This window comes from Malania oleifera, chromosome 4 (genome assembly GCF_029873635.1).
Source record: "Malania oleifera isolate guangnan ecotype guangnan chromosome 4, ASM2987363v1, whole genome shotgun sequence".
Lineage (NCBI taxonomy): Eukaryota > Viridiplantae > Streptophyta > Magnoliopsida > Santalales > Ximeniaceae > Malania > Malania oleifera.
The window spans coordinates 17,693,979-17,838,157 of NC_080420.1; the positions used below are offsets into that span (position 1 = coordinate 17,693,979).

At 37.4% G+C, this 144,179-nt stretch overlaps 2 protein-coding genes across 2 annotated transcripts; one reads left to right on the forward strand and one right to left on the reverse strand.

The window, feature by feature from the left end:
- Positions 1-13,475: 13,475 nt before the first annotated feature.
- LOC131152830 (protein PAL OF QUIRKY) lies at positions 13,476-16,125 on the forward strand. The gene is made up of 2 exons (XM_058104713.1): positions 13,476-14,782; positions 14,967-16,125. Exons 1-2 carry the CDS (start codon positions 13,590-13,592, stop codon positions 15,832-15,834), a joined length of 2,061 nt encoding a protein of 686 aa, XP_057960696.1. The 5' UTR covers positions 13,476-13,589; the 3' UTR covers positions 15,835-16,125.
- A 16,702-nt stretch (positions 16,126-32,827) lies between these two features.
- LOC131154147 (elongator complex protein 2) lies at positions 32,828-97,023 on the reverse strand. Its single transcript, XM_058106703.1, has 10 exons — positions 96,648-97,023; positions 96,441-96,528; positions 82,497-82,582; positions 81,086-81,239; positions 74,339-74,499; positions 73,563-74,240; positions 71,208-71,529; positions 46,618-46,835; positions 34,399-34,576; positions 32,828-33,904 (listed from the first exon to the last, which is right to left on the reverse strand). Exons 1-10 carry the CDS (start codon positions 96,783-96,785, stop codon positions 33,387-33,389), a joined length of 2,541 nt encoding a protein of 846 aa, XP_057962686.1. The 5' UTR covers positions 96,786-97,023; the 3' UTR covers positions 32,828-33,386.
- Positions 97,024-144,179: the final 47,156 nt, after the last annotated feature.

The window sequence follows — 144,179 nt, forward strand, 5'->3', positions numbered from 1 at the left end:
AATTTTTTTTTTTTTTCAAATCAAATATTCCAAGTTTAAAAGCCAAAAGAGTTTTCAAAAACAAAATCTTAAAAACATTGAAATTGCACTCTCAGACGACTGATTGAATTTTTTTAGGCAACTGACAATTTATATGGTTTTCAAGGAAGGCAAATAGAACTATGACAGGCGCCTCACAAATCTTTCTCAAGTAACTAATAGTAGTCAAGCGATTGACAGAACACACTCAGGCGACTAATAGAGTACTGACTTTGAAATACGCTAATTTTTAACGTGACAGATGACTGATACCTTTTTGTCAAGCGACTGACGTTCGTAATTTTTGAAATAAAGCAACGTTGAAAAGTCTTCAAAATTATTTGCTTAGGCTCCAAACTTTATATAAACTTGGAAAATACTCCACGAAAACTTGGGCAACAAGGAATTACTTTTAGAACTCTATAAATACATGGAAAGCCAAAGGATTTTTACAAGACAACTACTTGCAATCAAGCATTCAATGTCTCTAATCCTCAATACTCTTCAAAAGCTCTCTTGCTCACATATTCTTACTAAAGTTACACTGAATTCATGCTGATACAACTACTCAGTTCTTGTATTCTTACTAAACTTCTTTCAATCTAAAGAAAAACCTAGTGATTAGAATCTTGAGCTTCAAATTAATTTTTTATTGATATTTAATTTGAAGTATATTAGTGTTCTAACTTGTACTAATCAACTATTTTGTGAGAGTGTCTTTGTACACAAGAATTTGTTCTTGTTTCTTGTTATTTTTTATGGTTCAAGTTATTGAATCGTTTTACCGAGTGTGGGGTATCGCTTAGAGAGGAGGGCTTCATCCTACTAAAGGAGTGTGTAAGAGGTTTGCTCGGCCCGATTAAAGGAGTGGTATAGTGTCGATGTAACACCCCGACCCCGAGGGGCCTGGGATATTAACTTTTTACTACTGATTTACAGCGGAAGCAAATAAACTCAAATTTTATTCAAACCAGAGCGCTAATTATTCATGTTACAATCACTTATTTCAAAAGAAGAAAATTACACAAACGTAAATATCTGAAATCATACTATATTTCTAATTAATCTTTATTTTCTAATCCCCACCCGCATGCTTGCTAAGCCTGATTTCCGACATGTCCTTCAGAGTTATCTGAAATAAAATATGATTGGGGTGAGACGACGCTCAGTAAGTAAATAAGATTATTATTAGTGTGTGGCTAAAATGAGCTTTTAAAGAATTTCGTAAAACAATATTTAATAATATAACTTCAAGACTGCTTTTAGAATAAATATAAATTTAAAAATTTCTGCATAAAACTTTTGTCATCAATTTCAACAGTAAATTTTTATAATCATATATTATAACTGCTAAATTAAACTTTTAACTTTAAAACTGTAAAAACATTTAATGATAAACATACATATACTTTTCCTTATACGTTTTCCTTAGATCGTCATTTAAGCACCAGAATGATCCTTTTCACGTAAACTTATACTTTTCCTTCAAATCATCAGTAACTTGTATACGTAATTAAATATGTATAAACATATATTATAAAAACCACCCTTAGGCCTGTTTGCCGTAAGTCATGTTTACCCCCATGACTGGGTTGTGCGGTCCGAAGACTGGACTTAGTTGGCTGGCCGACCAAACTAAATCAACGTACGTAAACTTAAGTGAGATTTTCCTTATTAAGTCCTGGACTTAAACCAGGTGTGCACTCAGGAGAAATCCACTAACATAAATAACCACTCTGTAAACAGTGTGGGTGCACTCTGATCCGTATAAACTTTAAGCTGCGGTACCGAGCATCTGTAACTTTGAACTTTCGTTGCCATAAGGGGTTTGAAAATCATCTTATTATAATTTATGCAATTTAAAATAATATCGTGAAAATCTCATCTTTACTCATATTTACATAAAAAAAATGTAACGTAGAAATAAACTCATGCCACACAATTTTTGCGTTAAAAATATATATAATTTTATTTTTGAATAGAAAGAAATACTGAAAATTTACCCGAGGGGATTGGAACATTTCTTAACCCAAAAATAGATGCAAGTATACTAAAGATAGAACTGGTATAATTAAATATGCGTAAAAATAAACTCATGGAAATTTTGTGGAACTAAGTAACATAATTAAAATTTACGTACATAATAAACTCGGGTATGAATTTAAAATAAAAAGAAACTAACATAATCAAAATTTTCTTACTAATAAACTCGGGTATAAATTTTGAATAAAAATACTAACATAATCAAATTTACTTACAAATAAACTCGGGTATAAATTTTGAATAAAAATACTAACATAATCAAATTTACTTACAAATAAACTCGGGTATAAATTTTGAATAAAAATACTAACATAATCAAATTTACTTACCTTCTTCTTTTACCGTGTGCTACGAACACAATAACTATCTTTAAGATATGAGATCGGAAAGAGTGGGTGAGTGAGAACTTACTCAAAATTCTCACTCCACCACAAATTCTTTCACTCACTAATCCTTCTCTTCCTTAGAAAATTGTTGTGAAAAATGAAGGTTGAGAGCTCCCTATTTATAGGAAAATTTTGGGGAAGAAATAGAATTTATAAAAGTGTGGGGAGATGGGTGAAATTATAATTTTTTTAAAATTAAAGAATGGGCAAGGGATGGGCAAGGCATGGGTTGAGTATGGGATGGGGATGGAGGCCATGTGGGAGTGCTTGCCACCATTCCCATTAAATAAATTTTTAATTAACTACTTACCTAATTAATTAATCAATTAGTTAATTAATTATTTTATTATTTTATTATTTTTCTTAATCATTATTGTCATTATTATTATCATTGTTATTACTTATAAACTATTTTAAGTATTTATTTATTTTATTATTTATTTTTGAACAAGAATTAAATTTAAATTTTGAAAACTCATGTGGGCCCCACATGGTCTTGTGGGCCCCACACAACTTCGAGACCCGAATGAATCCTACGTAACTCGAATAACTCTTATACGATTTTATGCATCCTACATAACTTTGAGACTCGTGTAAACCTCCATACGGCTTCGGGACTCATGTGGGCCCCACACAGTCTTGTGGGCCCCGCATAGGATACCTATATTATTATTATTTTATCATATATTTCTTCAAATTATATCAGTTAAAACATTATTTTATGTACTTATTTACGTATATAAACAGTGTCTTGTGGCTCCGGGACTCATGTGGACCCCACATAGTCTTGTGGGCCCCACATATGATACCTATATTATTATCATCTTATTATGTATTTCTACAAATTATGTCTGTCAAAACACTATTTTATGTATATATACTTATTTACGTGTACAAACAGTGTCTATCCTGTTTATCCTATGAAATTCCATTTTGACCAGGCCGACCTCCAGGGAGCGACTGAGCCGCAATGGTCTCTGAGCACTCGCTAAGACAAGGTCTTTCTTAGGCATCAAACATGGAATCAAGGATCCTACAGAAAAACACTTCCGTATTGATATTAACTTAATGACTATTTTTATTATTTTATTATTATTATACTTTAATCATATATATATATATATATATATATATATATATATTTTTGGGTCATCACAGTCGAACCTCATAAAAATTTCAATGTCACTCTCTTCCCTACTCTCTTTAAATTTCAACACTTATAAATTGCGTGGGTGTGTACTTAATTTGCTGGATATTAATTTGTCTTTGGGAATTGCGAAACCCATAAGGGAGTACGTTGATTGATCAATATATTGCGGAAACCACAAGGGAGTACATTGATTGATTAATACCAAAACTCATTAATATATTGGTTGGTTACATACTTAAATTCAAGATACTTAATATCAATATTTGAATTTTGGAAGCTTGGTTAAATATTCTATTTTATTTCATGTTACAATATCAAGCTTACTTCATTGATTGGATTGAGTGTTGGTTATTATAAATCAATTGTACTTATGAAGTTGCTGTGTTGAAGAGTGTGATTGCAAATTATCTCAAATTGAAAAAGGGATTAATACTTAATTAAAAGAATTTGTAAAACAGGAACTTACAAAGAAAGTTTTAAAAACCCAATTCACCCCCCTCCCCCTTCCCCTCTCCCTTTTGGGAGTACACCTTACTTTTCAAAATATTGTTGAACACTGATTTAAAATAAGGAGTTTATGATTGAATTAAATTTTCTATTGAAATATTTAAAGCTGAAATTGTTGAATATGCAGCTGATTATCTCATCTATTTTACAAGATATACAAGATACTATAGATAGGTAATTTGAAACTATTTATTGAAGTTATCCTTATTCATTGTTAAAAACAAAATCAAATCTGAAATTGTTAGTATTGAAAATTGAATTGGTAACATCATCTTTATATTACCACAATTAGATGGTTGATAAAGACTTGAGTTGTTGATTAGTGTAATTAAAATCAACTTAAGATTTAAAAAAGGTTATATTTTTCTAAAGTAGTTTTAAAAACCTAATTCACACCCCCTCCCCCCCTTCCAATCTCTTGGGAGCACACCTTACTTTTCATAAATATTTGGTGAGACAAACACTTGGTACAATTTAGCCAATATAAAAATCAAAGATAACAATAACTATTGGAGCAAAGGATCCAAGAAATTTGTACAAGATTAAGAAATTTGTACAGAATGAATTAATTAGATCAATCGTTAAATATGATAACAATGAACATGAGTATATGAAAGAAAATTTTCAAGCCAATCAAAGGTATGAGTCAAATTTTATGGATCCATGTGTTATTAAGATATCTATTTATTAAATTTGTAGTTGCCATATAATATAATAAAGACTAATAAACATTCACCAATTTCCTAGGTTTTATTAAAGATTATGCTATCGTGCCAATTAAATATCACCACGTATCTTTAATTGTTACTTTAAATGACATCAAAATAACTAAAAAGGTTAAATCACACATCACCTCAGCCGCATATGTATATGGATAAGTATTCTTCCCATTTATATTTGATAAAAAAAAAAATCAAAATACATGGAAAATTTTTATGTAGCATTCTTTAATGATAGTTAGCCACATATTCCATTATGTGTTTAATATGTATGTGATTAATATTCTGTACTCTTTTATTTTTATATGTATGTGCTTAATATTCTTTACTCCTTTTTTTAATGATTAGTGATAAGATTTAATTAATTTGACAAATAATCAAATTAATTTTTCTAAAGAACTTAGAAAAAGACTACAACTTTCAAGTATACATTTTCTCGTGTTTCTAATTGTGACATACATTTAAACAAGGCCATAATTTGGGATCTTATACGGGCTATGCTACAAAATGTGTATTGATCTTTGGAGTATTTGTAATGGGACTTGCTCGAAATGAGGATTTTAGAAAAATTATCCTAGAATAAAATTCATAGGAAGCTATTTTCTTAATTTAGAAATTGTGGTGGCTCCTCATCATCTGTACTTAGTTGTATGTATCATATCCTTTCTTACTTCATATAGATTGGGAGTATGATATTAACCGTGTTTTTCACAAATGCAATGGTTGTGCATACTACTTAGCCAAGCTTGGGCCTAAACAAGATGCATCATTGAGTATGTGGAATTCTCCTCCAAAGTCTTTAGAAACTATTTTAAGTGAATTCTTGTACTATTTGCTCTATGAGGCCTCAACTTTTCTTTTTCTATTCTATTAGACAAAGAAAGGAAAAAGTTATTAGTGATCTCAATAGTAAATCAATCAATTATGTTCCCTTAATTTGGAGGCAACTTAGATATTTCAATTTAAATTAGGAAGACATCACAAAGCAAACAATCAAGCTCATTGCAATTATACAAAGGGCACATGACAAACATACAAAGGTTCAAGATCCATCGACAGCCCAATGAGTCTAAAATAGTACTACTAGAGGGTTAACCATGGCTGGGGCAAATGCCCATCATCTCAACCTCTAGGTTGAAAGTGACACACGATGCCATTATCCAATTGTTCATCCATAGAGCTTCCAATCCCACATAGAAGCCCAAAACACTCCTTGAGGATGTCAAGAGTCCACCCTCAACCACTCCTAATTGTGCTTACTTGGTGTTTGAAAGGACATTTAGGGTGGTGGGATGCTCACCTAGTGTTTCACCTAAACTAATCAATTTTCAGTACCATTAGAGACACTCGAAGTACATATACGACATCTCTATAATTGAATTCATATTGACAACAGTCACTTTCGAGACATATCTGCATTCTCACTTGTCTTTCTAGGGCTATCAATACATCCCTCTTGCACTTGACATGGATGCAATAATGTAAGCCCATGACATGTTTGCCCACTCTATCATTGTCCGAATTGACTAAAGCACACCTCGATCTTCAACTAAAACTTCAAAAAAAGCTCAAGCAATCATTTATAGCACATATCCACTATCTTGCCAATTTAACATACTATTTATAATATCTCTACTCAACTTCAATATTTGTACCCAAGGCTCATTATTTGATTCCTACCTCAAGCACAAGCATTATATATGATTTGTACTCCAATTTCCCTATGGTATTCCAACTTCAAACCTAATCCTTTATGGCTAACTTCCAATTTGATTGCCCTCAAGTTCAAGTCTCAAACTCATACTTCCACTACAAACTCAGAATTGACTACCCTTGGGGTAAGTTGCACTAAAATTTACAAGAATATCAAAATGCTCCCTAGCCAAAACAAGTCAAATGCTCATTGGCAAACACAACTTGTATGCCCCTCTGGCAATCAAATCCTAGTGCCCCTTAGCATAGGCAAACAAAGTCCTCTTGGCCGCCAAGCCACAAGCACATAACTATCAATTCCTTAATGCTCTGGTATAACAAATTTTTAACCCATAGTCCCTCTAGAACTCAATGCATAGGGACCTCTTAAGGGTGCAACATAGTCCTTTAAGTGACATCCATGGTCCCCTTTGAGTCCACACCCAGTAGGGTTAGTATATATGAATCTCATCTCTCTATGGAATATTAACGTTCTAAGTTTAAAGAAAGATGCTTTGGGGAAAATCTCTCAAAGTCTTTCATTTCCATAGATCTAAGAATATTACCTCTGACTATGGAGCAAGTATATGACAAGAATATTAGTAGATGAAAATCTAAACTCATGTGGCAACAAAATAGGAGGAATTTTATAGGGTTTTTTCAATACCTACCATGTTAAAGGCAAACATCTTAATTTCAACCAAGTAAAATTGTATCATATGTAGAGAATATAGTAATGTCAAGCATCCAATTCCCTCATAACAATATCCTAAAGGCTAACTTCAATTAATCCACGCAATGCATACCATAATTTGTTTTTTAAGAAAAAAAAATAAAGAAAGAAAAATGAGGAGAGAGTGATTAATACCTACCCTAAGGGTCAATTGATCATTCTCCACTTGATATCACATCTTGGGTTTCAAAAAAAGAGATTATGCCAATGGTATTAAATCGATTTCACCTCATAAAGAAACTGTTGTATTTGTGTGTGGCTCTTATGCTTGGTGGAAATCATAAACAAAGGAAGGAAAACATGAGATAGAGGTCTTTTTGTGCTGACAGCAAAAGACTCATCGAAAAGTATCATGTGCTCATCGACGAGTACATACCGAAAGTCAGAAAATCTCAAAGTTAAAGACTTGTCGACGAGTGGGCTTTTTTGAATCGTCAACGAATCCCCTGTTCTTGTTGATGAGTGCGCTTGGGCTGCAAGAAGAAATTCAAATTTTGAATTTGAACGTTGGGGTGGTTGGGTAATTGGAGGGAAACCTCCAAAGGAAAGTCTATGTATCCCTATCTGAGAGTATTGTAAGATATGAAAGAGAGATCTTTGTGAAGTGTATTGTGTATTCTCAAATTTCTTAGTAATATTTTTGTACTGTTTGCTTCTGTGGATGTAGGCTTTGTCGAACCACGTACATCTTGTTGTTGTGCTTGTTATTTCATGTTTTCTAGTTGAGTTTGATTTACTTGTTGCATTTTTATTCCGCTATACATCCTATATCTGATCCGTTATTACAAAAAATTGGTATCAGAGTGATTGTTAATATAATTTCGGGATCATCTTCTGCAAGATTTGACTTCGTCAAATTTTTTGGAACTGAGAACTTTGGTTTATGGCAGAGGAGAGTAAAGGATATAGTTGTGCAACAAGGAATGGCTAAGGCTCTACTTGGCGTTCCACCGGTTGGAATTGATGAGGCAACATGGGGAGAATTGGAAGCAAAGGTCGTTTCTACAATACGATTGTGTTTGCCTGATGAAGTTCTCTATCATGTGATGGAGGAGGATTCTCCAGCGGATGTGTGGAGAAAGTTAGAAAGCCGGTATATGTCTAAATCCTAGTCTAATAAAATTTTTCTTAAGTAAAGGTTGTATTGGCTTAAGATGGTTGAGGGTTTGAATTTGAACCAACATATCAACATTTTTAATCAAATTGTGAGTGATTTGGCACTTGTTGATATAAAGTTCGAGGAGGAAGACAAAGCATTGATGCTATTAAATTCCATACCTATTATGAGAATTTGGTTACAACTCTTACATGGGGCAATGATAGCCTGAATTTGGAAGAGGTGACAGGTGCATTGCTTGGTTTTCATCAAAGAAAAGTGATTAGCGATGAAGCTTCACATGGTGAAGGACTTCTTGTGAAAAGTAATCAAGAATATGAGAGACGTAAGTCCCAAAGCAAATCTCGGTTGCAGTCCGGGAAGGAGAAGAAGGATGTGAAATGTTTTAAGTGTGGTAAAATTAGGCTCATAAGACCGGAATGTCCGAAGTGTAAGAAAGGGAATTATGAAAATTGGCAAGGTCCATCAGAATCTGCAAATGTAGTGAAAGAAGATTCAGAGTGCAGTGATGGGGATATGTTATGTATTTCATCAAGTTCGGAGTGCCTCATTTATGATTCTTGGATCCTAAATACCGGATGCTCTTATCACATGACAGCAAATAGAAAATGGTTTGATACCTACAGGTCAGTCAATACTGGTTGCACTTTGATGGGAAATAATATTTCATGCAAAATACTTGGTATTGGAAATGTCAAAATTAAAATGCATGTTGGTGTTGTAAGAACCATATGTGATGTAAGGCATGTTGAGGGTCTAGGAAAGAATGTTATTTCATTGGGTTTTTTAGACTGTAATAGACTTTGTTACAAGTATGAAAAATGAGAAATGAAGTGTGTGAAGGCAACTCAATAATGATGAAAGGAGAAAAGATTGCCGGAAATATCTATATACTGCGGGGTGTTACGATTGTAGGTGGAGCAGCAACTATTGAATTTGAATCAGATACCTTGTGCATATGCAGTTGAAGCATATAAGTGACTACATGTATTCAGATGTTTGGAGACCGATGATGATAGCATCAAATGATAGACATATGTTTTACGTGAATGTATCATGGAAGGTCTTGCTTTATCTCACGTGGCATAAGCCTGATGTTAAGGTCTTATGGTTGAGGTGAAGTACAAGACTATGAGAGAAATCCTCATGTTAGCCATTGAGACTGAGTATGCTGATTTTGTACAAAGCGTTTTGTGAGCAGGGTAGATCATATGCAGGGCTTATAGGGTACTTCTTGGTGAAGTCAATGAGTATGATGCGTTTCTCGTGTGACCGATTGCCAAAGGTATCGTTAGATGGAAAAGTTGCAAGTGAATTATGAGCAGATTTTGCGGTAGACTACTCGATTGTGAGTGGATGTACACTGGTGCACTATTCTAGTGATGGAGGATCTAGGCTTGGTGTTTTGTCCGGACAATACATCTTTTGGGTTATATAAAAGGTGGGTGCAAGCTGGATCATCCTATGGCAAGCAAAGGGGTGATCAAGGATATGACTTTTGTTGTTAAAGTCATAGGGCGGCTTACTCAAGTAAAGGAAAAGAAACTAATGCCAGAAAACTACGGCAGCAGCAATCATGCTATTCAGGCAGAGTTAAGGACTTAGGGCAAAAATGTGGGAAGTTCTATCTCAGGTCAACAATATCACGATATGAATGGGCATGTGATGCAAGTGGAGCAACAAACTCAGGGCAACAATGACATTGGTCGTATTGCAGGGAGTTTCAGCTCGGGAAATCAGCAAGATCACGGTGGGCCTATGTGCACTATTAGACCACCATTCATATATAAATTGGTGAGGCTTCTAGTTGGGAAGAGGGTGATAGTGATGTATGAAGTAATGTATCTGTTGTATGTGAATGACATGTTATTGGCTGGAAATGCATTAACTGAGGCTAATCAGTTGGGAACTCTGTTGAAAGGTTTTGACATGAATGTTTTGGGTACGATCAAGATGGGTCTTGGTTTTCTTATTCGAATGGACAAATCTATAGGGATAATGGTATCATCTCAGGATAGTTTTGTGGATGGAGCCGCAAGAGGACTTTGTTTGCCGTATCAAGGGGGTTTTATGGAGAATCAATATGGAATGTCTACCACTCAGTAGCCAAGGACGGGCTCTGATGTCCGGGATATGTCAAAGGTCCTCTATTATTGTGTAATGGAGTGTTTCAGCAAGCAATGGAGTGGACCATCAGTTGTTAGTTTTGTTGAAGACTATGCAGGGGGCTTTGGTGATATAAAACTTGCAGTAGCTTTTGTGTTTACTATTGTGGGAATATCTTATTGGAAGCCTAGGGCAAAGTCTTTGGGTGTTGAATCTACAACTGTATTGAGGTTGATGGTAGAAGCTGAAGTTACCATCGGGAAGTTCAAGCAGCATTGCGTGGACTTGGTGCATGTCTCTAAGTACTAGAAGGGAGACGATCCCAACCGAGCATTTCAAGTTCAAGGTAGAGCAATCAGTCATGTTTTCGGGAACTCCTAAGGGACATGTAATTGACTAGGTGGAGATTGTTGTATTTGCATGTGGCTTTTATACTTGGTGGGAATCACAAACAAAGGAAGGAAAACATGAGATAGAGGTCTTCTTGTACTGATAGCAGAAGACTAGTCGACGAGTGTCCTATGCTCGTTGACGAGTAGATACCAAGAGCCATAAACTCTCTGAGTTAAAGACTCGTCGACGAGAGGATAGACTCATCGATGAGTGGGCTTCTTTGACTCGTGAACTAATCTCCTATTTTCATTGACAAGTGCACCTGGGCTACAAGAAGAAATTCAAAATTTGAATTTGAATGTTGGGGTGGTTGGGTAATTGGAGGGAAACTTTTTAGGAAAGCCTATTTATCCCTATCTAAGGGTATTGTGAGATATAGGAGAGATCTTTGTGAAGTGTATTGTGTATTCTCAAATTTCTTAGTGAAATTTTGTGCCGATTGCTTCCATGGATGTAGATTTTGCTGAACCACGTAAATCTTATTGTTGTACTTTTTATTTCATGTTTTCTAGTTGAGTTTGATTTTCTTGTTGTGTTTTTATTCCACTGTGCATCCTATATCCAATCCATTATTACAACAATAGCAACCCACCATGATACCAATTATCATAGGGCATTAGATCTCAAGGCCAAAAAAATCACTTGTCGTAATTTTTTGAATGTGAGACAGAGTCACAAAACTTAACCAAGCCCTATCTAACTGCAGTCATTCAAATACATGAAAAGACTCATAGATCCATCAATGGTCAAGTGTTGTCTACGTGATAGTCTTGTTACAATTAAGATGGTCGTCGAGGAACGCACTCACACTTTATAGTACTGAATGTAACTTTCATCCTACAACATAATTCTTGTGTAAGAATAGTTGCCACTAAACACCCATAAGTTAGAGGTAAAGGAAGCAACACCATACACTGCTCGAGACAAACATATGATGGTTCAACATCTATTAGTAGTCCAATCGATCTTATATGGTACCGATCAATGGTAAACCCAAGGGCAAGCATAAATGCCCATCCCAACCTTTGATTCAAGAGTGATGCTCCATACCATTCTCTTATAGGTTATCCACGGGACTTCTGATCCCACACAAAAACCGATGATACCCCATAAGGATGTCAAGAGTTTGTTCTCAATTACTCCTTAAGGAGTTCATAGAGCCCGAAAAAGAATATTCAGGGTGGTAGATTTTTCGCCTAGTGTTGCCCCTAAATGAGAAACTAGCTTTTCATACCATTCTCATTCTAGCATAAATAACCATTCATCAGTATAAAGTTATACTTCATTAGACTAAGAACATCACCTTGATGACTATCCAGATAGACTGATTGTATCATATTTGTACACCTCCTTGGAATATGATGGTGATCATTCAAACAAGATAGTCACTTTAAAAAAAGTCACTTTGGCAAGGTAAATCATATGTCACCCTTGTGTTTGAAAGGAGAATCTCCTAGAAGAGTTGTAAAACAAACATTGTAGGTGAGGCGGAGATCACCTTAGGAATGGAATCACTTATCACTTAGATGACATAGAAGTTGTAAGTAGTCACCCAGGCGATAAAGGCAAAGATAAGCATTGGGAAAACATGTCAATTATAATAAATTGGACTTTTAATTTTATGAAATAGTCTCAATTTATGATTAAGTTTTAAATAATTTAAAAATGAACTATAATTTTAAGATTTAATATTTAGAATTTATATTTGTAACCATAGAATTAATATATATTTGACTTGAGAGAACTATAAAAAATGCATGTAATTGGTTATTATAAGTGGTGCTCCTTTTCAATTCAACAAGCATAATACAATAACCTAGTGGTGAACAAGTCTGAGTGTCTTTCATCCTTCTTATCTTTTTTTCTATTTCCCTTTAACTCTCTTTTTCCTTTAGTCTCTTCCCTCTCTATCTCTCCTAACCTCTTCTAACTTGAATCTTTCACCTCCCCCCTTTTCCCTCCCTTTTACAATTTTTATAATTCTTACCATCACTATCCTTACACTTTTGATAAGATTTGACTTAAGGAGTTCATTTACCACCAATCCACCACCTACCTCTTTACATCAACACGGTCGTTTAAAATGTACTTGATTTTTTTATCAAACAAACGCTTAAAGTAAATTTACGACATTTTATAATCGAATGCAGATTAACGAATGTCATTCTCGAGATACATCCTGTATTATTTTAGATAATACACATGTATATTATGTATATATGTGCGTACTGTACATAATTTATATTTTTTGCATTTTGAAAATTGTGTGCATTTTTGTGAGATGTTGGACAAATTTATGCCTAAAAAATAAAATTCTTGATGAAAATAAAAAATAAATAAATAGTGTTATTTTAAAATTTTATAGAAGCAATCCAGTGGTCCACATGACCTGAATTTCCCCTAAATGGGCCCAACTTCCAAAGTGAGTAGTGATTACCCTATACTCTATACTCTATACTCACTCACGCACCCAACCAACCAATTAGCTGTCAAAATCCCTATTCCCAATTTCCCTTCTAATTCAACTTGGATCCCCCCAGCCCCAGTGGTCCCCACTGTTTTCTTTTTTCTCTCCAAAAGTATTATTTAATATAAAACAAAAAATAATTAAAATAAAACTGCTGGACCAACTATAAGACCATGGCCTCTCTGTCCCGACCACCCCCTCTCTTTCTCTCTCTCAATCTCTCTCCTTAGAAGGGAGCACCCAACTCGCCACCGCGCCATGGACCCACCGCCGCCTCCTGCCCCCTCTCCGACCGTCTCCGCCGCCCCCTCCGCTACCCAACTTGGCTACGCCGACTCGGTGGACTCGTCCCCGCGCTCCCGAAACACCGATTCTTGGGACGAGCCGCTTCCTGCTGTCGCCGGCGCCGGCAGCAAGCTCCGGCTTATGTGCAGCTACGGCGGCCACATCGTGCCGCGGCCCCACGACAAGTCCCTCTGCTACGTCGGCGGCGACACCCGCATCGTGGTGGCGGAGCGCCAGTCCTCCCTTGTCGACCTATCCGCCCGCCTCTCCAAAACCCTCCTCAGCGGCCGTCCCTTCACCCTCAAGTACCAGCTCCCCAACGAAGACCTCGACTCTCTGATCTCCGTCACCACCGACGAAGACCTCGAGAACATGATCGACGAGTACGATCGCACCTCCTCTCAGTCCTCTCATAAATCCTCTCGCCTCCGATTATTTATCTTCCCCACCAAACCCGATTCCGCGTCTTCCATCGGCTCGCTTCTCGACAATTCTGCTAAATCTGAGGATTGGTTTCTCAACGCTCTTAATGGAGCTGGTGTGCTCTCGAGGGGTTTTTCGGAATCGCAATCGGTTAATTGCTTGCTGGGTCTTGACGACGACGGCGTCGGCGGTTCGGAAAATTTAGGGTTGACTAGAGATGTGGATGCTCAAGCTGGGTCTTTTAGCAATAGCAAGACGGGTAAGCAAGGGCAAGACGTGCACTCGGTGCCGGATTCGCCGATGTTGGAGACGACTTCGTCGTTTGGCTCTACTTCGTCTTCGCCGTCGTTGACGAATTTGCCGCCGATTCGGGTCCATGTGGAGGATGGTGGTGGTGGTGGGGTGAGGTTGCAGGATCAGAAGGTGGGGATTGAGGAACAGTTTTCGCAGATGAGTGTTGCTGCTGCGCAGAAGCAGGATGAGGGTTTTATGATTTTGTCATCTCCGCCTCCGGTTCCCACTACTGCAGTAGCTGCGGCGGGTGTGCAGATCGGTTCTGCCGTGGTTGGTGGTGAATATCAGAATCGGGTTTTTTCTGATGATGAGAGATCGGAGCAGGGGATGCCTGTAGGGTATCTGAAACCGCCACACCCACAGCCGCCACAGTTGGCGCAGGTGTCTGCACAGCTGCAGCCCAGACCGGGTGGTCTTTATGATTTGCCTTCCCCAGACTCAGTCTCAAGGTACCTCTGAGATTTGGCAATATTAATCTTCCACCTTTAGTGCTTTTGATTGCTCTATATCCATTTAATGAATTTAATTTTTAGGGATTTAAAATATGCTCCAATTTCAGTTAATTTTTAGTTCTTCGCTGTGATGTAGTGATCATTTTCTGAATTGGGGCTTTTTGTTTGTTTGATTTTTCAGTGATAGTAGTATGACAAATGCTGTTTCTCGCCAAAAACCTCCCATTTATCAAGACCCAGTTAATCAATTACCCTCTGGAGCCAACAGGGTTTCTGCTAACCCTGTGGATCCCAAATTTAATTTCTCTGATCCAAATTCTAGGAGCCATATGGTTCAGCAACTTCAGGATTCTGGGTATGTATTGTCAACCCAATTTGAGCAGCAGCAGCAGCAACCTCAGCAGCAATTCATTCATGCTGGCCCCCATTACATCCACCATCACCCCGCAGGGGCAATGCCAATGTCGTCCTACTATCCTGTATATCCTTCTCAGCCACAGCACCACCACCATCCCCACCCTCAGCTTGATCCACAATACTCAGTTTACTTTATGCCCCCCAGACCGACTCAAGCTTACAACTTGTCTATGCAGCAATCTAATTTGAATGAATCTGCCACTGCTATCCCGTCCAGTCGCCCCCAAGCCCCTGCCAATGCCACCATGATTCCCCCTTCTGCAGCATACAATCAGGCAAGAAATGCTCCTCCACCTAAACCTGAAATGGCAGCCGGTGTGTACAGAACAGCTGCAGCATCTTCCCCTTTAGTTCAAGTGCCTTCCAGCCAGCATCAGCAACAATACGTTGGGTTCTCTCAGATTCATCACCCATCTCAGTCCATTGCACCTACCTCAGCTGCTACTGCAAATTATGCTTATGAATATTCCGATCCTGCTCATGCTCAGCTATACTACACTCAGCCTCTGGCACCCACCCTCCCTCCTCAGTACCAGACCATGACAGCCCCTGCTGTACTGTTGCCGGAAGCAGGTTCTCAGCTTCCAACCGAGAATATCAAGCAGCAGATCAGAACTTCGCAGCCACAGTAGGTCAAATGGGCAAGAAGCTACAATTTTGAATGGATGGGTTTGTTTAATTTTGCTTTTAAATTTTCTATTTCAGCGTCCCTGTCTTGTTTTTGGTATTGGTTTGTGGTATGTATTTGTCATAGATAATAAGCAACTCTGGTTTTCTTTTTAATTTCTTTAATGTTACATTGTTGTTATTGTCAAAAGAAAACAAAAGTGGTCTGCAACCATCATACTGTAAAAGTTCAAACTCAAATATTGTGTGCTTGTCCAGTTCATATCAGTTAATAAAATGTGTATTATAAGTCGTAATACTTTGGTGTTAAATTTCTGTATATGGTTTTGTAGCCCGTACTAATGAAATGATATAATGCTATATGATTTGCACAGCCTGCCCTTTTCATGAGAGATCATGTGAGCATGTATGTGATCATTGTCAATGGTTTACCTGGTTATTAGCTTGAACTTTTTTCCGTTTCTTCTGTTCTCTTCTAGATTTAATTTTCTCAGCTTTCTTACCATCTGAGATCTATCTCTTGGACCTCTCTTCTAGATTTAATTTTCTCAGCTTTCTTACCATCTGATATCTATCTCTTGGACCTCTTCTTTTGTGTCAGCGCACCAATTTATCTGAAAGGATTGAGCTGCACATAAGTTATTTCCATGAATATCTGACATTCAAGTTTAAGCATAACATCTTTTCTGTAAGGTCAAGACTAGCCCTCAAATTCTATAAACCCACCCTTTCCAGGGGTGCAGAAATTTGTGGGGCAATCTTAGGCCTTTCCAAATTCAAGTTTGCAGCAACACCCAACAACATCCATTTAGTCTTTAGAATAACTACACCCAACTCAACCTTCAAGGATTTTAATCCTGAAATCAAGTTATCCACTGTTTTAGCTATCCACAAGGTATCTGCACCAGATGAGTTCTAGCTGATATGCTATCACCTCAATGATCATCTAGGGATGCGGCTGCTTACATGAGCAAGCTTTCCACGTCAAAACTTCTCCCGGAAAACATTTATGCACAGCCCAAGACACCATCACCATTATTAGATTCTTTTGATAATTGAGGGAAAACTGAGCAACCATTACAATACAGATAGGTGATATGTGGTTTTAGTGAGAAATGAATGAAAAGAGTGAAAGGAAAACGGTAGCGAAAAATCCTTCTCCCCCTCACTTCCTCAAAAAATAGGTGGAAAATGAATGAGAAGGACTTGCCCATTTAATTAAGCTAACAATCATGTTCTCTTCTTCCATTTTCCTTCATCAAGAAAGGGAGAGCTTCCTTTATTTCCTTTCCATTTTCCTTTCTCCCCTGTAGGCTGCACCTTTTCCTCTTTATCAGTTTCCTTTTCCCCTTTTCCTAAACTCTCTGTTTCCCTCTAAACTAACACAGTAACAATCAAACAGAGTCGCGATGCAAACAGACAATAAATGGCCAGCACCGGGTGGTGTTTACAACACTAAACTCGCAATAAGCTGGTCAGATCAAAACATATCTGCCCACTGATTCTCATGTGGCTGCGCAGGGACTGGGACAGTGACAGGGTGCTTTTTGTTCTGTATTTATTTATTACCCAAGTGAGTATTAATTGGGGATTAAATTATATGTAAACGTACGAGGTTTTTTTTCGAGATGGGCGAGTAGGCTAGTTGAGGGATGCTGATGATTCACGGCCAACGCATGTTCTCTTTGGACTTTTACTTCCCATTGTCCGCAAAAGCTGCTACCTTCACAATCCATGCCACCAACCTTGTCTATTTTGCTGTGAGGTGCAGGGAGCTAGCTGCTGACTCCGCTACACGCCTCCTCCCACTTCCCGCAACCTCTTTTCTGTCATTTCCTCGGTAAAATTTAAGAGGGATAAAAGGAAAGGGCAGGTTCATTGCTTCCCAACGGGTAAATTTTTTACACAACCAGAAAATTCAATTCCAATGGGTTTGAACTTCAAACTTGCTACCAAGCACATTACCACTAGTGAATTGGGTCCTTTTTTTAATCTCATAATGGGAATGGGTCTGATTGGCTGGAAGAATTTAAGACTATAAAAGAATGATTGGCCTCCATTCATATCTTTGAGTTGAATAATTGATTGTTAAAATTGAAACCCACAGTTGTAGGTCACTATTAAATTCACCGTTGTAGGCAACTATTAAAGGGAGCAGTCAAGTTGAGACACTAAGGGTATGTAATTTTTAACAAATTAAAATTGCTATTAATCAATAGTTAAATATGTAAGGATAGACATTAAACGGGTAATAAAGAGAAAGTTGGCCTTGAATCATTATGATTAGTAATAATAACTTAGCAAAAGAGTGGTGAAGTCAAAGTGTTGGGTCCACACGGAGTGTACATAAGAGTAGCCCTTGCCTTGTGAGCCTGCATAAGGTAGTTTTGGTGTTTATTTTTATTTACAAAGCGCAATTTAAAGATTATAAAGTGTGGATGTTGAAGAAATCATTCTATCAAGAGGTAAAACGTAAATAAGAAGTTAAAATCAACTACACCAAGTCTAAATAAATGATACTAAACACTTCGGAAATAAAGATTTTCACTCTTACATTTACTCAAGAGAGAATCATGTATAAGAAAATGACACCAATGACTTTTGAAATAAAGATTCTTACTCTTATATTAAAACACCATTTACTCGAGAGAGAATTACACAGCATCGCCAAGATTGTTTCGGTAAAAATGACCATTTTATTTTGAGTTTAATCTCTTTTCTTTCCAATATAATTAAAGGGTGTCAACGTTAAGGTCTAAATCTTTCTTTTTTCAAATTATGCTTTTCACTTGTCTAGATTTAAGTACCGCGTAGAAATTAATGGTATAGTATTTTTAAAACAAATAACTATGGAAAAGTTAATGCTTTGTTTTACTAACATAGAATTTAAAAAACTATTGATAAACTTCTGATTCCTGACAGCTCAAACAAGCATATAATTTGCATAGAGTAATGAACCAAAGTGCCGAATTCATTTCCACAATTCCACTTTGCCAGATTGGAAACTATAAAAATTAAAAAAGAAAAGGAAAGAAAACCTTACCATGCCCATTTTGGAGAACTTATTCCTACGTCCCAAGCGCTTTTTTACAAGATTAAATTCCCTAATAAAGCAGGTTCCCTTCGCTGTCTCTTAACGCAGAATGAGAAATGGTTGGCATAATTGTAAGCTACCTTTCTTTTGTGAAATGCCTTCCTATAAAAATTGAATTTGAATTTTTCTAAGGGCCATGGAAAGATTGGACCGATCCGACTTCCTTCGAAAAAATCTTTCAAATGCTTATCCTATACAACTTAGTAGCCGAGAGCATGATAACACACGCTACGTTTTACAAAACTCATGAAAATATTATTTATTGATCTTTCAAATACTTATCTTATACAGCTTAGTAGTCAAAGGAATTAGATTACCACTTTATCTATAAATTTAAGCTGTTAGGTTGTGGGCCAATAATGTATATTCGAGTTTTAGCACTCCCCGTACGTGCAGTCCAACAGCACATGGAGAGATAAACACATGACAAATAATACTCATGACAGGAAACATAATTTTTTTAAATACCACAGAATAAACACGAACAACAAGATTAGAATCCAAAACCTTCTAGAAACCAGTTATGATACCACGCTAGATTACGACTTTACCTAAAAGTTTAAACTATTAGGTTGTACACCAATAATATATATTAAGCTTTAATAGAGGGCATGATAATACATGTTACGTTTTATAAAACTCATCAAAATATTATTTATTGATGCAAATTTTGTTCAAAATGATTTTGGCGTTAGTATAATATGTTTAAGATGAAAAAGTGCTCAGTTGGCATTTTAGGTTCAGAAAAATCTTTCTACAAGTTGGAAGAGGATGATTTTTTAGCTTGGGTCATTTTTTATGGAATCCTTTTCGCTGGTTAGGTAAATCTTTTGAGGTAATTAATGGAGTCAAATGGTAGAAGAATTTTGACCATTTACTTTTTTTCCTCTTGTTCATTTTAGAAAGAGAAATTTCATTGAATTGTTTCTAGTTTTACAAGTGTTGGATTTTGTTTTTATCCTTAATAAAATGAAGTAAAATGAGAGTAAAAAAAGTTTGGCCTCCTGTTAATATTGTCAAAAATATTTTTAAAAAAATTCAAATTTAAAATGTTTATAAACTTAAATTCACATTTGATTCAGGAGACATTCATAACCTTTTGATTAACTTATCAAGTTAAATTTTTTTAACTTTTTTTTTCTACTTTTTGACCATTACACATGATATAGCACAAATATTATTCAAACATAATAGTAATGAATGAATAAATAAATAAATAAATAAGCACAATTGCCCTTAAAAATTAATAATTTGATCATTGGTGAAGAATTTCTTTCAAAAAAAAAAAAAAAAGAGAAAAGAAGAAGAATTTCTTTCAAATACTCAAAAAACTATGTAACGCCACTTTCTGAATGCACTACAAACAAATGAGAATTTTGTCGTTAAGGACAAATTTCTAGTCATTTTTATGCTAATTTATTCATGTCAAGACGAAAAGGGTAAAATAGTCAAATTTTGAAAATTTACATGATTACTTGACTATAAATTGATGAAGGATTGGAAGTGCTCCAAAACTCAAATGTCAAGGAATGTTCACGAAATTTGTTCGAAACCTCAAGGAAAGTTTATGATGGGGATCAACATGCCACACCCATTTCCTTTGCAGCTACAATGACACGTGGACGACCTCCAGATGTCCACTCTTTCGCTGATATGGTGACGCGTGGACGACTTTCAAATGTCCACAATTATACAAATTATTTTGTAGGTACACATGGATTATTTGAAGACTTATGATGGATGGCTTTCGATACGTGAAGACTCCAGTCCATATTTTGAAGCATGTTCAACTTCAAGACCCCATGTGGGCCCCACACAGCTTATGGGCCACATGCGGTTCCATGGGCCCCACATGAATTTGACTTTCATTTGGCTTATGTCTTTGTATTTAATTTGTAATGTTGTAAGACAACCAAGCTTACATGTGTGTGTTTAGTAAGTTATGAGTGTATTAAATGTGTCTAGTAAGTTGGTGTATTTATTACCTTTGTCTCCCATGCTTGTGTGGGGAGTGTAAGATTGTTAATGTTTTGTGTCACCATGCTAAGTCTTTATATTTAGCATTGTAAGAATTATTAAGGAAGCTGAAAGAAATTTTCTTTGTCAAAGCTTGAAAGTTTTGTCCAATCTCTTGATTGTGTAGTGTGATGCTAAGTAGTTCTCTATGGAGATCAAGTGGTGAGAAACCATTATTCTATCCAGCAACTCCATCTCCACCTCCCATCTCTAACTCACACGGCCTCCCCTCCAACACATCCATACGGCCACCGCAACATACACCCCACGGCCATCTCCCCTCCACTACATTATTACATTCGTCTCTGTGTTTCAAAACTTGTACGAAGGATTTACGATGTGATCTAAGACTTGTGTTGAAGAACATCAAGTCATCCAACGAAAATATCTTAGTAAATTCAATCCTTGCTTGAATCCTTACTGTATTTTGTGAACCATTGTTAATAGTCTAAAATTCCATACTTCAATAAACCATTTGAATCTATAGATTGCAATATTGACACTTGCTAGCTAAAATCAATTGTATGAATGTTAGTTTGGTAGCTTAGAACTTGAAATCTTGATTTTGAAAGTAACATCTTCCGCATAAAACTAGATTCCTTGATCAGTACACACTTGGGACTTATTTTATGGACAGCATCATACACCTTTTTAAAAATCCAACAACATGTGAAATGAAGCATGACTTATGTTGTTTATGTTTAGTTAATTGAATTATGTTAGCTTTACTGTGATCCCAAGAGGGGGGGGGTGAATTTGTATTTTTAAAATTTAAATCCTAGGTCAATCTCCTAACACCAGTATGTCCACACCCTTATAGTCAATCTAGTGCAAGTAATGTAAATGTTTACTAGAAAGTAAATAAAGTAATTTAATCAAACACACATGCACCAAAAAGCAGTAAAGTAAGGGTGACACACAGAAATGTTATCGAGGTTCGGCCAATTGCCTACGTCCCCGCTTTGCCTAACAAGTACAAGGATTACCACAATAACTTGCTCACTTAAACGGGTGGAGTGGCACCAAAACAAACCAAGTCAATTAGCACAGGGCTGACCTCAACCTTTACAACAATCCTTACCGGGTTGGATTACCACCCCCTCAGACCATGCCTAAAAACACTCAAATTTTACAAACAAATAATGGTACAGTGATTGTGCCTTCGTGTAAGGCAGATATGTACCCTAATGCGCTCAGTCACAAACACCACAAAATGATTTAATACGTAAGCTCACTATGACCCAATAGTTTAACTCTCAAATGTATTTTCTATCAGTGTAATAAGTGCATGAGAGTATCAACAAACAATCTTTGTATCTCAAGATTTTCAATCAATAAATTCACACAAAGATGTCAAGCAAGTTTCAAATGTATTGCTCAGCAGGATATCTCAGTCACAAATATAGCGTATATGCTTGGTTTGCAAAAGATGTCTAATCTTTGTATTCAGCAAATAATATGTAAGTGAATAAATATTGCACGAAGATTAATATTGCCAACACAAATATCTTCTCACAAGTATGTCAAATATAAATTACACAAGATATTTGAGTGAGTTTTGAAAACGTTTTGCAACCCAAAACAAATACGAACTTCATAAGTTATTGTAAAGAAAATGCAACACTAGAAAGTTCAACACAAGTCTTCTCAGGATGGGTTTATGAGCAAAAGCCCCCTAAGAACACTTAGGTTTTACTCTCATGAAAATCAAATCAATTAACTACTAATAGGAGAGCAAACCTCTTTGCACAAACACTCAATGCACTTACAAAGGATATAAAAAGTTGAAGAAGGTAAGTTTGAGTGGTTTTAAAGAGAGTATGAGCAGTAGGAAGTTTTTGGCTTGAGAGAAATTTTTCACTTTGCTTTGCTAATCATTTGTCTAATTTTTCCAAATGAATGGATATTTATAGACACCCCATGAATTATAACCGTTGGGGACAAGATTAGGATTATTAGAAAAGATTATTGGTGTTTTAATTATTTTAACCCTGTTAAAAAAATATTTAACTACGGTAAAAAATAGGGCAACCTGAGAGCACCGGGCGACCAGAACACTTTCGGTCGACCGAAGTTCATATGGCTCGGTCGATCGGGTCATTTTTGAACTTCAGGGTCGGTCGACCAGGAGAGGCAATTTTCCCAACTAGCGCGGTTCGGTCGACTACGGTGAAAATGAACTGGATAGTTCGATCGACCAGACCGTTGGGGCATCTCCTGAGGACCCTCGGTCAACCAGAGCGTTGGAGTATATTTTGGGCTCAATCGACCAGGTAGTCAAAAAGTTGACTCCTAGGAAGTTCGGTCGACCAGGTGTATTTGAACTAAATTAATTCGATCGACCGGGCTATGGTCAACTGGTTGACCCAGATCGGGTTCAGTCAACTAGGGTAGAATGAACTGCATGTGCCAATCGACCGAAAGTGCACAAAGTGTGCAATTCGATCCAGTTTTAATTTACAAACACCCTATTCAAGTGCCTAACATGTATGAGTGCAAAGGTGAGTGTCCTATGGTCTTTTCTAGGTCCAATTTTAGTTATTATTGAATTCTAAGCTTACCTATTAGACCATGCACGTGGGGTGTGTGATTATTACAAGTAAACACCCTAATTTACTATTACAGACCAATTTTGCCAATGAAATATGTATTACAACGCAAATGGAATTTGGTCTTCAATCTTCACTTGCTTTATGTGCATCTTGATCTTGACAATTCTAGGTTCTTGCACAAAGTCTCAAACACCCATTAGATACAATGAGTATTTGTCATAATCAAAACCGGGCATGACCTATAAGGTTAACAAATTCTGAATCCAAAATGTTTTAAGTGTATGTGCTTGTGTGAGGGTTAACTCATAAGACTAGGTCGATCAATCCAGTCCTACATCATCTTGGTATCAGAGCATAGGTCAAATTAGGCAATGTAGAGACCCAGAAAATAGTAATTAATGAAATAATAAAGGAAAGAAAGGAGTTGGTTTGGCATAGGTCCAAACCATAGACGGCTTGAGGCCATCTCAGAAAACCGTCAACGGTTTCGTCAAACCCAGGAAAACCATCAACGGTTTTGAGTTACTGCGGCCAGGTAAAGGTAAAATAGTAGAAATGGTTTAATTAAAAGGCCAAACCCTCGACGGTTTCCCCTGTGCCAGCAACCCTATATAAAGAGTTTAAGTTTATTTTATGTTTAGAAAATCAAAACTCTCTCTCTCTCTCTCTCTCTCTCTCTCTCTCTCTCTCTCTCTCTCTCTCTCTCTCTCTCTCTTCTATTTTCCTCCCAAAACAAGCCTGAATTAGCCAATAAACATCATTTCGAGATCCCCGCTACGATTCTCCGTTGTTTAATCGGAGCGATTTCGTTGTTCAGGCTTCTCAGGCACCACTCCAAACCTGGGGTAAGGAAGTTGTTTTTTCAGGTTTAATTAATTATTGGAATATGTGCGCCCCAGGGATGTTAAAATGATAAATAATTTGGGGTTGAAATGATTGAGTTAGGCTATATGGATACAAGATTTGTGCGAGCGCTGCAGGCATAGTTTTGGGATCCCTATAGGCATAACTCCAGGAAATAGGTAAGGGGAATAGGTTATGTCAGGTGTTTTTAGAAATTTTATTAAGTAAATTATAATATGTGATTTCTGAGTAATATAGATGTTTTCCTAAGTATACTAATTTGTGAAAATGGGAATTTTGAAAATGATATACAAACATATATGTTTTGAGATAGTTGGGTTATTGGGTTAAGTAAAGCCCAGGAGATAGTCACAATTATTTTCAGTAGAAAAGTATAGAATAAAGTATCAATCAATCTGAAAGACTTTGTGAGTATGATGAAATAGGACAAAATAGTGGGTCTTCTTTTTATTTTTTGCTTTGGCTAGATTTCTTTTTTGAAAAAAGTCTGACACGCAGAATTTATGAACTGGTGGTGGGATTCCAGGTTCAGAATTTCTCATATTTGGTAGATAAGGCTTCGGTGCTAGAGAAGAGCATCCAGAGTAGCACAAAGCCTACAAAACAAAAGAAGAGGCCCTCACCATCCAGTTTTCAAGCTGAGATTAGTCGGGGATCAAGAAAGAAAGGGAAAGATGTAGTAGGCTCGAGGCAAGAGGCAAGAGATCGGGGTTATCTTGGTTATCAGGATAGTCAGTCTTACCTTGTATGCCAAACATGTAATAAGAGGTATAGGGGTGAATGCTAGTTTCAGGTTCCTAACTGTTTCAGGTGCGGTAAACCGGGGCATGTCAAGAAAAATTGTCGGGAACCGTTACCTGTTGTACCTGCACAGACCCAAGATCGAGGGAGATAGCAGTTATCATTTGGCAGAGGTGGTCCAAAACAAGTTTACTCGTTGATCTAGCCTGAGTCAGAGAATGCCAGGGGAACAGGTATGGGTTTATGATTAAGATAATAATGATTTAATTTTGCTATAGATGATTGAAAAGTTTATATGATGATGTTATTTAATTATGGATAATGTAGAAATTTATATACTGATATGTACTGGATTGTGTGAGATAGGTAGTTGATAAATTTTAGAAATGTGAAAAATGATTGGATAGCGAATTCTTAGGAAGAAATTCTTTTTAGGAGGGGAGAATATAGTGATTCCAAAAAAACAATTAAAATTAAAATTTAAAAAAAATTAAAATTATTTATTTATTATTATTAATAATTAAATTATATAATATAATATAAGTTAATATAGATATATAATGATTCCTGAAGGCTCTAACCTTTAGGAATTCAATTCCTTTGCTGAGTAGCCCCCGAACGTCTCTCCAATTCTCACGTCACTTCTCCGTCTCTCTCCTTTCTCTCCTCAATTTCTCAGTGGATATTCAGTCAATCGTAAAACCGAAGATACCGTTGGATTCCTATCACTGCCACCAACATTCTATCGGAGCGGATTTGTCGTGGGAGCGGCATAGGCACCACTCTTGGGGAAAGGTATATCTCTTCTATTTCTTCAATTTCTCCTTAAATCTACCGCTAAATCAACAATCGGGCACCACCACGGGGTCCTAGTCTCGATCGTAGTTATTTTGGCCAAAGTAAATTTTCAATTTGGGTTTCCTAGGCACTGCTCCAAAACGAGAGTGGGATTTGGGGAATTAAGTAAATTGGTTATATTTGAGAGTATAACTATTTATTTGGAATTTATAGGCCTAGAAAATGTTAAAATATTATTTTATTTAGGATTGATTTAATGGAACTAGAATTTTTGATTCAGGGTTCGGGTGAGCGTCGCAGGTATCTTTTCGGGATCCCTGTTGGCGTAGTTCAAAAAACCAGGTAAGGGGGAATATATATTAAACCAGATTTTTATGAATTAATTGGAAAACAAAATATGTTATAAATATACATGTATATGTTTTTGTATGAGTTTAAAATGTCAACCGTTTAAATTACATTTTTTGCGCCTAGGGTTGTTTATTTAGATACGTATATGTGAAAATGAACTGATGTAAGTGAATAATATTTTCAAGATAACTATGTAAAAAGGAAAAGTATATTTTCAGTATATAAATGTTAAATGTAGGTTAACTTATTTTACAAGAAATATATATATATATATATATATGAATTTTACTGCTAAATAGTGTGGCATGAGTAAAATAGAATTCTGTGTGGAATTATGTTATATGTATGAGATACAGGATATACAAAAAATAAACTGAGTATGAAAACGATATATGAAATATGTTACATGTTAGTGTTAATGCAACCATGGAAACAAAAACAGCTGAAAGATGCTGGACAAAAACAACTGAAAAATGCTGGACAAAAACAGCTGAAAGATGTTGGGTAGCAAACTAGCGCATTTCTATGTGGACTAACACAAAAACAACTGAAAGATGTTGGGTAGCAGATTAGAGCATTTCTATATGGATTAACATAAAAATAGCTGAAAGATGCTAGGACTAACACAAAAACAGCTAAAAGATGCTGGGTATACTATGAAATGAAATGAAAATGAGAATGAAATAGAAATGAAATGTGAAATGTGAACGATGTGAAATGGGAAAGAGCCACGTAAAGTGAAATGTTATGAAATGTCAAATTTGAGAACATGAACAAATGAGAATTACAGAATAATGACAAACAAAATAATGTGTTATGGCAGTATCATTATTTATGCTTGTAGAACATATTACGTTTGGGAGAGGCAAACTCTTCGCTTGATGGCTTGCTGAGAAAGGCGAGTACACTGGTTACTTTCAGGTGTAGCAGTAGGCTGCATAACGTACTAGGGCAGAGGGAAACTACTTTTATGGATGGGTAGATTTCCCTATTTTCGGGAGCCTTAGCTAGTAAACCTTTGGATGAACCGTGTGAGTACGAGATTACTTCTTCACCTGAGGGCTTACTTAGTAAGGTGAGTGCCCTGGTATACTTCATTTGTGACCTTCAGATTGCCTAAAGTATTAGAGCAGAGGGGTGCTACTTGTGGTAGGTAATCACTCATATCCTTAAGTTTTTCTCGTGGATAAAATATCTTGCATGTGATTGATTAGGTTTAGAAAATGATTTCAAAAATTATGTTAAAGATTTGCAAATGTTGAATATTATGTTGATTATATTCTCATATTGGTCACACGCTGATTTAATATATTGTTTCTTTCCTTACTGAGATGTGTCTCACCCAAAACAAATTTATCTTTTTCAGGACCTCCACGAGATCGAGCTTAGAGAGCTCAAAGTTATTACATCATTTTTGGGTTATAGAAAAAAGAAAGGGTATAATTTTGATGATATTTTTGGGATGTCAATATTTTATGATTTATGTTTTATATTTTAAGTCTTCTGGGTTGTGAATACTGTAAGTTGTTGGTTATGTTTTTGGAGTTTTGTATATATATGGATGCAGATGGTTGAATGAATTATTACAGAATGTAAATAGAAGTAGAAAACTCTGGTATATTATTGATAGAAGATAGTAGTTATGTTTTCCGTTACATAATTATTAATGGAATAACAGGTACAGGAAAATGAATGACGTCGCACTCGGATCCCACAAGGGGGGTTCAGGACGCCACAAAGCACGGTTAATCAGGTATAATGCACCGGAACAGATTTACGGGTTTGGGACGTTACAGCTTATGAAAGGGCCAATTGTCAAAATTATTGCCACGAAAAGCATAATAACCATAAGTGAAATTCTAATCTCTTGGATAACCAATCAAGTTAGCACTCAAGAAAATAAAGTGTTGAGGATTATTAAAGCCTTGACGTATGCTTAAAAACTTCTAGATGCCCAAATTTAGGAATCTAAAACTAACAACATAAGAGATGTTGGGTTGCATAATACTTGAATATTGGAGTTTTGCCAAAAACACTTCAAAATAAAGTAGCCTCACCATTGGGTCAACATGTAATTTGACACAACAACCCCATTTTTCACCCAATGACATTATAAATGAAGGTACAAAAAACCAATGTCCAAGAGCAATTGGCCATGAGGGCACCAAACTCCTATTGTATGGCGAAATGCCAACCAGGAAAGTGCTTAGAATAAGCATAACATGTTTGTTCAATTGTGATAGAAGCAAAAAAAAAAAAAAAAAGATCAATAAGATATTTGGTGGCTTGAAAAAAAATGCGCTTTGAATGAATTGTTGGCTCAAGTGGCAACCCGAGATTGAATGAATTGTTGGCTTAAGTGGCAACCCAAGAGAGGGGTGAATTGGGTTTAATAAAGTTATATGTTTGATTACACAATTTAAAGATAATTACACTAACCAAGAAAATATATAAATATAAAGTAATAAAATCAAATGAAAACTCTTAGTGGTTCAACAACTAGCCTACATCCACTCTCTCAAGGCAAACCACCTTGAGGTTTCACTAGTCCCCTTGTTTTAGCAGAGACCAAGGAAACCAATACACCCCTTGTTTTTCGAAGACAAGGAAACCAATTTACAGAGACAAGAAAACCAATACAACAGAGCTTACAAAAAAAAAAAAAAAAAATCCCTCACAAGGAAGGATATATAATTTGAAGTTCATAAAAGAAACTTTTAAAGAATGTGTAAGATTATGACACAAGAGTTTTCTAGAAATTTTTTCAAGGATGAGCAATTTAAGGCACAAATAGAATAAGGGAGATTAAGAGAGGATTGAAAGGTTAAGCACTTGGATATTTAGTATATGTTCTCTCTAGTTCTTAAGGCTTTAGAGGGCATATATATATATATATTGGAGAAAAACTAGTTGTCTTCTACCCATTAGAAACATTATGCTACTTAGACCAATCGACCATTTACTAGAAATTAAAGAGAAAGAAACAACTATTGCAAGCAAAACTTGCTAAACTGATCGACTGCCTTTTGGGGCTAGTTGACCACCTCTAGCTTCTGCTTAGACTGATCAACCACCCCTTGTGGGCGGGTTGACTAACCCTGGTTGCAAGGTCAAGTTCAATCTTCCTTTTTTTTTTCCAATCCTCCAATTTCAGTTCATTTGTGGGCCTTTAATATTCTTAGAGTTTTATAAGTTTAAATAAATTACAAGGAGAGAACAAAAATACAAAATAGATAGAACTTTAACTCTTCAAATCTTCTCTCAGTTTTTTAACTTCAATGTTAATTCTGCTAAAAAACAACTTAAGCACAAAGTTATTAGTACATAATAGTTTTTTATCATAAAAATCAAGTTATGAAACTTTGGAGCTAACATTAATAACCATAGAATTAAGAGATTTTGGTTGTTAAGGTGAATGGAAAGGTCCACAAGAAATTGAATGCCTAAAGGAGTTGAAGAGGATAATGGATAAGAGGATAGGGAGCCATCCAAAACGTAGGGAAGATAATTAAGAAATAGTCAACCAAGAAGAAATAGGAGATAAAGGAAAATGAGAAGAAATAGTGGAAGAGGATGGTAAAGATGGGGATTAAGATATAAAGGAGAGGAAGAAAGGGATGTGAGTTTAGAGGGCAATGCAGTTGGATTAGAAATAATAATAAAAAGGGGTCAGAGGATGTGGAGATAATGGATTGAGAGGAAGGGAAGGAGATTAGAAAGACTTAAATTGAAGCTTGCACTCGTCAAAGACCATATGATAAGAAATGTAGAGCTTATTGGAGGGAGATTAGACATAGATGAAAGTAATCAAACTTGGATTTGTTATATAGGGGAAAAAAATAAGAATAGCATCAGCATCCAACACATAAGAAAATGATAATCAACATAATGACTATATAGTTCTTGAAGAGGAGAGAGTATGAATGGAAGAGGTATGGACATAAGATTGATTAAATGCAGGCAATATCGAAAGGCATAGTCCTCGAAGGAAAGAAGAAGGTTTGCATAGGAAAAAGGCGCAAGTCCTCTTTTAATTATATGCCTATGCTTGCATCTTGCGGCACCATCTTGAGCCAAGGTCTGTGAGCAAGAAACGGGCAACATTATGATTTAAGAATAAAGACACAGGATGAAATTCCCACCATTCAATTTAAAGGTTTTTAGCAAATATCTTATATTTAGATTTTATAAAAAGAGTAAATCTACTTTTTTATATTTCGCTTCACAATTCATAATCAGATTAACTTTTCTTTATTTATGAATATGCAAAAAAGATTGCAATTGCTACAATGATATAACCAATACATCATATCTTGACTGATTTTTGGATTTTGGATTGAGATAATACAAAGCGATGGGTTGGTTATTAGTTTTATTTCTATAATTATTAGTTCATACAATGATCTAGTCCAGTTTTGTAAATTCTAATCCTAAAATACCAATGATCATGTATTAAGCATAGCAATTCGATCAAATAGTCTATCGAATTTTTACGTTTGTACGATCATTAAGAAAAATAATGAAGTAACGAAAACCATTAAATGACTATTGAGGCTAGGTCCTAATATCCCATGCATCTAAGAAATGCTAGCCTTCATGGGCATGGTATTCTAGGAGGCATTCTGACAAAACATAAAGGCAAGCGTGGACCTTACACCCAACATGGGCTCCATATTTGGAATGTGTATTCTCACGATATCACCCAAGAAGGCTTAATACTTCCTAATGAGAAAGGAACATCTAGAACAAAATATAACAAGCAAAGAGGAAGTGGGAGTCGTTTCCCATCTAAAGGGATGAGCAAAATATGAAGGTCCTTACTTCAACATCTGGGAAGATGACCATCATGAATTTGTTCAACACTAGCACATGATGGGTAACCAAGCCGGTGAAGCTGAACATCTACAATTGTCTATCCACTAACAAAGATAGAGACAACGAAGTTGGAGAAAATTTTGTGTAGGTCATTATCAAACCTCCCTTGAAGGAGGACTTTCCCGTTGTGGCCCTTCACAAAACAAGCACGCGTACTTATCAAATGCCAGTTGAGATACACTAGGCAAATTCTTTTTTCCTCGTGGAACATGCATTGAACATGTTTAAGAACTTAAAAGTGTGATGATAAAGCTAGGGAAATGAGATTGACCAACTAGCTTATTGGTAAGATCATGCCATTGCTAACTGCTGTTGTGTCAAGGCCACTGTAGTGAGATTAACTGGTAGACTATTGGAGTTGACAGTGATGTGGTTCCAGAGCTTGTGGAGTAGCCGACACAGCAGAGATTTCGAAGGAGACTTGCAGTTCAAGAATGACGAAAGCAGCGACAACATTGCGCCGTAGTGTGTCTGATCTTGCGGCAAATTTCACACTATAAACGTGGTTTGGAATTCCTATTTGGCTGCCCTTGGAAGTTTCCACCTTGCTTGCCTTTGATTGAGCTTGATGGGTATGAGAGAAAAGAATTCAAGCATGAAGAATGCTTCACGGCGACATAAGCTGATAGTTCTCAAGCGTGGGCAAGCTCTAGACCACATTCATAACTCGTAAGTCAGCAGCATCCCAATTAACATAATATCAAAAGATAAGATTTGAAACCTTGTATGAATCATATGGTAAATTATCAAGCCCATTAACAATATGTGGTTTTGCAATGAGACAGCAGATCTCACTACTTATATCTCAGTTACGCAATTAATAGGAGTAAAACTCAGCGGATACGCATCCTACAATTGGGCAACATTTGCATGAACATGTGAAGAAGCCTATCCCTCTAAAATCTCTCCTTTTGAATAGGAAATTCATATAGTAATCAAGTAAAACAATTATAATTATAATTAATTTTTGATTGACATACCTTTATTTTTTATGTTTATTTTTTTTCTGTTCTTTTTTTTCGTCTTTGCATTTGTTTGTCATACTTATTAATTGTATTTGATCTAAAAACAATGAACATATATTAAACTAGGTCTTTAATTTATTCACTAGCTTCTCATTTGTTGTTTATTTTTGTAGTTTTTAGTTTTCATACCTAACATTCATTTTCATGATTTTTGACAGCAATACTAAGCAACTCTTTAGTTACAAAAAATTTATTTGGTTGGTCACAAAATGTCTTAAGAATAAACATACCACAAATCAAATTAAACTTTACCATGTAAGGGATATCTATTCTAGTCTCAAAAATATAACAGGAAAAAAAAATGAAAAGTAATAAAATTTCTATAGGTAAATAGGAATATAATAATTTAGAGAATCTACTTTCTTCCAGCATAGAATAAGATTATAACTCGTACTGATATTCAAAAATAAGAATTCAAACAAACTTTTGTACCGTCATGTTCATTACAATGACAAACGTCATTTTAGAAATCAAAATTTTATATTATTGACCACTCTTTTGGTACAAATAGGTATTATGTAAACCAAATGAAAGAGGAAATTTTTTTATGCAGTAAGCACTAATAAGATTGAATTTAAAGAGAGCGAATACAGCCAATACATAAAAGAATACCAACATGCGTACGCTAACTCAGTAAAACATATTCAGCACAAAAAATGTAAATACTATAATAACAAGGCGCTGGGCCGACAGCTAAATTATTTCCCTTTCATAAGAAATAATAATATTGATATGGATTTTCCTAAAAGCATCATAAAAGTAGAACCATCATAGTAAATTGTTGCATCAGCCTCTTGCCAACAAAGAAATTCACCCAAACTATATATATAATCATAAATCAATGGATGGTACGGCTCAAAAACCTATTTTACCAGCTATCATAATTTATCAGTGAAAACAATCAGAAATAAATTAGAACCCATCTTGAGGGTACAGCTACCAATTTTTCATTCCTAAATCCGGCAACAATTGCTTCCCCAAAACACCGCCTCAAGCTCAACCAAACACGCTCATGAACCAGCTGGTGATTCTCGAGAGAGTTGCTTCCATTCAGATGCCAGGCTGACAGCGCCATTGTGACCTATAAAAACTTCCAAGCTAATATATGCCGAGTCAATGCTCCAACTTTTGCTGGTTCCAAGCACCAGAGACTGAAATTTGTGACAGGTGGCCAAGTCCACGAGTAACAAATCCAGTTCTAGAAAATTTTAGTTGAACTTGGTCTTAGAAATTTGTCTGCATTATGAGGATGGCAATCTTGCTGCACTCAAATCAACATTTACCTCAAAAACTCTAACGCAGTGATCAGCACCACAAGAAGCAAGTTGCATCATACTACAATCTCGGCTCTTCTTAGAGTTCCTCCATGCTAAACAGTGCACCGTTGAAACATGGCACAATAACGGATCCAACCGTACAACAAGAGCAGCAGTTGCCCCTGGCACTGTTATACAACCATCTTCTGTTCTTAATGAGAGATGCCAGAGTTCAATAAGTCCATTTTCCATTCCAACTGCAAGGAGCCCATCATTGCTCCGACTATCAATACCAACCCAAGATAGTGCAGTAACGCTGCTGTTGAACTGTGGTAAAGTCATAAGTTGCTTAACTGATTCCCTCTTCACAGCCCAGATCTTCACTGTTTTATCCCTTGAACCTGTTGCGAATTCGTGCCCAAATGGATTCCAAGAACATGCCCATATAATTCTTTTGTGTGCCTCCTGCCTTGCTAGAAGCTGGGAACTAACTTCGTCCACACCTAATATTTCATAAAATATGTTAAGAGGAGCCATATAATTACTATAATTTCCTATCAAGTTCATCATATCTCGAATTATGGAGCCAAACATTCAATTGAAGCAAAACATAAATAATCCCATGACAACTTCAAATTAACCATGTTTATTTTCCCAACATCGCTACTTCACTTGGCAGCTGAGAACATGGGGACTAAAAATGAATATACCAACTGCTTAAAATTTTTATGTTTTAGCAGTCCAGATGAAAGATACATAATAAACATCCAAGTGTGTACAAAGGATCATTGTGAGATGGTGGCAACTGTAGCCCCTGGAAGTGGAAGCAACAGACCATTCTACCAATATTTATGTTGTACTTATAAAACAAGTAACTAAAAATAGAAAAGCATAATTATATTTTTCAGAAAAGGTTGTCATATCAACAAAACTACACCAAACCCTTCAATGCAACACATGAAAAACCAATTTGAAGCATAAGAAAGTTCTAGCATGCCTGTTCTTTTGACTGAGAAAACAGAGAATTGGCGATCCCTTGACACAGCTAATAGAAAATTGTCATCATGTGAGAATTCCAAATGTGTCACAGTTAAGCTGTGAGACTGCAACCGGCCAACTGCCTTCCATGAACCCACTTCCCATAGCCAAATTTCTGCTACTGTTGCTGATTGAGCCTGCAGGAGATATAATCAATTAACAATATATAAAACCAACCCTTGGTATAGCTTTGCCATATAACACATCAAAGATCAAATTTTGAAAATGAAAACAACAATAGTAGTACCTACTCAGCAGGAGCCATCAACGAATTTTCATCACGTCCATGGTAAGTAATTGAACAGACAAGAAGTCTGCCATTATGTGCTGTATTATGAAACTATCTACTACACCAATAACTGCATGCTACTAGGTAGTTTTCATGGCTGCTTGCATATATTACATATTTAATAAATACATTGTGCTTTCCATAATACATAAATGTGTTATGCATAGCATTTAATTATTTAAATGAATTTTTGGCTCATACTTCTGGGCATTATGATCACATTTAATCTCCAACTTTCATTTTTAAGAGTTGTATGATCTATAGTGACTCCATTCTAGAGGACTGAGTCTCACCTTGACAGCAAGCCAATTAAATTTCCGGAAGTCAAATAGCTGGTCCAGCCTAGCAGAAAGCTGTGAGCACTGAGGACATGAAACGACCTAGGGAAGATGGGCTCATCCTACCCCCCATGTGAACAAGGTTCGAACATCACCCCATTATATATCCAAAAGAAGAAAGAAATTGCAAGCCCCAAGAAGCAAATAAAAATGGGTTTAATTCTACCGTTTGGAGTCAAAACTATATGGATGTTTTTTCTCCACTCTACTGACTTAAGGTATACATTCTGTTAAACAAAATTTGACTGAATCATTTTTTTAAACACTTAAGCCATGTTCTTGGTCTTGCACTTGTCCTAAAAGCCCCCTCAACCAAAATCAAATAGCTCATACCAGCAGATTTATTGGCCTATATCACACATCCAATCCAGCATAAGTGTCTTCAATGTAATCATTGCTCGTTATAGTTCTTTTTCTTGTACTCTTAATTATGTCACATGTTGCGCGTGATTGCAAATTAATCTTTACATGCCTATTTTCTAATTTTGTCATATATCTCTTTTTTTTCTTGCAACTCCGCCTGTGATGCACTTAATGTCCTAATCTATTTACACATAGTTGGTCCAAAGCCCAGGTAAAAGAAGAGGGTTGCTCTAGGTAGCTGACAGCTAGCATAAAACTTGTCAAATCATTATTATATGAATCCTTATAGATTATTCATTGAGCCATCCCCTCGTCACGAGCCTAGCTTGTTCAGGGAATTATGCTTGCATGTGACCTCTTATCTCATGCGTGGGAGATGGGTTTCCATCATGTAAATACTAGTGTAGGCTTATTTTCTACTAGTTGTTTCTCTATATGCCAAATAAGGCAGTGTGACTCCTCGGTATGTTTCCTAGTGCCAGGATGATATTTGTATATAAAGCTCTTTAAGGGGAGGGTGAGTGTTCATCAATCTTGTAAAAGTTACTAGCTATTGTCAACGTTTTTAGCCTACTTGCCTCCCTCACTAAACACACAATGTCAACGAAGGTGCTGTTAATGAATTACGTTGCTTCAATGTTTACTGCTTGCTTGCCACTGCTTTCATAATTGCATACTGCTTCCACTGATATCTGATTGAATGTTAATGAAAGTGTTTCGTCGATGAATTGTGATAAATGATAGGTTGGCTAGTTAAGCAAAAGTGTTTTAGCTAGTGCCGCACGGTCCTTTCACAAAGGTATGAAAATAGTCGGCCCGTGACACCTGGTATCAGAGCTCGGTGAATTGCTACATGAATTCTGTTACCTTCGTTGTGGGATTGAGAAAGCTTTGGTAAGTGACCATGGCACCAACCAATGCTGAGAGAATCAAGGTGCTGGAAGCACAGGCTGAGATAACAGCCAACAATGTGGCCGCAGAGGTGGCTCAACTAAGGGAACTTGTTGATGAAGTCATGGAATCACAAAAGCATGTGATAGGTGAGATGTCATAGGACTTTCACCATACTGTTGAAACTTAGCAATCGCAGACAGTTAATCTGGAAGCAAAGATGAATCTGATGGTTCTTGCTATAGGAAACTCTAACAGTTCGGGGTTTAACAAGACCAAGGTACGAGAACCCAGGACGTATGGGGGTGCCTGTGATGCCAAGGAGTTGGAGAACTTCTTGTTTGATATGGAGCAATACTTTCGCGTTGTGAGGACGGCCTCAAAACAGGTGAAAGTGGATATGCAACCATCTACTTGGTTGGTGACGTCAAACTGTGGTGGCATACTAAGTACAATGAAATTGAAAATGGACACTATGTAATGAATAGTTGGGAAGACTTGAAGAGAGAACTCAAGCCCAATTCTTTCCTAAGAACGTTTAGTATAATGCTAGAAAAAAGCTGAGAGACCTCAAGCATACTGGGTCAATCAAGGAATACGTGAAACAATTTTCTACTTTGATGTTGGATATCTGGAACATGTTGAAAAAGGATAAGCTATTCTATTTTCTTGAGGGGTTGAAGTTGTGGGCAAAAATTGAACTTCATAGGTAAAGAGTTCAAGACTTGTCCACCGCACAAGCTGCCGTGAAACGCTTGGCTGACTACACTGGTGATAATACCGCTCCGTCCAAAGGGTTTGGCGGAGAGGAAAAGAGTGGAAAGTCTTTCAAGAAAGGCAAACCCAAGAGTGGGGGAGCCGACTATAAGGCCTCAAGTTCAAAGGAAGCTTCATCATCTCAAGGATTCAACACACCCAATGGAAAGGATAAAATTTCATGCTACTTGCGTGGAGGCCCTCATAGAGTTTTGGAGTGCCCACACAAGGGATCCCTCAATGCCTTACAAGCTTCCACTTCGGGACAAGTGGTGGAAAGTGATGCGGAAGAGGAGGATACCTCGACGGTGGGTGCAACGCGTCAGGTGAGCACATTGGAAAAGCGGGCGAAAGCTCCAAAAGTTAAACAAGCAAAAGGACTGATGTTTGTAGACTTGAGGATCAATGGGAAGAGTACCCGCGCTATGGTGGATATCAGGGCTACTCATAATTTTGTTTTGCAGTTGGAAGCATGGAGACTCAACTTATCCTTGGAGAAGGATTCAGGACGCATGAAAGCCCTATGTCTGATGGGAGATCAACCTTGCATGGTGTAAGTCATTGCAACGAAAGGAGACGATGCAAAGTTCCTTTTAACAATGCAACTCAAGAGGGGATTGAGAAAGGGTGACCAGACATGTCTAGTCATGGTGGTGGTAGATAAAGAAGTAGGCTAAGAGCAAGTGCCTATCATCCAAGTGGTGTAGGATGAGTACAAGGAGGTGAAGCCGGATAAGCTGCCTCATAACTTGCATCCACGACGGGATGTGGAGCATGGGATCAAGTTGTTGTCAAGAGTGAAACCACCCGCTAAAGGGTCATATCATATGGCGCCTCCAGAGCTAGCAAAGCGGAGGAAATAGCTTGATGAGTTGGAAGCGAGATATGTTCACCCTTCCAAAACACCACTGGGAGTATCGGTGTTGTTTCAGAGGAAACATAAAAAGCATCTACGGAAGGTGTTCGACGAGTTGAGGGGAAACAGATTGTATGTAAAGAAAGAGAAGTGCTCTTTCGCTCAGTAGAGCATCAAATTCCTTGGTCATGTGGTTGAGCAAGGTCATATCCGAAAGGATATGGCGAAGGTAAGGGCGATTCAAGAAAGGAAGATCCTCATGACAGTGAAAGGGTTGCATTCCTTTCTTGACCTTGCCAACTATTACAGGAAATTCGTAGAGTATTCACGAAGAATGGCTCCAATGATAGAATTATTAAAGAAGAGGTATTATTGGCCGCACATGCGGGATGATGTGGTTTATTATACCTAGACTTGTCTCACTTGCCAACAAGATAAGATGGAGCAGAAGAAGAGTGCAGGGCTGCTGGAGCCCCTACCAATACCATCCAAACTATGGGAAAGTGTCCCACTAAACTTCATCACCAACCTGCCCAGAGTGGGAGATGCAGGATCTATACTTGTGGTTATAGACAAGTTTTTGAAGTATGGTATGTTTACAGCTGCACCAAAGTACTATTCGGCAGAGGAGACGACACAATTGTTCTTTATGAAAATTGTGAAATATTGGGGTGTTCCCCAAGACATTGTTAGTGACCAAGACTCAAGATTCACCAGCAGCTTCTGGACAGAACTTTTCAGAATCCTTGGTTCACATCTTGACATCCCCTCGAGTTACCATCCAGAGTTAGACGGATAGACGAAGAGATTTAATGGGCTACTGGAAGAGTACTTGCGTCATTTCGTCAACGACAACCAGAAAAATCAGGTGCAACTACTTGATGTTGCTCAATTTTGTTTTAATGCCCAAAGGAGCTCAACAACCAATAAGAGCCCTTTTGAGCTTGTTACAGGCCAGCAGCCACTATTACCTCACATAGTGGATGAGCCGTGCAGAGGAAAGAGTCACAGGGCGTACATCTTTACCATAGAATGGAGACAGAATACAGAGATTGCCCAAGCCTACCTGGAGAAAGCTTCTAAGCAGATGAAAAAGTGGGCAGATCAGGAGGGAAGACTGCAGCACTTCAACTGGATGAAAGTGCATCATGTGTTCCACGTCAACTATCTCAAGCCGTTTAACACCAACACCGACGATCCAAGTAGAAGTCAGTCAAACAGAGCAAAGTTGAAGATAGTACAACCTAACAGACGTGAAGTTATGGATATCCTTGCAGACAGAGAGTTCATATCCTCAAGGAAGAAGCGGTGAGAGTTCTTAGTGAAGTGAAAATACCTTGGTGATGACGAAATCAGCTGGATTTCTAGGAAAGATACGCAACCATTCATGGACAAAGTTGAAGTGTACCTAGCATCAAAGTCTACGAGGACGTCGACCGCATAAGTGGGAGTGTCACGAGCCTAACTTGTTCAGGGCATTATGCTTGTCTGTGACCACTTGTTTAGTGCGTTGGGGGTGGCTTTCCAACATTTAAACACTATTGTAGGTTTATTTTCTACTAGTCGTTTCTCTGTATGCCAAATAAGGCAGTATGACTCCTCGGTCACTTTGATATTTCCTAGTGTCAGGATAATATTTGCATATAAAGCTCTTTAAGGGGAGGGTGAGTGTTCATCAATCTTGTAAAACTCACTAGCTATTGTCAACGCGTTTAGCCTACTTGTCTCCCTAGCTAAACACAAAATGTCAACAGAGGTATTGCTAATGAATTGCGTAGCATCAATGTTTACTACTTGCTTGCCACTGCTTTCATAATTGCTTACTGCTTCTGCTGATATCTGATTGAATGTTAATGAAAGTGTTTCGTGGATGAATTGTCGTAAAAGATAGGGTAGCTAGTTAAGCAAGAGTGCTTTAGCTAGCGCCGCACGATCCTTTCATAAAGGTGTGAAAATAGTCGGCCCATGACACCTATGAGCGACGCATTGAACTCATACAACTTGGATGCAGCGAAAAGTGCGCAAGGGTGGGTTAGGTCGGCGCCTAGGTACAATGTCAAATACACGACCCTTCCGACATCATTTTGGACGTGAGCGGGTAAAGAAATTAGTTCAAGAGATTAGAATTAGATTAGCAACTTGGAAAAGGAACACTTACGGGTAAAAGCGTGGAAATTGTATTTTTTTAATCTAATATGCCTTCAAGAAACTAAGTAGATGGGGGAGAAAGCTAGAGATTGAAAAAACAAGATTCAAATTTTGGCATACTGGAAAAAAGAAAAGCATAAGAATAGCAAAAGAATTATTGTAAACAAAAACATAAAATATAGTAGTAAATGTCAAAAGAGTAGGGGATAGAATTATAAAAATCAAAATTGCATATGCCAAGAGATAATAAATGTCATTAGTACTTGTGCTTCTCAAGTAGACCTAGTAGAAAACCCTAAGAGACAACTTTAGGAAGATATGGATAGTATTATACAAGGGATATCAAGGATTGAGAAAATATTCGTAGGGGCGAATCTGAATGGACATGTTGGAAAGTACAATAACGGCTATGAGATGATACATGGAATATATGGATATGGAGACAAGAATTGAGTATGGGGAGCTGATCTTAGACTTCGCCATGTCATATGATTTATTTACAATGAATAACTTAAGAAGAGAAAAGAACACTTAATAACCTTCAAAAGTTGACAAAATTAAGGTCAAATAGATTTTTTCTTAACTAGGAAGGCAGATCGTTTATCATGTAAAGATTGTAAAGTTATCTCAGATGAAAGTTTAATCACACAACATAGAATTTTAGTTTTAGACATATGTATTAAAAAATAGAAGATAAAGGATAAAATAAATCAGTGCAAGAGAACTAGGTGGTGGAACCTAAAGGGATAAAATATAATAAAATGTAAAGACAAAATTATTGAAATGGTAATTGGACTATAGAGGATGGTGTAGACACAAACACTCTTTGAAGTAGGATAGCTAACTTTATTAAAAAGATAACAGAAGAGATTTTAGGTGAATCAAGAGGAAGATTCTCGAATAGCAAAAAAAATTGGTGGTGGAATCAAAATCCCCCAAAAGTTGTAAAGGCAAAAAGAATTTGTACAAAACATGGTAAAAATGTAGAAACATGAAAATATTTAAAAAGTATAAAGAGGTGAGAAGAGAATCAAAAGATGCAAAAAAAGGTCATTAGTGAAGCTAAACATTGATCATTTAATATTTTGTACGCTACATTAGATACAAAAAGGAGGAAAGTGACATTTAAATTTGCCAGAGCTAGAGAAAGAAAAAGTGACTTAGGTAATGAATAATGTATAAAAAGTGAGAATGATATTGTCTTGGTTAAGGAAGAAGGCATAAAAGAAATATGGCAAAGTTACTTTAATAAGTTATTCAATGAAAACCAAGTAGAAGGCTTAAACTTAAATTGGCAAGTGAGGATAAGGCAAAAAAATATAAGATTTATTTGCAAAATTAGAGTTAACAAAGTTAAGTTTGCACTAAAAAAAATGAAAAATGGAAAAGCTATAGGGTCAGGTAATAGCCCAATCGAAGTTTAGAAATGCCTAGGTAATAACAGAATTATATGGTTAACTAATTTATTTAACACAATTTATAAAAACTAAGAAAATGCCAAAAGAATGGAGGTAAAGCACTTAAATGTCTACATACAAAAATAAAGGAGATATTCAAAATTATAATAACTATCGTGGAATTAAACTTGAGTCGTGTAATGAAACTGTGAGAAAGGGTAGCTGAACAAAGATTAAGGTTAGAAACGAAGGTCTTAGAAAAACAATTTTATTTTGTCTAGGAAATCTACTACAGAAGCTATATATATTTTAAGAAGATTAATGAACAAGTTTAGGGAAAAGAAGAGGGACTTGCATACAATATTTATTGACCTAGAGAACGCATATGATAAGATATCTAGGGAAGTTCTATAGTGGGTTTAAGAAAAATAATAATAATAAAAAATAAAATTTGAGTATATGTAGTTGGTATATTGATGTCATTAAGAATATGTACAATGGATTAATTACTAGTGTTAGGACTATAGGTGGAGAGAATCAAGAATTCCACCCAAAATAGGTCTACATCAAGGATCTGCTTTGAGCTCTTATCTATTTGCTTTAGTGATGAATGAATTGATTATGAGCATCTAAAATGAGGTTCCATGATGTATGTTGTTTGCAGATGATATTGTCTTGATTGAAGAAACTAGGGGTGGAGTAGAATCTAAGTTAGAATTATGGAAAGAAGCTTTAGAATTTAGAGGCTTTAGGATAAGTAGAAATAAGAAGCTATATATGAAATGTAATTTCAGTCATAGAAGGACGAATATTGGAGACAAAACCAAACTTGATGAAGAAATCAATAGCACTAGTAAATTTCAATACCTTGGATCTATTATTCAAGCTAAAGAAGAATTAAAAAAGATTTAATGCATAGAGTTGCAGCATGTTGGGAGAAGTGCTTCTAGGGTGTTGTGTGATCGTAGAATATCCTTAAATTTAAAAAGGAAGTTTCATAAGACAACTGTAAGACGAGCTATACTATATGGATCAGAATGTTGGGCAACTAAGAAACAACATATCCAAAAATAAAATAAAAGTTGTCAAGATGAAAATGCTAAGATAGATGAGTGGTATAACAGTAAAAGATAAATTAAGGAATGAACATATTCACGGTAAGTTGGACTGTAACTCCTATAGAATACAAAATAAGGGAGGGACAACTCAAATGATTTGGACACTTGCAACATAGGTCACATAGTACACTAGTTAGGAAGAGTGAGTTAGTTACTATGAGGGGCAATAGAAGGGATAAGGATAGATTGTAGACCCAAAGTAACTTGAAATAAGATAGTAAAGATTTAATAGCACTAAATTTGTTGAATGAAATTGTCCATGATCGCATAAATTGGCGGAAAAGGATTCATGTAGCTGACCCCACCTAGTGGAACTTACAACTTAGTTTGTTGTTGTTGTTATTGTATTCCTTTTTTTTTTTTCATTTATGATATTATTACTTTTTTAACCAAACAAACTTTCTTTATTTAAGTTCAAGCCCTATTTGAAATAAACTGCTAGTGCAATTTTTATCTAATTTTAGTTATAAATATATCACTTTCATTTGTCCTACTATGAAAATTTAAGGATATTTTTTTATACAAAATTATTTACACTATTCATACTTTTAGATAAGTATTGATTACAACTCACCCATCGGGAGATTCTCGTCTTGGCTACACTTGCACTATGCATGCAATCAAAAGTTTGATTCTACATTTTCTACCAACCCTAAGGTGGGTTTTCCCTAGGATTATAGATTCATCTGTCACTCCACAAGTCCATTATGGCCAAAGATTCTTCAATACTTATGGAAAAAAATTTATTGCAGGAAAAACACCATCATCATTGTCTTATCATCACCATTAACACTGATTACTATTACTTAGTATAAAAAGATGACCTCCTCGGAGGTTTGGTAAAATGCATGGACTTCTCCTGAAGTTTTAGAAAACCCATGGACCTCGCTACACATTTGATTTATGGGACATTTATACCACCTCCATTATTTATCAAGTGGCCAAATAAATTATTTTAATAAAATGATTTTTTTGCCCTTTTCGCCCTTGACATTAGCATAATAAGGCTCAAAATTCATCCCTAATCTAGAAAAAACAAGACATGAAAATTTAGAGAAAAGAGTAAGCCAATACATTTTTTTAGCCAAAATTGTGTGTGTCCACCAAAAATATGCAAAACTATAATTGGGAATGAATTTCTAGCCATTTTTCAAACAATGATTAAAAAAAAATTAACACTATCAACCTTCAAGAAACTAAGTGGATAGGGTAGAAAGCTAGAGAAACTGAAAAATCAGGATCTAAACTTTGTACACTGGAAAAGAAAAACATAAAAATGAGGTATGGACTATGGACCCTTGTAAACAAGGGCCTAGAAGCTAGTGAGGTTGATATTAAGAAAGTAGGGGATAAAGTCATAAAATCAAGATGGTCTTAGGTTAAGAGATAAATGTTGATGCTCCTCGGATAGGCTTGGCAAAAAACCTTGAAAGATAATTTTGAGAAGATAAAGATAATAATACAAGGGATATTAGAGACTAAGAAAATATTCATAGGAACTTATTTTAATGGACCTATTGGAATGGACAAAAGAGGTTATGAGAGGATACATAGAGGACATAGATATGGAGATAAAAATGAGCCCAATGACATGATCTTTAGACTTCGTCATGTCATATGATCTCATTATAATGAATACATGCCTTAAGAAGAGAGAAGATTAATAATCTTCAAGAGTAGACAACAGAAACAATCAAAAAACGACTTTTTTTTTTTGCATAAACAACCGAAAACCAACCAAAAAAAAAAAAGGCTAGCAACACGAGCAAACAAGTTATTATAATTTGTTTCTTCACTATACATCAATAAAAACAAAAAAGAAAAGAAAAAGTATATATATATATATATATATATGATACCAAACAGCCCCTAGTTTTTCATGACAGAACACACTGAAATCGATTTGTGACTTTGTTTGAGAAAATAATTTTGCAAAATCTCGTCACAATCAATCCTAAAGTCCAATTATCAATTCACTAAGTTAAGTAAGTTGTTTACTAAGCCATTGGGATGCCTAGGTTGAGTTCATTTATAACAAGTCAAGAACATATGATATATATACTCCAAAGGAGGGTGCTACAAGTCACCATGTGTCAATAAGATTACTACTGCCCTATTTTATGTAGACGCAATAGAGAATGGGAGACCTAAGTATTCTACTAGAGATTCTTCAAGAAGAACTAAACTGTCCTAAATTTTTCACCTTTGTTCTTGCAAGGAAAAAGTTGACATTTTATTATTCACGAAATTATTTTTTAATTATTTTCATTGAATTAATGGGATATTTCCTTATTTACATGTCTTAAGTAAATGGAAAGGAAACAGAAAGCCATATCACATATTTTCTCTTGAAGACAAGTTATCCAAGGGACTAGCTTGACATATGTCGTATCCATGGTCTTAAATTTCCACGAAATTGTCGAAATTTCCATTGAAATTTTCGATTTCCATCACCCTCGAAATCAAAATGGCAGTGGATTTCCATCTTGCATAATTTCTGTTTAAATCTCAACGAATCATCTGAAATTTATCGAAATATCGAACTTTTAGGGAAATTTGTCAAAATTTTAACTATATAATGAAATTTCATCAGAATTCAAATGAGAGATTTAGGAGTGAAGTGAAATTTCTATTTTAATTTATTTTATTTATTTTATCGAAATAAAAAGTGCTTTTGAAATTATAAGAAAAAATAAACTAACAGAAACATTTTATTTAACCATTCATGTCTAAATTATCATTATTTGTAGAATAAATAATATTAAATGGTTTATAAATTTCATTCGTATTATTAGAATATGTTAAATGTACATTATCTTATAGATTTGTTTGATACACATACTATTTTACAAATTTTTCACCTCTTAAAAAACATAGATGTATTTAATTTGAAATATATTAGCCCTAAAACTTGTATTATTATGTTTGTTAACCATTTCTAAAGTTTCACAAAGAATTCCATGCTATACTACTAATTTCCGTTATTTTTTTAAATCAAAATCAAAATTGACATCAAAATCATGCATTTTCCCTTGTGCAAGGATCAAATTTTTTGTTTTGATGTAAATTTCGATGATCTCAATTTACTGAAACTTCAATTTTGATTTTAAAAAATGCTAGGAACTAATAATAAATTATGGATATTTTAAATTAAACTTTGAGAAATATTAAATAGATGATTGTGAAAAATTTAGACAAAATACAAAAATCCCCAAATTTTGCTTCATTTACTTCAGTTTAATTTAAATTCTCAAGATTTTGACCTGCACATCTGAAGTTTCGGCCAAAATTCTGCAAATTCCAGAAATTTTGGCCAAAGTGAAAAACAAAAAACAAACAAACAAACACACGTGTACTAATTCCATTTCAAACCCTTCTAAATTCTGAAATTTCCACCCATATTTTGGTGAAATTACTGAAGTTCAAGACCATGCCCTAGTATAAGGAGACCTTGGGCGCGCACTCTGTTTGGGTGGGATTTTCACCTAGGCTAGCTTAATAAACAGCCCCATATGCACTCCTTTTTTACTCTTTATCTTCCGCAGTATGATAGCTCATCCATCTCAATCTCCTCATTTCAAACATACACTCAATCTTTGAATGCCTTTTTGATTTTATCTTCTTAAGTTCCCAACATTCTGATTCATAAAACATGGCTAGTCCAATTATTGTACTACAAAAATTTCCCTTAACTAAGTAGCATTCTACAATTGCATATTGGTCCAGAAGCACTACTTCATTTAGCAATCTGATCTTCATTTATTTGTAAAAACATCCCATTCCATTTGGCACATAATAGGTCATAAGCAGGAAAACAATCGTTTTCCAGTTGGTAGCCCAATGAAATATGCTTTAAAATCATTATAACATAAATCCTAATATGAAATGTACAAAAATAAAATATTAAAGAGGAATATGAACATTCTGGTACTAATTATAATGAAAAAAAAAAAGACAATAATTGTCAAATTATAACACAAGCAATAAAATCAGGCAATACGCAAACAGCAAGAAAGGCATACCTTGCATGATGAACCAACAAACTTCCCCTCATGATCACAACATATAGAAAACAGCTCATTACCATGACCATAAAGTTTGTGAGACTCTGGCCAAAGTGTGTGCCATGACAGTTGTTCTTCAATAGGAGGTTCGGTCAATGCAGTGGGAACAGCATCTGGAATAGTTTCAAGGGTGTCAAGGCCATCACTCCCATTTCTGTCTGAGGCCTCGTTGGTGGCTGCGTGAAAAAATAGTCCAATAAACCAGTCCAGTCCATATGTAAACATAATTTCATCCACAAACTCAAAAAACTTACTTTTTATTTATAAATAGGAATCATAAAATTCAATAAGAACAACAAAAATAATAATTTATCACAAGACTAGTCATGCTAACAACTCTAACAGGCATCCAACACAGAGAAGGGGCACGGAACACAACCCAGCACAGACACGGAACATAACATATATGTACATATAATAAAAATTATATAATTGTAAAACATAGAGAGAGATAAATATAACACATCAATTAAATGCAAAAATACATTCATAATGTAATAATGGCAACAAAATCAACCTCCAGAGCTTAAAAGAACATAGAAGCACAACCAAAAAGCAAATAACAAGTAGCAACCTTAATAGAGAGAGATAAATATAACACATCAAATAACAAATAGCAACCTTCCTATAGATGAAATATAGAAGCCTTCCTGAACAGGTTATTTGAACAAATCCTGCTATTTGTTTAATTTCTTCAAGAAGAAGAAGAAGAAGAAGATGCATGCCAAGAAGGTATTTAAGTGTCAAGTCCTCCACACGGAAAACAAGACTAATGTTCATTTGATAGGGTATATCAGAAAAATATGCATTAAGTCTAAGTTCCCTAAGGATGGAGAATGGGCCAATAGCACTGGTGTAAAAGGAATTTCTAGGTAGCATTAAGTCTTGATGTGAACCCTGACACCATGACCCACATTCTATTTTCTAGCCAGTAGCCCTATAATGCACATCAGCAACAAGTTTATAATCCATATTACCCATGGCAAGTTTATGCCTAACCTCAACATATAACTCATAAATGTGATGAACAAAGGAGACTGCAGGCTAGAAAATACGAGCATCTGGTGGTAATGGAAGGTCAATGGGTGCACATGGTTTGTAACCAAATACACAGTCAAAAGAACTTTCATCCATGTGGCATTAAGTCTCAGTTGACCTGTTTTTCTCATACTACACATTTAAAAAGATCACCAAAATTACAATTGACAACCTAAGACTGACCACCAATTTGGGATGACAAGAAAAACATTGAATAAAACAAATTTAGTGCCATGTGTCTTCCATAGTGTCTTTCAAAAGTAACTAGCAAATTTGATGTCCCTAAAACAACGGTATTTGGCAAGCCATAAAGTTATGACAACCTATCTAGAGAACAACTTCGCTACAAGCCTACATGTGATGCATTGGAGGTCTTCTTTTCAGTAAGAATTAAGCTCATATATTAAACCAAGCTGGAAAATGGAAAACTTGCCTTACAAAAGGTGTTTAGTATGCTAAACACACAGAAAAAACCAGAATGCTTTGAACAGCACAAACCACATCAGGTCAAATTCCAGACTAGATAGAAAAGCAGTCAAACAGATCAGTCTAGTCCAACCGCAGCAATCTATTGCTTATTCCAAGCTGGTTTTAACTGAACATGTAATTTGTCCAGCTAAAAATATGTAATCAAATCCCTTTCCTGCAAAACATAGTTCATTCCTGGCCCTCTAAAAGTATCATGTAGCTGCAGCCCAAAAGAGCTTGTATGTTTCCCTTTGAATGTTCTTTCCCATACCAGTAATGAAATTTAAGCTGTCATTCCAACTGGAAGGTATCATCTGCAGATTTAGGTTTGACAGTGCAGCCAAGTATGCTTGCCCCAAACTTTGACAATCAAAGAATAAATGTTCTTTGGTTTCAGGTTATAAACCACAAAAATTTTACAAATGCAATTCACACTTCTTTCCCATTCAGCAAGCAATTCTATCCATTGTGCTAATTCTGTTTAATATGGCAAGCCATGCCACAAAACAATGTCTAGGCAAACTATGTTTAGACCATAGTCCAAAGGATTGATTACCAGGAACAAGTCGTCTTTTTTTTCTAATGCTGTACTATGCAGAGCAAAAAGAGTATTTACCAATGTGGGAAATTTCCAGCACCAACTGTCTTCAATCCTCTGTTAGGACTGAAAATCAGACCAGCTCGGAAAGAATAAATATTAATAGAATGTCTTCTGGGTAGTTTCCATGAATTTTCACTCATATTTGCAACTACTTTTGCATTGATATTAGTTGCCAGTTCTGTAGGAAATTGAGCCCCATAGTGCTGCAGCAAAGGGCTATTTTGATGCCAATTATCAAAGAACAAATGTGCTGATTCACCATTCCCCACTCTGCACCTTGTTTAGGTAAGCAAATTCTCTCGCTTTTAAAATCCTTTTCCAAGTCCAGGAGCAATTTGAATTAACCTTGCCTGCCCAAATGCTTTTACCTTTTAACTTGCAAGTATGAACCCATATCACCCATAAAAATGTCGCAGAGGTACAAATAAACCATAACAGCTTTACAGCAGATGCTGTCATCCATTCTGTAAGTAATTTGATGCTTCAAGGTTTGCAAATATCCTTCCATTTTACTTCGCAGAACTTTGTGTTCCAATCATTTCCCCTCCACAAAAAAGCCTTGAACTTGCATTGGAGGTCTTCCTACTTTCTAGACAATATAAAATGTGGCACTCTGAAAACGAATCAACTACATATATATAATCATCTCCTCAGGCTGCTTTAGGCAATGAAAGAACAAAATTCATAATCACATCCCCAAGGATTGTCTCACAAAGCAAGAGGGGTATAAAACTAGTGTTCTGTTTGCAAGATTTAGCTAGCTGATACGTACAACATAGTGAGCATAGCCAAATGCTATTCAAAGAAGACCAACAGAACCAATCCTAAACTAAGATAATGGTCTTACCTCTACCCAAATGACAACTAATGCACAAGCATGTAATTCTTGAATTAAGAAATCCCCAGAAGAAGTACAGAAATGTATAACCCTCCACAATTACCCTACTACCTTACGCACCATGAGCCCAAAATCAGGATACGAAGAATACCCATCCCTCAAGCGCTGAATCTTATGACCTTGACACTCATAACAAAAAGAATGACAACAACATGATGAAGGCCGTCAATTCCTTTGTTTGCAATACCAAACCAATGTTTCTGAACAAAGATGTGCTCATTAAGGAACTCTATCCAACTAACATGTTTAACATAAGAGTCCTGGCCCGATGCCGGTGATCTATTGTCCTCTCAGGCCTATTGGACCTCACGGTTTTGCCTCATGAAAGGCATCTCAAAAGGTTGAAACCTAAACCATCCTTATACGACCGATATCTCCCCAATACACGCTTGATGTGAGATGTGACACTTAGCACCAGATTTTGTCATTGAATTCAAATATCCCAAAGCAAGGTGGTCAGAATATAATTAGCTCCAGGAGCAAAAGGTGAATCTCCAATAATAAAGTGATTTGTTTCATGATAGTTCATAGTAAAAATTTATTTCAATAATTAGATGCAATGCAACTACCCCCCTCCCCCAACCCTTTTCTCCCTTTTCTTCTTTCTAATGGATATGAAAGTTCAAGATCTCTAGTAAAGGCTTGGCGTCAAATTGATTATGGCTTAATCCTTCACTTCGCTGAAGGAAAAGAAAAAAAAAATAGAAAAGAAAGGGAACGAGAAATAACAGATTCAGAGTAAAAAAAAAGGAAAAAACAGTATTCTTGAAGTTTTCTGCCATGTCTTCCTCAGTCAAGATAGATCGGAAGCTTTTTTTCCTTTGAGTGGGTCCCTATGGTCCCAGCTCTTAGAATACTAGAGCAATCTGGGAGCAGAGAATCTTGTTGCCTATTGCTAAATAATGAAGTTAAATGGATTCAGGAACAATTCTGTGAATTTTGGACAGAAAATTCCATTTATCCATGGGTGAAAATGACTAGAAACCCAGGAAATTCTTTGATCATTTGCATGGTGTCAAACAATCTCGGACGTATGATTGTAATTGAGAAACTATTGTCTGTATTCTAGGGGAAGATTCTCTCTGCAAATTCCAGAAGGAAAGGAGGCTTCAGGTGGATGGATTTTCTGCAAATCACTGAAAGAAGATGAAGGCATATTACAACAAATACACAGAAAATACTGGGGTTTTTGTGTAGAAATTGTGGTTCCCAGGATGTAGAGAAGTATGAGGGAGAGAGCCTAGTGCATAATGGGCTTCCCAGTGAGCCTTGTTATGCAGGGGTAGTGACGGATGGAGTTGCTGTTGATTGAAGATGGAGGAATTCCGGTGATTCCAGTTGGAAAATTCAGCAAGGAAATTCGTTGATTTTGGAAAGTGGGGATTTGGGAGGGAGAGATTTTTGGGCAATATCTAAGCCCAAATCTGTTTCAAAATTTAAAAAATTCCCCCCCAAGGCCTGCTGGTTTCACCGGAAAGTCATTGAATTTTGGAAAGTGTAAATTTGGGAGGGAGAGATTTTCGGGCAGTATCTAGGCCCAAATCTGTTTTGAATTTTAAAAAATTTCCTCCTAAAGTTGCTGGATTCACAGGAAAGGCATTCAGTTTGGAAAGTGGGGACTTCTCAAAACTTCAAAAAAAATTCTTCCTAAGCTGCTGCTTTGAAAGTTGGCTGAAGGAAATTGAAGTGGAAAAGAAATTTACATTACAATTTTGGGCCTGGAGGACTTAATCTATAGGCAGCATATCTGTTAGGCCCAAGAAAGGAAAAATGGGCTGGCTTAGCAGGTTTAGTCTGGGTGCAAAAAGAGAAGCCCAACTTATCTAAAAACTCAGGATACTTTGAGAGGCTTTCTTTAAATGATTTTGGGGGGGGGGGGGGGGGGGGGGGTGGGTGTTGGTTTTGTTGCCTTTGGGGGAGACAAAGACAAAATCACGTGGGTTGCTGGAGATGCGAAAGAGATCAAAGGAGAGTCGGAGATGCTTGAGAAATCAAGGAAGGAGAAGAAAATGTGAAGGTGGCTCCATGCATCCCAACTAAAATTGAAGAATTACAGGAAGAATCAGAGGAATCTTAGAGAGGACTGAAAACATGAAAAGGAAATCTGTTTGGCTGGATTCTTAGAGAAATTTGTGGAAAATACAGGAACACCAAGTATGGAGATGGGCAAGGAATCTGACGTGAAGAATACAGAGTCTATTACACAAAGATGCAGTCTCCCCGATTTTGATACTCAATTGGAAGGTTGGTATAAAGATGATAACAACTTGCTTCTGGAACAGATTCAGGAATATAAGGATGTTTGTCTGATTTCATCTCTGATGAAAGATGTGGAAAATTCAGAGGCTGCCTAGGAACTGAAAAAAAAAAGTCTGGACAAAGATCGAAATGAAAATCCAAAGCAAGAGGCTTTTCTGAAGTAGGTAGGGAATTATAACAGGTCTGCCTTTTCTGATCAATCTGGTAAGGTTTTTCCAAGCTTTTCTATAGGTTCAAGGAATCTTTTTGATGAGGAAGCTTTGGCTGCTAATACTTTCATGGATAATTCTTTTTGTTCCCAACCTTCATTCCATCCTGTAACTGATCCTAAATCTGGGCCTATAAATTCTGAAACTTGCAATTTGGCAAAGGTATCCTGCCTACACCTGTGGCTGACCTAATTGAAATGAATTACCTTTCTTGCCAAAGAGAATTAGGTTCTCGAGACGTTAACCCTTGATCCATTGGAAGATGAGGGACATCCGGGACCCACAGGATCTTATAGACAAATTGGGTTACGCTCTAGTTAATCTTTTAGGCCAGACTGTTAAGGTGGTTGTCTCCCTTAGAACCTATGAGAGGAAAAATATAGAGTGGAAAAAAATTGCAAAAATTCGCCTCTACCATACTATGGAGGGGCGGAAGCTTGAGAGAGTTAGAGGCAATAAGGTGGTAGAATGAAGATTTTGAACTGGAATATTAGGGTCTGAGCTGCCCTAGTAAATGTCCTCAATTAAGGATATCATTGTTAAGGAAGCCCTAGACCTAGTTATGCTTCAAGAGTTTAAATTAGAGGTGGTGGACGGTTTTCTTTCTAGGAGCATTTGGGACTCTAGATTCAAAGATTGGGTCTAGTTAGTGTCCACTGGTTCCTTGGGGGCTATTGTGATACTTTGGGACACCAAATATGCAAGCAAATTGGATGTTCTCATTAGTTTTTTTCCCACTTCTGCTCATTTAGATGTCAAAGGTAAGGGTCAATGGTGGTTTACCCAGCTTATGGACCAAATAACCCTCGATTGAGGGGCATCTATTGGGATGAATTAGCTGCAATTTTTGGAATGTGTTTCCCCCGTTGGTGTTAGAGGGGTGATTTTAAGGTTATTAGGTCCACTAATGAGAAGTTGGGAGGTTCCAGAATCACCTCAAGCATGAAGGGGTTTCGAGACTTTGATTAGGGAGTGCGATTTGAGGGATATTCCACTCTCAAATGCCCAGTTTACTTGGTTTGAAAATGGCAATAGGACAGTGGCCCCTAGGATTTATAGGTCTCTATTTACCACCGAATGGGAAGATACTTTTCCCACCCTTACTCAATAAGTACTCCCTAGACTGACTTATGATCATTGCCTTTGGTTCCTGAATCTAATCTTGTTTATGTGAGGCTCTAATCCGTTTATATTTGAAAACATGTGGTTTGACTCATCCGGATTTTCGGAGTTAGGTTAGGAATGGGTGGTGAGTTCACTATGGAAGGTTGGGAAGGTTTTTGTTTTATGAAAAGATTGAGGCATGTGAAAGAGAAGTTAAAAAACTAAAATAAGGAGACTTTTGGTGATATTTGGTCTAGAAAAAATAATATTCTTGAGGAATTGGGTGCAATTGATAGATTGGCCAAGGAGGGACCTTTTTCTGAAGACATTTCAAATGAGTTTGAACAAGCCGTTTTCAAAGAAGAGTTGGAGACAAAAATTTAGAATGAATTGGATCATGAATGGGGATTGTAATTCTAGACTTCCATTGGATGGCAACTAGCAAGAGAAGAATGAACTTTATTAAAGAACTTGAGAATGATAGAGGAGGGGTTATTAGGGATCTTAACCGCATTTCTAGCCTGATTACTGAATTTTACAAGAATCTCTTTTTAGAGAAGGATGAGGGTAGAGTTATGATTGAGGGGCTGGATTGGTGTCCTATATCAACTAATAAAGCTACTTGGATAGAGAGACCTTTTGAGGAAGAGGAGAATAGAAGCTCAATTTTTGAGATGAATAGAGAAAAGGCTCCTAGGCCAGATGGTTTTACTATGGCTTTCTCTCAAGATAGTTGGGCAACCTTGAAGGGAGACCTCAAAGTTTTTCTTGAATTCTTTCACAATGAAGTGGTGGGGAGGAGTTTGAATTCCACTTTTATTACCTTGGTCCCCAAAAAAGATAGTGTGGTTAAAGTCAAAGACTTTAGGCCTATTAGCTTGGTAACCAGTGTCTATAAGATGTTATCTAAGAGGTTGGCTACTATTATGGAGGACACTGCCTCTCTTAACCAAAGTGCTTTTATAGGTAATAGACAGATCCTAGATGCTGCCTTGATAGCTAATAAGGTGGTTGAAGATTATGTTCATAGGAATAAGAAAGGTCTTGTGTTGAAATTGGATTTTGAGAAAGCTTATGAAAGTGTCAGTTGGAGCTTTTTGGACAAGATTATGGCTAGGGTTTTGGCCTAAGGTGCAGGAAATGAATTAGAGGGTGTCTATATTCTATAGTATTTTTTGTCTTAGTAAATGGTGAGGCCAAGTCTTGGTTTCGTGCGTCAAGGGATCTACGACAAGGAGATCCCTTTCTCCCTTTTCTCTTTAGTATCGTGGTTGATGTCTTGAGGAGGATGATTAAGAGAGGGGTAGATAGAAGGTTGGTGGAGGGAATTAAGGTAGGTTATGAGAATTGCATCATTTCTCATCTTCAGTTGGCAGGTGATATTATTCTCTTCATATTAGATAACATAAGTTGCTTCTATAATTTGTTGACTATCTTACAGGTGTTTAAGAAAGCGTCTGGGCTAAAAATTAATTTCTCTAAGAGCAGTCTAGTGGGTCGGGTTATAAATGTGGATTCTTTCGCTAGGCTAGCTTGTTTTTTTTTTTTTTTTATGACTTGGTCTATTACTAATTCAAGTGTCCCCTTCATGGTAATCCCAATGCAGACTCTATTTTGGGACCTTACTTTTAAGCGAGTGACTAGGAGAGTGGACGGTGGAAAGGAGTGTTCATCATTTTAGGGGGTCGTATTACTCTTATCCATGCTTGTCTATCTTCTATCGTTGTATCACTGTTCTCTTTTTAGAATCCCTATGAGATTAACAAGGGGGCTTGAGAAATTAATGAGGGATTTCTTATGGTCTAGTGGGGGAGAGGGTGGTAGAGATCATCTTGTAGGTTGGAAGACTGTTTGTAGGCCTAAAAGGGAGGGGGGGTAGGCTTGGGTCTTGGTAACTTGGTGTCCAGAAACATCTCTTTGGTGGGGAAATGGTTATGGTGCTTAACTTTAGAACCTAATTCTCTTGGCATAAGGTAATTTGCAGTAAATTTGGAATGCTACAAAATGTGGGATGCTAAAGTGGGAATTAACATTACTTATTAGAGTCCTTCAAAGTTTGCATCTCATATTTATGATCCTCCTTCTTGAAGTGCACTATAAAGTGGGTAATAGGAAGCGTATTCACTTTTGGGAGGATCATTGGGTGGGGAAGATGCCTTTGTCTAGTACTTCCCTCATTTTTTTGCTTATCAAATCTTCATGACACGCTGATTTCTGCTTTTCTTCTTTTGCAAGAAGATGGGCATTCTTGGAACTTCCATTTTGGAAGAAATATAAACGAGAGAGAGATTAGTGAGATGGTTCTTTTGACCGGGTTGCTTGATTCTTTTCATGTTCATTTGGTGAGTGATAATAGGGTTTGGAGTTTAGATCCTTTTGGGGAGTTCTCTTGTAAATCTTTTTTCACCTACTTGACTTGTGATTCTATTGTGGATCCTTTGCTTTGTATCCTTTGCTTTGGAAAAATAAAGCTCCCTCAAAAGCAAAAGCTTTCATTTGGACTGAGATACTTGAAAGAATTAATACCAATGATTTGCTTTAGATGAGAAGATCTAATAAGGCCCTGTCCCCCAACATTCATTTCCTTTGCATGAGTGAAGAGACTTGTGCAAATCTCTTTCTTCATTCCTTTTTCACATTGGTCATTTGGAATAATTTTTTTGGTATATTTGGTGAAAATTGGGTTTGTCCTAACACTTTGAAGGCCTTTTATACCACAACTTTTAGGGGTTTTGACAAAAGAAAAGAAAGGTTATGGCTATTATTTGGTTTGTTTGGTTTGAACACTAGAATATTCATAGGTGTGGCTACTACTAACAATTTGCTTTGGAATAGAGTAGTATATCTTGCGTCAACAAATGTTTTTTTTCATCATGTTTCTCTAGAAGACTTGCAGCGGGATTGGTTTGCCCTATTAAATTAGTTTAGTTCTCTGTTTAGGTTGCTCTTTGTAACTAGTTTTTATTGATGTAAAGGGAGGATTTCTTATTCTCCCTATCTTTTCTCTTTTCTTTTCCTTTCTCTTTCTAATTTTCTGATGTACATTCTTCTCTCTTTTAATACAATTCTTTGTTTATCAAAAAAGAAAAGAAATAATGAAGTGATCTCAACACAACATAAAACTTTATCATATGTCATTTAGACTCAAGAGTTTCTCACCTAAAATGCTATAAGGTGTCCCTCCTGAGTCAACTCCCGAATGCATCACAAGCAACCTTGACGATACTACTAAAGTCTAGATGCCTTAGTTGCTTCAATCATTTTCTACTTAATCTCTCCAAAAGCTCTAACAAAATGGTTCCATTGAAACTCCTCTTTCTTTAGACAATCTGCCACAGAAGCCATAATAGTGCCAACACGCTAAATGAGTTGCCTACAGAAAGTAGCTAAGTCAAGAAAGCTACAAACCTCAAAAATAGTCCCATGTTCATGACACTCCCTAGTCCCTAATAGGTGCAACTTTTATCAAGATCAACTATTATACCCTCCACAAAAACCAAAAGCCAAAGAAATAGCACACAAGGTTGTAGAAAGTTGCACTTCTAGAAGTTTGCATGCAACATTGCTTCCCTTTTATAATTGTAAAAAGTAAAAACTGGTGAAGATGAACCAAGTGATCCCTAGTCTAACTAAAAACCAGTACACCCTATCAAAATAGACCGCAAGGAATTCCTTTGAATCTCTGCAAGGCATGAGTCATAACCATTGTAAAGGTACTATGGGCATTAGAATTTTCGAAGGGCATGAACACCACTTAAATAGACCATCATTGGCGTTAAATGTAGTTTTCAACTCATCTCCTAGTCTAATTCAAAGTCGCTACTGTGCAGATCAATCTTGCTATACCAACTCAAGGACCTACCATATCAAGCATATCCTTAAGTCTAGGTATGGAAACCTATAGTTGACGTAATCTTGTTTATAGCTCTGCTATCTATGCACATTCTGCAAGATCCATCTTCACAAAGTCTTAGCAGGGTAAAAATACTATGGTTATGCCTCACAAATCCCTCTCAAAAATCTCTCTACCTATTTGTTCAATTCAACAATCAACATGCTCCTTAGGATTCAACTTCTTGTGGGAAAGATTAGGTGACTAGTTCTAGGAACCAAATCTATGGCATACTAAATATCTCTTGTAAGCAACAACTTACCGGCAGATCATCTAAAACAACAGCTGAAAACACAATCAGCAAATTTCCCATAGCAGAATATAACTAATAAGAAGAATCTATGACCTCTGAAGGAGTATCCCTAATAACAAATTAGTACTCAGTCTTCGAACTCTTTCTTTCAAATGCCCTACGGACTTGGATGTGGATTCCTTTCCAAACTAAACCTGCTGGGCAGACTTCTTGTACCTAGAGTCCTTGACTGTCAGCTAAGATTCATGTTCTTTCTCTGTTTCTGAATGTGCAACTGTTCTCCATAATATTTTGTTACGTTAAAAACATATAACCAAGAGTACCCTAGCAAGACACGTGCCATATCCATAAGTAATACATCACAATAAAACTTATCCCTATAGCCTCCTAATTGGATGGGCACTAAACAAATCTCTGGTGTGGCTCTGCTTCAAGGTTCAACCTAGCAAAATAGTCCCAAAAACAATCAATACTAATCTACAAGATTTATCACTGCATCTCATGAAAGAGTTGAATATGGTGGTCCTCTTCTAGTCATCAGTATACAGAATAATGGAGAAAACACATCTCACAAAACAAACACGGATGTCATCTAAGTAAAAGTGATAACTATCTCACCCTTATTTCAGAGCACTCAATAACATCTACACAACCAGATCCAAAATTTGCCATGGGTCCACTTGCTCACACTATTAATGTTCCAGCAACTACATGACCTAGTGTCACGGGCTAAGCTTATTCAGGGCATTATGCTTGCCTATGACCGCTTATCTCGTGTGTTTGGGATGGGTTTCCATCATGTAAATACTAGTGTAGGGTTATTTTCTAGTATTTATTTCATTGTAAGCCAAATAAGGCAGTATGACTCCTCGGTCACTTTGATGTTTCCTAGTGCTAGAGTGAGAATGGCTTAGAAAGCTCTGTAGGGGAGGGTGAGTGTTCATCAGTCATTGTAAAACTCACTAGCAATTGTCGACGTGCTTAGCCTACTTGCCTCCCTCGCTAAGTACAACATGTCAACGGAGGATTTGTTAATGAATTACGTTTGCTTCAATATTTACTACTTGGTTGCCATGGCTTTCATGAATTGATTATTATTTCCGCTGCTATCTGATTGAATGTTAATGAAAGTGTTTCGTGGATGAATGTTGGTAAACAAAAGGCTGGCTAGTTAAGCAAGAGTGCTTTAGCTAGCGCCGCACGGCCCTTCACAACGGTGTGAAAAAGGCAGACCGTGACATTTGGTATCAGAGCCAAGTCGGTGACACTTGGTGAGAGCCCAAGGTTGAGTTGCTACGTGAATTCGATTGCCTTCGTCGTTGGGTTTGGGAAGCTTTGGTAAGTGACCATGGCACCAAACAATGCTGAGAAGATCAGCGTGCTGGAAGCACAGGTTGAGGAAACAACCAACACTATGGCCGCGGAGGTGGCCCAGATGAGAGAACTTGTTGATGAAGTGAGGGGATCACAAAAACATCAAGCAGGTTTGATAGGCGACATGTCAGAGGACTTTCGCCACACTGTGGAAACTTTGCAAGCCCGGATGGCAGATCTGGATGCAAAGGTAAATGTGATGGTTCTTGCTATGGGGAACTCCAACACTCCGGGAGTTAGCAAGACCAAGGTGCCAGAACCCAGGACGTATGGGGGTGCCCGAGATGCCAAGGAGTTAGAGAACTTCTTGTTTGATGTGGAGCAGTACTTTCGCGTTGTGAGGATGGCCTCAGAACAGGCAAAGGTGGATACTGCGACCATGTACTTGGTTGGTGATGCCAAACTATGGTGGCGTACCAAGTACAGAGAAATTGAAAATGGAAACTGTGTGATTGATAGTTGGGCAGACTTGAGGAGAGAGCTCAAGGCCCAATTCTTTCCTGAGAACGTTGAGTATAATGCAAGGAGAAAACTGAGAGATCTCAAGCATACGGGGTCAATCAGTGAATATGTGAAACAATTTTCTGCTTTAATGTTGGATATTCGGGATATGTCAGAGAAGGACAAGTTGTTCTATTTTCTAGAGGGGATGAAACCGTGGGCAAGAACTGAACTTCATAGGCAAAGGGTTCAAGACTTGTCAACTGCACAAGCGGCTGCAGAGTGCTTGACAAACTACGCTGGTGATGAGACCGCTTCGTCCAAACGGTTTGGCGGAGAGGGAAACAGTGGAAAGTCTTTCAGGAATGGCAAACCCAAGAGTGGGGGAGCCGACTCTAAATCATCAACCTCACAGGAAGCTTCGTCGTCTCAAGGGTTCAACACACCCAATGGAAAGGGGAAGAGTAAAATTGAGTGTTTCTTGTGTCGAGGTCCTCATAGAGTTTTTGAGTGCCCTCACAAAGCATCACTTAATGCCTTACAAGCTTCCATTGTAGAACAGGCAGTGGAAGACGATGGGGAAGAGGATGATGCCCCGAGGGTGGGTTCAGTGCGGTTAGTGAACGCATTGGAAAAGCAGGCAAAAACACCGAAAGTTACACGAGCAAAAGGGTTAATGTTTGTGGACTTGAGGATAAATGGGAAGAGTACTCGCGCTATGGTGGATACGGGAGCTACTCATAATTTTGTTTCGCAGTTGGAAGCAGGAAGACTCAACTTATCCTTAGAGAAGGATACAGGACGCGTGAAAGCAGTTAACTCTGTAGCCCAGCCTACTCTGGGAGTAGCCAAGCAAGTGGCTATAAAGCTTGGACAGTGGGAAGGTCATGCGAATTTCACAGCGGTGCCATTGGATGACTATCCGGTCATTCTAGGAATGGAGTTCCTAATGGGGACGAGGGCAGTGCTGATGCCTTCGGCTGGTTCCCTGTGTCTGATGGGAGATCACTCGTGCATGGTGCAAGTCGTTGCAACGAAAGGAGACGAAGGGAAGTCCCTTTCAGCCATACAACTCAATGAAGGATTGGGTCAGGGTGAGCAGACACGTCTAGCCACGGTGGTGGTAGACAAAGAAATAGGCCAAGAGCTGGAGCCTTTGACCATCCAAGCAGTGTTGGATGAGGATAAGGAGGTATTGCTGGATAAGCTGCCTCAAAATTTGCTTTCACGATGGACTGTGGAGCAAAAGATCAAGTTGTTATCAGGAGTGAAACCACCTGCTAAAAGGCCATGTTGGATTGCGCCTAAAGAGATAGTAGAGTTGGGGAAACAGCTTGATGAAGTGGAAGCGGGATGTGTTCGCCCTTCCAAAACACCGTTGGGAGCATCGGTGTCGTTTCGGAGGAAACATGAAGAGCATCTACGGAAGGTGTTCGACAGGCTGAAGGGAAATAGCCTGAATGTGAAGAAGGAGAATTTCTCTTTCGCTCGGCGGAGCAACAAATTCCTTGGTCAAGTCGTTGAACAAGGTCGTATCCGGAGGGGTATGGAGAAGGTAAGGATGATTCAAGAACGGAAGATCCCCACGACAGTGAAGGAGTTGCGTTCCTTTCTTGGCCTTACTAGTTTCTACAGGAAGTTCGTTAAGGGGTATTCGCGGAGAATGACTCCAATGACAGGACTACTGGGGAGGTATTATTGGCCGCACATGCGGGATGATGTGGTTGATTATACCAAAACTTGTCTCACTTGCCAACAAGATAAGGGGGAGCGGAAGAAGTCTGGTACTTTCATGGCCGCACCAAAGTACTGTTCGGCAGAGGGGACGACACAATTGTTCCTTGTGACTGTTGTGAAACATTGGTATTTTCCCCAAGTTATTATTTGTGACCAAGATTTAATGTTCACTGACAACTTCTTAACAGAGTTTTTCAGGATATTCAGGTCACACCTTGACATCTCTTCGAGTTATCATCGACAGACAGACGAACAGATGAAGAGATTTAGAGAGCTACTAGATGAGTACTTGCGCCATTGTGTCAATGACAACCAGAAGAATGGCGTGCAACTACTTGATGTGGCTCCGTTCTGTGGCAACGCCCAAAGGCGCTCAACAACCAACAAGAGCCCTTTTGAGCTTGTTACAGGCCAGCTGCCGCTGTTACCTCACACAGTGGGCGAGCCATACAGACGAAAGATTCCCAAGGTGTACATCTTCACCAGCGAAGGGAGAAAGAATACAAAGTTTGCCCAAGCCTATCTAGAGAAAGCTTCTGAGCAGATGAAGAAGTGGGCAGATCAGGAGAGAAGACCGCAATTTCATGTCAATTGCCTCAAGCCATTCAACGCCAACACCAACGACCTGAGCAGAAGTCAGTCAAACAGCGTAGAGTTGAAGACAGTGCAACCTGACAGACATGATGTTGAAGAGATCCTTGCAGACAGAAAGTTCCTATCCTCAAGGAAGAAGCGGCAGAAGTTCCTAGTGAAGTGGGAGTGCCTTGATGATAAAGAAATCAGCTGGATTTCTGCGGAAGATTTGAAGTCATTCGTGGACAAAGTTGAAGTGTACCTATCGCCAAAAGTCTACGAGGACGTCGACCGCATAAGTGGGGGAGAATGTCACGGGCTAAGCTTGTTCAGGGCATTATGCTTGCCTATGACCGCTTATCTCGTGTGTTTGGGATGGGTTTCCATCATGTAAATACTAGTGTAGGGTTATTTTCTAGTATTTATTTCATTGTAAGCCAAATAAGGCAGTATGACTCCTCGGTCACTTTGATATTTCCTAGTGCTAGAGTGAGAATGGCCTAGAAAGCTCTTTAGGGGAGGGTGAGTGTTCATCAGTCATTGTAAAACTCACTAGCAATTGTCAACGTGCTTAGCCTACTTGCCTCCCTCGCTAAGTACAACATGTCAACGGAGGATTTGTTAATGAATTACGTTTGCTTCAATATTTACTGCTTGGTTGCCACGGCTTTCATGAATTGATTATTATTTCCGCTGCTATCTGATTGAATGTTAATGAAAGTGTTTCGTGGATGAATGTTGGTAAACAAAAGGCTGGCTAGTTAAGCAAGAGTGCTTTAGCTAGCGCCGCACGTCCCTTCACAACGGTGTGAAAAAGGCGGACCGTGACACCTAGCATGACAATGATGACACTAATCTGAAGAAGAACTACTAGCCTGAGAATCACTAAAAGATGAAGTAGGATGAGCAGTGCTGCATAGTACTCTCCTTTGAAGCAAACTGAGAAATGATCCTAGACTCTGAAACAAGTCTAGGCCATGTATATAAAGTCCTAGTCTGTTGGGACTTGGGACTCACTGACCCACATGGATGTTTTACAGAAAGTAACATTAGGTACTTGATCGCAAGAGCCTTTTCTTAGGCATCATCAAAACCCCTAAGAGAATACAACTCAACATATCTCCTAATTTCTCATTTAAGATAATTAATAAACCAAGTGATCATGTGACATGTCCTCATAATATCCCTATGAAGCATAAGTTCATCAAAGCTGTCCATGTAACAAGTCATAGTTGGGGGTTAGTTTATTATTCAAAAGTTGCCCAAATAGTTGATTTCTGAAGCGGGAAAGTACTTCTCCTTTAATGTGTCTCTCATAGCCTCCAATTAAATGAAAAGGGGCTCTCCTACGCATTGGAGGTTCTGTAGAACATTTTGTCATTATGCTAGTCTAACCAACTTCATTTTGGCAAAATAAACTTCCACTCCACCTCATGCAGTACCACTCAAAATAGTACTGCATCTCCTCTAGTCAATCTAAGAAGGTACTGGGATCTAATTTTTCATCATATGCATGCATATCAGCCTTCTCAGTGATATCTAATAAATCTTCAAATCATCCTAGTCATGCCTAAGTGGGTGTGGGAGATGCCTAGGATTATGTTAGTACCCTGTCTTTGTATGATCAATTTCATTAAAACTAGCCTCTTTAAAACTAGATCAAGATTGAGTTGAGGCTGGAGATGCTGAGCAAGCCCGCTAGGTGGTCAACGGGTCAAACCCATCCTATTGAGAGTTACAGAATCTATGGGAGTAGGAAGAATATGCTAAGCTGCCCCCACGGAATATGAAGACCATTAGGTTGCCTAACCATCAATATAAGTTTTCCACTATAGGGTAGCTACCCAATAACTTTAGGACTCACATAAATTGTTCACTGCATTGCTTAAACCATTGGTTTGGTCTATGGAGTGTCTAAATAGAAGAAAGATTCGGTGTGAATCTACACACATTCAATTGGGTCCACTAGTCTTGTTAGTGGCCACCGAAAACTGCATTAAGACACAATTAAATCAGGGATGCTGAAGGGGACTAAACTGTACTACAAGTAATACAATCCTAAATCACTACAAAATACTCACACACTGAAGCTAATGAAGTTAATGAACATGAGTTCACATTTTCCAACATTATGCAAACAAGTGGTTAATGGCATGAATAAGGATGCAAGCAAATAATTACTCAAAGGTATTTATATGAAAAGAGTAGCAGCATTTTTTCTGTTCTCTATTTTATAGTGGAAGTAACAAGTAACTGCACAATTTTTTCTAGTTTTCCTTTACATTTAAACATTAATCAAATTTAATGGGAGAATTTTTTACATTATTCAGTACCCTAAACACAACATTGCATTCAATTGCAGCTGTACCTGCAGTTTCTCAGGCTTCGTTCCCAGTTTCTTGCAGCAACTTTGAATTTCTCTCTGAAATTCTTTAATTTCTCATTGCATTCTCGAGCATCTCTTACAATCTCTCAACTTCGCACAGTTACTTCACAAAATACCACAATAATAATCCAGGTGTGGGGAAAACTCATTTTTCCTCCAAAATGCTAATGCCTTACAGTATATCAAGAGTCTAATAATGTAGTATGAATCAAAATATCACAAGCAATAGTCAATTTCTCGTGTCTAGGATAAAACAGGGCTGCTCCATACTCGTCGCCAACGCATGGACGCATATGCCACCAGCAACAGACCTCTGGCAATAATTTTCTAGCATATGGAAAATCAGAAGGTAGAAACTCCAGCAGTAGAGGCAATCAACTGAGCAAACTCCTGGCAGGGCAACATCTCAAAGGGGTGGCAACCAAAACAAAATTTCACAGTGCAAGGAGGCTCATGCAGGATTAGATGGCAATGAAAATTTGGTGTTCAACCAGTCAAAAGGTTCTGATTTTGATGGTGGGGAAAGAGGTGTCACAACTTTCTCCCAACAATGTGGTGTATGATGAACATAGCAGTGCCTCTAATTTTTTGGCAGAACTTTTTTTTGGCAATTAACAGTGCAGCTCCAGCGTGTGATTTTATGTGAGTGCTTCATATGGCTTTGTAGGATTTCTCGTCTGTAACAATGATGGAAGCAACAAAAGGCTGTGGAAGTGAGTTGAAGTGCTCTGATACCAAAATAATGCTGCACACTGAGAGAAGAGAGATAAAGGGGGAAGAGGAGGGAGGAAGAAGAAAAGGAGAAGAAGCGGGAAGCATGGTGATGTAGGGCAATGAGAGAGAGAGAGAGAGAGAGAGAGAGAGAGAATTGAGGCAGAGAAACAGAGAGAAGAGGCAGGAGCAAGACAGAATAGAACAGAAGAATAAGCAGAGCATAGAGAAAGGAAGAAGAACAGAACAGGGATGGGGAAGGAATAAGAAAAAGGAAGAGGAAGAAGGGACAGAAGGAGAACCAGCTAGAGAGAGAGAGAGAAACTGCAGCAATTCTGACTCAAAGCAATTAACTGTAATAATAACTTGTCCAGCACTTGCATCCATTAGTACAAACACAAATTACATAAAAAACACAATAAAACAAGGAATTACAAAATAACACCAAAGAACTTAAATACACAAAATAAACCTAAATTAACAATAACCAGAGTTTTCCCAAACTAAAAATAAAAAACCTAGCTACGATATAAACATCTAAAGTTTTTCATTGGTGGTTCCCCATCAAACTCCCTCTGTTAGAGAAAACTTGACCTCGAGTTCTGATTCCTGAAATGGCATAGCAGCTTTAACTCAATGAGTGGGAACAAAGTCGAACAAATAGGCAAGTCAAAAGAAGGCAAGATCTGCATTGCATCATCAATTATCATTGGAGAATATCTAGATGGTACCCCAACTGCAAGTAGCCTAGAAGACTGCAATATCCTCTCATAAAATAGCAAATCCTCCATGCACGAAATCAATTTAATATCCAAATATATTGGCAGATCAAGAAAATATGCATTTGGTCCATATTATAGGAAGATGGACAATGTTTCACTAGATTTGGTTAATGAAAATGTAGAGGGAGACATGTGAGGGATGGAGGCACAAGATTACTGAATTGAGGAGAAATAATCTCAGGGGGGGATTTCAACAATAGGTTCCATGATTAAGGAATTTTCAAAAAACTCGTAAACAACCACTTGTTCCTCACTTTGGGCTAGAAATAGAAAATTGAGGCTGAAGAGCAAGGTAATTGACAAACATAACTTTCCTAGCAGTTGGCAACTCATCTTGATGTTCATTGCAAGTCTCAACAGCCAAGTTTGGTGACAAGTCAAGGTCAATCTTCGGCCTAGAGGCTCCAACAGTGTTCAAGTCACTAAAGACACCTCTACAGTCTCATTTTGAGAAGATTCAGTACATATGTTCACAAAAGAATCAAAAAATTGTGAACTAGTAATATCCAAATCAACTATGTAGTCATGATACTCAATTATGCAACAATTTGCACAGGCAATCCTAATATTTGATTGTTTATCCACAATAATTTGAGTTTTCTCTTGAGCATCTTGGAAGGATCTACGAATACCTTGTAACCATCAAGAAATTGATATAGACTAATGAAAGTATTTAAAATAGGAAGTGGTGTTGTGGGTTGATACTTGGGGAAATCTCTTTACTTCCTGAGCCAGTAAGCTTTAGATAGAGTAGTAGGACGTTTTTTGAAATTGCAAATTCATAAACCTTCTGATTTCATCCCTAAACCCTTTCTTGAACAAAATTACCATTCTAATTATTAACAAGAGCACAGGGATAAATGAGGTCTCTAATTTAAGGTAATAATCAGTGACACTAGAAGAAAGTAGCCTAAGACTACACAATTGACCCACTAATTGATCCCCATATCACTGTGGGGCATACTTTTCTCTTAAAAGATATCTCATTTCAGACCATGTGGTTACAGGAGGTTCTCCACAATAGTATTTGTCCCTTTTAAATTTTTTCCAACATTGATTTGCTAAACCAAAATATTTTGATTTAGCTAAGTAGATACTCCAATGATCAGACCATCCATACCAAATAAAACAATTCTCCATGTCATCCAACCAATCTAAGAGAACCTGAAAATTTGAGCAACCATCAAAATAAGGACACCTATGTTTCATCAACTGTTCAGAATTGCCAACTAGCTGAGAGCTAGAAATGTGGAATTGACTCATCATTTTTTTAAACTATTGAGTAAATATGGACCAATGCAAATTCAGAGAAGTACCAAATAGATAAGCAATATAAAATCAATTTCTGTGGAGTCCAAGTAATGTAATTTTGTGCAACCATAACAAAGGTAAAGGTTCATAGATGCTCCACTATTAAACTTGAAGAATGGTGCTCTCATACTGAATTTTTGTCCTTCCAACAATATGTATTAAACAATCAAAGTCGGATTTCTTCATATCAAAATCAAAATTGCATTAAGGAAAGCTAATTCGTCGCAGAAAAATCTCAAAATACAGCATGGTTTTGAAACTCAGACCGGACCAGCCAGTCCGAATGGGTTCAACCAGAACCGAACATGGTTTTAAATTTCCACGAAATTGTTGAAATTTCCATTGAAATTTCCGATTTCCGTCACCCTCGAAATCGAAATGGCAGTCAATTTCCGTCTTGCATAATTTCCATTGAAATCTCAACGAATCATTCGAAATTTTAGCGAAACTTATTAAAATTTTAACTATACAATGAAATTTCGTCGGAATTCAAATGAGAGATTTAGGAGTGAAGTGAAATTTCTCTTTTAATTTATTTTATTTATTTGATCAAAACAAAATATTATTACAAGTGCTTTTGAAATTATATGAAAAAATAAACTTATAGTAACATTTTATTTATCCATTCATGTCTAATTTATCATTATTTGTATAATAAATCATATTTAAATGATTTATGAATTTCATTTGTATTAACTAAATATGTTTAATGTACATTATCTCACAAATATGTTTGATACACATACTATTTTACAACTTTTCTACCTCATACAAAGCATAGATGTATTTAATTTGTTATATATTAGCCCTAAAATTTATATTATTATGTTTGTTAACCATTTCTAATGTTTTACGAAGAATCCCATGCTTTACTACTAATTTCCGTTATTTTTTCAAATCGAAATTGACATCAAAATCAAAATTTCTGTCGAAATTTCCGTTCTTTTGGAGCTTTGAAATTTGATTCAAAATCGAAATTTTAGACCTTGGAACCAAACACCTGTCTGGTCCTAGTGATGATACCTCAGACCTGGAAATGAAAGGACTCGGTCAAAAACCAGGAGACTCGGAACAGATCTGTGTGAACCGGCATGAACCTAGGTCAGATCTGAGTTGACCCAGTGGATTTGCAGAAGATGCACAAGAATGGCATTCACTATTCTTCAACGACTGAAACAAGTAAGAAGGCAAAGCAGCGAGAGGGGGTGTGTGTGAGGAAGAATAGGGAAAAAGAGGAGCAGAAGGGCGCATGTGGAGGGACGAACTTAGAAATCAAAATCTGATTTGAATCTATATCAGGATTAGTTTCTGATGGTAGTGGAAGTTCCTCTTGCAAATCCCTCACATAATGCTGCACAGCAGCTGAACTTCAATTGGTTTTGAAGTTTAAATTTTCTAAATCCCTAAAAAGCCTCTTCCATGCCTCCTTTGGCAGTAAATTATTAATTATTCAATAAATTTAATATTCTCAAATCCAAATCAATTTACTGTCATCATTCCAGTTTCTATCATTTTAGCTATTTTAAGAATGAAAATAAGAAAGTACTCAGTAATTAATTTTTACTTCCATATATTATAGATAATATATAATAATAAAAAAATTATATATGACTTATGCTGACATCACCGGTTCAATCACCAGGTTGACCTGCCAGTCCAACCGACCCAATAGCTTCACCGAGTTGGTCACCAATCCGATTTTTAAAACCATGACTGGCAGTCCAATATCTCAACCTAGCTTCTCAAGTCTCTACAAAAATAAAGCCTACAAAATGCAGCAACTGAAATCTGAATCCAGTGTTGGCCCGGAAATTATCCTCCAAACATGTAAAATTTGCACTAGCTCTTGAATTTTCCTCAATTCAGCTTCACAATCTTTGGGGACGAAAAACCAAAAATATCACATCGGAAACAATTTCTCATGAATCTGGAAGCAGGAGAAGACTGGCAAATTTTGCATTCACAGGTCACCGACGCATGGGGCGTGTGTGCGACTGGCAATGGTGCTCCAGCCGGGGACAGATCGGGGGGTGGTGCTTTCAGTGATGGTGGTGGTGTGTCAAGAGAACTTCAAGAAGTTGATGATTCTGAGCGGTAGTCGACTGGGTAACGTGGTGGTGTCGCATAGCCACACCCTAGTGAGTGGAGGTGGAATTGCAGAGGGGAGACCTTTAGGAGGATTATGATAGTGATAGAGGTGTGATAAAATTAAACCTGGAAAGAGGAGTACATAACTCAGGAGCAATTACAGGTGAACACTTTGGGGCTGTTCTTGCAATTGCTGACCCTTGAGTGATTCGTAAGACTTGTAATGTGCAACAATTACTCACAGTTATGGAGATTGAATCAAGATAACTGTTAACCTGTTCTGATCTTAAACAACAACAGCAGTTAACTGATAGAAAAGCAGCAACAAGGAAGCCTGGGACTGGATCGAATTATGCTCTGATACCAATTTGATGTAGAACAATACGCGCACGCGCAAGAGAGAGAGAGAGAGAGAATTGAGGGAGAGAAACAGAGAGAAGAAGAAGAAAGAACAGAACTCAGATGGAGAAGGAAGAAGAGGAAGAAGGGACAGAAGGTGAACCTGCAAGGGAGAGAGAGATAAAGAGAGAGAGCGAAACTGCAGCAATTCTGATTCAAAGCAATTGACTGTACAATAGCTTATGTTCGGCAGTTCTACCCACTACTGCTACTTCATTTTCACATAAAACCCCCAATAAAACAAGAAATCACAAAATAACACCAAAATACTAAATACACAAAATAAACCTAAATTAACTAAATTTCTAAAATAACCAGAGTTTTCCGAGACTAAAATAACAAACCTAGCTAAAAAATAAACATCTAAAGTTCTCCATTAGTAGCTCTCCATCACATGATCTTAAATTCCCCACAAAATTGTCAAAATTTCTATGCAAATGTCCGCTTTTAACCACCCTCAAAATCGGCGGTCAATTTCCATTTGACTTAATATTCGTTGAAATTTCAATGAATCATATAAAATTCATTGAAAATCTCAAATTCTCGGAAATATCTGTTTAACAATTTAATGGAAAAGAAGTTTGAGATTCAAAAACCAAATTGAAATTTCTTTTTAATTTGTCTTTCTTTTTTATTATTGAAACTAAAATCAGTACAAGAAAATTATGGGTTATAGCTTTTAGATTTGACGTTCCACGAGAAATTAAACTTAGATATTAGCTACAACATTTTGCTGGACCATTTGTGTCTAAAGTTGTATTCGTACAATTAATATTTAATTGATTTATGAATTTAATTTAAATTAATTGAATATGTTTAATATGACTTTTATACAGTTATTGCACCTCATACACCAAATACCGGTCCTTGATGCATTTTATATTTATAATATTCTAGTTCAAAACCTTGCATTATTTGTCTAATAATAGTTTCAAAAGTTTCACAAAAGAATTCCAAGTTTTACTACTAATTTCCAGCATTTTAAAAATCGAAATCAAAATTGACATCAACATAAAATTTCTGCACTTCTGAAGCCTCAAAATTTTAGCCGAAATCAAAATTTAAGGCCGTGGTGGGGAGTGCTGTCCATTTGGGAGAGGGTAATTTCTGATTCAACTCCAAATTTAAAAAACTCCGCAGTATATAATTACCCATATGCATAAACACCACAAACGGTTAACTAAAATGTAATCACTAATTAATAACCAAAATACAAATCAAAAAAAGTGCAAAAAATACGTCCCAGCCTAAAGTAGGAATGCCAAATAGGGGGAGGGGGGGGGCGCTAAATGGCAATGACCACCAGTACTTTTTTTTTTATGTAACATGCATGTACCATCAAAATGGGAAATTTGCAGGATTTCAAACAATGCCACAATGGCAAAGAAAACAGACTTTGTATTTGATTTCAAATTAGTTTCTGTCCAGTTTTTGGTATGCCAGCCAATGTACATCCCTCACCTAGTTACAAAATTCAGGAATCAAAGATTCTTCCCCTCTGATTTACCACGAGCCATCATGGCATAGCACCATTTTTCCTGTACTCCCCACGTGCCAAAAGAAAGTTGAGTTTTACCTTTTGGAAAAAGTGTTTAAATATTCTATATTTAGAGAGGACGGTGGAAAGGAATCAGCCTCATCTTTTGGGTGATTATATTACAGGGTGTAGCTAATATACAGTCATGCACCAACATTGAACTTTTTGTTTAGCAATATAAGCACATCTAAAAAGCAAAATATTATGGAAAAAACTAAAACTGGTGAAATTCGAAATTTGTGTAGATCAAAAGCTAGGATCTGAGAGGTAGCATGGAGAAGAATGAAAAAACAATTCTTACCCTCAAACAACCAGAAGAATTTTGAGAAAATTAAGAGAAATCCAATACAGCTTATGATGCTCTTGAATAAATACTAATGATAAGGTTGCAATATTGGAAACTTCAAATCTTATGTTGTAACAAAGTTATCCAAGATATTTAGATTACTCCATAGAGAGAGAGAGAGAGAGAGAGAGAGAGAGTTACCCTGAACATAAATAGGTTTCTGAGATAACCCCAGAGCAGACATATTGGCACCCAGAATCTGGACTTCAACTTGTAGGTCTTCCGTAAAAATAGATTTTTTTGAAGTTGCATGATTAAGTGTCTTCAAAAATGACAAAGGTGCTTCAAACACCCTGGCAACTTTTTCATCAGCCCCACTAACAAAACGATGGTTCCCCTTTCCATGGATGATTGTCACACAGTTAATATCATGCCCATGAACTTGAGGGCGAGCAATTTCATGCCAAGAGTTCCCATCTCTAAGAGAATCCTGATTTTTCCATGGAGCGAAAATTCGAGATGTCTGAAAAAAAAAAATGTGACATCAATAACATCTATATTATATAGCCTTGCAAAGCAGATGAATGTGTACCAAATTTTGTAAACATCTACTTTTAGCATTTGAAATATTAACTACAACAAGGTACTGTGCAAGTCGAGTTTGAAAGGAAAAACATGCATCTTTTACAGTCTGTTTACAAAACACTTGCTTATAATGTGCTGCATAAAGCAAACACTTAATTACTTCAACACAAGTGATTAAATATAAATCAATGTAACCTCTAGTTCTGAATTAAAAATTAGCAGTTCCTCCAATCACCAGACCTGGCATTTGAGCAGCAAGAAAATGCCACATGTTAACTGCTCTAATTAAGCATCAAATACACTGAAGATTATTCTAGTTTAGCATGTATATCCTATTGCTACATTGCCCTAATTTAAGCAAGACCAAAGCTAGATCAGGAAAAGTCACTCTCATAAAAGGAAGACCACATCAAACCACTTTGAAAACCAAGCTACAATACCCTTAATTGTCTTCTGTGGTCGAAAACATCCCCATAAATAACTAATTAGACATTTTTTAAGAACTATTTCAAATAGTACCATTACAATTTTATGCGGGATCACCTTGTTAGTTGGGATGTGGTTAGTAGATCTAAGTCTCTAGGGGGTTTCCACTTGGTAAGGTGATATCTAAAAATATATCTTTAATTGGAAAACGATTATGGTGGTTCCCCTTAGAGCTAATTATAATTCCTGTTTTGCTCGTTTGTTCATTCCTCTTACTGACTTCAAAATGCATAACAGTAATAGCTACAGTTTTGGGAGGATATTTGGGCAGGAAAGGTTTCATTGGAGCTGTTGGTGCCTTGTCTCTTTAGATTATATTCTGTTCATAGTGCACCAATTACAGCTTCATTTATTTCTAGGGGTGCTCTCTTTCTTGGGATTTCCACTTCTTTAGTAGTGTCAAAGAAAGAGAGGTTACTGAGCCTACTAATTTGTTGAATGTTTTGGATTCTTGTGTTCCCAAACTAGGGGGTGTTCAGGCTTGGCTAGAGGATTCTTCGGGTTCCTTGTCTTCTAAGTCTGTCTTTTCCTTCATTCATTGAAACCTTCAATCGTAGTTCTTTTCCTTTGTGTCGTGTCATTTTTGGGTAACATCACATCCAATATTCAAGTATTTTTTCAGATGATTTTTAGCAGCCCTGCACTTTGTAAAAGTTTACTCCAGGCAGTCTAGAGAAACAGTTTGTATGTCTCAATATCTGTATGCACATGCACTTTTTTTTTTTTTTTTTCGAGGGAGAAGTTGTAGTGCCTAATGAGTCTGTCAACTATTTATTTTAAAATTTCATCACAGGAACATAAACCGTCAGCCGGCATCATCATAATTGTCTCTTTAACAAGAGCATTGAAATGTTTTAAGAAATTTTAAGAAACTGATTATACACATGTCAGTAAGCAGCACAAAGCTTTCAAGAGTCATTCCAAAGTTTTTACAATCACAATTAACATAATACAATCACAAACAGTTTGGGTAATTTGTAGCCCTAATCTTGAACAAAACTGTCAAATGTCGAGTGCATGTCATCTATAAAGGGAAAGAACAACATATCTACATAAATATGGATGACACTAGATTCACCATTCCTCAAATTCCAATCTTCCTATGGTTCAAAAATAGCACACTGATTATTGAAAAAATAATGACAGCAACCAAATCTCAAATGAAATCTAAACCTGAATCATGCATATCAATGGTTAAGACACAGTAAATCAAAAGTATTGACTCCTTCGCAGTTGTAAACAATTTCACCAAGGCCTTAATTTGTCTGGAAGAAGCTTCTAGACAGATTCCACATATGCAAAACAAATTTCAAAGTTCTTCCAAGCACTGAAAATGAGAAACCTAAAGTAACAATTTGCACACAAATCCTAAGGGAAAATGAAGCAATTCCCCTTTTACGATAACCATAACGGAAGGCATGTAACAATAACATGCTAGATAAGAAACAAGTAAGAAAAATATACAGATTATTGACAACATATCACCTGATCATGACTGACTGACAGCATGTATTCACCACCCCGAGCCCATGCAATATCAGTCACTGCTGAATAGTGCCCAGAGGGAACTTTTTGAGGTTGCCAATTATCAAAATTTACACCAACATTCTTCCAGAGATGGAAAGATCCACCATATCCATGAGCCAAAATTGAATCTCCACTTGGGCTCCAATGGCCACCGTAAAAACCTAAAGCACAATGACTTAATTCCCCAACAGTAACTACATTCATCCAGATACCAGTGGTTCTTTCAGGTTGCCATATCATCATTGTCTTGTCCATAGATGCTGATAAAATGCTTTGAGGCTGACAGGCAGTCCCTTCAGCAGATGCAATCAAAGGTGGTTGCCACTCCACTGAATACACCCAATCCTCATGTCCGATTAGAAGAGACTCCAGAGATATTTGATAGGATGATGGACCAGCCACAAATACAGGACCTTCAATATAGGATGCCAAACTTATTTCCTTTTTCCTATGTACACCTTTAGAATTGGCTGGAGAACTATGTAAAGACACCTTCCATATTCGTATGCATTTGTCCTGTGATGAACTTACAAGTAGAAGGCTGTTTGATTCATTATTATTCGTACACATAGGCAACGAGAAGTCCAAGCTTCTAATCCAATCAGTATGCCCTTTTAACTCACAAGCACGCACAAACTGGATAGACAAACAAATAAGCAAAACTATAACTTTTAGAAACAGAAACAAGATTGTAATAACGCGTAGCTGAGATGGATATATATGATATTTCATACCTTTCCTGTCCTGTCCCCAGTATACAGATGAACCTTATTATCCAATCCTCCCATTGCTAGGACTATATGGCCCGTATTTCCAGGCAATTCAGCTAATGAAAGTGCAACCATAGCTTTCGAACCAACAGAGAGGGATTCCAGACATGACAACTTACAGTTTCCTAAAGCATCCACACGTAATATTTAAATAAAATTAAAAGAGAAAAACCACATCAAAAATTATTCTGGATTAAGATGAAAGAAAACGGGCTACTTAGCATAGACATCACACACAGACCAGAATAAATATCCATGAAGATCAATAGCAAACAACACTAAATGTGAGAAAACCATATTGAAATCAACCAGTATTAAAATTGTCAAACAGTACTCAGCAACCCAAAGACTGTAGCTCAATTAGCATTCTGCAACAAAACCTTGAGTTGTAGGATGTTCCTCCGTATGCAGCGCAGTCAGAATTTAGAAATAGGCACTTGATATTTTTCCTTTAATAAAATTGCCACATGCACTTAAGTGCCACACGATTCATTTGAATAATATTAGAGGAGGAGGGTTATATTAGGTAGCTAACAGCCTATGTAAAACTTGTCAGATCTCTATAAAATGAAACCCTATCAACAATGTGTTGATTGGACATCCCTACGAGCAATACAATGCACTTATACCACCCAATCATAGCGAAAAATGGGCGCAGGTGAACTAGGTCGTTGCTCAAAGCAACGCATCGGGTCGGTGTTAGGGTATGGTGTCAAATATGTGAGGGTTCCAAAGAATCTAGACGTCAATGGGTAAAGAAGCAATAGGAAACTAGGGTTAGATTAAGCAACATAGAATATAGGGACTCTTACAGGTAAAATTATGGAGATAATTGACACAATGATAAGAAGAAAATTTAATGTAATCTGCCCTCAAGAAACTACGTAGGTTGGGGACAAAGCTAGAGAAATTGAAAATCAGGATTTACTCTTTGGTACCAACAAACGACATCAATACCACCTTAACCTCCCTCAAGAATTTCATTCCAACTATCACCTAGAAATCATCAATCGGCACGACTATGAAATATGCACGCCCTGCCCATTGTCCAAACTTCACAAACACTTACTTGGCTATTCCCAAAGTAAGCTAAGCTGCGGAGTAAATCACTTTCATGCATCCTGAACCCTTCTACAAGTTTAAGTTGAGTCTCTAGGCTTCCGTCTATGAGACAAAGTTATAGGTAGCCCCAGTAGCACGAGTGCTCTTCCCATTGATCCGCAGATCCACAAACATTAACCCTTTAGTTTAGGTAGCTTTTGGTTCTTCTATATGCTTCTCTGACACATCGAGTAACCACGTTGGGCCCATCCTCAAGGTTTCCTCCTCATCCTCATCCTATGTTTGTGACCCCTCCGCAATGGAAGCTTGCAAGACATTAAGCAATGACTCATAAGGGCAATCAACAACTATGTGAAGCTCAACATAAGAAACATGCAAGCTTACCCTTTCCACTAGTTGTGTTAAAAAACCGAGATGATAAAGCTTCCTTAGAAGTTGATTCCTTGGTGTCAACCCCAATTTAGGTTTGCCCCACTTAAAAGACTTTCCGTTATTTCCACCCAACATTCCACTCTCTTTTGACATTGTGAAACTCTCTCCAACATAACCAATCAATCGATCTATGGAAACCTGTGTAGTAGGCAAGTCTTACTCTTTGTCAATGAAGCTCTGCCCTAGCTCACGGTTTCAACCCCTCAAGAAAATAAAACAACTTATTTTTTTTCTAACATGTCCTAAGTATCCAACATCAAAGTAGAGAATTGTTTCACAAACTCCCTGATTATACTAGCGTGTTTGAGATCTCGCTTTTGTGTTGACAATTGTAATCAACATTTTCAAACAAAAAACTAGGACTTGAATTCTCTCTCCAAAGCTGTCCAATTATCAATTACACATCATCCATTTTGTATCTCATCGTACTTGGTACACCACCATAGCGTAGCATCACCACTCAAGTACAATGTTGCCATAGATACTTTCGCCTCTTCCGAGTTGATTCTTGTCAAAGGAAGATAATGTTCCATGTCAATTAAGTTCTCCGACTCTGAGCATCACAAGCACCTCTATAAACTCGAGGTCCTAGCACCCTTGTTCTTCCATACTATACCCCTGTAGAGTTGGAATTCCAACAACATGAACCATTAGGTTCATCTTGGCATTAAGATCCCCTAATTGTTTTTATAAAGCTTCTACATAGCATGGAAGTCCTCTAACACTTCTACAATAGAACCCTGTTGACGCTTTTGTGACCCCTACAATACGTTAACACATTCAGCAAGTTTGGCCATCTCCACAACCAGGTGGTTGGTTGACTCAACCTGCGCCTCTAGCACCTCAATTCTCTTTGTATCAGACTATTGGTTGACATAGTCTCTTATCAATGCTTCAAAAAATCCCACAACACGAAGGCAACTGATTTCAAGAAGCAATTAACCATGCTCTGATATCAACTGTCACAAGTTGAACACGTCACACCTTGTCAAAAGTGGTGAGGCACTAGTTATAGCTCTCTTGTTTATTGGTTGAAAGTATACCACAATTTCACCACATGAACAAATTCTTAACCATCGAATATAAAGTTAATCTGAAGCAATAAACAAGCATGAAAGCACACAAAAGTCATGTAATAAGAAATAAAGCAATGCAATGCATTATTAACACCTCTCTATGAACATGTGTTTAGCGAGGAAGCCAATAGGCTAAACATGTTTACAAAAGCTAGCGAGTTTTACAATGATTGATGAACACTCACCCTCCGGTAAAGAGTTTCCTATGCTATTCTAGCTTTGGCACTAGGAAACATAAAACTGACTGAGAACTCATGCTCCCATTTTACACCGAGGTACTATCACACATTCACACTTAATGAATTAAACCTACACTACTGTTTACATGGTCGTTACCATCCCATGTACACAAGACAAGTCGTCACAGGCATGTATAATGCCCTAAACAAGCTTGCCTCATGACATTAGGTTTGGATTAGGTTACTATGAATGGGGATTTACAAAGTAGTTCTGAACCTCCTGAGCATCAACTAGACTCCTTGAATTTGGAGGGGCATCTTAGTTGGTCCTTTCTTCTCTAAATGTGTTTCTGCTACTAGCCTATAGATAAAGTGTATGGGAACAAAGTCCAAACTCCTTTAGAGGAGCAAGGGATAAGATGGGCCCGATGTTAAAAGGGGGAGAAGGAGAAGGAGCGAATTCTAGCCATTTGTTCCCAAAGAACGAAGCAAAAGGCCTAGGATTTGGGTTGGAAGGGGAAAGGGAAGGGGAAGCAAATGGACATGTAGAGAGATTGCCAACATCTTTAAAATAGTTGATGACATTAGGCTTGAGAGGGGATAGCCCACTAATCTCAACAATGCCCTAAGGGGGACAGCTGCCTATCGTACTTCGAGTCTCCACATTCACATGAGCAAGTGAGCACATGGGTGCAGTCGTCGTCTCCACATTCTTCAATTGCGTTTGGCTTTTCCAAAGGGAAATGCCAATGCAGCAGCCACAGTGAGGGCAGGAGCCTGCTGACTCCAAAGGTTAAGTTTTTGCTTCCTTCAGCAAAAGACAAAACCTTCATCTTGCAATGGGGAAAAGCCAATGGGGATATTTGTTAAGAACCAGCCAGTATTGGCTCTTCAAGCGTGCCAAAGGAGGACTCATCAACCCAACTCCTATGTCGCTATTGAGATCCTACGCCACCCTTTAGGGTTGAATCCTTGCATGAAAGTGATTTGCCTTCATCCTACTTCATTGATTTTTGGCAAAGCAAGGAACTTGCCATTGCCAAATCATTTTTTTTAGTTAGGGTTTTCTCCCCATTTGTCTTCCTTCAAAGCCAAGATAAATGTTTGTTGCTGGCCTTGAAGCCGATACAAGAAGTGAGGAACCATTCCACCTCTCCCCCCTCGAAGAAGACGGAAAACCTTCTAGCCTCACGGTATTCAATGAACCTAAGCAAATAGGCTTGTTCTTCATCAAAAGTCAAGATGAACAAGTTCCTTTCCACAACCACTGATGTTTGTGCTTCACTTCGTGTGAGATGTTCCTCGATCTTAGAGGAGCCTCCAAACCATTGGCAAAGGCATCAAGGAGCACATTCGTACTTTAATATAATATAGTGAGAAGATCATCTATCCGCTATTATTAAGGGGTTACGTTGACCAAAACTAATCAAAAAGCAATAAAATTTTAATATATGCACGATAAAAAGGTAAATGAGGTGAATCGAGTTCAAGTATATGCCTTTTTTACCCCAAACATCAACTTTCAAAAAAATAACAAATGACTGAGTACAACGTAATGCGAATTTATGTAAATTATTTTGGTTATTTATAGGTCGAATGTGATCATTTGGAATTGAATAATTATTTTCTATATAGGTAAGGTAAGACACAATTTTTATTTTTAACTTTTGCATGGAAATTTGTATGTATATTAGCCCTTTGTATTAGCATGTGGTGTTGAATTCTTAGAAGATATGTCCTTACACATACTACACACTCACATTATTTGATTAAAATTTTGTTTGCTTTGAATTTATATTCAATTAGATGCTTTAGTATGTTTTGTGTTCACAAACTGGTCAAAAATTTTCATGGATGAAAGTCCAGACTTTAGGTTGCTTATTTTTTATTTTGGGAAGACATCCTTGCATGAGTACACAAATTTTTTAAAGAAGATAATAATAGCATATATTTTTGTCTAATATAATATTGTAAGCAAAGTCAATATAAAAGGATTTTGTATAAACAAGCATCAAACTTAAAAGGAAGGATATTTTTTATTAAATATTTAAATATTTATACAATATTGTAATCAGATTAGGTATATATTAGGGTATATATAAAGATTTTTTGAAAAAAAAAAATGACATTTTTTTCAAATATAATATTTTTATCAACGTAAAGCCCATATAAAGGCAATTAGACAAGCAAACCTAAAAAATAAGGATATTTTTGTCAAAGACAATGTTTTACACCCTAAAAGAGATTCCTTCCCTTAGTATCAATGTTTTAGAAAACGAAGGCATAAGGCAAGGTGTCACGGACCACCAATTTAAACTCAATTAACGGGCTGCGCGGCACTCGTCGAGGCTCTCCCTCGACGAGTCAGCCAACAACTACGCATTCAATCCGGCTGTCATGAACTCTCGAGAGGTTTTCGAAAGCCATCATAGGCATAAAATATCAGTTCCAACAATAATGAATTCATGAAGACAAGCAACCTTCATACTCAATGACATGTGGAACTAGTTGTTATATTCAATCAACAAGACAACCACACAAGCCAACATCCGAGTAATTCGACATCCAGTATAAAAATCCCTGGCGAGGGCAAGTGAAGACATCTCTCCTCCCCATTTAACCAGGTCACACTATCAACCCCTAACACAAGGCATTTTAACCCTTAGGAGGCAAGGTGTAAGCCTTTTCTTTTTTTTAGATAAAAATATGTAAATAAATAACAAATATTTTTCAAATAAAGAAAATCACTATATATATATATATACTTTGTATACTACTTGTTGACCATTAAAAAACTGCTAACTTGAATCCATGGTGTAAAAAATGGCAAGAGATAGTTATACTATGACAAAGTTCAAATTATTTTCATGATCTAAGATGCAACTTTCAATTGTTTTGGAAATGTTGAGGTTCAAGATTTTTATAAATCAACTTATATTATAACACTCCTTTTATATTAAAATGTAGATAAAAATTCCTACGCAAACCTAACTTGAGAATCACACACCCAAAATGCGTAAGCCTCAAATAAAAAAAAGGCACGAAAGGCATGCCTTTTGTACGAATGCATAAGCCTCAATGTGTAATTTGTTAGCCTCTTTGGAATTTGGTATTTTAGATTGAGCCTCACGGAGTTTTAGGCATGCTTTGCCTTGAGGAGAACCTTGATTGAGCCTTTTAAAACATTGCTTAGTATAGTGTAGCTGTAAATAAGTAAAGAATCAATCCTGGATGGAGGCCAAAATGGCACACCCATGCACAAAATTAGAAAATAAGGATATGGTGCCATACACAAATTCCTCCAAAAATAAGAAACAAATCAACATCAGTGTCTGTATGCCCCATAACAAGAGAACTTAGAAACTAAAACCAAAACCAAAAGATCCATACAAACAAAAGAAAGAAGAGTATCCCATAGAAACGTCAAAATTCACGGAGTAAGATAAAAAGTATAATCTCTATTTTCAGTTGATATAGAAATTGTAATTTTAGTTTTGATAAATGCTTCCTCATGTGTGTTTTAAGACAGGTTACATGATTGAAAAAACTGAAACCATAATGAACTTTTATTTGCTTCACTTGAGTTGCTTTATTTCCCTTTATTTTTTATTCTTTTTTTTTTTTTTTTCCTTTCTTGCCAATCAACCCTGCATAACATAATCCTCTACAAATGCTTAAAGTGAAATGGATAACTAAACATGCTTATTAAACTTAACTATCAAAATTTGTTAAATAACATGAATAACTTCAACTATGTTTAGGGAAAAGATATTATCACTTGAGCACAAAAGGCATATCCAGCAAAATTATGTTTAATCCTTCTTTAGGCACACCAATCCACCCCATAAAAAGCACAGAGCGTGACAGTGAAACATTATAACCCATATTATTAAACATTTAAATCACCAGGAAGACTGGAACTATTCATGGCAGAACCGCATACAGGGGAAATTTTGACTAACCTCCAATATTATAAGGAAGGACCATTTCCCAAACATAAACAGTGCCATCTGAAGAACATGATGCAAATATTGCTTCAGTTTCAGAAGCCATAATTCCGGTAATGCATGTAACACCCTTGTTGTGTGATTGTGGAAGTTGCAAAACATGCCTCCACTGCAAGCACATTCAAAAAAAAGATGAGATGACCAATTGCTGATAGAACAGTCAAAAGCACAAAAATCAGCCAAATTGTTCCAATAAATCAAAAATAGAAAGGAATCTGTCATCAGAAAAGAAAAATCATCAAAAGGCATCAAGGGGATGTTGCCCAAGTACAAACAAAGGAAATCATCCAAACTGCAGCATGTTGGAAAAGATCAAGAATTACAAGTGAGTCAACCAAAAATAGACCACTATGCCATCTGGCCACAGTGGCAACCCATTGGTCTTTAGTAACATTTATAAGCATAATCAATCCATCAAAAGCAAGGAATATGACATCCATATAATTAACTCTAAAAACTGAAGATAACACCATTGGCACGTGAAGTGAGACTTTCCAAGTAAACAAGCCAGGCATGAATGGGAAATATCTCCAAAAAACCAATACCAATAATAATAAGAAAAAGCAAATGTAAAATATTGACAATGGAATCCACCAAATAATGAAATTTTGAATTATATTCTGATGGATCGGTAATAAATAATAAAAATGGAGCTGCTGATTTTTTCTCAAACCATGCATCTCCACATGATTAATATGGTTCTTCTGGCTGGGAGTATTGCCTTAAGGAATGCTGCTACTGGAACAAGTAAGTCATGCTATGGTTTGCTAAAACATGAGCCCAAGAAGTGTCTGCTATTTAATACAAAATAACTTACCAAGATAAAGGAACATTTAATAAAAATACAGATGAGATTCATGAAAAACACCTCAAATAACACGAATGCAACATTAGATGTGCACTGGCCTTGAACCACTAAACACAAAAATGAAAACACCACTCAACTTTTACAAGAAAGACGCATCCCCATATTTTAACTCTGAAGAATCAACTAAACAACCTTCTAATAAATTTTCACACAAACACACACACACACACACACACACAAATTAAGAAAGGATACAGAGATGCCAACCAGCAATGCAATTTCCGGAACTTCTTTAATAACTTCTTGGAAAAAATAATTACAACATAGATTAATGACAAGATATCACTGATTACAAGATGTAACTCATCGATTCTATGCAACGAATTGTAGCATGTTTATTAAAGAATCTTTTTGTACTATACAAAAATGTTTCCCACTCACAATGTGTAGAAAAAGTTCGCAAAATCTATTCGTTGCCAAATGCTAAGACACGTAATATGCATTGCCATTAACAACTCACTAGATTATTATTCCGCAATAAACAACCTCTGCAAGTACCTTTCCTTCTGTAAGAGACAGTTCCCATAATATAATGGTGCCATTGGCATCTCCAGAAAGCAGATACTGCTGCTCCAACTGTTTAGCTGTAGGAAACAATATACTGTATTAGCTGAAATATAAGAATTCTAAATGAAGAGAAATTCATCGTTTACAAGTTAAAGCCCAGGAACCAGTTTTGTTGCCCACAGACCTGAATATAAGGAATTTGAATTCGTATATACTAGCCATCGGACACACAATGCTTGTAGTATAACTTCATTCAATTTTTTATAAATTTGATTATTAATTTTTATTTTTACCTTTTTCTACTTTATAATTAATTTTTTATGTTTCTACATTTGTTCTCTTGAATTTATCTGGTTGGTAATTCTTAATAGACTTAACATCAATATGCTGCAGAGTAGTAAACACGGGTATGACCTGCAAATATTTTCCGTTGTGAGATTTCTGAGACAGTTTCTCATCTTTTATGCATTGTTCGGTTGCTTGGGTATTGCAGGACTGATTGGTTTGTTAGGAGAGCGATGGGTCTGTTCAAAATCATGGAAGATTTTTTACTTGCTTCTTTTGCAAGATTCAGGAGTGGGATGCCCATTGACTGTGGAGATGCACTGTTCTTGTTATTTTGTGGGGAATTTGGTTGCAAAGACACCTGCATATTTTTCAAGGAAGGATTTATACTTAACCTCATCATTAATCTGGGATAGAATTCTGTCTAGCTTCTTTTTTAGCTTGTTTGGCTAATTGTTTTAAGGGGTTTTGCTTTTCTGACTTCCGGCATGATTAGCAAGCTATCTCGATGTTATTTTTCTACTTCTTTTTTTCTTAATTTTCTTTCCTATTTCTGTAAGAGGATTTCTTATCCTCCACATTATATATTAGTTTCTCTTGATAAAATTTCTTTGTTTATCAAAAAAAATACTCTCTAGCTCACTATGAATTGTTGTAAGTTGAATAAGATCAAATAATAGTAAATTTTTTATTGAAATTTAGAAATTTTATAAAGATATTTAGGATGTTAAAAAATGCGCACAAAAGAAACAGCTATACGTAGTTGTGCATAAGCCATGCCTTATGAATTAGTTATGGTCCTTATGGACCATTTTATGTGTCAGTCATAAGTAGTTATGGGCAATGAAATACCTAATATTTTCCTATATTGTAATTAATTTACCATTCAACTAATATTTTATGTAGGGATATTTCAGGAATAAAAAATGAACAGCAAAGTGGGGAGTCTCCATTCAACATGTATAGATTATGTTACATGGCATATAACGCACCCACTCACCGACAACACACAAGTTTACTTAAAGCTCAATTGGGCTTATTTAATTGGGCTCAATTGGGCTGATTGCCCACTTTATTAGAAACAAAACTAATGAGGATTTTGACCGCGCCACCTGCACAGAAGATAGATGCCATCTAGAAAACAAAAACTATCGTAAATGCTAACTGCCGCACCAGTAAGCCACTACCACTACCATGGTTGATCCATGTCCTCCATTTTAAATTACTACAGGAAGAGACCACCTATTTCTATATTTATATAAAGGAAGCTAGACCTGAGGGAAGGTAAGATAATTCTCCCTGACAACCCACAATGTTCTAACCTTACAACACTTTCTCTGACTTAGTCATCAATGTGCTATCCAAAGATCATTGTGTGTTCTTTGTTTACATATAATCAAGAAGACATAATCCTACATCAACAATTTGGCATCATCTATGGAAACAAGTTAAAAGCCATGACTCATTCTCCGTCTCGTCAAAAAATTCAAACCGAGCTCCTAAACATGGAAATAGAAACCCTTCAATATTTTCTCGCCTCAGGAGCCATTAGGCCAACTTAGGCACTATCACAATAGGATCAGGTGCATTAAGCCCAACATAAGCCTAAGTAGCTAATAAAAATCCTAAAGGCACTAATCCTGGATAAGATCATGGGCATTGAGCTTAGTATGAACCTAAGTGGTCAATAAAAAATCCAAAGGGCACTTAGCTTAGACAAAATCAAGGGCACCAAGCTCTATAGAAATCAAAGTGGTTAAAAAAATCATAAGAGCACTAAGCCCACATTGAATCAAGCATATTGTATCCATAACAACATCATGAACAGAGAAAAAGGAACAAAAAATTACATTCATTGTCAAAAAAAATATTTATTAAGTTTTAAAAGGCCAAAAGCCCATAGTTTGTTACTCATAAAAGGGGACAAAGAAGAGAAGAAAAATAAACCCATTACTAGTTTCAAGTCCCGAGGTAGAGAAGGTTGCTAGTGGTCAAAAAGAGATGCACATTAGTTTGTTCTTCCTGAAAGTCTTCAATCTCCACGGCTCAAGTTGTTAATGTTGACAGAAGTAACCCCCACTTCCTAATACATCTTCAAGATAACCTCCTTGCAACGAATTCGTTGATCCAAACAAGGACGCCATGTTCATCATGCTCCTTCTAGAATAAGTCTAAAGCCCAAACTTCACAAACCACTTCATCCTTGGCACTAGCCAGCTTTGACCTCATCTCTTCTGCCTCTAGTTGAAATGAGCAGCCTCACCTTTAGAGCTTTAGCTCGGTTTTCCATCCTCGGTCTGCTTATCAACCTCCACCTTTCAGGCAATAGCAAGCTTACTAACCCTCCAAGAAAACTCTCCCACTCTCCTTACCTTTTCACTAACCCCTTAAAGGTAAGAAGCTCACTCCTCATCAGTTGATTATTTTGCCAAAGCCATTTAAATGGCCATAGTCACATTCCAAAGGATAAAACAAAGGGACGGAGTCAAATGGTTTAACAAACCATTAAAAATGGGGATATACTATTTAAAACAAAGATATACTATGGTAAATAGCTCGCATTTACATAGAAAAAAAACGGGGGGGGCTTGAGAAATATAGATGGAAATCATCAACATACACAACCTCAATTGAATCCTAGTTTACGAAAAACATGAGTCCCTCAACGATGCTATGTGGATGACTCCATCACAAGATTAGAATGAAGCTGGACCCTGTCGTCAACCATACAATGAAGGATCATCCCTTATCCTTGCCTTCTTCGAGAAGAGAGATCCTCCTTAATTGCCAAAGGTCTCTCCCCCCTCTCCCCCCCCCCCCAACTCTCTCCATGGGTCTCCTTAAGACTCCCCCCCCCCCCGGCCCCAACAATCGGACTTCTATACTGTTGGGCTGGCTCGATGGCTTCCCACTTAGCGCCACTCAAACCTAGTCTAAAAGGAGAACACTCAAGACTAGGTAGTGGGTACTATAGCACCTACAAGCAAGAAAGAAGTTAGTACTTAAAGAAACAAGAACAAAGCAACCAACACTAGGGATGTAATCGGTTCTATTCGGTTCAGGTTTGAGCAAAACCAATAACCGAACCGAACTAATCAATTTTTAAACTACACAAACCGAAATCGAACCAAACACTGACAGTTTACTTAAGCCATAAACCATTTTTTCCCAATTCGGTTTAGTTTTTCTTGGTTATTAATAAAAAAAATTCAACTTTAAAAGACCCAACTAAAGGTGGGCCAAAAATTTTAGGCCAAAAACAATATATTTTATGCATAAAAGAAATGGCATTTTAGTTGCTAACCTACAAAGTTTTATATTCAAATACCCAAAACAAATGGGCTTTGCTAAATTGGCCCAGCTCATCAATTAAGAGACAAGTCTAGCCCACAAATTGAGTGCAAAAGCCTCACCCACCCAGCCCATGCATTTATAGGAGGGGGAAGGATTTCCCCCATTTCCTCCAGCCGATGTGGGACAATAGTCCCCTCTTCAGCTCTTCAATCCTCTCACTCTTCCCTCTTTAGTTGTCCCACATTGAAAGAATGGACGTGGGTGTTGCCTCTCCTTAATAAATATGAAAAGATTTCAACTTAATCATACTCTTCATTTTATGCATATATATACATATATTATATGCATATACATATATATATATATACGTATATTATGAAATTTTTTTATATAAATTGGTTATATATATATATATATATATATGAATATATGTACATATATGTATATTATAAAATTTATTTTTATATTGGTTTTTCGGTTTGGTTTTTTTATAAAATCGAAACCGAAACCGAAATTCGGTTTTCATAGAATCCGAAACCCAAACCTAAACACCGAACCGAATTGTTAAACATTTCGGTTTCTGTCTGATTTTTGGTTTTCCAGTAAATTTTGGTCACCCCTAACTAAAACAAATGATGAAGCTAAACCTATGTTGAATTTTGGTCAACTTAAGGCCAGCACCGACCAATCAGTGGTAAGAGAAGAACAAGAATAAACAAGCCATATGTTTTCAAGTTAAGCTCTTTACTTTCCTAGTCGAGTGAGTGTTGAAGCAGCACCCTTCATTGGACCACTCCATTAGCTATTCATTAGCCAATACCGAGTATATATGGCAAATATATACTTATCCTTCTACTTGCAAATGGAGTACATGACATCTAGCATGAACGTTTTCTTTGGCTTGCCATAAAAGGTCTGCCACTCTCAAAAGCTCAGATGTTGTTTGAGGGCGAAGAAGAAATGAAATAACTTAGGATCAAGGCAATACCCTACTCCATCATTAGCACAACGAACCTAAATAGTAGTTTTCCAAGAGAAAGCTAATTAGCTGTTGCAATAAATAGAAGAGTCAATTTCACAATTGTAGACCTGCATTTGTCACGTAACAATCTCTTGTACAATTGCATTGTGGCTCTCTCTCTCTCTATCTCTCCCTCCCCCCCTCTTCATCTTCATATGGGATTGAGGCTACCAGTTGGTGCCAATTTGTGCAAGTTATTCAAGGATTGGTCTTTCAATCTCTCAATTCCTCCCCTTTGTCTTCATATGGGTTTGAGGCTGATAGTTAGTGCCAATTTGTGCAAGTTATTAAAGGATTGGTGGAAGGGGAGTTGGTGGTTTCACAACAAGGGATTCTCATGTAACATGATTGCATCCATACACTTGGGTCTCTCTCTGAGGGATGTTAAGACTATATAGGAATCAAAACAGCATGGCAACCAAAAAAAAAAAGAGTTTTTGAAAGATTGTCAGAAAAAAGCCTTTGTTTTTAGACTTTTCCAAAGAGAGTATGGGGCTCAAGCAAGCAACAATGGACCTAAAGGAGTGTACTCCATGTGCCAAGTGGGAAAGTGGAAGTTATTTTGAAAAGTCTCAATTTCCTTCTAGTGATATCCAACCCATAAATAAACACCAATATTTTTAAAATTTTGAAGATAAAAAGCCTAGAGATAAAATTTGCCAAATACATACGCCATGGCCACCACTTGCATGTGTTCGCTATATCCAAAAGTGTGAAGCAAACACCTTATTTTGTTTTTTCTCGATGTCAACGGGGGAGGCTAAAATTTTTATTGGTAAAAATATTTTTTCTTTTGTGGAGGCTGACAATATTTTCAAAGTAACAAAGAAGAACAATAGTCCTATTTATCCATCTTTTTCATTCAAAGGAGGAGAAATGATGGCTTTCAGATGAGTTACACTCTTCCTATTCACCAAAACAAGAAGTCTTTAAACATTCATTTCTAGCCCACTTATTCAATCCTTTTACTCGCTTCCAAGATGGAAGTGGAAATTTCATTCAATCCTCAAAAGATGTTTGGGCGGGAGAGGTTTCACTGAAGTCTTAGTCCCTCAACTCTTTAGACTGTCTAATTTACATAATTACCCGGTTATCAACTTCTACTCTTCAGAGGGGGTTCACTCTCTTGGGATTTTCACTTTTTCAAAAGTCTTGATGAGAGAGAGGTTGTTGACTTGACTATTTCGTTGAGAGTGTTGCATTTATTTTCTCCCTAAGCAAGAGATGATTCGAAGGTTTGGGTGGAGGACTTTCTGGCTCTTTCTCCACAATCTTTCTTCACTCATCATATGAAATCCTCGAGTCCTTGTTTTCCCCCCTTAAATAATTTCATCGAAAAGGCACTTCAAAATCAAAACTTTCACATGGACTTCAATCCTTTATAGGGTTACTACCAATAATTTGTTACAAACAAGGAGGCCATATGAAGCTATCAATCCAAATATGTGTTTTTTGAGCTTTGAGTCAAAGAAACCACCAACCACATGTTCCTACACTGTCAGGTGGCTAAGTGGCTTTTAGTCCTTTTGTTTTCAGTCTTTGGTGAGATTGCGGTGCTCCCCCAAATAGTTGATACCTTCATGACTGACCATTACTTTTGGGAGGATTAAGGAAGGGCTAACATTATGGAGATGTGCTATCTTCACCCACTTTTGGACTTTTTGGATCAAAAGGAATGCCAGGAGTTCTAATAACAAAGCTACTCCCTTTTATCTTCTTTGGATAGAGTGGTTTCCCTTGCTTCCTTTTGGGCTCACTCTTTTGGTTTTTTTTTCTCGGGATTGTTATTGTCAGATCTTCACAAAGACTAGAGCGAAGAATTATCGTCATTTGTTTTTTATTTGTCTTATTTGTTCTATTTGTTTTAGGAGGATCCTTTATCCATTGCGCCTCATAAATTCTTTTCTTTCCTATTAATGAATTTCTTTCTCTACCCACACAAAAAAAAAAAACGACTGTAATCCCATAGGTAAAAACTTTTAGAGTCCCTAATCATTTTCTTATGGTGAGTTTAAGTGAATACCTTTAGAATGATTTTATCCATGGAGAAGAACCCAATCAAGGGCTCAATATGACATGCATTTCGGAAGGAAAGAAGGCAAGGGGTTGGAAAGAGTTTTTTGGGGCTTTGAAGGGTTTTACAAAGGGCAATTAGGCTAACAATGATGATCATAGAGTTATGCCAATTTACATTATGCAGATTGTTGTTCTACAAACATGGGGGTGGGGAAGCCAAACCAACTTTCCCACAAAATTGGATATCCTATCATGGTGCTATGCAAGGCTCTAGTGCAGTGACAATGGTAGAACTCTAGTGAAGGAGGCCAAGAAAGTGAAGAAGTTGATCAAGGAAAGTTTGACCGAACTAGGAATGAAAGGATTAGAACAGTAGAGAAAGATTTTAACAAAATTTTCCAAGAAAGGGGAGAGGCTAATCAAGGAAAGCTCCATCAAACTAGGATTAAGGGGACTATAGAAGGATTTCAACAAAAAAATTTGAGCAATGAAATCAGAAGGGAAGATTTGCAAACAACATAGTTGGAACCTAATGAAAAAGAAGGTTTTGTTGCGCCTAGGCCTCCAACAATCATTTTTTTAGTCCAATTAAGGGAAGTTTGGGCAGTTTAGGTCAAGAGGAGGGAAGGCCACTTACAGCCACATTTTAAGAAGTGGGCTTGTAGAAACAGGCCAAAATGAGGCCCATTCACAACAAATGAAAGACTAATGCTGCTAGGCTTGGTGGGTCTTAGGCCATAGATCAGGCAACCAAACAGGAACCCTCTTCTTCAAGAAAGAGGTTTATGGGGGCTCATAAAGGTAGATGCCTCAAAGGCCTAAACTACAATTGGAAGAAATTAAAAACAATGATGACATAGAAGGGGAATAGAAAGTAGCTTCTACGGAATTCAACAACAACACGGGTGAAGTAGCCAACAGCCGAAATATTGAGGATGCTACAATAAATCTTTTTTTAGGTATACCAACCCATTCTAGAAAAAGATTATTGGACATCTAAGAATACAGATGATGAGGGTTTATGAGGCAAGAAAAAAAGGAAGTGATGCAATAAGGAGCCAAGATAAGGTACTATATGATTATAAAAATGTCAAGGAGGGGTCACTGTCCTCTTACGACCTCGAGGTAGAATTGATGGTCATTGAAAAATTAAGGAAGAATGGGGATTGTTTCCTTGGACTCGAACTTGTTCCAACTAGTCATAAAGGAGCAACCTTTCCATTGATCCAAGGCAATCCTCAACATGATGACAAGGGATTTCAAGAATGAACTTTTCAAAGCTAAGTCGGGAATAATGCAAAAAACCCGAAGGTAATCCTTTCACTCTTGTGTTATATCATTGAAATTTTGACCTCTTTGGGGATGAGAGAGAAACCTAGGTGGCCTGGGAGGGGGTGTCTTTCCCTCCTTTAGGAGACTCAGGGGGCAAGATAGTGGCTTGGGATACTACACTTGCCTTGTTTAAAGACTGCATTTTAGGGGGTGTTTGGTTCATGGAATTAAACATTCCAACAAAACTTTCAATTAATAGAATATTGGATTTCCATAATCAGATTACCACCCATCCATCAATCCTATGTTTGATTCATTAATCACCGAATTCTTTGGAATATTTTTTTTTCCCGCTCAGCAAGGCACCTAATTCTTTGGGATGTATTTTCATTTTAACCCAAAAATTTCTAGCAGCCCAAAGAAGAAGACAATCTTCTTTGCCTTGACAAGAGTCTGCTCCACTCCATGGCTGGAACACTACCTGAGAAGCTTAACTTCACCGCCAATGAGTTTCTATGCGCTGAAACAATGCTGCATCACTGTTGATAAAAAGTTTGACAACTTGATCTTCGCCGCCATATTGGCAAATGAGATGATGATGATGATTGATCTTCATTGCCAACACTTCATATGATCCTAAAATTCGAAATTGCCACCACTAAAATCACTTGAAAATTCTAGATCATGGTCTTCACTAATGGAGATAGTGGGCAAGGGTGGGAACTCAGCTATCCTCTGTCAAAATCATTGCCCAACTACCCACCAAAAAGACAGATGTGGCTGTGATGCTTGCCGGTTGCGCTGCCCCTTCGCCATCAACCCCATCCTCAGGACCTCATCTGCTCCCTCCTCCATGGCTCCCATTTGCAAGTTCCCCTACACAAATCCCCGTCTGCAAGTTCTTGACCCTAGAACCCACATTTCCTATCTTAGTAAAGTTATAATATTGCATCTTAAATGGTAATAAAACTTTCCCAAAATACGGTTAAATAAATAATTGGTAAGTGATATGATTGGAATCTTAAATTTTTGTGAACCAAACAAGGGCATATTATCATATTACTAGAATAATACATTACTAGCATTCACATTCCGTGAACCAAACACACCCTTAGGGCCTTTTGTTTTGTCGGTCATACTAGAGATAAGGGGTCTTGAGCAATTGTGGTTCTCATCTGTTTATGGCCCTACATAATATTCTCAAGCACTAGTTCTTTAAGTAATTGGCTAGCTTGTTTGGACTTTGTAGTCCATAGTGGGTGGTGGGGGTGGTTTCATTGTTATTAGAAAATCGAGGGAAAAGTTTGGTGGTTCAAGGGTGACTAGTAGCATGAGGAATTTGGCGTCTTTATTCAAGATTGTGGCTTCATGTGCCCTTGAATAATGGTTGCTTCACTTAAGTGGCATTGATTGATTCCATTTTACCAATGCTTGAGAACACTTGTCCCTGAATATTGTGCAGGACAAGCTGGTTAGGCCCATTCTATGTCATTGCCTGATTCTCTTGGACTCCAATCCCATTCAAAAGGACCCTATTTCCTTTAGGTTTGAGAACACACGGCTATCGCACCCTTCCTTCCACAATAATGTTAATGATCGTTGGAGAGAGTGCTATGTTCAAGGATAAGAAGGTTTGGAAGTCACAAGTAAATTGAAGTTTGTAGAAAACAAGTTAAAGGACTGGAATAAAGAAGAGCTTGGGAATATCAAGAAGAAGAAAATTAAGATTTTGGATAAAATTATTATTATGGAGAGGATGGAGGAGTGCAGCTAGTTGGGGGAGGAAACTAGAGCTAGAAGGTTCATCAATGCAATGAGTTGGAAGTGCTTTAGTTAAAGGAAGAGAGGAGTTAGTGTTAGAATTTAAGTGTTATTTGGGTTAAAGATGGGGATTGTAATTCAAGGTTGTCTCACAAGGTAGCAAACGGGAGGATGAAAAGTCTCATTAAGGAGATGGAATTAAGACTCAGGAGGGTGGTGAACAATCACACACAGATTGGGAGTGAGATCACAAACCTTTATAAATATTTGTATACTAATGAATGCAAGAATAGGTTGATGGTGGAGGGGAAAGAAGGTATGGTTTTTAAATTTTATTTTGAGAATGGATTAGTTCTTTATTTGCAGAATTTTGGGGTTTGTGAAAGGAACGAAACTCACGTATATTTTCAGGGAAGAAAATAGCATTTTTGTTGATGTGGGAGACAATTCATTATTTGGCTTCTCTACGGTGCATGAATAATAGTAATTTCAAGGGGATATGCTTCTCAGATATTCAGCGGGATTGGCATTCTCTGTTGACTTCTTAGGCTGTGATGATTTCCTTGGGCTGCTTTTTTACACCTTTTGGCTTTCTTATTTTGTTTTCCCCTAGGGTTTCCCAGTCTTTGCCAAGGAGATGTATGTTCTCCTGATTGTACATTCTTATTCTATCTAATGAATTTGTTTTTCTATTAAAAAAAATTTGAGAAAGCCTATGACATGGATAATTGAGATCTCTTGCCAAAAGAGTTGCAAAACAAACGTTTTGGGACACTATAGTGTAATTGGATTAGAGGGTGTCTTAGCTCTGCTATGTGTCTATGATGGTCGATGGTCAACCTACGGATTGGTTTAATGTTTATCGGGGGAACCATCACCTTTTTTGTGTACTTTGCTGGTGGTTGGTTTGAGTAGGCTGGTTCTTCGTGTTTAGGATATAGGGTGATAGAGGTCTTTTAATCAGGAGGGAGAAAATGAAGGTGTCTCTTCTTCAGTTTGCCATTATTTTTTTCCCTAGAGAATAGAAATTCCACAAGGTCTTTTGTTAAATATTCTTGAGAAGATTTTGGGCTAAGATAAATCTGTTCAAGAGTGGTTTGGCAGGAGACAATTAGCAGTAGCCTGGTAGGAAGCTAGAGGGTCTCAAGTCTCTTAGCTGGTTTGCAACTCTTTGGCTTGGCCTTTATTGTCTTCATTTAGTGGGTAATCCTCTGTTGAATGCTTTTTGGGAATGGTGAGGAGAGAGTAGATAGGAGATTGTAAGGCTAGTAAGAGTAGGGAGGTCATTAGAAGGCTAGAAGAGGGCTTATTTTTATAACGGCATAGGATCACTCTAATTAGTACTTCTTTTTCTAATATTTCTATTTATTTTTATTTCCTTTTAGAATCCTCTAAAGTGGCAAGGACCCTTGAAAAAATTAGGGGAGATTTTTTGTGGTCTAATTTGGGGAGGATATAGTTGGGAAGTGCTTAGGAGATCTAAATCTGAGGCGGCACTAGGGCCTGCCAGTGTAATGTCTAAAAATATCTCTTTCAACTGGAAAATGGTATAGAGGTTCCCCACTCTAAAAGGAAGTATGGAATTCATCATAGCAGTTGGGATACTAGGGGGACTAGCAATGTTACCGATGCAAACAGCCTGTATTTTCTTTCCTCTTACTCATTTTAAAATGGATAATGGTGATAAAATTCAGATCTAGGAGGATACTTGGGTGGGTAAGACATTGTTGGATCTATTGGTGTTGTGTTTGTTTTAACTATCTATTATTCATGATGCACAAATCTCAGCTTTCTATTTTTCAAAGGGGGCGCTCTCTTTTCTAGGTATTTCCATTTATTTATCGTTCTCAACAAAAGAGAGGTCAATGACCTTACTTCTTCATTTGGTGTGCTGGATTCCCTTTGCTTACTTTGCGGGTAGTGCAAGGCCTTGGATTGAGGACTCTTCAAAGTCTTCTTCTTCAAACTCTAGCCCTTTCCAACATTGTTTGGAAAGCCAAAGTTCCTTTTAAAATCCAAGCTTTGGACTCTTGCTCGATTAATATGAACAACATGCTACAAATAAAAAGACCTCACAAAGCTCTCAGTCAAAATGTTTGAATGCTGTGCCTTGAGCCAAGTGAGACTAAATGTTCATCTTTTTCTTCATTGTTTAAGTGGCAGAGTATTTGTGGTACACATTGTTTTCTTGTAATGGCAAGGGTAAGTGGCTCTACAGAATGTTCATGATTTTTTATAGTGAATTTTTGGGATTTTGGGAAGAGTAAAGAAGCTTTAGGAATGGTGGAATGTATGCTATTCTTGTGAATTCTTTGACCTTGAAAGGACGACAATAATTTTCAAAGATCATAAGACTCCTCCAAATTTGCTTTGGGATTTTTTTTTCCGCTTCCTTTTGGTCACATTCTTTTGGGGTTTTGGGGGTCCATCACTGTCTGATCTTCAAAGAAAAAGAAAGGCATGCTCATGCAATTTTATGTTTTTTAAACAATTAATGGAGGATATCTTACCCTCCTTTTCTAGTAATTTTTTAATGGAAATTGTTTTAAAAAAAAAAAAGATTCCATACTAGTTCAAGATGTCTGCATAGAATTGGGACAATCTAATTCAACCCGATGTACATCATTATACGTGCATATCTCCCTAGGCGAGGGACGAAAGGTTTCATCAACCTCATGGGAGTGTAAAGTCATCAAATATCCATATCAGAAAATCAACATACGAATGACATTGTAAGTAGGTAAAAAATTGAGAAGGCAAAGGGCCTCCAACTCTTAAATTGAGAGCTTCTTGGTGTCAAGGAATGCTTCATTCTCCTTTGGGGGCTTAAGCCTCAAGCACGACTTTGGAAGGCAAAAGAGGAGCTTTTCCCCTCAAGGAGCTCCACAACTACAAGGGACTTCTCCCTACCCTTTCTGCTAGATAAAGCCCAAAGGCACATCCTTGCCACAGAAAGAACCAATGGGAGGAGAAAGATTATAAGTGGGAGATGAGAATTCCTCCACCATTGACTTATGAAAGGATAAAAAATGGACAAATACATATTCACTCTAACGAGTAAATGGAAAGACCCAAAAGCCCTATTATGGAATCAAAGAAGGAAGGAACAAAATAAATGCACTTTACAAGCAATGATGGAGAGTTGGAAAATAGAGAAGAAAAGCAACAAATGCAACAAGTTGAAAGGAGCGAAAGCTTTGACAAAGAAGATGGATACACAAAAAGCGTGAACCTAGGGCAATAAGACCCCTAAATACCCCTTCATAGGGATAGGAGATGAATGCTTTAGTATGCCCCACCAATAACCATTCATGTATCTCTATGGCACGTGGCATCAATTGGAACAGCACCATGCTTCAAAAAGTATAAAGGCTCTAACTCATACAAGAGCACAAAGATTGGGTATATTTGAATTTCCCACATAATGGAAAATACTCCAGCCAAAGGTACAGAAATACAAGTAAAGAAACCTTGTTCTAACACCAAAGATGCCAAGGAATTCAAACCGGACTACAAATCAACAATAAGGTCCAAGAAGACTATACCACAAACTAAGTGCACCAGAAACGAGTGACCAAACATAAGAACGCAATAGATGTCCTTGAAAAAATTCTACTTCTGCAGCCTGGTCCAGATTGACTACCCTGCATGAATTGAGAATAGGATACCATCTAGAGAATAAAATCTTGCATGAATAAAAACCGTTGCACCAGTATGCCCGCCACTAGATCCAACTCCTCCATTTTAATAACTACTCAAGGGAGAAACTGCCCACAATTTCTATGAAGGTTCATCTCTATGGAAAGGAAGTCAAAAGTCCCAAGGTGAAGTAAATATAACTAACCCTTACAACCCCCACTATTCTAAAATCTATAACCTTCTCTCTTTAGGCATCAGAAGCTTTTATGGAGCTTAGATTCCAGTCATACCGTGTTCTTTGTTTACAGGTCTTACTAAAAACAGAATCCTACCCCAACCAAACATCATATCAACAGAAATAAAAGAGGAAAATGTGGTTGGATTTCCATTTTTTTTTTCTCTCTCCTCCCCAAGTTTCCAAACAACCCATTAGTATAAAGACCAAAAAGTCACCACGTTTTTCTCAACAAATTTTAAAAAAAAATAAAAATAAAAATAAAAACAAACTTAAAATATTTTATGCGTGTTAATCCATATTGTGCCAATAGATGGTGGTCTGCTTCAAAATAATTAAAAGAGATGGGTCATGACATTCATCTGAAATTTAATGGTTAAAGACTTCTAATTTAATAGTGCAAAGGATGTACCTTTAAATGCATACTTATTGCTTGGAAGCCACTGGGTGCAGTTCACAGCAGCCTTATGACCCGGCAGTGTAGTCAAAATCTGTGCAGTCTACACACAGAAAACAAAAAACAAAAAACAAAAGCAAATGATCAAACAATCTCGCTGCGACCACTTAGAGAGACATAAATTTCAATTCAAGGAGGAAAAGGGTAGACATGGAGAAGAACCTTAGGGCAAAAAATAGCGACGGCGTGTTGGGCACCAAAGGCTACCAAATCACAGGCGCCCCAGGAGACATTGTTGACGATTCTGTTGCACCCTGCTCCTATAAAGGCTCTCGTCACTTCAACCCCCCCACCAGTCATGGCTTCGGGCTCCACACACACACACACACACAGAGGAGAGGAACTTTCCCAAACTGCGTCCGAATTGCCCTTCGTGCGGGTATTCGAAGTTCAGGCGTGCAGGGTACTATTCAGGGGGTTCTGACTAGGGCTCCGGCCCTCCAGTGCGAATACGACGAGTCGACGACATTTGTTGCTAAACGAACATGAGATACGAGGGAATCAAATTAACTGCCGTTTCGAACCGCTCAGAAAATTTTGTTGCAGTACTTGAAGTAAATATTTATATAAGAAATTATTATTTAACTTGTACCTAAATAAATATAAATATTGTAAATATAATTTTAAAAAATATATTTTCCTGAAAAAATATTGAATATTTTTGGAAAAGTAATTTTATTTTGATTATTTATCTTTTCTAATAAGAAGATTCTTTTAACTTTTTCTTTCAAAAATATCCAATTTATATCTATAACTATCAATAATTATTTCAAAATACTCATTTTACTATCCATAAAATTTATCCTCATAACTAGTTTTAATTATCCCAAAATACCCCTATAACAATCTACGACTATTCCAAAATGACTTTATATTATGTAATTAATTGTTATTTTCGCTAATATTATAAAGGAAATTCTCCCTTTGATGTCTTTTCAAAAAATGTTAAATTTATCTCTATAACTACCAACAATTATTCTAAAGTATTTCTTCAACTACCTACAACTATTCTAAAATATCCTTATAATTATCTCAAAAGACCCCTATAACTATCCCGAAATGACCTTATACTATTTATTTTATTATTATTTTTTTAAGTTTTTAAAAAAATAGAGAATACGTGTCAACGGCTAGTTACTACTAAAATGAGATTCTCTTTATTTTGTCTAATTTTTTATTTTCTAATATAGCCGGCATCTTACAATAAAAATTACCTTTCAAAAACCTTATTGTTTGAAGAAATACAAAAAATTGCTCGCAACTTCCCCCACTAGTCCTCTTTTAACTTCCTCCTTCTTCGTCTTCATCTTTCTTCAACATCATTTTATTGTGCCATTTTACTTGCCTCCATCAAATCTAAAAGAAACAATATCAAAAGTCCAACTTTATTTGGGCATTTTGCAAGTCGGTATTATCATTATATTAATATAAACAATATCGAAAGTCCAACTTTATTTAGGCATTTTGCAAGTTAGTATTATCACTATATTTCAAATATCTATATTCACAACAATTTAATTTACCATTTCAATTGAAATTTTTAATTTCCAAAAATTTCAACAAGAATTATCTTTGGCAATTACGTAGTGTGTTCTCATGGCATTATCATGTTTACCAGGTGTGCTGATTTGAGATTTCAATTTCGTGAATTTTGAGTTTGTTTCCTATAATTTTAATTCATAGTAGTTTTAATTTCACATTCATGATTGTTTTCAATTCTACCTTCTTCTTTTTCTTATTCATGGAATTAATTGTTCATCGCCTTCTTCCTCCTCACGCAGTAGTGTACTAACAAAGCAACAGAGAATCCTCCTCGCCAGTACTCCTCCTCTCAATCTAACATCTCATAGGATTTTTTTGGCAAACCCTCCTCCTTTTGCAACCAGCAATGCAACCTCCTCCTTTGATGATCAATGGTGAAGTTTCCTTTGAATGGTTCCTTATTTAATGTCGGTGTCAGCTCCAACAAATTTGACTATCGCAAAGGATTCGTTGCCCGAGACCCTACCACGACCGCAAGATTCTAATGGAAAAAAAAAAAAGATTTAGAAAATATCTCCCATATCTAGCAATTTCAACAACCATAGGGTGATCATTGCCTAAACCTCTGTTAAGTATTAAGTTTGTATTCTCATTTTATATGCAATGATTAATTGTCATCTTAAAGAAAGAAAGAAAATATATATAGTTAAAATTGAATTAATGGATAATTTTTTTTTTAGAAAGGAAAGAGTCTACCTCCAGAATAGCACTTGCATGTTTGGAATTGTTTAGATTGAGATTGGTATGCTGAATTAGATTTTTGCCCCTATTCTTTGTTGAGATGTGTTTTCTTGGATTGGACTGTATGTGTTTATTATAATATGTAAGTTCTAGAAGAAAGATTTTAGTTGCATTGATTTTCTTAGACATATTATGCGCATGCAAGGGATTTGGTGAAATGTTAAGTCCAAACTTGGTTTCCTAGAATGTCATGTTTTTGGAGACTAATGTTTATATCCCAATTGAAGTTTAGAAATTCTGATATAATAATAGATTAACTCGTTGATTAATTTTTTAATACGATTAAAAACTAAGAAAAGGCTAGGTGAATGAAGGAAAATTACTTTAATATTTGTATCTCTACTATTAGAAAGTGGATTCTCATTTATTAAATTTGTAAGAACTTGAACCGTGATATATGGGTTTAAATAAATAAAAGAGGGGCAAATTGGGAATTTAGCAAATTTCGTCGACGAATCCATGTAAGTCTCGTCGACAAAGTTCAGAGGTTCATCGACGAGGAGAAGCTGAGAGATTTCGGGAAACCGATGATACTAGGATTCGTCGACGAACCCATCGTCTCGTCGACGAGCTATCTATATGACCTCGTCAACGAGGACACCATTTCGTCAATGATGCCCGAGTCAAAGGACTATAAATATCAATTCACTTTACTTCTCAACTAAGAAAACTAAAAATCTTCTCTATTTTTCTCTCTCTAGAACTCTCCCCACACTTCCTCTCTCTAGATTTCTTCGTCGTTCGTCACGTTAATCGTTAATCTGAAGTTACCATAAGGATCGCGGAAGGATTCTCTACAAAACCTACGGATCGGAATCCCGTTTCGGAGATTTTCGGGTTTCAGCTTAAAATCGAGGTAAGGCTCGGTTTTCTTTTCTGATTCGGTAGTTTGGTAGAGGACAGAGTTGTGAGTATCTTCTGTACTATTAATTGTAGGTTTTGGAACTCGGTTCACTGTTTAGGAGCCTTAGAGTTCAGAAATTTCTATTCGGGGAAAAGGTAAGGGGAATTGTGTTTATATCGATTATTTTTTAAATCGGACTTGGTAGAACTATGGTTCACGGTCCTCTGTGTATTTTGGCTACTCATTTGGGGGGATCTAACGGGGAAAACTATGGGTTTTTCATAATTACAGTTTTGGGAAAAAGGGGGCGACGGATTGCATCCTTGGTTTTGTTGAAAACCAAATGTATATGTTGATTTATACTGTATTATAGGGATGGTCATGCCTTGACTTGTTTAAACTGTATGTGTTTGGAAAACCATGATTTTAGATTACCAATGGGTGTGGTTTGTTTGGTTATATAAGCTTGAATGTGTGTGTGATTGTTTGAAATGCTAGTAGGAATGCGGTTCCAAATTGTTCTTGGTACTGAGAGTGTTCGGCTCTACATCAGAGGGCGTATGAAATCGCAGGCCATAGATTGGCTGAGTGTTCGGCTCTATATCCGAGGGCGTAAGCCTATTCCAGCAGATCAAAGTTTAGCGTCAGTATGATGCCATGGGAGTCGAGGACTAGTCATAAGTTGGTGGCGCCGTGTTACACGAGTTGGCTATGGGCCAACGCCGTATGTCGCGGGCCGGCTTTGGGTCGATGGGTGTGACGACACCGGGATTGCTGATCATATGTGTGTGTGCGTGTATGCACTGTTGTGAAATTAGTACTGGAACTGCATTTAACTGCATGTATGTTACATCATGATAACACTAAAATGCCACACACCGATATAACCTATATTCTTCTTTACTGAGAGGTGTCTCACCCCTACTGTACGTACATTTTTATAGGTCCTTCAAGTAACTGGAACTAGCGTCCTTGGGTCGGGAGCGTAGTGGCCAGTATATTACGAGTAACGCTTGGGTAAGTGCTAGGACTTGTATTTTGTGGGTTGCCATTTTGAAATGTGTTGGGCACCCAGTTGTACGTTGTTTGATGGAACCTTGATTTTGTCCTTGTATAGACTCTGGTATGGTACTATATGTATATAGTATGACCTTTTTCCGCTGTGTATATTCTATTATGTTTGGATGTGTATAGGGTGCCTGGGAACCCCACGGGGTCGGACCCTCATCTATTGTCATGTATCTTTGGATGTTTTGTATGATACAGAGATTGGTTGGTTTACATTTTCACCCTTGGGTCCCATTTTCGGGTTCGGGGCATGACAGCTTGGTATCAGAGCTAACCAGGTTACTAGGTCTTGTAGACTTGGTTAGGCTTAGTTGTGAGTACATACTAGAGTATAGGATGTTGGATATGGGTAGAGTTGGTTGAGGGTTGTTCTATTGCTAGACCAGGCTTTGTTGGTAATATTCCATGTTTTTTCTAGGATGATGATTCTAGTAAAAGTAGGGTATATCATTGATAACTTTCATGTTGGTGTGATAGGATAGACCTGGACCTGGCACGGAGTAGTTAACACAATTAGTTGTAGATCATTCTGTTAACTGTACGTGTTGTAGGGATACTAATAGATTCCTATTGTGTTGCAGAATGGAACCCAAGGATAATGACTTGGGAAGTGGCTCCGAGGAGACTGCGAGTAATGAGTCTCCTTCTGTGCCTCGAGGTTTGACGGGGCAGGTATTACGGGAGATCAGGCGGAGTGTGAGAAGACGCGAGTGTTGTCCTATTGCTACGAGGTGCACCATTGAAAGGTTCACACGCATGCATCCTCTGGCGTTCTCTGGAGAATCTGACCCAATGATAGCAGAGGATTGGGTAGAGAAGACTGAGAGGATCTTGGAGGTCCTGCACTACACAGATATACAACGAGTCCTCTATGCTACTTCTAGCTATCTGGGGAGGCGGGTCGATGGTGGACTGTAGTGAATCTGCTTGAGAAGCGTAGGGGCGGTCCTAAGGAGATGTCATGGAGCCGTTTCAAGGGGGTGTTCTTCGACGAATACTTCCCAGCTTCTGTACGTGATGCGAAGGCGAATGAGTTTTCTGGTCTGACTCAAGGGAGTATAACGGTGTAGGGGTATGCGGCTCGGTATATAGAGTTATCCCGCTTTGTGCCGTGTTTGTTCTCAAGCGAGTACGAGAAAACTCAGAGGTTCGAGAAGGGCTTGAGAAAGGATATTCGCAGATCGGTTGGTATGCTCCAGATCCGCGAGTTCTTGGTGTTGGTGGACAAAGCCACTGTGATTGAGATCGATATTTGAGAGGACGAGGTGGATCAAGAATCGAGGAAGAGGACAATACCTTCTAGTTCTCAGACAGGATCTTGTCAGGGATCATGGAAGAAGAGGAACAAGGGCTTGAGTTACCATTAGAATACTGAGCGCCAGGATTCTCACATGAGCTAGACTGGTGGACGTTGTACCAAATGCCACAAATGGCACGAGGGTGAGTGCGGTCATTTGGGGGGAACTGCGATAACTGTGGCAAGCCAAGTCACATGTTTCGTGATTGTCATGCACTGAAGCGAGACATGCCTGTATCCAGTATGAACTGAGGGAGCAACCAAATACCTCGGGGAACCGTTCAAACGAATACAGCTCCGACTAGAGTATACTCTCTTACTCTAGCGGACACTGAGCATGTAGGGAATGTAGTGACAGGTTCCTTAATATTGCTTTCAAATAAGGCTTCTGTTTTGTTTGATTCGGGTGCAACCCAATCTTTTATATCTGCAAATTTTGTTAGACGGTGTGGAGTTGAGACCCAAGATATAAACGACGTGTTATCTGTTACTACACCATCTAGGAGTGTATCATTCCATAGGAAGATGTTGGTAGACTGCCCAGTAGTATCATTCTGGGGATGGATTGATTATTCTCCAATTATGTTGTGATTGACTGTCGTAGGATTCAAACCTCCTAGGGAACAAGAGTACGAGTTTGTAGGATCGTGTGTGCGTTCGACGCCACAGATTCTATCAGTATTACGGGCGAGGAGGCTACTCTTAGACGGATGTCAACGGTATCTAACTTGTGTGAAGGAACCGCCGCGGGATGAGTTGAGACTCGAGGATATTCGGGTAGTCAACGATTTCTTGGGTGTGTTTCCAGATGATTTACCCAATTTACCTCTAGATCGTGAGGTGGAGTTTGTGATAGAGTTGATGCATGGCAAGGCACCGATCTCTAAGATTTGTACCAGATGGCTTCAGTAGAACTTCAGGAATTGAAGGAGCAATTACAAGAATTACTAGATTGGAGTTTCATTCGACCTAGTGTTTCGCCCTAGGGAGCTCCAGTACTATTTGTGAAGAAAAAGGACGGGTCGATGTGGATGTGCATTGATTACCGTGAGATTAACAAGGTAACTGTGAAGAATCGTTATCTTTTATCTCGTATAGATGTTCTCTTTGACCAATTGTAGGGAACGTAGGTTTTTTCGAATATCGATTTGCGGTCGGGGTATCATCAGGTGAGGGTCAGATATGAGGATGTAGTGAAGACTGCTTTCCGAACTAGATATGGCACTACGAGTTTTTGGTTATGCCTTTTGGGTTGACAAATGGCGGTGTTCATGGATCTGATGAATAGAGTTTTCCATGAGTACTTGGATCGATTCATGGTGATATTCATTGACGATATTTTGGTATACTCGAGGAGTTCAGAAGAGCATGAGGACTATCTAAGGTTAGTATTACAGATTCTGCAGGAGAAGAAATTGTATACTAAACTAAAAAAGTGTGAATTCTGGTTGAGTTAGGTGGCATTCTTAGGCCATGCGGTGACTGGTGATGGTATATCAGTTGATCCTAGCAAGATCGAAGTTGTGGTCGACTGGGTGAGGCCGAAGAATATGCAGGAGGTTCGGAGTTTTCTAGGATTGATAGGTTACTATTGTCGGTTCGTGGAAGGTTTCTTTAAATTGTCTGGACCTCTGACTCGATTGACCAGGAAAGGGGTGCAGTTTGAGCGGACCAGCGATTACGAGCAGTGCTTTCAAGAGTTGAAGCACCGGCTGCTTACTGCTCCAGTTTCGACCATTCCTTCGGGGGATGGCAGGTTTGTGATTTATAGCGATGCGTCTCTGAAGGGTTTGGGATATGTGCTTATGCAGCAGGGTAAGGTAGTAGAGTATGTTTCTCAGCAATTGAAGGAATATGAGAAGAATTACCCTACACATGATCTGGAGTTGGTTGTTGTTGTATATGCACTAAAGATCTAGCAACACTATCTATACGGGGTGCAGTGTGAGATCTTCACCGACCATAAGAGCCTCGGGTATTTCTTCATGCAGAAGGAGTTGAATATGAGGTAAAGATGGTGGCTTGAGTTGATTAAAGACTATGATTGCACAATCAGCTATCACTTGGGAAAACCTAATGTGGTGGCTGATGCGTTAAGTCGGAAGTCGGGACCTGCAGCTGTATCTGCGGTTCTAACTTAGTGTCACATCAGACGGGATTTGGAGAGCTCAGGTATAGAGTTGGTGTCTGGTAATCACCAGGCTTTCTTTGCTAGTTTGGTGGTCCAGCTGACTTTGTTTCAGCGTATAACGGCCGCACAAGCTAGTGATGCAAAGTTGGCAGAGGTTATGGAAAAGGTACAGCAGGGACTGACTATAGAGTTTAACATCTCTGAGAGAGGTGTATTGAGGTTTGGGACTAGGTTATATGTTCCGAACGATGATGAGATTAGAATGACGATTCTAGAGGAAGTGCATCATTCGTTATATACGATACATCCTGGTATAACAAAGATGTATCGTGACTTGCGCGAGACCTCCTAGTGGTCTGCTATGAAGAGGTAGATTGCTCAGTTCATGGAGCAGTGTCTGACGTGTCAGTAGGTAAAAGCTGAACATCAGAGGTTGGTGGTGTCGTTGCAGCCTTTGCCTATTCTTGTGTGAAAATGGGAGCATATTTCCATGGATTTTGTGACCGGATTGCCGCCAGCACGTCATGGGTAGAATGCTATTTGGGTAATTGTGGACAGATTGACGAAATCTGCTCATTTCATACCGATGAAGGTTAGCTATCCTTTAAGTAGGCTAGTTGATATGTACGTGCATAAGATTGTGAGAATGCACGGAGTACCGGTGTCCATTATATTAGATCGAGACCCGAGGTTTACTTCTTAATTCTGGATAAGCTTGCAGGAGGTATTAAGGATGAAGCTTACTTTCAATACAGCGTTCCACCCCCAGACTGATGGACAGTCGGAGAGGATGATACAAATCTTGGAAGATATGTTGCAAGCTTGTGTGTTAGATTTCGGTGGTATCTGGATATAGTTTATGCCACTAGTAGAGTTCGCTTATAATAACAGCTTCCATACTAGTATCGAGATGGCACCATTCGAGGCTTTGTATGGTCGGAGGTGTCGATCTCCTTTGTGTTGGGATGAGGTTGGTAAACGTCAGGTGTTAGGACCTAAACTTGTGCAGCAGGCGTCTGAGAATGTGGGTTTGATCCGGGAGAGGATTAGATCAGTTTAGAGTCGGCAAAAGAGTTACGTAGATGTTCGCCACCGTGAGTTAGAGTTTGAGGTGGGGGTAAGGTATTTCTACGTATAGCTTCGATGAAAGGGGTGATGAGATTTGGGAGAAAGGGCAAGCTGAGTCCAAGGTATATCTGACCATTCGAGGTTCTCGAGTGAGTGAGTTCGGTAGCCTATAGGATTGCACTACCCCCAGCACTCTTGAGGGTCCACGATGTATTTCACGTATCCATGTTGAGGAGGTACGTGCTAGATCCATCACATGTTATCAACTATGATGAGTTGGAAATTGGGGATACTTTAGCATATGAGGAGATACCTGTTCAGGTTCTGGACCGTAAAGTTCATAAGCTTCGTACTAAAAAGATACCGCTAGTGAAGGTATTGTGGTGAAACCACGAGGTTGAGGAAGCTTCTTAGAAACTGGAAACAGAAATACGCTAGAAGTATCCACAGTTATTTTGAATATGTGTACATTACTCTACTTTGGGTTGGGATAGGTGGTTAGTCGTTAGGAGTGTATGTGTATTGTGAACTCTTGAGACAGTTGTATATGTAACCACGGTATTCCCCCGCCATATGTGAGGGTGTGTATGTATGTGTATGATGGGGTTACGCTGTAGTAGTCGCCAGTTTTCTCTACAGTTACATGTATGTGTTCAGTTGTATGCATGAGTTTGTGAATGAGAGATGGCAAATTTAGAGGATGAAATTTTTGTAAGGAGGGGAGACTGTAAGAACCCGAACCGTGATATATGGGTTTAAATAAATAAGAGAGGGGCAAATTGAGAATTTAGCAAATTTCGTCGACGAAGCTAGGATCCATCGACGAAGTTCAGAGGTTCATTGATGAGGAGAAGTTGAGAGATTTCGGGAAACCGATGATATCAGGATTCGTCGACGAATCCATCGTCTCGTCGATGAGCTATCTATATGACCTTGTCGACGAGGACGCCCGAGTCAAATGGCTATAAATATCAATTCACTTTACTTCTCAGCTAAGAAAACTAAAAATCTGTTCTCTCTCTCTCTCTCTCTCTCTCTCTCTCTCTCTCTCTCTCTCTCTCTCTAACTTTCCCTACACTTCCTCTCTCTAGATTTATTCGTCGTTCATCTCGTTAATTGTTAATCTGAAGTTACCACGAGGATCGTGGAAGGATTATCTACAAAACCTCTGGATCGGAATCCCGTTTCAGAAATTTTCGGGTTTCGGCTTAAAATCGAGGTAAAGCTTGATTTTCTTTTCTGATCCGGTAGTTTGGTAGAGGACGGAGTTGTAAGTATCTTCTGTACTGTTGATTGTAGGTTTTGGAACTCGGTTTGCTGTTTAGGAGCCTTAGAGTTTGGGAATTTCTATTCGGGGAAAAGGTAAGGGGAATTGTGTTTATATCGATTATTTTTGAAATCAGACTTGGTAAAACTGTGGTTCACAGTCCTGTATGTGTTTTGGCTACTCATTTGGGGGAATCTAATGGGGAAAACTATGAGTTTTTCATAATTACAATTTTGGGAAAAAAAGGGCAACAGACTGCATCCTTGGTTTTGTTGAAAACCAAATGTATATGTTGATTTATACTGTGTTATAGGGATAGCCGTGCCTTGACTTGTTTAAATTGTATGTGTTTGGAAAATCATGATTTTAGATTACCAAATGGGTGTGGTTTTTTTGGTTATATGAGCATGCATGTGTGTGTGATTGTTTGAAATGCTAGTAGGAACGTGGTTCCAAATTATTCCAGGTACTGAGAGTGTCCGGCTCTATATTCGAGGGTGTACGATATCGCTGGCCATAGATTGACAGAGTGTCTAGCTCTATATCCGAGGGCGTGAGCCTATTCTGGCAGATCAGGACAAAGGGTGTGGATCCACTAGTTTAGCGCTGGTACGATGCCATGGGAGTAGAGGACTAGCCATATGCCGGTGGCACCATGTTACACGGGTTGGCTACGGGCCAACACCGTATGTCTCGGGCCGATGGGTGTGAGGACACTGGGATTATTGATCGTATGTGTATGTGCATATATGCACTGTTGTGAAATTAGTACTGGAACTGCATTTAATTGCGTGTAAGTTGCATCATGATAACACTCAAATGTCACACACCGAAATAACATGTGTTCTTCCTTACTGAGATATGTCTCACCCCTACTATACGTACACTTTTACAGGTCCTTTGAGTAACCGGAACTAGCGTCCTTGGGTCGAGAGCGTAGTGGCCGATGTACTGCAGGTAGCACTTGGGTAAGTGCTAGGATTGGTATTTTGTGGGTTGCCATTTTGAGATGTGTTAGGCACTCGGTTGTACGTTATTTGATGGAACCTTGATTCGGTCCTTGTATAGACTCTAGTATGGTACTGTGTGTATATAGTATGATCTTTTTCCGTTGTGTATATTTTGTTATGTTTGGATGTGTATAGGGTGCCTAGGAACCCCACGGGGTCGGACCCTCATCTATCGTCCTGTATCTTTTGATGTTTTGTATGATACAGTGATTGGTTGGTTTACATTTTTACCCCTGGGTCCCATTTTCGGGTTCGGGGGGTGACAAAATTGGTCTTTTTATTTCCAAAAATATCCACCGTTATTTTTTTCACGTAAGCAACAAATAGCACATACTCCAAATTTACTTTTACATTATTTTATGGGTAAGAAGGATAAAATAGTAAATTAAAAAATATATTTTTTTGTAATATTTAAAAGTTTCTATGCAAACCCACATCATTTTTGTTGCCATATCTAGTAATTACCAATGAACCAAAGACAAAAACAATAGATCGTGCCTTCCTATTCGGAGATTACCAAGAATAATTTTCTCCTGTCTTTATTGATCAAGATCCCACAATCTCGTTCTGTGGAAGGGACACGCGCAAAGGCTTTAAAAGTTTTGTCATTTGTATGTGCCTATAAATTCTCTCCAAAGGTCTTTTATCAACTAATCTGGGTTGATAGGCTACAGATAACTTCATTACTTCTCTCTCTCTCTCTCTCTCTCTCTCTCTCTCTCTCTCTCTCTCTCTCTCTCTCTCTCTTTCACACACACACACACACACAACACTGGCCCAATTTGTTTGGAAATGAGATGTCCATTAATTTTCAAGAAGAGACATAATAAAAAGAGATCAAAGAATTGGAAAGAAAAAAACTTACATGGAAACATGACATTACTTGGCATCACTCGGAGATAGTATGTGGAGCATGAATTTGGTTAGGTATTTTTTATTTTAATATGCATGGGGAGATAAGATTATTTTCTATTACATTAATTTAAATTTAAGGTTAGAAATTTAGACTCTAAAAAATTGGTATTTTATAAAATAAAAATAATAATTATATTTTATCCACTATATAGAACGGGGATTCCTTGTTATGACCACACCATTAGAAATAACTTTAATCCATAAAATCTAATAACCCAAGATCATCATGTTATTTAATTAAGAAAACTAAACGCGAAATAAATACTTGAATCCATAGATGTGTCTAATTTGATTGTCCAACTACCTTTAGCAAAGAGTTTTGATCTTTCACAGTCAAATCCTTAAGTATCTCACTTGTGTTCTTCTCTTTAGATGGGGAAAAGAAAGAACATGAAACTGATTCTAATTTGACTTGGGGACCATAACTCTATTAGGTTTTCCTTATATGTTAGGTTATTTTATAAGCCCATAAGTCATAAATTAACTTAGTATTGGGTTTCTACACATTGCAAAGCCCATACCCAATAGATGTTAAAATAACCTAGTAACATAATTGCTTTTAAATATGTGAGCCCACAATAGGAAATTAAAATTTCCTAACAATCTCCCACTTGGGCAACATATAAATATCGGAAACAATTATATTACCCAAACCTTAAGTGTAAACAATATGGCTATTATCCTTATAACATCTCCATAATTCAATATTATTCATCTCATCATGGGATCAAAGCGGCATTCGTTAGACTCATATTTGTAACTAAACCCATTGTTGAATCAGGTGTAATCCCAAGAGGGGGGGTGAATTGGATATTAAAAAAATTTTAAGCCACTTAATTTCCTTTTACACAATTCTTATAAATTTACCAACTACTTCTTGTTGTTCAATTATGTATGTGTGTGACAATCCTATCTATGCATGCAATATACTCAATTTAAATACAACGCGGAAAATAAAGAGTAGAGGGAAGAGAGAAGACAAACGCGATTTTACAAGGTTCAGCTGACTTGGCCTACGTTCTCGCCTTGAGCAACCACTCAAGGATTCACTAAAACCCTGCTCCTTAAAGTGGGACGGAGCATCCCTTACAAACCGCTGCTTACAAGAGGTACAACTCCCTCCTTATCCGCTGCTCACAATAGGTACAACTTTCTCCTCACACCCGGTTCACAACCTAAACCGTGTTTATAATGAAATCTGAAAATAACACTCAAAACAATGCTTCTAACAAAAGCTTGTGAGTACAATTCAATTTCCTAACACATTAACATATGATATAACTTGAAGCTCGTGAATGTATGAAAACGATAAACTCGTTTTATGTATGATATGCTTGAACACACAAATCCCTATTTAATTAAAACTCCCAAGTGAAAATATATTTGGAATGCTTTGGAGTCAACTAGGGTTCTTGATTCACTTTGTAAATATGCACAAGTATATTTGAAGCAAACTAGTTAGCAAAAAAAAACTTTGTCTTGAAGACAAACACAATAAACTCACAAAGTTTCTTTCAAAGTTCAATCTTTCCACCAAACTAGATTTTTCAATAAAAAGACCCTATGGCCAATATATATATATATATATATATATATATATATATGTTTATATACTCTTGATTCCAACAATCAATGAACCAAGCTAACAAGACTTTCTCACAAAATGTTTTTTTTTTTTTTTTTATAAAAATCAACTTTTATATGTGTATGCACACTCAAGAAAAAAAAAACTCTTTCTAAAGATACTCAACAAAACAGAAGATGTGATGAGAGGTTCTTGAGAAATAAAAACTTGAAAGATCAAACCTCACTGGACGATTGAGGTACAGTTGAAAGAGATAATAAAACCCTTTTGATTTTCTGAAGAGATTTGCCCAATGAAGATGGAAGGAGTGCAGAAAATCAGCTCTAGGGTTCAAGTCTTGCAATCAGATGTATATTTTTCTTGTTGTGTGTCTTAGCTTTCTTCTAGGGTTTAGACATTTAGTATATGTAGTAAATGACCCTTAGGATTAATCTTAGCCGTTGGATCAATTAGATGGCTCGCGAGTTCACTTAATAAAAATCTGGTTTTTAGCAGCCCCGCGACTTCAGGCGCCTGAGGGTAAAGGTCCAGGCGACTGAAGTTCCTTAAGCCTTGAAAAATCACGCTGGAATACAGGGTCAAGCAACTGAAGTGGTGACTTTAGGCTCCTGAAGTGACTTCAGGCGCCTGAGGTTCCAAGGTCAGGCGACCGAAGAGCCTCGGCCAGGTTCTGTCTTCTCCATTTAATTCTTCAGGCTACTGAACTTAATCTTTAGGCAACCGAATAAATTCTTCAAGAGCTTGAGGTTTGAGTTCTGGTGACCGAAGTCCCCATTTTCTCAAATTTTCATTTCTAATTAAAAATCTGCTTGGCTCCTTTTCTTGAGTCTTTCATAAAACATATTTTTCATGATTTTGAAAACATTTCAAGGTCCATGAGAGTTTCCTAGTGATGTACATGAAATGCATGAATCCTAGAACCATTCTAAGTTATAATGAGCCTCAAATTAAATCATACGAAAATGTAAGTACATGAGTTCTAAATACCCTTTCCCAAGATATTCTTGAACTTTGCCGCTTGCATCTTGATTCTCGTACTCTTTGAGTTCCATGGATCTTGCCAAGATTTGTTAACTTTCCGTGTATGCTTAGTGTAAGTCCTGTTCACAAACTCAATGCACAGATCAAATATCAAGTGATTTGTCATTATGAAAACAAGATTGGACTCGTAGAGTTAACACCCATCAATGGTCACCACACTAATACACTCAATGACATAGATCGAGTATGGATGTGTAACATGGTAGTATGCATGCTTCTTAACCTTAACATCAATATCCCAACTAGTCTTACCTTATTCCTTATGAGATCAACCTTAGTTTCTTAGTCCTTAGATCTTCTAAAAGGAAGATTACATTCAGAGTCACAATTACATAAAAATGCACTCCTTTATTACTTTATTTATGCAGAAAATAAAATCAAATACAAATTCCCACTAAACTGCAACATTGTCAAACAAGATGACACCCATACAAGCAATGCGCTCATGAAACACCTCGGGCGGTAAACCCTTGGTGAGTGGATTTGCAACCATGGAGTTTGTCCCAATATGTTCTATTGACACTTGACGAGTCTAAACCCTTTCCTTAATCACCAGAAACTTGATATTAATATGCTTTGACTCAGTGGAGCTTCTGTTGTTGTTTGAATACAACGCCGCAGACTTATTGTCATAATAGATCTTGAGCGATTTTTCAACCACGTCCAAGATATACAACCCCGTGACAAAATTTTGCAACCAAATTCCTTGATTAGATGCCTCATAGCATGCTAATAAATTATGCTACCATGGTCAAAGAAACTATAAGAGACTGCTTAACACTCTTTCAAAAAATAACACCTCCAACCAGCAAATAGATATAGCTCGAAATGGATCTTTTGCTGCCTTGGCATCCAGCGAAATTAAAATCAGAATACCCAATGATCTGAAGTTGATTTGATTTCCTGTAGGTGAGCATGTAGTCTTTTGTTCTCTAAAGATACCTCATAACCCTCTTGGGTGCTTTCCAATGATCCAATCCTGGGGATTACTCAAATATCTGCCTAAAATTCCAACTATGTACGCCAAATTAGGACGCGTACATACCCGAGCATACATAAGACTCCCTATAGCTGACGCATAAAGAATCTTCTGCATTTCTTTCTTTTCAACCTCAGTTTTGGGGCATTAACTGAGACTAAACTGTTCTCCCTTAGTTGTGGGTGTATGTAACGCCCTAGACCCGCCACGTGGGGCCTGGGGTGTTATGAGACCAACCTCATACGTCTCTAATACCATTCATGCAGAAGAATTAATTAAATAACCTCAGACAAAATACCAGAGTCCTATGTTCACATATGCAAACCCATAAAGTACAATCTCATTCTTCATATTACGTAACCAGGAAAAAATATATATTAAACATAAAACTAACACATATATGTTCTGGTATCCACCCATAGAAACTAACCTCGCCCTAGAGCTATCTAAGCTCGATCATCTCGAAGACCTGAAAAGATTAAATATTTGGCGGAGTGAAACACCTCTCAATAAGGAATAAATAAGTTACAACAGTGTGTGGCTGACGTGTTTAATAGAATTACAAAATGTACATACAATTGCATTTCACTATGAATAGAAGCCAAGAAAATGCATTCATAATCACATCATTGTCGACTTTTCTGTCACCCAATCACATACACACGTACATAATTATTTTTACCGATAATTCCCAAGAATAGGGAACTCTACCTGCCCATACAAGTAGATTTCCTCTACTCTAGCGCTAACACCAGAGCACTCACCTTTCTTAGTAAGCTCTCATGTTATGTATCCAAGTAAAGTTTCCAAGAATAGGGAAGGTCACCTGCCTATACAAGTGACTTCCCTCTGCTCTAGTATCCACATATAATTACTAGAGCGCTCGCGTTCCTCAGCAAGCCCCTGGGTGGAGTTCAACTTTACAATAAATACTTATATAATTAAAGTTACACATATCCAATGTCGTCGTTTCACAAAGTTCTGCACAGATACGCATACCACAACCAATTCACATAGGATGATTTGTACAGTTTTCATTCACACCCACACAAGGTTCATATCCACATAGAATGCAACATCCACACAGGACTCTAATCCATATAAAATAAATGTCCACACAAGACTTGTCCACACAGGACTATCAACCACACAGGCTACATGGTCCACACAGGACTATTATCTTCATATCATACATGGTCCACACAGAACTAATCCACACAAGACAAACATTAGCACATATTACAACACATACCACCCTGTTTATGATAAATAGGTAAAACAAACTCCTCATACCACTGTCAATGTTTTACCCCCCCCCCCCAAATATAAATGCCCATATAACGACCTCCTCATACCACTGCCAACGTTATATAACAGTTGTATCAGGTATGATATAATCACCTTCTCATACCACTATCAACGCTATATCGCAATTTACATGAACCACAACACAAATCAATAACAAAATCAACCACTCAAGCACATCACGCATCTACCACAGTATACACAATCAGACAGTATCCACAACCAACCAGTATTTTCAGCCAAGCAAGAATTCATAGCCCAAACAGTATTCACAATCACACAATAAAACATAATTCCATGGTACTCGCAACCTTTTAATTATCAAAGTTGTTTTCATGCCACACAATTTTTCCCAATATAATATATAATTAAAAACAATATTTTCAATACCTGCACCGTTCAGAAAATTATATCAAAATATAAATAGAATTTTATACCCAAAATCTAACTGGTTTAAAATTAATAAAAAGTTGTTATAAAGTATTTTCCCTTACCTGCCCCTCGGGATTCTGCCTAAAATCGAACAAAAAAAAGACCCTATATTCCAAAAATCCAAACTTACTTAAATCTAAAAAAACACTCATTTAATGCTTCCTAGCTTGCATATGTATCAAAATAATAATAAAATCCTAAAATATCTCATTTATCCTAATTTTTGGAGTGATTCCTAATTACTCCAAACTGAAAATCTGCTCCGCCTATGTTGCAGAGAATTTTCCTAGGAGTCTCGTAATAGCTTCCGATCATTGATTCGAGGAGAAACGAGGCCGGAAACCTAGAGAGAAGGTGAGAGGGCCGTTTTCTAGAGAGAAAGAGAGACACATGCAATGTTTTCTCGCTGAAAAATGAAAAGAATTGCTATTTATAGGCAGGGATTCGTCGACAAGAGACGTGGACTCGTCGACGAGTCCAAGAACACCGTTTGTGGATGAAATCGGAAACTCGTCAAACGAAATTCAGAAATATGAAAACCGCTCTCGGTAACTCCTCGTCGATGAGACATTACCCTCATCGATGGGTCAAAGAAGAATGCTCGTCAACGAGACTAGTGGGTTCGTCGACGAGTTCTCGCTGACACCCTTTTTGAATATTCCATTCTCTTCCCTTCTCTCTCTTTCCTTTCCTTTCCTTTTATTATTTTTATTAATTAAATTTTCCAGGTCGTTGCAGTGTATCTTCTAGGTGACAGTCTTTATGCCAAATTTAGCAAGTACCCTTTCGATATAACTCTTTTGTGATAACCCAAGCATACCTCGAGAGCGATCTCGATGTATCTAAACTCCTAATACAAACCCAAGATATTTCATTTCAAAATTTTTGGTTTGAAATCTCTTGGTTTCATGCAATAAGTCTATATCACTACTCACCAGCAATATGTCATTGACATACAAAACCAGGTATATAACCTTACTCCCTAACCTTATGTTATATACAATCATCAACCGAATTTTCCTTAAAATCATACAAGATGGTTGCTTGATGAAATTTGTGATACCATTGACGGGAAGCATGCTTGAGCCCATAGATGAATTTCTAGAATTTGCAGACTATATTTTCTAGATTTTCAGAAATAAAATTTTTAGACTACACCATATAAATCGTTTCATCAATGTCACCATTGAGAAACGTTGTCTTTACATCCATCTTGTAACGACCCTAAAAATATATATATATATATATATATATATATATATATGTATATACACACGTAAGTGTGATATGAAAAAAAATATATATATAATAATAATAATAAATAAATAAAAAAATTAATTAATTAATTAATACAACATTATTAAATTAAATTAATTGATAAAATATTGTCAAATTAAATTAATTAAATAAATAATAGGATGGATATATATATATATATATTTATATATATATATATATATGTAAAGTATTAAAGGATCCTGAAGAAGCTTCGGGATCCATTTTTATTTATTAAACCCAGAGAGACCTTCCTCCCCAGCATTCATTATGTCTCTCTCTCTCTCTCTCTACTTTTTCTCTCCTTACTCTCTTCCTCTCTTCTGGATTTTCTCGGCAAATATTTGGCCGATCGAAAATCGAAAAATACCACTCGGCTCCATTTTCCGCCACCGACATTTCTACAATAGTGGATTTGTCATAGGAGTGACGTAGGCATATCTATTGGGGTAAGGAAAATTCTCACTCTTACCTCAAATTTTCTTAAATATTAAGTCAAATTGATGATCGGGAACCACCACAGGTGATTACACGCTTAAATTGCGTAATTAGGTGTTTTAAATTCATGCATTAAGAATTATATTTTTAATTAAATGCCTAATTACTCTCAATATTTTAACATTGTGTTCTATTTATAATATTTGGGTTTTATTGAGTAATTTATGAATTTTTGGTATTTTTTATCGCATGGCAATTATTGGAAGCTAAAAATCGACGCCACTCCGTAATCTCGGCGTAACTTTCTCGTTTGAGTTTCGATCAAGACGATTCAAAATTATGGAAAAAGTTGAGAAAAAACTCTACAAATTTTGTGTTTTGAACTTTGAGAGATACTGTAGAGACCCGGTGAGTTATAACAATTATATAATAAAAGAAATTAGAGGAAAAAGAAATTTTAAAGGGGGTCATAGTAGGTCCTCATCGACGACACGACTTATTGGGATCATTGACCGGACATGTGTCTCGTCGATGAGGAATTACCATGGGGGCTATTTGAGGGTCTGAAATTCGTCGACGAAGATTATGAGTTCATCGACGAACTTCCTTCTTGGCCTCATCGACCAAATGACGTGTATCGTCGACGAAGTTAGTGGTATAAATGGCTCAAACTTTAGTTTTCAACGAGAAAACCTGCATGCAAACCCTCCTCTTTCTCTCTCTTCATCCTCCACCCCTTCTCTCTAAGTTTTTGGGCCGATTTTTCACCGGTTCAATGATCCGAAGCTGCCACGCTACTCCTGGGAAGATCCTCTTCATATCTGTTGGAGTGGATCGTTGATTAGGCCTACTTGGGAACCATCCTAAAATTTGGGTAAGTTAGTTAATTTCAGTTTTATTAGGTTTTTGGAGTTTTTGGACTAAGACTAATATGTTAGGTAAGATAATACTGGGATTTTGTTAGGAAAATATCAATTTCAGGGTGTTGAGTTGGGGACCACACGAGTGTGATTTTGAAGTAGTTCGTAGGCTTTTTCCATAAGTCTTGTAAGGGGATAAACTAAGTCAGGTTTCTTATGAAAATGTATTTACTATTTTACAGCATTTAATTTCAAGTAAATATGTATATTGTAGGATTATGTTGGAAATAATGTTTTTTATCATAAATATGGTCTTCATGTATAATATCAGAAATATGATTTTAGAACAAATTTTATGTTTTGAATACTACCCCTTTTGTGTGGCATAAGTATCATTTACCATGAAAATTATGATGATGAAATATTGTATTTACAAAATAAGTATGTTATTACTACTTTCAGGGAAATATTAAAATGATACAGGGATTTGCAAACTAAGGATTTTATGTGATATGCCGGCGTAAGGGTTGAGAATTTTATATGATATGTTGGCGTAAGGGTCGTGGTTTTATATGATATGCTATGCCGGCGTAAGGGCTGTGAATTTTATATGATGTGTTATGCAAGGTTTTATGAAAATATTAACATGACAGATATTATTATGAAATAGTCATTTATCATTATTTGGAAATATAATATATGTTATCAGAACCTGGTTGGCTTGGTTTAGGCTTTCATGAAGCACGGTACATCACGATCATTCATTTGTTAGTGCTACCACTTGCCATAAGGGGTAGTGGGAGATCGGCAGTCGATGTGATTTTATGGTGGTGCAGGTGTCCCCCTGGTGTCCAAACCAAGAGGGGAAGACCCATCGTACTTACAGACTTATGTTGATCTAGCGTGGTCGGCCAGCCATTGTTAGGTCCTGCCTTCGGGCCGCACAACCCAGTCATGTGGGGGTAAGACATAACATCAGCCAGCTATCCATCTAGGGTAGGGTATTTTTCATGTAGAGTTATATAAGATGATTTATATGTATAGAAATTCAGCATGTTATACCATGTTATGATAAATTATATTTTTCCCAGATACGATACAGACAGTTTTATTAAGTATGATATACGTATAACACGAAAATACTTATGTTGCCATACATTGATATTAGTTTATTTCCCTTACTAAGTGGTGTCTCACCCCAGCTTACAAAATATTTAAGGGAATCCAGTTAGATAGTCGGACCAAGTTCCGTGTCAGTAGAGGCAGTTCATACTACCCCAGTGGGAGGGTGAGTTGCTGAACTAAGGTCAGATGGTTTTTGAATTATAATCCTAGTTTTACCTTATTTCATTTTTTGTTAATTTTCTAGTACATTTTTCCTTAGTTTTAGTTTTTCTTTTCCCTTACTTCTCCACCCAGGTACGTTCTACTTCCCTTATGCTTTCACATTGAGGACAATATTCCACTTTAGTTGGGGGAGGGGGGGATGAGACATTACAACAAAAAAATGAATATGGATGATTAGGCCATGATTAACACTGACTTATACCCTTTACATACTTGCATATAACCTAAGAGTTATACACTCGAGTTATTTATGTATAGTTTCTCTTTATATGGCTAATCTAGGAATTGTAACTCTATATGGGTTGACTAGTAGTTCATTCGTGTTAATCTGACTATATAAACTCTTGTATTTACATGGTATCTCATGAAACTGAAAATACACGTCCACGTGACTTATAGCACTTAGGGTTACTTGTGAGCATTGAGAGAGCGCCCGTGGCGACTATGACACCTTGTGAAGTACTGTTGAGTCCTTTATCGTTCTTTTGAGTTTTTACGTTAGCTCAGAGTACATGAAACTCAACTTTCCCTTTTTTTCTGGATATTCTTTGTACACTAGTCTTGGCTTTTGACTTGCTAAGCTAGAGCTGACATATAGTGGGGAGATACAAATCTAGGTCTTGTAGCCTACTCAAGATGTGAAGGCCAAGCTACCCCTGGAAATAGACTTATTTTATAGACTATTGTTCGAGCTTAATTCACATGGGTGGTATGAAGACAACAAAAAAGGTGTAATGATTGTTCTAATTAACCATGAAAATAAAGAATTGAGAAATGAGCAGAAGAAAGAAAAAGGAAAAATAGAAATGCACATGAAGTGAAAGGTTAATACCTGCTCCACATAAATACCATAAAAAGTCAAGGACACGACCAATGTTCTCCACATATGAAGACTCTTCAACCGCTTAATGCCTCTGATGTATTCACGTTTGGTTTGTGAATAAGTTGATCTAGGGTGGTTTTGGTTGGATATGGTGAGTAGGTGAGAAGATATTAGGGTGAAAGACCCGACACCTCACAAATAGGCTGGATCCTTTTCAGACTAGTTTACTCCATACATTTAGCGCTTGTTCCTTGCAATATGTGGGATGTTTGATCGCGACACTCCTCCTCACATATGATGAATAAATCCATCCTTTTTGAGTGTTTTTTAGGGTATACCAGTTAGGGCGAGTCAAAACGACCATTCTGTAGGTGTCCATGGATATCCTGGGTGTAACGAGTCATACACATTACACATACCTCGAGATCTCGCCTATTTATACTCGGATTTATATGACTACATTAACTTTAAATTGTATTGTTGGTTAACTATACATGTGTATCATGTTATTAATTACTATACAATGATGAAACGTGCATTATGACTTGCTTCGGAATTGCGTGAATTGTATGAGCTTGTGTGTAATTTGGTGATATTCCTGTATGTGAAATGGTATATTTGTGTCGCATGTGCATTCATTGAATATTCATTGGAATTGGTGTTTGTGGGTGTCACCCTGGAAGCCCTCACGAGACTACAACTCATCCACTAGGATCAACCTAGGGGTTTAAAGCCTTGTTGCATTTGGTAAATGTAACCGTGTTTCCCGCGAAAGATAAGGTAGGCAGGGTTTTGTTGTTTTCTTAGCTTTTGGCTTGCTTGAGTATTACAAAAACGTTATGGCATGTGGTTTTCAAGAGTACTAAAATTTTAGTTGCTACTCTCCTGATCCGATTGCATTCACGTTATTTATTAGAGACTGGCAAAACGTTAGTTGGGAGGGTGTGATTACGTGCTTAAATTGCGAAATTAGGTGTTTTAAATTCATGCATTAAGAATTATATTTTTAATTAAATGTCTAATTGCTCTCAATATTTTAATATTGTGTTATATTTATAATATTTGGGTTTTATTGAGTAATTTATGATTTTTTGGTATTTTTTATCGTTGGGTAATTATTGGAAGTTAAAAACCGATGGTACTCCGTAATTTGGGCATAACTTTCTTGTCCAAACTCTAATCGAGATGATTCAAAATTCTAGGAAAATATGAGAAATAGCTCTACAACTTTCATGTTTTGGGTTTTGAAAGATATGGGCTGTAGAAAGGTCAAAATGGGGCTTAAAGTGAGAAACCGACTATGAGTTAACAAAATGAAGGAAAAAAAGAAAAAGAAAAAAAGTTTGATGTGACCACATGAGGGCCATATGCAACAAGTTGGAAATGTGGGCTTAGGGGCTGTGCGTCGAGAGTTCCTTTTTCATTTTAATTGATGTTGAAAAGTCAAAAAGGAGAGGAGGGTTAGGATAAAAGTAGTTTTCTTGATAGGTAGTTTTTTTGGCTTTTAGTAGGGGGGCTTGGAAGGACGTCGTGTGCACAGAGCACAGTAGCAGCAGCTTTGCTGCAACCCTCCATGTGACTCTTATCTCTCTCTCTCCTCCTTTCTCTCTCTCTTTCCCTTGTTATTCTTTAATACTTGTTCAAGTTATTTTTAATGATAATTTCAATTTTTTTTATTTAAAGTATTTCTTTGGAATTTAAATAATTATTGGATTGTATTTATTTTTAATTCTAGTTTATTCAAAATCTTAGTTCTTATTTGTTTTGTTATTTTCCATTGAAGTTATTAAGGTACTAAGTTTATTTGTTTTGATTAGGTTAAATTTATTTGTCTTTTTTTTTTATTCAAAGTCATTGTTAGAATTTCAATTTGGTTGAGTTATTTTGAATTATTGAGTTTAGATTGTCTTTTTTTTTTAAAAGTCTCCTTTTGAATCTTAAATATTCGTTTGGGTTATTATTTATTATAAAAAAATCAGTTTGTTTCTCTTATTTGGAGTCGTTATTAGAATTTAAATTGTTCTTAGGTGTTTTTATTATTAAAGTTTGTGGTTTTATCTTGTTAGGATTTAATCTTGTTTGGGCTTGTGTTTAAAGTTAAAATTTTTATTTAGTTGAATAATTGTAAGGTTATTTCTTTCATTATTATAGTATTGAATCTGACGTTTATTTAGTTATTTTATGAGCATTAAATTTTTAGTTAAAGTTTAAGTTTCATTACAAAAATCTCAAATATTATAGGAATCGAATCTGAACTATGTTCAGTAAAACTTTCTTTTCTTATTTTCTTTTGGAATTAAACTGCACTCCCTGAGTAGACGATATGACTCTTGGTTAATTATTACACGATTGAACTTGTTATACTTAAGATAGCTTCCGAGTTGCTCATTTTTAGAGTGAGTCAACATGATTCCTGAAACAATTCTCTATAGGGACGGCTCTTTACAATATGGGGCCCTATGCGAATGATTTAATTAGAGGACCTTAATATTTTGTTTAATTTTTATTTTTATTTAAAATTATTTTTTCTAACTTTTTAAGATGCAAAATCACTAATTAAAGTTTTATATTCAAGATTACATTGAGACTTGAAAAAAGAAAGAATTAAATTACATTTTACTTTACTTTTCAAAATATAATTTCATTTACTTTTGAGATAGTAGGAAAATAAATGTATGGGAAGAGATGACATCATAAATAATATTAACATTAAAAAAAATTGGGGGCGCCAACTTTTGAGATAGTGAAAAAATCAATGTATGGGAAGATATGACATCATAAATAATGTTAATATTAAAAAAAAAATTGGGGGCCCCAAAGGCAAACTACTCAATGGCTTATGGCTAGGCCAACACTGATTCTCTACAAATCTTGCAGAGTGGAATTTTGGTTTGAAGTTCTGGGGCAAAATCAGGGTAAGGTTGTATTTTTGGGTTTTAATGATTATTTGAGGGAAATAGGTTAAGGAATATTATTAAGAAGTGTTACAAGATTAAGATGATTGGTTTGGAATTTATAGATATGGGGGCTTTTGCAAGGATGCCGTAAGAGCATTGTAGGGTCCCTACGGGTTTATTTTCGAGGGTCAGGTAAGGGAGAATAAAATTATATCAGTATTTTATTAAGGTGAACTGGTTATTTACGAGCATATGAAACCTAGTATTTATTTATATGATTTTCAAAACAGTCTGAGTACTGGAAAATGATGATTTTATTTAAGGTTTATATTTTGGATAATTGCATATGAAATTAAATCCATGTGACATGAGAATATTTTTTCCTAATAAATTGAATATGAATTACTGTGGTATTTAGGCTTGCATATGGAGATATTTGTAATAATTATGGTGGCATGATGAATGAATTATTATGTTTGATTCATGTGTGGAAATGTATTGATATGTTGAATTCCTGTGTGAAAATGCATTGATGCGTTTGTGTGAATTATGTGGTGTGGTTATTCGTATGCATCACAATATAATGTTGGCATGAGGATGTTGTTATATTGTCTATATATAAATCATGATATGACATTGGCAGGCCAAGGAGTTCGTTATATTGTCATTTATCTAGGGTAGGACATTGGTAGGTCTGAGGAGCTTGATCTACTGATGTACTACGAGTAGGTCATGGGGATCGGATACTGGTGAATAATGGTGCCTTTGTGGGCCACGTGTCGCGGAAGCCGGAGTGGTGCCTGTGTGGGCCACGTTATATCCTGTGTGGATAATGGCGCTTGTGTGGGCCATGTTATGTATCCTATGTGGATGGTCGTGCCTATGTGGGCCATGTTATGTACTCTGTGTGGATAGTGGTGCCTGTGTGGGTCATGTTTAGATAAGAAGTACGTAGGTGCCTGTGTTGGCCATGTACTGATATGTACGCAGTTGCTCTATGTGGTCCACGTATTGAAGACATTGGGAGACGAAGTATGAGATGCATGATTTCTGTGTGGATGTGTTGTGTGCATGTGAATTTAATTATAGCATAATAATAATGGTATAGCATATTGTGAATGCATGTGTGTGCATGCAGCGAGGTAAACATATCATCGGGGGCTTGTTGAGAAAGGCGAGTGCCCTGATAGGTAGTTTCTTGATATCAGTGCAAGGGGATGCTACTTATATAGGCGGGTAATCATCCCGATCCTCAGAAACCTTCGCCTTTAAAAATAAAAATAAAGATGTGTATACTAGCGATGAGATAATTATTCGCTTGAGGGCTTACTGAGTAAGGTGAGTGCTCTAGTAAGTATCTTTTAGGTACCAAAGCAAAGGGAAGTTACTTGTATGGGCAAATAATCTTCCTTATTCTTGAGGATTTTCGCCTATATAAAAATTATGTACTTATGCATATTGGATGTGTGTATGATATCAAATGTTAGTGATGTTATTAAAATGTGTTTTCTCAACTATTATTCATATTATATAAGAAACAATTTATTTTGATTATATATATATATATATATATTAAAACTCATCTGCTACACACTGTTATAATTTACTTTCACCTTTACGGAGAAGTGTCTCACCCTAGTGGATTATCAACTTTTCAGGTTCTTCTGGAGATGGGGCTTGAAGGCCTGGTCTGGGATTGTTTTTGGTAGTTTTCTTTTTTTGGGGTATTGTGAGATATTGGTAAGTATACAAATATATTTGCACGGGGTCATGTTTTGAATGTTGGTTGTACATATGGATATCTGGATGTTGTAGTGTTCATTTTTGGGATGTTATATAGAACTCTAGTATTTATTTGAGGTTATTTATTTATATTTCACTGCGTGTATGTTAATTATGGTATCAGAGATGGAGGATTGAACAGCGTGGCACTCGGGTCCCACTTTGCAGGTTTGGGGCGTCACATGATGGTATCAGAGCATTAGGTTATAGGTTCTGCATACTCTAGGATTGATTAATACCAGAGTATAGGTTCAAATAAGGATAAGGATAGGAATTGGTAGATTAGGATATTGATAGGATATTTTGAGTTTTGTTTCGTAGCTTAGAGGCAGAAATCCCTTGATGGACTTCTGTAAGTTTCTGAATCCTATCAGTTTCAGAAAACCACGGTAAATCCATCGATGGTGATGTTTCTGAGCAGAGAGACTGGAACTCGGAATTAGAACTTAAGGGTTAGGTTGATTTGGGGATAAGCTGGTTGTTTGATGTTCTAAATTCGCTTTTGTTCTGTCTATAGGATGGATTCTAGGGGAAAGGATGTTGATGCTACAGGGGAGAATGATGTAGGAGCTACCAGTGTGGGAGAGATCGATACCTCCACTCTACTGCGGAGTTTTTCTTGGCAGGTTCGGGAACAGATTAGGCGAGACTCTGAATGACATAACTACCCACTTGTGAACCAGGGTTGTTCGATTGACCAATTTACTCGCCTGAAACCTTCGACATTTACGGGTGGTGTTAACCCACTAGTAGCAGAGAGCTAGGTGCAAGAAATGGAGAAAGTGTTGGCAATGTTGTCTTACATTGAGGCTTAGAAGGTTCTCTTCGCTACCTTTAAGCTAACAAGGGAGGCCAAGCACTGGTGGCAAGTAGTGAAGCTGCTGGAGGAACAGTGGGCAGTACCCACGGATATGACCTGGGGTCGATTTAAGGAGCTTTTCTACAATTGGTACGTCCCTGCCATCACCAAGGTTGCGAAGGTACATGAATTCTTCCAACAAACTCAGGGGCAACTTACTGTGCAGCCGTACGCTACGAAGCTTATTGAGCTCTCATGTTTTGCACCTTTTATGGTTCCAGATGAATTCCACAAGGCGAGGTGGTATGAGAGGGGGTTAAAACCGAGAGTTCACGAGCAGGTGACAGTCTTGAAGGTTCAGAACTTTTCAGAGCTAGTGGATAAAGCCACCGTGGCAGAATTGAGCCTATGGAGGAATGTGGAGATGATAGAGTAGAGGAAGAGCCCTATGCCTCCCAGTTTTTCTAATGAAGCTAGACAAGGCTTGTGGAGGAGGGACAGATATGTTGGGGACATAGATTTGATAGAGGTGATCGAGGACGTCAGGGTGATTCCTCACCTCCCTACTATGCTAGTTGAAATTTGAGGCATTGGGGATAATGCCAAGCCAAGAACATTAAGTGTTATCGGTGCAGCAGATATGACCATATGACCCGTGATTGTCGGGGACCACCTGTCACACCCCGAACCTATAGATGGGTCCCAGGTGAGAAAATAGTAACCTAACCTGTCTCTGTATCAATTAAAACATACATGATATAATATAATAAGAGGGTTCGACTTCGTGGGGTATACAGATGCCCTATACACATACACATATACATCCATACTCATTAAATACGCAGCGAAAAATGTTTCATCTATCCATATAACATACCATACCAGAGTCTATACAACACTAGGATATACAAACCCATACAACACCAAAGATATACAATCCCATAATTACAATACATACTTTGGGTGTCTACAAAAACCATCACAACAACCCGGTTACAAAACTCGTACCTAATCAGGCACTAAATGTAGCTAAACAACACCCCCGCTTCCGGATGCTAGGATGCTAGTTTCGGCTACCCAAAGGACCTAAAAACATTCGTATATACATTCGGGGTGAGACACCTCTCAGTAAAGAAGAAAGCAGGTTATATCAGTGTGTGGCATACCAGTGTTATTTTACGTAAATCAAAACACCATACAATACGATACAGTTTAAAACATTTCCATACAGTTCCATACAGTTTCAATATTTTCACAAATCCATTCCAGTACATACGATACCGAAACATACGGTCAGTGTCGTCACACTAAATACGCAACTACTCTGCGAAGACCGAAGCCTTATAGCGATTACATTGCCAATACGGTGTAGCTCACACCCATTGGTAACCAGCCGGAACACACTGGTGATATTTCACACCCTCGGATATAGAGCCGGACACTCTCTCCCACGATAATTAGCTGAGACATTGCATCACTATATGGTAATTAGCCGCCCCTAGATGATTCAACGTACGCTAATTAGCCACCCCTAGTTGATTTACAAAACCTGGAACAATTTTGGAACTCATGTCCCTATACTCATCAACGTACAGTAATTAGCCGCCCCTAGCTATTTTACAAAACCTAGAACATTTTACATACAATAGTTCATTCCACACTTAGTTGATATACAACAAATCATATCATTTTCCTATCCAAAAAGACAATTTTATACAAATATGGATTACAGTCATCTCAATAATACCATTTAACCATACCAACCGATTTTCCAAACAAAGTAGAGATGATCCCTGAAATCCCCAATTTTCCCGAAAACTGTAACCCAAAAATCTCGTATTTTACCCAATAGATTTCCCTAAATAAGTTAGAAAAATATACATACGATCGTAACTTACAGGTTTACCGATCCCGATTTCAAAAAGTAACTGATATAAATTGAATCCCCTTACCTTAACTCGAATTCTAACTACGAACTCTACGGTCCCCAAAACTACGAACCCAGACTCCAAAACATATAAACCACTATACAATACATGCTTACAACTCATACTACTACACATATTTTGAATCAGAAAAGAAAATCGAGCCTTACCTCGATTTTGGCTTGAAACCCGAACTCGAAACGAGATTCTGATCCGCTAAAAACGTAGAGAATCCTCCCCTAATCTACGTGGTAATGTCAGATTTACGAATCAGACGACGAATGGTGAAGAAACCTAGAGAGAGAGAGTTCTTCAAGCTCTAGAGAGAGAGGGAGACGATATTCTTGAGATAACTTAGTGATTAAGCAAAGGAAAGTGATATTTATAGCCCTTGACTCTGCCGCCCTTGTCGACGAAATGACACCCTCGTCGATGAGCCATTGAATACGCCTTGTCGACGAGATGGTGACCTCGTTGACAAGCCTGAGATTCCCGATTTCCCGAAATCTCTTGGCTTCTCCTCGTTGACGAGCCTCTGAATTTCGTTGTCGACAACAGAAGGGACTTCGTCGACGAACTCTAACCTCGTCGACGAACTCTGCCCAATTTACCAATTTACCCTTCTTTTACATAATTAATCCATATATCACGATTCGGGTTCTTACAACCTCCCCTCCTTACAAAAATTTCATCCTCGAAATTTGCAATCTCTCATTACAAACTCAATTATACTACTAAATACATACATACTCTAAGAAGAATCGGTGGCCATTTATACGTAGCCTGGTTACAATACATACATGCCTACATAAACCGGCAGCCATTTATACCCAGCCCCGTTACAATACATACATACCTACGTACATTCCCTCACTTATGGCGAAGGAATACCATGGTTACATACATACACGGCCTTGGGAGCTCACAATAAAGATAGGACTCTCCCAGAGACTAACCACACAATACTAATATGATAACAGAGTACTACATACATACATACATACATACCCATACCGACCCTACCAACTAACTACTACTTAGAACAACTGCGGATACTTTCAGCGTATTTCCGTTTCTAACTCCCACGAAGCTTCCTCAACCATATTATTCCGCCACAATACCTTTACTAACGGTATTTCCTTGGTACGCAACTTATGAACCTTCTAGTACAGAATCTGAACAGGTACCTCCTCGTACGCCAAAGTATCCCCAATCGCCAAAGACTCGTAACTAATAACATACGACGGATCCGACACGTACCTCCTTAACACGAATATGTAAAATACATCATGGATCCTCGAGAGCACAAGGGAAAGTGCAATCTGGTAGGCTACTGGACCCACTCGTTCAAGAATATCAAACGGTCTGATATACCCCGAGCTTAGTTTGCCTTTCTTCCCGAATCTCATCACTCCCTTCATCGAGGCGATTCTAAGGAATACCTTACCCCCCACCTCAAACTCCAATTCACGGGGGCGAACATCCACGTAACTCTTCTGTCGACTCTGAGCTAATCTAATCTCTCCCAGATCAAATCCACCTTCTCAGACGCCTGCTGCACGAGTTCAGGTCCTAAAACCTGATGTTCACTAACCTTATCCCAAAACAAAGGAGATTGAAACCTCCGACCATAAAGAGCCTCGTACAGTGCCATCCCGATACTAGCTTGGAAACTATTGTTATAGGCAACTCCACCAATGGCAGAAATTGAATCCAACTACCACTGAAGTCTAATACACAAGCCCGTAACATATCCTCTAAGATATGTATCGTCCTCTTCGATTTTCCATCAGTCTAGGGGTGGAACGCCGTAGTAAACGTAAGCTTCGTCCCCAGTGCTTCCTGCAAGCTCTTCCAAAATCGAGAAGTAAACCTCGGATCTCGATCTGAAACAATGGACACCGGTACTCCGTGCATTCTCACTATCTCATGCACATACAGGTCCACTAGCTTACTCATAGGGTAGCTAACCTTCATCGATACAAAGTGAGCAGATTTCGTCAACCTGTCCACGATTACCCAAATAGCATTCTACCCATGAAATGCTAGCGGTAATCCGGTAACAAAGTCCATGGAAATGTGCTCCCATTTCCACACCGGAATAGGCAAAGGCTGCAACGGCCCCGCCGGCCTTGGATGCTTAGCTTTCACCTGCTAACACGTCAGATGATACTCCATGAACCGGGCAATCTCCTTCTTCACACCACTCCACTAGAAGGACTTGCGCAAATCCCGATACATCTTCGTACTTCTCAGATGTACCGTATACAAAGAACGATACGTTTCCTCCAAAATCGTCCTTCTGATCTCGTCATCGTTTGGAACACACAACCTAGTCCCAAACCTCAACACACCTTCGTTAGAGATGTTAAAATCTGCAGCCAACTTTTGCTGCACTTCCTCCACAATCTCAGCTAACTCTGCATCATTAGCCTGCGCAGCTTTAATACGCTCAAACAAAGTCAGCTGGATCATCAAGCTAGCAATGAAAGCCTGATGATCACCAGACACCAACTCTATACCAAGGCTTTCCAAATCCCGTATGATATGATGCTAAGCTAAAATTATAGACACTGCCGCATGCTTTGATTTCTGACTCAACGCGTCAGCTACCACATTAGCTTTCCCTAGGTGATAATTGATTGTGCAATCGTAGTCCTTGATCAATTCCAACCACCACCTTTGCCTCATCTTCAACTTCCTCTGCGTGAAAAAGTACCTGAGGCTTTTGTGGTCAGTGAAAATCTCACACTGAACACCGTACAGGTAGTGTTGCTAGATCTTCAGTGCATAAACTACGGCGGCCAATTCCAGATCATGCGTACGGTAATTCTTCTCGTATTCCTTAAGTTGCCGAGAAGCATAAGCTACTACCTTACCCCATTGCATAAGCACACACCCCAAACCCTTCAGGGACGCGTCGCTGTAGATCACAAAACCACCAACCCCCGAAGGAATGGTCAATACTGGAGCAGTAACCAGCCGGTGCTTCAACTCAAGAAAACACCGCTTGCAATCACTAGTCCAGTCAAACTTCACACCCTTCCTGGTCAATCGTGTCAGAGGCCCAAACAACTTAGAGAATCCTTCCACGAACCGATGATAATAACCCCAGTCCCAGAAAACTCCAAACCTCCTACACACTCTTCGGTCTTGTCCAGTCAACCACAACTTCAATCTTGCTAGGATCAACTAAGATACTACCGTAGACACCACATGGCCTAAGAACGCGAACTGATTCAACCAGAACTCGCACTTCTTCAACTTGGCATACAACTTCCTCTCTCGCAGAATCTGCAATACCAACCTCAGATGGTTTTCATGCTCTTCCGGACTCCTTGAGTATACTAGAATGTCATCGATAAACACCACTACGAACTAGTCCAGGTACTCATGGAAAACCCTGTTCTTCAGATCCATGAACACACCCGGAACATTGGTCAAACCAAACGGTATAACCAAGAACTCATAGTGGCCATATCTGGTTCAAAAAGTAGTCTTCGCAAAATCCTCATATCTAACCCTCACCTGATGATACCCTGATCGTAGGTCGATCTTTGAAAAACCTGTGTTCCCCGCAGCTGGTCAAAGAGATCATCAATACGAGGCAACGGGTAACGATTCTTCACAGTCACTTTGTTAATCTCATGGTAATCAATGCACATGCACATTGACCCGTCCTTTTTCTTCACAAACAAAACTAGAGCTCCCCAAGGCGAAACACTTGGTCAAATATAACCCTGGTCCAGTAGTTCCTACAATTACTCCTTCAACTCTCGAAGTTTTGCTAGAGCCATCTGGTACAGAGTTTTAGAGATCGGTGTCTTGCCAGGCAGCAATTCTATCGCAAACTCCACCTCACGATTTGAAGGTAAACTGGGTAAATCTTCTGGAAACACATCCAAAAACTCTTTGACCACTCGAATATCCTCGAGCCTTAACTCCTCGCGTGGCAATTCCTTCACGCAAGCTAAGTACCCCTGACACCCATCCAAAAGTAGCCTCCTCGCCTGTAATACTGTTAGAACCTGTGGCGTTGAACGAACACACGATCCTACGAACTTGTACTTCTGCTCCCCAGGAGGTCTGAACACTACTACCTTCATACGACAATCAATCACTACAAAATTGGAGGATAGCCAATCCATCCCCAGTATGACGTCAAAACCAGACATATCGTATACTATAAGATTCGCCGGTAGCAGTCTTTCATGAATAATAACTGGGCAGTTTCCTAACATCTTACTATAGATCATTACACTCCTAGTCAGCGTAGCCATAGACAACCTCTCATCCATCGCTCGGGTTTCAACCCCACACAACTTCACAAAACCAGCAGATATAAACGAATGAGTTGCTCCCAAATTAAATAAAACAATAGCTCTATTCGAAAGCAATAACATGGTATCTATCACCATGTTCTTAGCGTGTTTTGCATCTGCTGGAGTAAGTGTATATGCTCTCACCGGAGCCGTGTTTGCTTGGTAATTCCCCTGAGGCATCAAACTACTCCCACGGTTCTGGCTCTGTGCAGGTGTATCTCTCCTCGGTGCCTGACAGCTTCTAGACAGGTGGCCCAGTTTGCCACAAGTGTAGCAATTACCCCAGAATGGTTGACATTCGCCCTCGTGCCATTTAGGGCACTTGGCGCACAGTGTGGAGGATAGATCCCCCTAATAATTCTGCCACTCGACGTTCTGTAAATAACCTAAGCTATAGTTCTTCTTCTTCTTCCACTGTCCCTGCCAATGACCACTCTAAGAACCAGAAGATATCGGCCTCTTTCTCTGATCCTGCACCACCTCATCTCCTTGAAGGTCGGTCTCAACTATGGTGGCTTTATCCACCAAAGCAGAGAACTCATGGATTTGCAACATCCCCACAAGACGATGGATGTCTTTTCTCAGACCCCTCTCAAACCTCCGAGCCTTCTCGTACTCATTCGGAACTAAGTATGACACAAATTGAGACAATTCGACATATTTGGCTGCATATCTCTACACCATCAGGGTTCCCTGCATCTGGCCCGAGAACTTATCGACTTTCACATCACGAGTGGAAACCGAAAAGTATCTCTCGAAGAATACCTCCTTGAAGTGGCCCCATGTCATACCCGATGGACCAACTCTCTGCTTCTCAAGCAGACTCACTGCAGTCCACCAATGCCCGACCTCTTCAAATAGCTGAAAAGTAGCGTAAAGGACTCTCTGCCTATCTATGCAATGGAGGACTTCCAAAATCCTCTCGGTCTTCTCGACCCAGTCCTCCACTATAATCGGATCGGGTCCTCCTATAAAAGTTGGAGGATGCATGCGTGTGAACCTCTCGATAGTACACCCCATATTAGTAGGAGAGTTCTTGCGTCTCCTAACGCTCCGCCCGATCTCTCGCATAAGCTGCCTTATCAACCCACGAGGCACAGAAGGAGTCTCATCACTTGCAGTTCCCTAGGAACCGCTATCCAAGTTGTTATCCTTGGGCTCCATTCTGAAAATAGAATAGGAATCAGTTAGAATTCCTATATCGTACACAGTTAACACAATCAATCACCTAATCATGTTACCTACCAATCCCATGGATCTAGGCCTGTCCCGTCACACTGACACGAATCCATCGATGGTTTGCCATGATCTTTCTGAAAGCGTCATTCCAAGAAGAACACAGAACACTGCCAATGAGTCTCCATCTAGCAACAACACACAATCTTCGACCTACACTACCTATTTTCCTACATCCTATACTCTAGTATGTAACCATTAACACACCTAACCAAGTCTACAATACCTAAAAACATGGTTAACTCTGATACCAAGTTGTCACGCCCCGAACCCGCAAATGGGTCCTAGGTGTGAAAATAGTAACCTAACCTGTCTCTGTATCAATTAAAACATACATAATACAATACAATAAAAGGGTCCAACCCCGTGGGGTACACGATGCCCTATACACATACACATATACATCCATACTCATCAAATATGTAACAGAACATGTTTCATCTATCCATATAACACACCATACCAGAGTCTATACAACACTAGGCTATACAAACCCATACAACACTAAAGATATAATATCCCATAATTACAATACATACTTCGGGTGTCTACAAAAACAATCACAACAACCCAGTTACAAAACTCGTACCTAATTAGGCACTAAATGTAGCTAAACGACACCCCCGTTTCCGGATGCTAGGATGCTAGTTTCGGCTACCCGAAGGACATGAAAACATTTGTATATACATTCGGGGTGAGACACCTCTCAGTAAGGAATAAAGCAGGTTATATCAGTGTGTAGCATACCAGTGTTATTTTACATAAATCATAACACCATACAATACGATACAGTTCAAAACATTTCCATATAGTTCCAGCATTTTCACAAATCCATTCTAGTACATACGATACCCAAACATATGGTCAGTGTCATTACATTAAATACGCAACTACCCTGCGAAGACCGAAGCCTCACAACGATTACGTTACTAATACGGTGCAGCTCACACCCATTGGTGACCAGTCGAAACACACTGGTGATATTTCACACCCTCAGATATATAGTCGGACACTCTCGCCCACGGTAACGAACTGGTACATGGCGCAGCGTACGGTATTTAGTCGTCACATAGCTGTTTCAGCGTATGGTAATTAGCCGTTACATAGCTGATTACATAAATTCTGGAATCATTTTGGAACTCACGTTCCTATACTCATCAGCGTACGTAATTAGCCGCTACATAGCTATTTTACAAAATACCTGGAACAATTACATACAACCATACATTCCACACTTATTTGGTTTACGGAAAATCATATCATTTTCTTATTCAAGAGTATAGTTTTATACAAATATGGATTACAGTCATCTCAGTAATACCATTTAAACATACCAATCGATTTTCCAAACAAAGTAGAGATGATACCTGAAATCCCCAATTTTCCCGTAAATTGTAACCCAAAAATCCCGTATTTTACCCAATAGATTTCCCCAAATAAGTTACCAAAATATACATACGATCCTAACCTACAACTTTACCAATCTCGATTTCAAAAAGTAACTGATATTAACTAAATCCCCTCACCTTAACCCGAATTCTAACGACGAACTCCATGGTCCCCATAACTACAAACCAAGACTCCAAAACCTATAAACCATAATACAATACATGCTTACAACTCATACTACTACACATATTTCGAATCAGAAAAGAAAATCGAGCCTTACTTGATTTTGGCCCGAAACCTGAAACTACTCGAAACAAGATTCTGATCCGCTAAAAACGTAAAGAATCCTCCCCTGATCTACGCAGTAATGTCGGATTTACGAATCAGGCGACGAACAGTGAAGAAACCTAGAGAGAGAGAGTTCTTCAAGTTCTAGAGAGAGAGGGAGAGGATATTCTTGAGATAACTTAGTGATTAAGCAAAAGAAAGTGATATTTATAGCCCTTGACTCAGTCGCCCTCGTCGACGAAATGGCACCCTCGTCGATGAGCTATTGAAGATGCCTCATCGACGGTACGGTGACCTCATCAACGAGCTTGAGATTCCCGGTTTCTTGAAATCTTTTGGCTTCTCCTCATCGACGAGCCTCTGAATTTCGTCGTCGAGAACAGAAGGGACTTTGTTAACGAACTCTGGCCTCGTCGATGAACTCTATTTAATTTACCAATTTACCCTTCTTTTAGATAATAAATCCATATATCACGGTTCAGATTCTTACACCGCCGAACAACGCATCCGCTCCTGATCGGCACTAGAGGAATGAGTCATTGCCTTATGGTGGTCCGGTGCGTGTGTATACCATGTTTCCAGCTGATAAGGATACTACTCGTGGTGTAGGAGGAGGTATGATTTTATATTAATGGTTGATTTGATTTTAGATTCATATGTTTACTTAGAATTGTGAAGTATACCGAAATGCATGGCGTGTGGTTGATTCATTAATAGTAGAATATAGATAGGATTATCAGTTCACAAATTTCGAGGACAAAATTTCATAAGGAGGAGAGAATGTAACGACCCTAATATATATATATATATAAGATTAATATAATATAAGATATATATATATATATATATATATTTGTATGTGTGTGTGTGTTTAATATTATTATAATAATATATATATGTAAAGTATTAAAGGATCCTGAAGAAGCTTCAAGATCCATTTTTATTTTTCAAACCCAGAGAGACCTTCCCCCCCAGCATTCATTCCGCCTCTCTCTCTCTCTCTCTCTCTCTCTCTCTCTCTTTACTTTCTCTCTCCTCACTCTCTTTCTCTCTCCTCAATTTTCTCAAAAAATATTCTGCCAATCAAAAATCGAAAAATACCACTGGGCTCTATTCTCCGCCACTGACATCTTTACCAGAGTGGATTTGTCATAGGAGCGACGTAGGTATATCTCCTGGAATAAGGCAAATTCTCACTCTTACCTCAATTTTTCGTAAATCTTAAATCAAATTAACGTTCGGTAACCACTGCAGGATTTCTGGAACAATTCTCTACAAATCTAGCGGAACAAAATTTTGGTTTGAGGTTCCGGGGCATAGCTCCAAAATCAGGGTAAGGTTATATTTTTGGGTTTTAATGATTATTTGAGGGAAATAGATTAAGGAATATTATTAAGAAGTGTTACAGGATTAAGATGATTGATTTGGAATTTATAGATACGAGGGCTTTTACGCGGGCGCTACAGGAGCGGTGTAGGGTCCCTGTGGGGTTTATTTTCGAGGGTCAAGTAAGGGGGAATAAAATTATATCAGTATTTTATTAAGGTGAACCAGTTATTTACGAGTATATGAAACCTAGTATTTATCTATATGATTTTCAGAACAGCTTGAGTATTGGAAAATGGTGATTTTGTTTAAGGTTTATATTTGGGATAATTGTATATGAAATTAATTTCATGTGGCATGAGAACAAATTTTCCTAATAAATTGAATATGAATTACCGTGGTATTTGGGCTTGCATATGGGGATGTTTGTAATAATTATGGCATGATGAATGAATTATTATGTTTGATTCTTGTGTGGAAATGTATTGATATGTTGAATTCCTGTGTGGAAATGCATTGATGTGTCTGTGTGAATTACATGGTATGGTTATTCATATGCATCACATTCAGAAAATAAATAAATAAATAAATAACATTATTAATTAAAATTTAATCAATTAATTCGTTAAACATTAATAAATTAATGTATTAAATAAACAAATAAAAAGGAATAGTATGAAAGGAAAAAAAACTAATTGGAATAAAGATATGTATATGTGAAAATGAACCAATGAAAGTGAATAATATTTTCAGAATAATTCTGTAAGAAATAAAAGGTATATTTTCAATATATGAACATTAAAAGTTGATTGACCTATTTTATAGGGAATGTATGAATTTTACTACTAAATTGTGTGGCATGAGTAAATATAAATTCTATGAAAATATATGTTATATGTATGAGATGCAGGTTATGTAAGGAATGCATTGAGGATAAAAATGTGATATGAGTTATGCTGCTTATGTTTGTTAATGAAACCATGTATACAATGACAGCTAAAAGGAGCTGTAGACTAATTGATGACAGCTAAAAGGAGCTGTGTTAGCATATTTTAACGCATTTCTATGTGGACTAATTGATGTACAACTAAAAGGAGTTGCAGTACGAATGAATGAAATGAAAATGGAAATATGAATGAAATGGATATAAAATGTGAAATGTGAACGATGTAAAATGTGAAAGGTTACATAAAGTGAAATGCTATGCAATGTTAAAGTTGAGAACATGAACGAATGTGAATTACTGAAATAACAGACAAAATAATGTATTATGGTATTATCAATATTTATGCTATTAGAACATGTTACGTTTGGGCGAGGCAAACTCTTTGCTCGAAGGATTGCTGAGAAATGCGAGTGCCCTGGTCGTATCAGATGTGGCACTGGGCTGCATAACAAGCTTGGGCAAAGGGAAACTATTTGTGTGGCCGGGTAGATTTTTTTATTCTCGGGGCCTTTTTGGTAAACCTTTGTATGAATTGTGTGAGTAAGAGATAACATCACTACCTAGGGGCTTACTGAGTAAGGTGAGTGCTCTGGTATGCTTCAGTTGTCACCTTTAGGTTACCTAAAGTGTCAGAGCAGAGGGGTGCTACTTGTATGGGCGGGTAATCTCCTATATCCTTGGGTAATCTCATGGGGAAAATGTCTTGCATGTGTTTGATTAGGAACAGGAAATGATTTTAAAATTTATGTTAATAGTTTGCAAATGATATTAATATGTGGATTATAAATCTCATGTTGGTTACACGTTGTTTTAATATATATTGTTTCTTCCCTTACTGAGATGCGTCTCACCCGAATACAAATAATTCTTTTTCAGGACCTCCACGAGATCGAGCTTAGAGAGCTCAAGGTTGATAGCATTTTTTTTGGGTTTATAGAAAGAGAAAAGGGTAATAACATTTTGATAATATTATGGGATGTATATAAGTTATAATTTGTGTTTTATGTTTTAAGTCTTCTGAGAAATAGATGGTTGTGAATACTGCAAGTGTACGCTATGTTTTGGAGATATGTATATATGTGAATACATGTGGATGCATGGTTTATTATGGTGTGTAGATAGATTTAGAAAACTCTGGTATTATATTTGTTGACAAATTATAATTATGTTTTCCATTGCGTACATGATATTAGAATGTGGATTATCAAGTAATTGAATGGATTAGTAGCACTCAAGGCCCACTTAGTGGGTTGGGGCGTTACAAGCTTGTTCTACTGATGTACTACGGGTAGGTAATAGGGATCGGATACTGGTGAATAGTGGTGCCTGTGTGGGCCACATTATATCCTGTGTGGATAATGACACCTATGTGAGCCATGTTATGTATCCTGTGTGGATGGTGGCGCCTGTGTGGGCCATGTTATGTATCCTGTGTGGATAGTGGTGCCTGTGTGGGCCACGTTTAGATAAGAAGTACGTAGGTACCTATGTAGGCCACGTACTGATATGTACGCAGTTGCTCTGTGTCGGCCACGTACTGAGGACATTGGAAGACGAAGTATGAGATGCATGATTCCTATGCGGATGTGTTGTGCGCATGTGAATTTCTTTCACAGTTTTCCTTGGGATGTCCCAACTGCAGCATCCATATCCTTCTCCCTTTTGTTATCCTAAGAGGAAGTTGCTAAGTGAGCACTTTCTATCTTCTTTCGCTTAATCCTTTCCTCTTCTTGCACACAATGAGCAATGAGCTCATTCAAAGTCCACTTATCTTTCTAAGTCTTATTGCTCACAGTGAGCTGACTGTATTGTGTAGGAAGGGAAATCAAAACTAAGTGCACGAGCAAGTCATCAGATAACTCTAACTTAAGTGTTTTAGCTTTGAAGCGATGTTAGACATTTCCATAATGTATTCCCTAATATTATCTAATCCTTTATACCTCTTTGAAACAAGACTAGCCAAAAGGTTGCTTGTTTCAGCCTTTTCATTTTTTGCAAAACGTTTTTGTAGTTCCTTAAGGAATACCTTAGTTTCATCCTCATCGGACATTGCGCCTTTGAATGCTTCTGGAATAAAGTGTTTCATGATCATTGGGCTCATGCGATTAGAACACTCTCACCTCTCCAAGTCCTTCTTCATATCAGAGGTACTTGTATCCCTAAGGGCGGGAGACCTTTCTGTCCATAGCGCAAGATCGAGATCCATACAGCCTAGAACAAGCATAACATTCTCCTTTCAGCTTAAAATAGCAGATGCAATAACTAAATGCAGAACAAAACCAAACAACACGCTCAATCATAATATACAAGCCATATTATATTCCTAAATCAGTTCCATAAATATATATAGTACAGGTATATTAACAAATAAAAGTGGGTCCCATCTAAAGATACCTAGTACAACATTAATATTCTATCTTTGGATGAAAATATTAACTTGTTAGTGGTATCCTTCATACAGTGATCAAATACTTACAATAAGTCCTGTCAAACAACAAGCATTTCTTTGGACTGACTTATTATTCACATGGATAACCTAACAATTGTAAGGTTTTTATCACCGCGAGTATGCAAATTGTTTGGCCTAGCAATGACCTTCCTTTGGGTCGATCACTACTCACACAAACAACACGCATATGTCCCTAATGTTTCAATATTAATGCGTCTACATAATAGAGGTTACTTTGGCAACTTATTACTTCAATATACTTATATTAAAACACTAAACATACACAAATTACCTTAATTTTTTTTTTTCTATTTCGGTTGGAATTACTCCAAATCGATCCCAAACCTTAAAAATTCCAAATTAGGGCTGGAAAAACATGATTTGAAGCATGGCGAATAAAATTCCTTTGACCCTAAAACATGCTAATCCATAAAATCATGCAACAACACAACAAATCAAGGTTTTTTAAACTAAATCATGCAAAACCTGGATCTAGGGTTTTAATATAATCAATTTTGAAAAGATATTTTGTTGTTATTTGAATTTTGAAGATAGCTACTATAGTGTACTGAAACTCTATATAAAGAGTTATCTTGTAGTGTCTTGAACTCGGTGGGGTTCAGAGTGCTACATTTTCGTCCATAAATAATCCATATATATATATATATATATATATATATATATATATATATATATCTGATACCATAATTATAGCGACCCGAAGCCGAAAGGAGGGTTTCGGGTATCCCTATCCATAACTCAATTTAAAACATGCAGCGGAAGATAATTAAACCTCAATACTTTACCAGAGTTCTAAAAGCCACCATAGTTACACATGTACCTCCAAATCTTAATATTACATCCCAAAATAGACAAAAAAAAATGACAAACCTAGTGTCCCGCTTACAATAACTATATAATCTAATCCCTGTCCCGTAGTTGGCTAGGCTCGATTCCCTATAGGTCCTGAAATATGAGATGGATATTGGGGCAAGAGACTTCTCAGTAAGACGAATTAGATTATCATCAGTGTGTGGCTAACATGAGTTTTAGTGTAAACAAAATACATCCATTTATTTAACTGTAAGTGAAATGGAATTTGAAAACTATACTTACACCTATATCGTTGAAAATACATAATTTCCTTCATAACATAGTTTCGGCTCAATATAGCCCATTTTACATAAATTCACATATATGCATAGAAGAATCAACCTTATTGGGCTAACATCATGTACAACCCCCATGATCGAGTTGTGCGGTCCGAAGACTAGACTTAGCCTTGGCTGGCCTATCGCCAAGCTAAGTCAAAATATCCTGTCTAAAGTACAATTTGCCTATCGCACTAGGTTCGGACCCAAGAGGGTACCCAACTCTTCTCCGGCCAAATCGACTATCCATTGCCTACACTTCCACTATAGTGTGGTTGCACTAACAATTTCACTAGCTACGGCATCGAGCTTTATTTACATCAAGTCCCTTAAGGTTCTTAAACTATATATTGCAATTTACATTATAAAAACAATAACATGATCTCATTTTTCTCAACTCAGTATCAAACCGTCATTTCAAATCATCATTTCACAATCGGTATAAAATCGTCATATCATAACTTGGTATCAAACCGTCATTTCATAAATCCACATTATTCTCAACATTTCCTGAGATCAATATAAAACCACAAATTTTACCATACGATACCCTAAAAATCAACAAGTTTAATTATGCAATAATAATTATTCTAATACCACACGATTTGAGTGATATATCATAATATAATAAACTGCCTGGGGAAAATATATTTTGTTGGAAATAAGGGTATAATCATCCCTAGGGTTTACTTTAACTCAAAATATATGTTTTACACGAAAAAGGAGATGATTACCCTACTCACTTTAGTTTTCCCCAAATACGTATATAATAAACCAAAATCCTTATTTTCATATGCTTGATTCGTTCCAAAAATCATACATAGTATTCCTGTATCCATAAACTTCAGTTTAATCGGTTCACATTTAAAAAATAACTGACAAATTCTAATACCCTTACCTGTTCCTGAAAAATATGCCTACAACGTTTGGAAGAAACCCTAACTTCCTTAAACCTGGCTGAGGAGCGAGAATCGGCAAGCCAAGAGGAGAGAGAGAGGATCGAAGACCACGTGCGAAGGGATTCTGGGCTAGAGAGAGAGAGTGAGAGGCTCAGTTTAGGGAAAGGGTGAGAGAGAGAGAGAGTGAAAATCCTAAGAGAGAGAGAGAGAGTTAAACTGAAAAAATAACTGATAAGATTCTAACTTATAGGCCCTTGACCTGTAGGAAACCGTCGATGGTTTTCCTGAGATTGCCGAAATCGTCGACGGTTTGGTCTCACACCAAACCGTGCCCACCTAAAACTGTCAATGGTTTTAGTCTTTGTACCAAATCGTTTCTTTTCTTTTTATTTTTATTTTTATTTTTCTTGGTTTGGGTTCCTACATCCTCCCCTCCTTATAAGAATTTCGTCCTCGAAATTGCTAACTAACACTTATACCAATATTTGAAAATCATTGAAATGTTTACTCGACTCTAGAAAGAGTTGGCAACCACCCACATAGTAGCTCCGTCCCAGATTTATTAATTACCCTCAATTACGGCGGAGGAATATCGTGGTTACATAAAAGCTTTTGGGAGATTACAAGTTGCAGGTCAAAATCTCTCCCAGAAACCACTCTTAACCTAAAACAAAAAACAGACAGTTTAAACTAAACAAACTTAACTTAAACAAATTTATATTCAAAACCAAACAATTACCTGCCTAGCGTTGGGCCTCGCTGAATAAATGTGGGTACCTCTAACTTATTTCCTCTTCCAATTCCCATGAAACTTCATCAACTGCATGATTACGCTAGAGTACTTTCACTAATGGAATCTTCTTGGTATGTAATTCTTGTTCTTCTAGAATCTGAACTGACACTTCATCATATGATAAGGTATCTCTGACTTCCAATGACTCATAACTTATCACATGCGAAGCATCTGAGACATAATTTTTTTAACATGGACACGTGAAATACATCATGGATCCTAGACAATGTCAGGGGTAACGCTATTCTATAAACAACTAGACCAATCCTCTCTAGTATCTTGACCCAATATACCTAGGTCTCAGTTTACCCTCTTTCTAAATCTCATAACTCCCTTCATCAGAGCAATCCTAAAAAATATTTTATCTCCTACCTTAAAGTCTAGCTATCATCGGTGAATATCAACATAACTCTTTTGTCGACTCTGAGCTATTTTAATTCTATCCCATATGAGTTTGATTTTCTCAAAAGTCTATTGTATAATTTTTTACCCCGAAATTCTCCGTTCACCAACCTCATCCCAATACAATGGAGATGGGCACCTTCGACCATATAATACTTCATACGGTGCCATTTCGATACTAGCTTGATAGCTATTGTTGTAGACAAACTCAATTAGTGGAAAATACCGAATCCAACTACCTTTGAAATCCAGCATACATGCCCGCAACATATCCTATAATATCTGAATCGTTCTCTCTGAATGTCCATCATGATGGGGGTGAAACATTGTGCTAAAGGTCAGTTGAGATCCCAAAGCTTTCTGCAAACTCTTCGAAAATTGGGATGTGAATTGTGGGTCCTGGTCTGATATGATGGACACTAGTACGCCACGTAGTCTAACTATCTTCTATACATACAACTTTGCAAGTTTATTCATGGAGTAGTTAACTTTAATTGGAACAGAATGAACAGTCTTTGTCAGACAGTCAACAACTACCCAAATGACATTTTTCCCATAAAGTGCTAGTGGTAACCCTATGACGAAATCCATGAAAGTGTGCTCTCACTTCCACTCAGGAATGTGGAGTGGTTGCAATAGTCTCGTTGGTCTCTAATGCTCAGTTTTCACTTGTTGACATGTCAGCCACTGCTCCACGAATCGGGCAATTTCTCTCTTCATGTTGTTCCACTAGAAAGATTCTGATAGATCCCGATACATCTTAGTGCTCTCTCGATGTACTGTATAAAGAGAGCGATGAGCCTCTTCCAGAATGGTTCTTCTAATCTCATCATCATTAGGTATACATAATCTAATGTAAAACCTCAAAACTCCATCATTTGAGATCTTAAAATCTGCCCTCAGTCTACTTTGTACTTTATCCACAATCTTCACTAACTTTCCATCTTTCATCTGAGCGGCCTTAATCCTTTCGAGTAAGGTCGGTTGGATTACCATACTAGTAATGAACGCCTGACAATTCCCCTCCACTAACTCCCCACCAAATCTTTCTAGATCCATCCAGATTTGATGTTGAGTCACAATTGCTGACACTGATGCATTCACTGACTTTCAACTTAACGCATTAGCTATTACATTAGCTTTCCCTGGGTGGTAACTGATGGTACAATCATAGTCTATTATCAGTTCTAACCATCTCTAAAAAGTAAGGTGTACTCCCAAGAGGGGGGGTGAATTAGGATTTAAAAAATTTCTTTACAAATTCTTTTTAATAAGTTCCTTTAGTTGGTTTTGAATCCCAGCTTTTCCTTTTAGCTATCACACACAAACACAATCCTTTGAACTTTAGCCAATCTCAATTACAGAAGTAAAATTTATTTGCAATGACCAAAAACTCAATCCAATCAATAAGATAAGTTTTACTTCACAATAGAAATTTCAACAAGCCTTCAAAATTCATATTTCTATATCAAACAAGTTACGTGCTTTTAGATCTGTTAATGTATTTTGATATTTATCAATGTACTTCCTTTAATTAAGATTTTCGCAATCAATGTACTTTTTTTATTCAAGGTTTCCGCAATTATAAAAGTCAAATTAATTTCCAGCAATTAACTAAGCATCCACCCAATTTATAAATGTAGAAAATTAAAGAGAGTAGGGTAAGGAGAATGACACCATATTTTTACAAGGTTTGGTCCAAGACCTACGTCATTGCCCCAAGAAAACCGCTGTGAGGATTTTTCTTTTCGACTTTTTTATTAGGCCAAAGTTACGACCTCTCTAACAAGAATCCCCTCTCTTTAGTACAATGATCCAATCCCCTGAACCGTCAACAAACCTCCCTAGCAAGAATCCCTTCTCGCTAGTCCAATGATTCAACAACCTGAATCGTCAAAAAAAAACAACAAGATACAATTTGTGTACAATGTTACTCTCAAAAGAGTTGATTAGTACAATTGAATGAACAACATAAAATACTTTAATTAAATATTAATATAGAAAGAATTGAAGCTCATAAATTTATCACTAGGTTCTCTTTTAGATTTGAATTTCTTAGTAAGTGGGCAAGGAACCATGTGATTTGATCAACTAAAATTTTAGCAAGAAAACTTCAGCAGAGTGTATGTAGTGAGAGTTTGAAGAGTATGAACAATATTGCTTGAATGCTGTTTGCAATTGATTGGTGTGTGAAATCCTTTGGTTTCCCATATATTTATAAATGAAAAAAGCTTATATTTCATGTTCCCTAAGTTGTTTGAGTATTTCCCAAGTTTTCACAAAGTTTGGGTTCCAAGAAATTAAATTTGGAAACTTTTCTTCGCTGTTTAAATTTGACCATTACGAAGTATAGTCGACTGCACTATTAGGGTCAGTCGCCTATGCTTTTAAAAACCAGCGAAATTTCAAAGTCAGAATGGGGTCAGTGGCCTGTACTCATGGGTTCAGTCGACTATGCCTATTCTGCGTGCAAAGTACAGTCGCCTGTCCAAACCAGGTCAGTCACCTATACGTACCACAACATATGCTTTTTCAAATTCGTTTCCAAAAACTTTTTTTAACTTTTATTCTTGTCATATTGGTTTGAAACTTTTAAACATATTTTTCAGGGTTTTCAAAATTTTGTCTCTAAGTCAATAATGAAACCTAAAAAAGCCTCAATGCATCCATATCAACATTAAATGAAGTACTTACATAAGACTCTTTAAAACTTAAATGTTCTATGCACTAAGACTTCATGCTTGTCTTTCTTGAGTTCATTTTGTCTTCAAGCTTTCAATATGCTTTAAGCTTCATCATATTTTTCTATCTTTGAGTCCATGCTTTAAGTATACTTTAAGCTTTCATTTGACCACTTGTCTTTGGAATATAATCTTTCAACAAAGCTTGTGAGCACTTGATCTTGAACTTCTATGCTCAATTCCTGAAACATCATCACTTAACCAAAATATTTTAAGTTCCCTTGATTTGTTATCATCAAAATAAGATTTGTAAGCGTTGTTAGGACAACAATCTCTCTCTTTTTGATGATGACAAAAAAGGAGCAAAAGTTGAGTGAAGCTTAATAAGGCTCCCCCTTATAATAAGCATACTTTTAATAATATTTAGAAAGGTTTTTCTTG

Excerpts from the sequence above, each read along its gene's own strand:
- LOC131152830 (XM_058104713.1), top strand. The coding sequence starts at position 13,590 with ATGGACCCACCGCCGCCTCCTGCCCCCTCTCCGACCGTCTCCGCCGCC. Across the intron at positions 14,783-14,966 it reads TCCCCAGACTCAGTCTCAAG|TGATAGTAGTATGACAAATG; the intron begins GTACCTCTGAGA and ends TTGATTTTTCAG.
- LOC131154147 (XM_058106703.1), bottom strand. The coding sequence starts at position 96,785 with ATGACTGGTGGGGGGGTTGAAGTGACGAGAGCCTTTATAGGAGCAGGG. Across the intron at positions 74,500-81,085 it reads CCTTCCTTATAATATTGGAG|GAAACTGTAAGTTGTCATGT; the intron begins GTTAGTCAAAAT and ends TGGATGCTTTAG. Across the intron at positions 34,577-46,617 it reads TTGTTGGTTCATCATGCAAG|GCTCAATCAGCAACAGTAGC; the intron begins GTATGCCTTTCT and ends TATCTCCTGCAG.